Below are 144,179 nucleotides of genomic sequence, written 5' to 3'. Positions count from 1 at the left end.
TGAGGTTCTTATTATCGTACCCTGGCATTCAAACGTGCATCTGATTTCGTGTAGAATATGAGACGCATGTGATTCGTGTATAATATGAGACGCATGTGATTCGTGTATACAGTAATATGTTCGTGCATAATAATATTCGTGTATAATATATTCGTGCGTAATAATATGATTCGTGTATAATACGATATAAAATAGGACGCACTTTTGAATAGTAGGTTACCAGGGTACGAAAATTAAAACCTCAGAGTCGTGCGCCGGGACTGCTAATGTTGCATCTGTGTACATTTTCAATCTTAGGGCTGTCTTGCCATAAATAAACCGTGAATTATCATTAGTAGTAGTAGTAGTAGTAATTTATTATTATTCGTACCACTTGTACACGGAACGGACCGAATTGTGTGTGTAACATCCGTAATTTTTCAGAGAATACAAACCGAAAACTGGGCAGATGCAACGTTAGGTTTGGTTAGGTTAGGCTGGGTTTGGTTGGATTAGATCATTTTAGGTTTGGTTTGGTTACATTAGGTATATTCATATTAGGTTAGACTGGGTTAGTATACGTCAGTTTAGATATGTTTAGGTTGTGTACGATACAGTATTCTTTCAGTTAAACATAATACATGAGGCCTACTTAACCCCCCCCATCCCGACGTTTTCTGGGCAGTGGTACACCCCAGTCCTGACATTTTTGGACTTTTTTTTTTTTTTTTTTGGCTCAAACATCCGCTTTTGGTCAGAAACATCGAAAATTCATAGAGAAATCGCTCACCTGAGGTTTAAAATACTCGATCCAGGTAGGAGTACCTCCTTACCTTACAGGGTTTTCTATCAGGCTGGCTGCAAAGAAAACGAGTTCTATGGGAGGATAACTATTCCACACCACTCGTAAACATTCATTCATTCATTCATTGCCAGACGCCATGTATCCCAGACAGGGTGGCCAAGGGCTTAGAATTAGTTGTTTTACAGGGAGGGGCACTAATCCTCCACCAACCCCACTTGACGTAGGGATGCCAACAGCATCTGGTGTTCCCAGGCGGTCACCCATCCAAGTCTAATTTGGTACGAATTTACATGTAGTACGAGAGTATATTGGTTTTCAAATGGTAATATAGGCATTATAAGCATTGTTTCACTCACTAACTCATCACCATTCCTGACCTTTTATTGCCACATTACCTGATCATCATTTCTGACTGTTTCTTCCTCTAATGTTTGTCCTCCACATTGTCATCGATTGGGGAATGACTCTGGCCCTGAATTTCGTACCGTGGCATGACATAGCTTTACTGGCCAGGTCACTGATAACAGGTGAATTGCTGAGAAAAGGGCATGCAGGTGGGGGAGGAGGTCATGCTGGGTAAGGCATTGTCCCTGCCTGGCATCTTGTAGAGGAAGGTGTCCCGTGTATACGTGCCAAAAATCACTCGCGAAAATTGAAAATTGTGCAAATTAAATTGAAAATTGTGCAAATTAGGGACCTTGCAATGTTGCCACGTTAATTTACGTCTCCGGGATATGAGTGCACATCATGTGAGGACGTGAATTCACGTCTCCAGGACAGGGCGGGTTAAACTGAGAATAATCATTGCTTTCAAGAAATTTGGATAATAAACCATCAGCATTAATGTACAGTCAGGGAAAGTTCCGCATTACCCACTGTTCGGAGCATTGGTGGTCGACGTATAGTCACGAAGCAGCAGCCAGACCCACTTGTCTGGTAACTGTGAGTGGAAGGGAGGGTGGCCGGGGGTGGGAGGGTTTGGAGAGTTGCTTATGTCACAGTAGCAATCCATGTTTACTGTCAAAGGTATGCTTCTATGCCTTCGATTTCTAATTTCGACAGGAATGATAGTTACAGAGACCGATCTTATAGTTTGGACTTCCCATGTCATTCTGTCTAAAGGAAAACGAAAAACCTGTTAATCGTTCATATACGTTATTATTATTATTATTATTATTATTATTATTATTATTATTACACACTATCTTAGACTCTAAGTTTGAGATGAATAATTACCAAAATAACACTGGAAATGTTTGCAAGCGGATGTTTACAGAGGGATGACAAAGGATAAATACTGTAAATAAATTTATAAGAATTTACATATAGATAGATAGATAGATAATATAGGTTTGGCTTTCGAGTCAACACATAAGATAAATATATGTTATATCGTTACGAATATCTCCTGAGGAAACGTCTTATGTTGAAGTCGAGAGGGAATGAAAGCATTCAAACCTCTGTCGGAACCCAGCAAACTTCCATAACTTTCCTGACAACACTAAGTCTATCGACATCTACGTAATCTTTTCCATAAAATTCTGGCATTATTTTGTCATCTACCCTTACTAAAGCACCGGTAACTCAAACACACCGTTCAAGTCATACATTGCTGACCTCACGTGACTCCCAATTTATCATTAAACCCTCCTCTGCCCCCAATCCCCCGCCTGCCCCTCCTTCACACTCACAATTACCAGACACATGAGGTCTGGCTGCCGCTTCACGCTCACCTGTCTCACACCAGTGCTTCGAGAGGTGGGTAATGCGGAACTTTCCCCGACTGTACATTACGTGTAGCAACGCAATAGCATTTAAACAAGTTGCTCTTCTGTCACTTTCATTTCCTTCCATGTTCATCAGTTGTTTCTCTTTACGTACCATTCCATATCTAAAGACCTACGATTGAAAAAAAAAAAAATCTCATCTTCAGTTCCTTGATCGTTTGTCATATTTGCTTCCTTAATGTTCTCTTTCAACAGTTCTCTGTCCTCTTTAGAAAGATCTCTAAAATGCTGGGTTTGGGCTCTGAAAACAACACGACACCCCCAGAAAGAGCCCATGGAGAGGTAGACAGCGCGGTCCAGCTCCGTGCGAGAGGGACGTAAGTCCGCCTGGGCCGCGCGCCCCTATGACCCGCAACTCACCCGCCGCCACCATAGCCTGACCCTCAACAACCACGGGGTGGAGCTGTTACTCCAGCTCCAGTCAGCACCCCTGAGACGGCCGGTAGCTGCTCAACCCTCCTGCAGGAGATGGCCTGCAGCCGCTCTGGAGATAACCAGGAGACGGCCTGTAGTCACTCCGACCTTCATCAGGAGATGGCCAGAAGCCACTCTGAAAGTGTCCCTAACAAGACAGCCTGTAGCTGCTCGACCCTTCTACAGGAGACGGCCTGTAGCTGCTCCGGAGGTAAGCAGGAGACAGCCAGTAGCCGTTCCCCGCCTTCGTCAGGAGATGGCCTGTAGCCGGTCTGAAGGTGCCCCTCGAGAGTCGGCCTGTAGCTGCTCCCTCCCCCAGGCCACGGCCAGCAGCCAGGCCCTACGGCAGAAGACGGCCAGTAGCCGCTCCTCCGTCGGGTGCTGACTCATGACCACCAACCTACGACCCAGAGGGAGTCCCCAGCCTGGAGGAGTACTGGAGAGGCCCTGTGACTACCACCGGGCTCTTCTCCCTGCAGCCGGATCCTGAGAGGACTCGCCTGACGGGCCCCGACGTAGGCCAACGCCACAGCCCCCTCCTGATGGCGTCCCCGAACACCGGGGACCGCAGCCCCTGGGACCTCCAGACCGCCCCCAGGACCCCCGGGCGGGACCTCCCTACACCCAGACGCCGGAGATCTTCGTCGTCCGTCAGAAGCCTGAGCGAGAAGTTCAGGCAGCTATTCGGCCCCAGCCCCGTGGGCCAGACTCCCGCCTCAAGCCCCGAAAGCGCGGAACCCTTCGCCACCAGCAGACCCGGACGAAAGAGGACGCCCCTACACGTGATCCCATGGCCCCTGAACACAGAGGCCCCCGGCGAAACCCAGCCCCGTCAGTAGTGAGGCTGTCACCTCCGCCGCCCTTGTGCCTGACCGCCACGACGCCCAGACCCGAAAGGAGTGACAGTGAAAGCACAGTGTCCGTGACATAGTGAAGTAAAGGCAGATCAGTGAATTAACAGTATCAAAGAAGTCAGTGAGAAAAGCAGGGTGGTGGAATAAGTAAGGTAACAATGAAACAGTGAACACGGCAAGGCAGTGAAATACGGGTCTATCACAGTGAATACGCTACCAAATAATAACGCCGGACCACACTAAGATCATACGCAGACCCCAGTGTTAAAGTAATAATTACCCACAGTGAGATAGTACCACCAGTTCCACCAACATATAAAACTTGGACTTCCTGCAATAATAGTGCATAGCCCCTCTGCCCTAAATGCTATTCACCTTACCCGACCTTGACCTGAATAGTATCCTGCGCGATACTAACAACCCATATCTAGGCCTAAGAATTATAATTGTCCAGTATATCTGTGACATCTACCCGTTCCGCTGTAGAATTTAGTAATACACATGTAAGGTTGTTGCCTTGAGTTTTTGTGTCCTGCCTCTCTCCTATTTGTCTAAGCTCTGGTCTAGAAAGAGAACCCAGCTACACACTAGGCGTTAGAGGGACGGGAAGCCGACCCAAAACACCTAGCATTACAGTCTCCTATCAGCTTAACAGAACCAAAACCTATATTCATTTTTCTTATTTCTGACTTTTTTTAAGCATTTTGCCATTTGACTGTTTTGAATCTCACCTTAACTACCCTACGCTTCCCTTTTTCAAACTTACCAATCCTTCTGTATTCCATTATTTTGATATCCAGATCATCTTCTTTAATTAAAGGTCCCATAATTTTCTTTACACTGCTTAATTCTTCTCGCTCCCTCTCAATCGTTGACATTACCTCTTTATATATATATATATATATATATATATATATATATATATATATATATATATATATATATATACCGGGTATCCAGTAATCACTGACTTGCTTTTGTCTACTGTGTCACGTATGTTTCTCGTTTTTTCGGATGACATTCTTCACTTCTGTATAAAGCTTTCTTCACCAACGCTATCTCACTTTAAATTCGCCTTTCGAAGGTTGTTCTTATTAATTATTTCCTCTTTACATTTCTCCACCTTTTCACTTGCTTCAGTTATACCTTGCTGCTTTCTTGCATTATTTCACCAGTCTTTTCTTGGAACTCGTCGCTTGCTATTATCATCTCATCTGCTTCTTGCTTCTGTCATATCTCTACATTTAACCTCATCGATGAATTTGTCCTATGTTTCCTGCTTAGCTTCCAGTACACTTAGCAGAACCTTAATTTCCATAAACTTTTGTTCTCTCTTCACATCCTTCCAGGGTATTATTATTCTCCAATACCTCTGAGTTCAGATTCCATACTGAATTCCGTAGCTGCACAGTATTCAGATCTAACTTCAAAGCAGCCGAAGACTGCTTCAGTACCACTGTTTCATCCCTAGCTTCCTTCCATTGCTTCTCTAGTTTCGATATCATTGCCCTCATTGCTTCATGTGAACTTGACTCAGCAGACTCCGAAGTTTCAACCCAAGCTTGGCTTCGGGTCTGCCTCTTTCCCTCTCCGGACATGTTGATTTGCTTCAGTGAATAACATAAACATTCTTCAAAAGCAATGGTGTGGGACAAAGTGTATAAATAATCACATACCTATATAACGTAGATATACTGGGCCTCAATATGGACTTTGATGAATGGTCGTGGAGAGAAAGGACGTGTGCTGATCTCTCCTCCAGATTATAGGGCTGCCCCACCGGCAATAGTTTTTTTTGCGCTTTTTCCAAATAAAGTTAGGTTAGCTAGCATTCATATTCCTCCCTACCCTTACTAGAGATATAGTAGGTGTTTATATCTGTTTCCTGAGATTGCCTTTGCTTACTCACCTCTGGAGTGTACCCCCCACTGACCGCTCTGGGGTGTGAGTTATACACGGGCGCGTCCTCCCGAGAGTGGTTTGAGAGGGTAATCTCAGGCTAGGTGTGTCTTTCCCAGGTACCTTGTCCCTTGCTTGTTTTTCTCCTTCTTCCCACTTCCCCCGTGAGGGGGAAGTGGTTGCTATGACGGACGCCCCTGCTGCCTCCCCCCCCCCCTTCAGGGGGGGAGGTGGTCCTGACCGACCCCTGACCGATCAACGGACTGACAGCCCCCAGACAGAACGGCCCCAGACTCGATTGCCTCTAGACATAAATGTTAAAAATGCTGAATTTGTAATTATCCATGCTCTAGGTTCCACTCCCTTGAGCAGTCTCAATCCCTTCATGATTAAGAAGGTTATTGATGGCTGTGCTGGGGAGGTGGAACAAGTGAAAAAACTTGTGAATGGAGACCTCCTTGTTAAGACCTGTAATTCCTCCCAAGTTAAGGACTTGTTAAAGCTGCGCAAATTCCACTGCTGTGATGTCGAGGCCAAGATCCCAACATCCATGAATTCCTGCAAGGGGGTTATCACTTGCAGGGATCTCATGGTGATGAGTGAGGAAGACATCATAGAGGAACTTGCTCAGCAAGATGTCATCGATGCCCGGTTTATAACTAGATTTTCCGAAGGCATAAAGACGAAGACGGCCACCATTGTTTTGACTTTCGGCAAAGTTTCACTCCCGGCACATGGCAAAGTTGGCTATGAAATTGTTAATGTCAGACCTTATATCCCCAACCCACTCCGTTGCATGAAGTGTCAATTATATGGGCACATTGCTAAGAATTGTCGGGCTTCACAGTCAGTGTGTGGCAAATGTGCAACACAGGGTCACGATGCTGAGCAATGCACATCAGAGACTATCTGTTGCTTCCACTGTAAGAGTGCTCACTCCACTTCCTCTAGGAATTGTCCCAAGTGGAAGGAGGAGAAAGAGGTCTGCACGGTGAAGGCAACTGAGGGTGTCTCCTACTATGAAGCAAGGAAAAAGGCGAAGCAGTTGCATGCAACTCCTACGCCGAATAGGTCCTATGCTTCGGCGGTGATGTCCCGTCCCGTGATGTGCTCTGCTGGGACACAGACTGACCCTGACCCGGTTCCTCTTGTCACACATTCTACCTCTCCATCTCAGCCTCCTGTCCAATCCACTTCTCAACCTGATACCCCTGTTACAACTTCCTACTCTCAGGCTGCTGCTGCTTCTCAGTCAGTCAAGCCTAAAACGAAGCCTGACAACTCTTGTAAGAGTAATATGACCACCCTTACCAAGTCACGTCCTCATGTTCTTCCTGCTCCTGGCCCAGCGAGGGAGAGGAAGGGTAGCTCTTCCTCGGTGGAATCTGGGAACCTCGTAATTGATGAAAATATGGAGGTTTCCGTAAGCAAGCACCGGGATAGGTCCACCGGTAGTCGCTCGCCTTCTGGCGGGCGGCAAAAAAAGCCTAAACACACTGGCCCCCAACGTAAATCTTAAACCGTCGCTTTCACTGTATTACAGTGGAATTGTAGAGGTATTGGGAATAAGTTACAAGATATAGCAATCTTGCTGTCAATACACAGGCCAGACGTTGTTTGTTTACAGGAGACGCGCCTGGAGGATCATCCTGATCCTCCACAGTTCAGACACTACCACTCGTATAGAAGATATGAAGATCACGGAGTTGCCATTTACACACACAAATCACACCCACAAACGGAAGTGATTCTAAATTCTACTCTGGAAGCGGTCGCGTGCAGAGTAAAATTTAATAACACGTATCTGTCTATTTGCTCTCTGTACTGTCCTCCACATGGCCCCATTGATAGTGATGCTTTAAATTCACTAGTGGAACATCTCCATGGGAATAAGTTAGTGTTGGGCGATTTTAACGCCCATCACTATCAATGGGGTAGCTTGAGGATTGATGGTCGTGGGGAGCAAGTAGCCGACCTAATACTACAGTCCAACCTCTGTCTTCTGAACGATGGTAGAGCGACTCGTGTAGATGATCGTACTGGTAACTTTTCGGCCATTGACTTATCTTTGGCCTCCCCTGGTATACATCAAGATTTCTCATGGGACCCTTACGACGACTCCTTGGGAAGTGATCATTTACCCATCTGTCTTTCTTATACACGCGACATCATTTAACTATAAGAAAGCTGATTGGGGATCCTTCTCAAGGATCGCCAATTTAGATATATCTGGGGAGACCATAGTTGTTAAGGTCGAAAATATAACTACTTCCATATTACACGCAGCTGAGGCTGCTATTCCCAAGACTTCTACAGTTCATGCGAAGCATAGAGCACATTGGTGGACGCCGGATTGCCGACAAGCATTAAGAAAACGCAATAGGAGATACAGGATTTTTGATAGTCAGCCCACTGAGAAAAATTTTATTGCATACAAACAGGCACGGGCTGAGGCAAGGAGAATAATAAGAAGGGCAAAACGTGACTCCTGGCGGTCCTTTGTGTCCACGGTGACTCGTACAACACCATTACATAAAGTCTGGTCCACTATAAGATTATTAAATAATAAACGCCCATACTTCCCTGTCACAACCTTGCAGGTGAATAACACCACCTATGACGAGCCCGTGGACGTTGCTAACATCCTCGCCAGGAGTTTTTCTCATGTAAGTAGCTCAGCCAATTATGACCCGCGTTTCCAACATCATAAACGCAAGGCTGAGCTACAGATATTAGACTTTGCCACAGAAGACGTAGACTCCCCGTACAACCAAGAGTTTACGCTAGATGAACTGCTCCTTGCCCTTAAATCCTGTAAAGACACCAGCCCTGGACCAGACACCATCACGTACGGTATGATCCAGCATCTTAATCAGGACAACCTTATTAAGATGTTAGCATTGTACAATGAGATTTGGGCGTCTCGAACGTTCCCAAACTCATGGCACTTTGCGCACGTCATACCGATACCCAAAGAGGCTGGTCGTCTTATGAATCCCACTTCATTTCGTCCTATTGTGTTGACTTCTTGTCTATGTAAGGTCATGGAACGTATGGTTAACAATAGGCTTCTTTTTGTTTTAGAGTCGAAAAATTTGTTAAATGATCAACAATGTGGCTTCCGTAAATACAGAAGTTCACTAGATCATTTAATGAATTTGGAGCATTGTATTGCAGAGGCATTTGCCAATAAAGAATTCATGATAGGGGTGCAATATGGCACTCTTCCCGTAATGCACAATTTTCGGCTGGGCGGATTCAAGCAGCCCTTGACTCCGTCCACCAATGGGCCTTGCAGTGGGGATTTAAGTTTTCCGTACTTAAGTGTGCCGCTATAGTTTTCACTAATCGTAACGTACCTAATTTGTGCTTAACTTTGGATAATCAGGCGGTACCTTTTCAAAATTCTGTAAAATTTTTAGGAATACATTTTGATCGTAGAATGAATTTTAAACTTCATGTTAATACTTTCCTTGCTCGTTGTGATAAACCGTTAAATGTCCTCAAGTACCTAGCGGGTACTACCTGGGGTGCCGACAGAAAATCTTTATTAATGGTGTATAAGTCCCTTATTCGATCAAAGCTAGACTATGGCGCACAGGTGTATGGCTCGGCATCTGATGCCACGCTGAAAGGATTGGATGTGTTACAGAATAAATGTTTGCGAATGTGTCTTGGAGCTGTCCGGTGTACCCGTGTGGCTCGTATGGAAGTGGAGGCGAATGTGCCTCCCCTCCGTATTCGCCGTGACCACCTGGCCTTGTCCTACGGCATAAGGACGTTAAGAAAAAGTAATATCGGCAATGTGGCCTGTACCCCCCTGCGTCAATACCACCACCTTCTACGGGGGGTGCGTCGGCCACTTGCCGCTCGCCTCCACTTACTGACTCAGGAGCTTGATGTGGACCCCAGTGACTGTGACAAGTTGGTGCTTAAAAATATAGCGCCTTGGGAGCCACCCGGCTTTACAGTCGATGTTACATGGCTCCCAGCACCAAAGGCCAAGGCGCCGGAGGCGGAGGTCCACCACTTTTTTCGTATCATCATTGTTCGTCACTTGGGGTCCCATCAATTGTACACCGACGGCTCCAAGTCGAGTGAATGTGTGGGTGCAAGTGTGTGGTCGACTGAATGTGCCCTCAGGTATCGGTTGCCGACTCATACATCTGTGTTTACTTCAGAACTTTTTGCTATTGACAAAGCCATAGACTATGCTCTCAATTCTAGACATGACTCATTTGTCATATTTTCAGATTCAAAATCAGCCCTTCAGGCAATTGCATCTTGCACTACGGACTCTCACGAGATCCAGGGCCGCATCGTTAATAAGTTGCATTCATGCAACAAGTCATTCACGCTGATCTGGGTGCCTGGCCATTGTCGTATCTACGGCAATGAGCAGGCTGACTTACTTGCAAAGTCGGCTGTAGAGCTCGGGGAGACTTGGGACGTTCCTCGTGATCTACGGTCGAGTCTATCTCTCGGAAAGAAATCAATAAATCTTCTGTGGCAAGGTCAGTGGACCAGACTAAATATTCCAACTTGTAAGCCGTACTTGGGCGACTGGGACACTGCCAACCGTCCCAGTCGCCTAGAAGAAAAAGTGTTGGCACGGTTACGGCTTAATGCCACCATTGTAACCCACATAAAACCATATAAGGAAAGACGCTTCCCACCGCACTGTGACATCTGTAATGCGGTGTTATCTATTAGTCATATCATCCTGCGCTGTCGGCGATTTATTCGTGAACGCGCTTCACTTATAAATTACTGCGGCGCAGTAGACGTCCCCTTCACCCTTTCCACCATCCTGGGGGATGGGGACATTGTTATGACTGATAAATTGATGGCTTTCTTGAGAGAGACCGGACTGATCAGATCAGTGATGTGACTTTTTTACTGCGTGGTTATGGTTTTTATGAACAGTAAATGTGTATATATTGTAATATTAATTAGGGTTGACAGTTGACATATTTTAAATAGTTCCTCCTCCCACCGATCTATTTCTAATATAGATGTCCCCTACATTAAGTTGTTCATCGCCCTGACAGTCACCAGATGATGAGTGCAAGTGTGCAATATAGGAAGGTATTGGGCACTTGCAGTCGATGGTGGTCTGCTGGGCGAGGTTCTTCACTTTTTGTACAAATTATGTAAATACATTATATTATCTTAAGTTATTCTAATTAGGGACGACAGCTGACGTATATGGAAATGTTCCTGACTCGTCTGGTTCCCTTTCATATATTGATGTCCCCTATATTAGGTTGTGCCTCGACTGACAGTCACCAGGTGATGAGTGCAGGTATGTAATGTAGAAAGGCATTACATATCTGCAGTCGATGATGTTCTGTTAGTCGAGGTATTTTTACCATTAGTGTAGGTCTAGCTATTTGTCTCTGTAGGATTTAGTATAGGTTAGCGATTTGTCTGTTAGGTGATTAGTTTTAGGGTCTTTAGATTAGTTTTCCTTTATAATATAAGGTATAAAAAATAAAAAACCAAGAAAAAATAAAAAAAATAAAAATACAAAAAAAACTAAAAATAAATAAGATTAAAATTATTATAGATATATATATGTACGTTTGCATGAAAGTGTGTCTGTATGTATGCATGGAAGTGTGTGTGTGTGTGTGTGTGTGTGTGTGTATGTATGTATATATATATGTTTGTATATATATGTATATATGTTTAAATGTATATACATATATATATGTATACACGGCCTTAATGACCAGGGGCTTCGGCCCCAATGTTGATAGGCCGAAAAAAAAAAAAAAAAAAAAGCCTCAATAAATCAGTCTGGGAAGCACCAGAGCTGCAAGCTGACGTCCGTTCCCTTTCCTGGCTGACGTGTCATTTGCCTCTCAGAGCCATGACGTGGTTTTGGCATGAGAATTATCATAAATCCTTTTCACTTTTCACATGGCCTTGAGACTGATGCCAAGAGCGAGTTTTGGAGGCTGAAGATGAGGCAGAGGCCTTGAAAATTGTTATGCTAGGTGTTTTTAGGGCGGCTTCCCGTCCTAAGAACGCCTGGCCTAGCATTGTTTTTTTTTTTCAAGACCGGGGCGATACTACAAATATAGGAGGAACAGGGCATAAAAACTCAAGGCAACACCTTACACGTATATTTACCACGCTTACACAAGGGCAACAGGATGTCTCACAATACAGTATTTCTGATTCATCAATTCTTGGGCTGCCTGCAAAAAGGTGCGCTTATCTCGCAGGATATGTGACAGTCACAGTTCACAATTCAGGGTGGTACGGTTCACAATTCAGGGTGTTACAGTTCACAATATCGGGTGGTACAGTTCACAATATGGTTCTAGGTGCCTCGGGGTTATTATTTATATTCAGTTTCTAGGATCACTGGCTCCGGGTCACATGAGAGTTCTTATGTCCAACCTTGTTACGATCACGGGGGGGGGGGGCGCTGACTTGATCTTGTTGCTGGGATCACAGGGGGGGGGAGAGTCTAGGTTGGCAAAGTGCAAGGGAGAGAAAGGGAGGGAGGCGCAGAGTAATAATATCACTACTTCGGGTACGGGAGCCTCACTCCTATCACACTGCACTTCAAATCACTGTCTGGTCACGGTCACTTAATGAATCCATTTTTGGCACTCTACTATATGTCCACATACTGATCCACACCTGAGTCACTTATAGTCCAGGTAGGTTGATGTCATCCTCCATGGGAGTGATGAAGGGCGCCGGGGTCTGGGGACAGAGGTCTGACTGGCGGGGTAGGGGCCAATTCCTCCAGACATCTTCTGAGCCGCTGGGTGGAGGATCCACGTCGCCTCGGCTAGTAGTGGGGTGAGTCTCGCCCCGGGGAGCTGGGAGCGACATTGGAGATGCGGGGACTGCGGTCCACTCTGGGGTACTTTGCCATCGGGAGGAGACGGCGGCGGCGTTCCAGGGAGGGGTCCGTCAGGGACAGGTCCTCCTCAGGGGCCGGCTGTGGGGAGAATAGCCCTGGGGACAATGCAGGGCCCTGCCACCAGGCTGTCAGTGGTGGACTCCCTGGCTGGGGATTGTTACTACGGCAGGTGGACGGGGGAGGACAACGTGTGGGCGTAGAGCAGCTGGAGGCCGTCGCCGGTGTCTTGTCCCCAGGATTGCTACTGACCCTGCGGGTAGCGCTGGTGGAGCGGCTTGAGGCCATCTCAAAAGGTGAGTGGCTTGAGGCCATCTCTTTTGAGGAGCAGCTTGAGCCCATCTCTTTTGAGGAGCGGCTTGAGACCGTCTCTGATGTGGAGCGGCTGGAGGCCATCTCTGATGTGGAGCGGCTGGAGGCCGTCTCTAAACTGGAGTGGCTTAAGGTCGTCTCCAAGGGGCTGTGAGGAGCGTAAGGTTCAGCTCAACCCTGATCCTGACGCAGGCCGGGCTGGCAAGAAGGTAGTGCACCTGGGCTGAGGTGCATGGGTCAGGTCGGTTCCGGGGAGTAGGGGTGTGCAGCTACCCAAGACTTGTGCCCATATGGTACAGACATCCCGTACGCTGCATCTAACCCTTTGTTGTCGCCTCCTGGGGGTGTCGTGTCATTGTCCGCTGTTATCATTTCAAAAATGTCACACGTTGAGCTCAGCCCCATCCCTGCTATATGTATACTGTATAAACAGTACAGTATTTTATTTTACACATCAGACTAACAGATGCAGTGTTTGATGAGTATCGTGTAAATCTCACCACACTATGAAGACTTTTTGTTCAATAATATTAATTAAGGTTTTATTTTATATTTAAAGAACATGTGAGTGCATGAATGCTATGTACTATTGTTTCGTTGCGTTTATAAAGGCTCCAGCATGCCTGCATGCATCGACCTTGGTCACCTCATGGCAGCTCTCCATGCTGCTCATCTCTGGCAGCCTCCCTATTTAGTCCCATATCTCCGAGGTCACACTCATGTCTATGACCTCGTCCCAGGTCTTTTTCAGTCTGCCTTTCGCAACCGTAGCCTCAGTGTTAACATTTCCCACTTTCTGCACCCAATTGGCATCTCCCATCCTCTCCACATGCCCAAACCATCTCAATCTACCTCTCCTTATCACAACACCATTACACTCCAGTCCCATCCTTCCTCTTAACTCTTCCATCCTAAGCCAAGCCCCTCCCCCAGGCTTCGCATTCAAGGACACACTGCACATCTACCTAATCATTGTTATTTCTGTACATTTCAGCCTGTGAATATCCCTGTGAGCCCAGGTCTCACTATCATATAGGATTACACTCCTAACACATGTCGCATACAAAGATCCCTCAGCATGGAGGGAGAGTCCTCTTTGTGTCAGGAAAGGCAACAGCTCCCTGAACTTCTTCCAACCACTCCTCATTCTAGCCACAGCCCAACCTCCAGCACATAGCATGTCTCCCAAGTTTTTTTTTTTTTTTTTTTTTTTTTTTTAATGCTAGGAAGAGGGAACCAAAGGCCATGAGCCTGCAAAAACTGTTCCTTCCAAGAGAAGAACAAAATACAAGACAGAGCGAAATTCAAGATCCAATCATTTCGAGATGCCTGGACACACTGCGTTTGAAAAACTGGAGATCATAGGAAGCAGGAAACACAGACAGAGGGAGACAGTTCCAGAGATGACCTGTTGCATAAATGATGGACTGGGAGTAACGGCTAACTCTTGCATTAGAGAGATGGACAGAAAAGAGATGAGAGTTTGCTGCTTGACGGGTGCTACGTGCCCGTCGTAGAGGTGGAGAAATGCATGCAGACAGTTCAGAGGAGCAGCAACCATTGAAGTAGCGATAGAAAAGAAATAAAGATGCAGCAGTGCGGCGAAGAGACAGAGGTTAAAGGGAGCCAGTAAGAGGAGGAGAGTTAATGAGATGAAAAGCCTTTGACTCCATTCTATTGAGAAGAGCTGTATATGGAGAACCTCCCCACACATGCGAGTTGTACTCCGCACAGGGGCGGATAAAACCCGTGTATAGAGTCAACAATTGTGCAGGGGTAAAAAAGGAACGGAGTTGGCTTAACACACCTAATCTCTTGGAAGCAGATTTTACAAGAGATGTAATATGATCTTTCCAAGATAAGTCCCGAGTGAATGAAACCCCAGGCATGTTCAAGGATGATCCAGGATTAAGCTGAGTATTATCAAACATTAGTGGGTACACCTGTGGAAGATTTTGTTGGGTTGATAGGTGTAAGAACTGAGTCTTTGATGCATTAAAAACAACCAGATTATTTTTACCCCAGTCGGAGATACAAGCCAAGTCAGACATTAGGTGTGCCATAGCCTCATCCCTTGTTTGTTGAAGCAACTGCTGAGATGGACGTTGCGGGAACCGAATGGAAAGGTGAAGGGTGGAGTCATCAGCATACGAGTGGACAGGGTTAAATGTACAGCTTAGGTCATTGATGAATAAAAGGAAGAGAGTTCGTGATAGGACAGAGCCCTGAGGAACACCACAGTTGATAGATCTAGGAGAAGAACGATGGTCGTCTACAACAGCGGCTATAGAACGACCAGAAAGGAAGCTATAGATGAAGGCACAGATAGAAGGATAGATTCCATAAGAGGGCAGTTTGGAAATTAAAGATTTATGCCAGACTCAATCAAAAGCCTTTGAGATGTCAAGTGCAATGGCAAAGCTTTCGCCAAAGTCCCGAAAGGAGGATGACTAGGAGTCAGAAAGGTAGGTGAGAAGATCGCCAGTGGAGCGTCCCTGACGGAACCCATACTGACGATCAGAAAGAAGGTTGTGATGGGAAAAATGCTTTAAAATTTTTCTATTAAGAATTGACTCGAAAACTTTGGGATACAGGATGTCAAAGCAATTGGACGATAATTAAAGGGTTGGGAATGGTCATCCTTCTTTGGGACTGGTTGAATGAGAGCAAACTTCCAGCAAGAAGGAAAGGTACAAGTTGATAGACAAAGACGAAAGAGTTTGCCTAGGCAGGGTGTAAGCACAGAAGCATAGTTCTTGAGAACAACAGGAGGGACTCCATTAGGCCCATATGCCTTGTTAGTATTGAGGCCTATGATGGCAGAAAATACATCAGCTGAAGAAATTCTAATGTCAGCCAGGAGGAAGTCAGAGGGGGGAAGTGAAGGAGGAACAGCACCGGAATCGTCTAAGGTGGAATTGGAGGAGAAAGTCTGAGCAAAGAGATCTGCTTTATCAGTAGAAGAAATAGCTACAGAACCATCAGAGTAGAAAAGAGGAGGGAAGGATGATGAGGTAAAGTTGTTAGAAAGGTTTTTGGCAAGGTGCCAGAAGGAGCGGGAAGAATTCAAGTTGGAGAGTTGAGAGCATTTAGTATGGATGATATTATTTTTAGCAGAGCGAAGAACATACATTAGCACTCTTCCACACACTTGAGAGCCTCAGCAGCAAGATCAGTCTTTTCACACCTGACAATATCCACATTATCTCCCAGACACACTGCACACAAGGAATCAACATTGTCCTGCAGTCTGTCTCTAATATCACTACATCTCTTATGCACCCACTTATCAAAAACACTGCACAAGATGGAATTACAGTAAACTCTCAATTATTCATTGTACTTCAGCCAAGACCTACACTGAATAACGTGAAACACCAGGTATTGCATAGTAGTATCGCCCATCAGCTCAACATTCAACATTGAGCCAGATATTGTTTTACTATCCGTGTCAACCCTCTACCCAAAAAATTTTCCCATGAGTAAAAGATGAAAACTAAGCAGGAAATGCAATAAAATAATACTGTATTATTGTACAATACAGTAATACAGAGCTGGTTGGCTACAAATTACGAGCTGATTGATATTCCTTAATGCTGGATATTGCATGGAACTGCCAGTTACATCTTGTTTTGAGGCCAGATGTTGTTTTAATAGAGCTGAGCCAGCAGCACCAGATACTGCATTGACGGATTTCCTGTACTTCCCACACCGTTGTGGCAAACCTCACATGGCCACTCTCCTTTGACAGTACCGCCACTAACCTTAGATACCATCACCTTTGTTTTATCTGCATACTCTCAAACCCTTGTGGCCCATATCATCTCTCCACTTCCTAAATCTTTTCTTCACCTCCTTTTCATTCTCAGCAATCTGCACCAAATCATCGGCATACAACATCTCCCACAGGAGTCCGTTCCTGAAGTCACATGAGATGGCTTCAAGCACCAAGGGGTGCAATACTGATGCACAGCGACATTCTCAAAAAACTCACCACTCAAATCTCAATTTACTCCCACCTGGGTATGAGCACCCACATACATAGCCATAACCATTCTGACCAGCTACTACTCGATCCCATGCTTTCTTATTGCCCACTTCACCACCTTCCTAGGGACTTTGTCAAAGGCTTTCTCCAAATCAACAAAAACAAAGTACAGATCTCTGTTCTTTCCTATATACCTTATTTTTCCTGCTGTAGAACTTTTGGTGTATAAGTTACTGGTAATTTGTGCCTAACTCAGTGAACCTGTTCTGCTGAAAAGGCTACCCTGAAGTATTTCTGAATAATGCTAGTGTATGGGATGCTTGGATGGGATGATAACAATGAATATTCTGACAACTAAATGGAGGTGAATGTGGATGGAAGATGAAGTGTCCTGAGCTTTGTGTGGTTGAACTCAGTGGGGCTGTGTGTTAGGTTTTTCAATTTTTGGTGAACAAGACATGAACTGGTTCTCATCAAATTTTATTATACTAGACAGGATGTCCCATAAATCATGAACTATAAAGTGTTGCACATCATCAACACATGTACGGGCAGTCATGTTATATGTCAAAGACATAATGCAAATTATCACATCTTTTTCCATGCAACTATAATCCATCCTTTTTAACTACACAGAGGTTTCCATCCTTATGCAGCCAATTTCCCTTAACTCACAGGGAGAATAATACAATACCACAGCTCTTTATTTTTCAATTGCACTTTTTTGTGAGGAGCTATATTCTAGTGATAATCTCCTGTTGCAGCTCAACAGTCAAGATGGAAAGATGGCAATTTTATACCCAGTTAAAGCAAACCAGGTAGTGTAATTTAATTTTTCTGAGTGGTGATTGAACTTTAGAAGGCACCCTATCTCTAATTTGCTGTTGATTTAACAGCTAGAAAGAATCTGAAAAATGGCAGATTCTAATAAAAAGTAACATTAAAAGCATCACTTCTCATCCTACATGCTGTGTGATTGCTGAATGCAAGATGCTTCATGAATTTGTCTTACAGTTCCAGATATACCGGACACCCTATACAGTGTTAATATTACAATAGCACTCCCACTAACCAGTGGCGATTTTAGGGGGTTGCCATGGCCACCCCTGAGATCTCATTGCCGACCCCTGTGGCCACCCCATCTGTGCATAGGTTGAAGCAATTGCGATGCACCGAACATCTGTATTTACATATTTTGATCACCTGCCATTCATTAAGGTTCACTATGCCATGGCCACCCCACACCAGCTGTGTGTCCAATCTTGGCCACCCCATTCAAAATGTCCTGGATATGCCACTGCTATTAACCTCCTGTAATATGAGTCACCCCATGGAAATGGGAAAACATGTAAATATTGCATTTTGAGATCATTAGATTAGATTACAAGTTTATATATTTTCCCTGAGGCTAGAAAACCTAAACAAAAATGTTCTCCATTATTATAAAAAATTCCAGTATAATCATCCTTAATTAGCTATTGACATACATCAAGCTCCTAAAAAACTGAGGTATTTAAAAGCACAAATATATTGTACTGTACATCCTTTTTTGACTTCTGCTTCCCATTATTCGATTAAAAATTTTTTTTTTTTAAATGAAAAAGGGTTTTCTTTTATTATACAGTATCAAAATGTTATACTGCAACTCAAAATGAATTAATACATGCTGAGGACTTACATGTAAATATTTACCAGCTGCCTTACATTTGTTCTACATTATTAAAGTGTGAGATCCATGGCGGTGTTGTTCTCTCTTTCTCATGACAGGAGAAACCTGGGTTTGAAGAACTTGAAAAAATGTGCTACACATGCTGCTGGTAGGCCTCCCACTTTTGTACTATCTCTCCTTGTTTTCTGATCCTCTTTCACCCCATCCTTCATTGGAGGAAAAAAATGGCTCAGGATAATAGTGATGATGATGATGATGATGAAAAGTACCCACTGTACCCCCTACTTTAAATCTGGCAAACACTACCATGAGGTAAAAGTCTCATCCGTTGGAACTGACAAAAAAATCAGAATATCCCCCAACTGATGAGTTCATTCTTATTCCATGGGGTGCCTTATTTTGGCCACTACATGGGTCTTATGTGAATGTTGCTACTACTATATGAGTACAAGGTGAAGGTACAGCCCTAAGCCATACTTTATGCTTGCCCTCTTACCCCTACCTCTGGCTGGATGATGGTTTAATAGCTGGTGTCACAATGATTGGTAATATAAAGCTTTCCTTGACTGCATGAGAAATATCTAGCTATGATGGTGTCTTTCCTGCTGTGTGGAAAAGCTTTGAACTACAGTACCTGACTGTGACGTCCTTTCAGCCAGGGATGGGGGCAGAGGGTGGGCAGAAACTATGGCTCATGAATTAATACTGCTGCAACATGAGATTCAAGTACTAAAATGCATGCATCTAGAATACTGTGAAAAGCTATAGCTGGCTTTTAGCTATATGGTATGTGGATGTCAATTACAGAATTCATCCCTTCATTCCAAGTACTGTAGGTAATTTTTTGCATGGTAAGACAAGATGATTTTGTGCAATTATGGGGAGACTTTTTAGAGTGGAGGGGTTTATTATATCCTTCACTAACTCCTTCTCTACCATATGTTTCCCATAAACTGAAAACAAATAGCCACAAGTGACAAGAGTAAAGTAAAGAGTATGACACTGTACTGAAAAGGTTAAGGATTAATCTCAATAAAATTGTAAATAAAAACATTCTTTGACTGTTGACCTGAGTAATGACAGAGTGATTGAGGTGGATGTAGAGATTCTGGGTTGAAGCTGGATATATGAGAGTGTACAGTGTGTCATATCTGAACCTGGTGTGACATCAGTATGGAGCAAAGATCTTGCTACATTTCCTAACATTCATTTATCAGAGTGTTTAGCCATTTCAACAAATAACTGGCAATCTCTTCATTCTTGTTGCTAATACCATTAAACATGTAAGTCAATGATGTCTGGTGTACCAACTGCCAGATCACTGCTACACGGTTATGTTGACCCAGGTTCAAATGTGACATACTGAATAGACAGGGATGTAAGTTAACTCCACTGCAGCTAGTTCACACTTATGACATGTTTGTTACTTTTCTGCCTAATGTATCATATCAAAGAGAATCTTCTGTGAGTAGCAAAATGTACTAAGCTTTTTCCACCTTAGGAATATTAGCCATCAGAAGAAAGTGAGAAGAGTATGACTTTTGTTACCAACTGTACATGGCCTGTTGTATAGGTTAGTAAACTGTGAACAGAAATTTTTACAGTTTGCTTTTGTATCTATAATCTGTTGCTTTCATAAACTAGACAGATAAAAATTACGATGTTCAGCAAAATACACTGATGACTATCATCACAGCACTAGAGAACCAAATACTGTATGTTAGGTGGGGATTAGCAGTACCCCACACACGACAGTATATATTTCTTATTTGCTGGTATAGATAGAGAGCCCCAGAGGACTTTGTGTCTACCTAGGGCCTGAGAAAAATAGGCAGGTTTGTATGGCAGTGTGGAATGTGAGGGTGTGAATGAGGAATATTAAAGGATGGAAATGATAAATTGTTCTAGAGCGCTGCGTATATCATGATGGCATCGTTTTGTTTAATTTCATTTCATTTTTAGAGGCTCCAACATGCTTGCATGCGTCAACCTTGGTCACCTAATGGCTGCTTTTCATGCTGCTCGATCCCTGGCCGCTTCCCTATTCAGTCCCTTATCCTTGAGGTCACACTCAGTGACCTCGTCCCAGGTCTTTTTCAGTCTACCTCTTGCAACGATCCCCCTAAAGTTAACACTTCTCACTTTCTGCACCTAATTATCATCCCTAATCCTCTCCACATCCTCAAGCCACCTCAATCTACCTCTACTCATCACAACACCAATACACTCCAGTCCCATCCTACCTCTCAACTCTTCCATCGTGAGCCTTGTCCCCCCAAGCCTCACACTGAGGGATGCATAGCACATCCACCTAATCAATGTCATTTCTGTACCTTTGAGCCAGTGAATATCCTCTTCCTTTGCTGCCCAGATCTCACTACCATATAGCATTATTGTACACTCCTAACACATGTCGTATACAAAGATCCCTTAGCACGGAGGAAGAGCCCTCTCAGTGTCGAGAGAGACAACAGCTACCTGATCTTCTTCCAACCACTCCTCATTCTAGCCACAGAGCTGGCTCCAGCCCCACCTTGAACACATAACAAGTCTCCCAAATAACAAAACTCTTCCACACACCCAAAAGACTCACCAGCAAGATCAGTCCTTTCATGCCTGACAATTTCCACATGCTCTCCCTGACACATCGCACACATGAAATCAGCATTATCTTGCAGTCTACCACTAACACCTCTTATGCACCCACTTATCACAGACACTGCACTAGATGGAAGTACTTCTCATACCCTTGTAGTAAATTGAACATGGCCACTCTCCCTCTTCTTTGACAGTACCGTCAGCAGCCCTAGATACAGTACCATCACTTTTGTTTTATCTGCATTTACTCTTAAGCCCTTGGCCCCATATCATCTCTCTATGTACTAAGTCTTTCCTCCACCTCCCATTCATTCTCTGCAATCAACACCACATCATCAGCTACAATATTTCCCATGGGAGTCCATTTCTGAAGTCACATGAGAAGGCTTCAAGTACCATGATAAACAACAAGGGGCTCAAGACAACTCCTAATGTATACCAACAGTCATGGAAAACTCATCACTCAAATCTTCATTCACCTTTAACTGGGTGCAAACACCCACATACATAGCCACAACCACCCTAACCAGCCACTCCTCAATCCCAAGCTTTCTCATTGTCCACATCACCACCTCTCTAGGGACTCTGTCAAAGACCTTCTTGAAATTAACAAAAACAAAGTACAGATCCCTTTTCTTTCCTATATATTTTTCCTGAAGCTGTCGAACAATGAATATGCCATCAGTAATCTCTTTGCCTGGAATAAACCCAAACTGTATCTTATCAATATTCACTGTGTCTAATCATACCTTCCAGAACTCTCCCCATTACCTTCATTATCTGGTCCAAAAGCTTTGTGCCTCTGTAATTTCCTCTTTTCAGGACATCACCCTTCCCCTTGTACACATCTTCCGCCATATGTCTGGGACAACACACTCACATATCAAGTCAGTGACTACCCCTACTCCCATATCTCCTAAGGCTTTCAACATTTCAGCAATCAACCCAGACACTCCTCCTGCCTTCCCCACCTGCATCCTGCCTATTGCCCTGCTCACAGTAGCGGCATAATCAATGACCAAGGGCCAAACACGGGAGCTACTGGCTCCAAACCTTCCCTGCCGCAGTCAAACTTCTCAGTTCAACAACCAGTTGTAATACTCTCTCCATGTGTCTTTAATGTTCCAATTGTTCACCACTACATTTCCTTCATCATTCTTCACACACTGCTCACCTATGATATCCCTGTTTTCCCTCTTCATCTGATTTGCCACCTTAAATATCATATTCTTCCTTTCCACACTACTGTACAGTATTTAGGTTATCAAGTAAAAGTCTTTGAGACTCAGACTTGTAAATCCCTTTTCTAGCCCTATGTTTGGCAGCCAAGTATTCCTCTTTGTTACCACGCTTTTTCCATTCCTAGAAAAGCCTTCTTTTCTCCTTAACTGCAGCTTCTACACCCTCATCCCAACACCAAGTTACTTATTGTCTTGGTGGGCCCCTTGTTCATCCACACACAGAATTAGTAACACGCAGGAGGTTGTTCTTGAGAGCTCTGTACTGTTCATCAACACATTTGTCAACGGTTCCCTGTTCAGACACGACTCTACTCATTTCACTATAGAAGGCATCCCTCACTGCTTGGTTTTTCAACTCCATACTTTCCTCCTAGGTGCAAAGGTCCTCTTCTTCATCACCCACTCCTTAAGCACCATGTCACATACCATTCACTTGTGTTGCTGCACACGTTCCTCACTCCCTATAACTTTAACATCCCTCACTAACCTCCTACCAGCCCTCCTGACCAGGAAATAGTCTATCTGGTTGCCATTTCCCCCAGACTCACATATAATCAAACTACTCTCTCTTTCCCTATAATGTGTGTTGCACACAATCATGCTCATTGCCTCCCCAAACTCAAGTACCCTTTCCCCTTCCTCATATCTTGTACCATATGCACATCTCCGATGCACTCTTCATATCCTTGAGCTGCTTCACCTACATGACCAATTAAGTCCCCTCCCAAAACTACAACCTCATCATCCCCCATACCACTTACTACACATATTAAGCCACCCCAGAACCTATCCTTCTCTACCTCATCCATGCTTGCCTGTGGAGCATATGCTGATAAAAATGAAAACATTATCTCACTGAACAATATTCACTACTGTTATCCTTTCACTTACTCTCAGTACATTCATGACATATTCCACCCATTCCTCCTTACTCAACACACCCACACAACCATATCACTACCCTGCTAAAATAACTTGTAACAATAATCCCTCCCAGCAATTATTCTGGCTGATCCTCCCCTATATCTGCTTGCACACATTGAGCATCCACCCACGTCCTACTCAACGCCTCAATTACTTCCCCCACTCTACCCCTCATTCTTCCCACATTCCATGATGCCACTCTGATTCCCTTGGGTGATTTAGTTTCCTCAGGCTTGCTTTGATTCCCCTTCTTTTTTGTCATAATCGGTAAAAATAAACAGGGAGAGACAGACCACACGCCCCACCCACCTGCATAGTCCTGTGTCCAGACGTGGGATCTGGGACCCATAGCCCACCAGCCGTGACCAGTGGCTGTAGCAATGGCCTAGGGACACCCTGTCAGGACAGCATGCCTTGGCATTGCAACTGTCCTGCCAGGAACTGGCACACCTGTTTTTACTCAGTGATGTGATAGTTGCAGGAATGACTTTGGCTGTAATGTTAAGTGCATAAGTGAGGATGCTTATGTGTTAGAATCAGTGTTTTACAGTCCTGAATGGTTAATCATTTTCAATGTGACCCATTTAATTGGGCTAACTTTTAAACAGCTTCACAATCAGGTTTCTTCTTGCTCTCTGGACCTTACCTCATCCCATCCTTTGGTGGGAAAAGAGGCAATGATGATGATGATTATGATCATGACAGTGATGAGGATGATCATTTTTATTGTTTCCCATCTTCTATGAACATTTCCTTTTTACCTGTTACAGTAGCTATCTGTATACTGTACTGAGGTCTTACACAGTCAGAAGTACCAGCTGAGACCCCCCCACCCCTCATCCCACCCCCTACCCTACACACACACACACACACACACACACACACACACACTTCTACTGTACACAGCCAAAATCTATTTCTCAGAGAAGGCTGGACTCATTAGCCTTGGATGGCAGCAGTCTATGAAGAAGTCATTGTTAACTGCCATCAACAGGTGAAAAAAAGGTGTGTATTCCACATGCATGCATGGCCAAGGCCTTCAAAAACAAATACATTATAAATATGTATACAGTATCAAGGGTTGTACTCTAATGGTCCACTGCAAACAAGTTTAACCTATACTAACTAAAGAAGTCAGTCTTACTTATAACAGCACTATACACCAGACAGAAAAGTATCTCTACAAATGGGTTCCATATGAGTCTCATGGAATTCTAACTCAGCACTCCGACTCCTGCTGCTGTCTCACTTAGATCTTCCCTGGAGATTGTTGTGTTTTCGTCTTCTCCAAAAGTAGCATTTTGTGCTTCATACTGTCGTCTCATCTCTTTGATGGAAGAATAGTATTGTGCTTGATAGGCAATCTTCTTCTCTCTGTTGGCAGCGTAGTATCTTGCTTGATATAGTCTTGCTGCTTTAATAACTTCCTCCCTGTGTCTTTCCTTGTATGCTTTTTTTAGTTCTCTGTATTTAATCTTCTTTTTCTCTGCCAAATCAAACTTAAGTTTTTCCATGTCATATTTACTTTGGCATTTAATACTTCTTGCAAGATGTCCAAGTAATGATTTAAAGCCATGCCTGTTGCATCCTAGACAAGTATCCTCATCATATTCCTCCACAGATTCATGACTTTCATCTTGCCTTGAATTATCATCTATGTCAGATACAGTGGCTGGTTCCTGCCATTCCTCCTCTTTGGCATCTTCATCAGGCCACATCTCCAGAAAGTGGGGTACAGGACGGAGTTGGAGTGACACCATCGCTGCGTGGCAAGAAAGACAAGAGTGAGTGAGTGAAGTAGGCAGGTGACATGTCTGACATGGGATGTTGCTTTCATGCTGGGATTACAAGCTTGACCTCTGTATTCTTTCTATTTGTTTATACAGTTGGGAAATTAAGGATCTTCCCAGTTTTGTAAAAAAAAAAAATTATCTACAACTTGGGGAAACACAACCAAAGTAACAGCTAGACTAGTGGATCTTGGATGGCTTAGCTTTTCTATGATGTGTTCACCAAACCTTAGGAAGGTACTCATTCCCTTACTGTAACAATATTTCATAATATATACCAAGAAATCACTCATAGTTTTCTTGTAGTGAAAAATATCTCATGATTTTTGCTGTTGTGGATGTTGTTCAGTATCAAATATGTACTGTACAAGACTGACGGTATGTTGGACAGAAGAGGGGGTGTTGGTTAGGGAAGGGGAGGAGGTTGTAGGACAAGGTATGAGAGGGGAGGTTAGGGATGATAAGGGGGAGGGGATGCAGAACATGATGGTTGGATGGGTTGTGCATGAGTCAGTGTTGACTATGGGACTCACAGAGGGCTGCTCATGAGCTGCATGTGGCACCTATGCAGATTGTAAGGACTAGGAGTAAGAGTATACGGTAATTATTAGTGATCGTAACTTTAAAAATGTCCAAAGCAAGACTACTAACTACAAGCAATGGGAGATGAATTCAGTTTTGGATGGATCAGGGAAAGAGGGAATGTATGAAGATGTCCATGCTTGCCTTGCATGTGTGGTATTTTTAGTTGTGGTTACCTAAAGACCTTTAAAACTTTGATAAGGCTGTTGTAGGGTGCTGGTAGATCGAGAAAGGGTGTGAGGGTAGGTGTGTGGGCTATAGTGCGGGCAAAGTAGAGCTTGTAGTAGTGGCAAGGTAGAGCTTGTAGTAGTGGTGAGGTAAAGCTTCTAGTAGTGGTAGGGGGAGGAAATTGTTTGTCAACACTCATGGCCTCCCTGTTAACATCAGAATAAATTTTACCTTTTGTATTTGTACAGGCAGTCCCCTGTATATGAACATACAGTAATTGGCTGCTGAAGCTTGTATGTAAGTCGAATCTGTCTGTAGATCAGTGTTACTCTTGCCGATATTGAATATCTCTTACCATGATGAACCCCTGCTCCCAAATCTTTTATCAAACTTGTAATGTACCCATACAGTACCAGTATACTGTATATCAGTACTGTATATGCAAAAACTATTCATTCTCTTGTTATTGTTCCCACTGAATGTCAGCACACACCTACTCAGTACATTAGTTATCATTATCATATGTACAGTATAGTAATGTACTCCCTACATCCTATCGTTACCCATATTACTGTATTTTGCTTACTAAATGTCATTGTCCATCCACTTAATGGCCATTATTCCCATATAAATACAATGCTGTACTGTGAAAATATAAACAAACAAATTCAGTGCTATACTTTTCTTGTGATTTTGAGACATTGTGGGAAATAATCATCAGAATGATGAAAAAAAAAAAACACAAACTCTTGCTGATAACAATGACACCCTGGCCCTGATAAGAGGTCTTGTCTGTGCATTCTAATGCCATCTGTGTGGCAACTGAAGCTGAACTTGAGACATTGTGTAAGTTGATAAATTACTTTTTTGTACTTTTGGAATTACGTGGAATGACAGACAGACAAATGAGGGAAAGAATGAGCATTGCGATGTGGATGTGGATGTGATAGAAGGCGTTACGAGAATTACACAAAGGTGGTTTGGCCATGTGGAGAGGATGGAGAGACTAACTAGGAGAGTCTATGTGAGTGAGGTGGAGGGGGGCAGAGGGATAGTGAGACCAAGGGTGAGATGGAGGGATGGAGCAGAGAGGTATATGAGAGAGGAGGGTGTAAGTTGGGGGGAGGGCAGTGAAATAGCAGGAGACAAGGCAACATGAAAGTGATTTGTTTGTGGCCATTACTTACAGAATTAGGGCATCTGGCTACAGATAGATAGATTGACTGATAGGAATAGTTTGTTTGTATCTACAAAAATTCATGAGGCACAACTTAATAAGCTGGGGACTAAACATTATTTATGTTTTTGTTCATGATTACTTAAATGCATAGAGGTGACTAAAATATATGCATAATAACTACTCTTATATTTATTGACAGTACCTTCATGAACGAAAATATCTCTACATGTTTTGTGCAGTACCTATACCATATACAGTATATATACACATGTACTGTGCTCTACCTGTACTTTATGAAGTATATATATTCCAGTCAACACATAATATAGTATAAAACAAAACATCCTAGTTCAAAAGTGCAGTACTTCATATTTGGCTAGGCTACAGAAGAGAGAATGAGAATGCAACATAGTGGTGGTGAACAAAAAACAAATTACAGCAATAAAGTCTGTTGGGGAGAAAAAAAAAAAAAAAAGTTTTACGTATAGTGTAAACATGTTTATATCATCTTAGAATTAATTCCAATAATAAAAGAGAAAACATGTACATTCTTACCACTGCTAATCAAGGTGACTGCCTTCTTGGCATGAAGGGTATCATACTGGTAGTTAAGCACTTAACCCCTTCAAACAAGACAATTCTTTTTCTATCTCTAGATATACTTCTGATCAGGAGAGTTGTTTTACGATGGAGGCATCCTACATACCCTTCATTAACTCCTTTAGTATGAGGAGTCTTTCCTATGTTGAATAAAATCATTAGGTGGTGGGAAGAGATAAATGCTGTATATTAATATGACATTGTAGTGAGAGGATTAATGTGTCCAGTGATGGAACTGGAGTACAAGAGAACAGTGTTTCTCTCTCAAACACATTACACAGAATAATTGTTCATTTTATACCATGTCTTTGTCAGTACTTATTTTCTAAGTTTCCAAAACCTCTGTTTGTTCATCTGCTCACCACACTCCACTTTGTGTTATTTCACATTCTAGTGTCTCTTGCTCAATGTATCCTTGCCAATACAGCGGCCCAAGTGCCAGGACCCCCATATCCACAGCCTTGTTCACCTGCAACTTGCTTTGAGACAAAAATATTTTTTAATGCAGCACAAGTCCATTATCAAAAAGATCAAGGGGAATGGCCTGTTCTTCCACCTGTTGTGGCTCTATTTTGCTAATGTGGCTGCTGTTGTGACCCAAGAATGTTGTGTAGTCGTTATTCTAATATTTATAGTAATCCCTCACAATAATAATTTCTGCTATGTCGACCTTGTGAGCCTACTAGATGACCTTCACATACCCAGAACAAAACACTTATTTACCATGGTGATGCAGCTGCCACAACAAATGAAAGGTAAATAAAAAGTAATTATTGTTGTATTTTCTGTTTTGTTATTTATTACTGACTGAAAATATTTAATAATCTATATAACATCAAGGTACAAAGTATAAACCCACACAAAATTTAAATAAAACTGCTACCAGGTATATTTCTGTTGGGTATCCACTTATCAAGATTAAGTATAAATCAAACCTGGGGTCGTTTGTCTCCCTAAAGAACACCAGCTGTATTGAATTACTGTATTGGCCATATCGTCTGCCTTTTCCCCCAATTACTTTGATATATCAAGGGTATACAGTATATTCAGAGAAAAAGTTGTAGCAATAGAACTACAGTAAACCTTCGATCATACAGACAGACTGAGGGGGAACAGCAGTCCATTTGAACCAGTTGTCTGTTGGTTCTGAGTGTAGCCAGACAGCCTAAATAATAAAAAATAAACAATACTATGAACAGCGCATACACTGTTATGAAATCATTTATAAAACATTAGAAGGTACAACCATGTGCAAAATACAGAATGCAGTACAGTACCTGTTACCAATCATTTAACTACATTGGTTCAAACAGCTAGGTAAATCAACTGCCTAGTTAAGGGAAGGACCAACAAACATGTCCATTAGATCCAAAATCCATTAGAATGGGGGAATGATGTATTACTGTACAAAAAAAAAAAAAAAAAAGTTTGAGTCTGCAGTGTAAACAAAGGCCAGCTGAATAGCAATGGCTACCATTACAGTTACTTCACATCATGCTATAAATGTATTTCATTTAGAAATAACTGACTATGCTAGGATATCAGGGTCTTTTCACTTGAAGGCAGTTCCACTTGTCACAACCTTGAGCCATTTCCCTTCTCAATCCCCTATCCCAAAGGTCTCTACATAGGCCTTCATCGCACATCTTCCTCAGTCTGCCTTTGATGTTCTTCCAAAACATATTAACCGATTAGTTTGCATCACTACTCACATACAGTAAACCCTCGCTTCAACAAACCCGTTTATGCCAGACTTTGGCTATAACATACCCCTTGACCCAACCAATCAACTTAACCAAGGTCCGGTATAGGAAGCACATCTGACGACCTACTGGTCAGCTTTGTTAAATATCGACCCCAGGCCTGGTATTTTCTCCTTTCGTTATTATGTATTGAAATTATGACCAACATTACCATAGTTGTATATTGCTTATTGATCTATTATATATCAAGGAACTCAGACCAAACCCATGCAGTATAAATTTATTGATGTCTTACCTTGTCCTACATGGGGTACCTACAGGACCATTTTTCATATTAGTCCTCACTATAATGAACTAACTGCGGAGGAAGGGGGAAGTCTAATCTGATAAAGCCCATAGTCCATTATATCCAATGGTCCCCCCCTGAGGTGGGATTTGAAGCATCATCCTCATCATCATCATCATCATCCAGACCTCCTTTCCCACCCAAGGGCAGGGTGAGGAGTAGCAATGTCCAGACAGCCCAAATTTGCCCAATCCAATGGGCCACGCTTCCATTCACTCATCATTCAAGTCCCAGGAATCCTGGCTCTATGGGATATGCCAAAAACATTCACCACGTTCTGTAGCTTCACATAAATGTATCCGATTGAGTAAATCTGGATGCTGCCACATTAAAATGGGGTGCCAAAATCCATGATAATGCACTTCTCCTCACAACATTCATCCAGCCAGCTCGATCTCTTGTCAGTTCCCTAGCCTCGCCGACTTCCAAACCTCACTTCCTCACACACTCATTCACCATATCTCTCCACCTTCTCCTTGGCCTATCTCACCTCCTTCCTCCTTCAAATTCGCTCAGATATACCTTTTTCACCACTATTGTTATCCATTCTCTCCACATGACCATACCATCTCAGTACGCCCTCTTCGATTCTGGTGTCCACCAACTTCCTCACTCCACACCTTTCACGAATCACATTATTTCGTATCCTATCCACCCTCTGTTCTCCACATACATTCCTCAGCAGTCCCATCTCCAGTGCTCTCACTCTTGACTTTTCATTTTCATGCCACACCATGGTTTCACATCCATATGTTAAAGTTGGCACTAACGCTCCCTCATGTATGCCTCGTGCAGCTGCAACACTCAAGCCTCTGTTTCTTATCAAGGTCTTCATTGCACCAGCTACTTTTCTTCCTTGTGTCCCTCTACTTTCAACTTCTTTTGCACATTTTCCTCTCTTTTCTATCACTGTACCCAGGTATTTGAACTCTCTCACCAATTCCAGTCTCTCTCTATCCACTGTAACATCACACTGGGAGTCACCTTCTCTCTCAATAACCATCACTGTACTCTTTTCTACATTTGCTCTCAAGGCACAATGGTCACAGACATCAGCAAAACTCTGCACTAGACTACCAAGTTCTTGTCCAGTACTTGCAAGCAGTACTGCATCATCAGCATACAACAAGTTTGAGTTACAGTACATCCCACTAGTATGCACCTATGTGGGCGGCAGAGGACGTCGCATACTAGGAATTCACGTACTTTGAATACATAAACTTATGGGAAAAATTACATAAGGGCAGCACCCCCCTTCATGGGCAACCCTTGAGATGTCTTTCAGACCTAAGTATTGTACTATACAGGGAAACTATCTAAGACATATTATCTAAGATAAAGTAAACCAACATGCTTATGGTTTTACTAGGTAAATCAACAAGGATATGGCTTAACTAAACCAACAAGAATATGGCTGCTCACCTTTGCTCGTTATTGCTTCTTGGGGGGGCAATGTCGCGTACTCGGGGTAACTCGGATTTGGGCCACTCTTCGCTGTTCATCTCGCTTACAAGGAGTTCAATTCGCGTACTAATAAAAAATACACTAAAAAAAAAAAAAAAAAAAAAAGGTCCTCCCATACATGAGGGATCGCATACTCGGAACTCGCATACTGTGGGGATGTACTGTATTCCATCTATCACCATTCATTACCAACTCCATCCCTCTCTCCATTACTCATGTTTTTACTTCTCTCATCACCCCATCCATATATATATTGAACAACCATGGGGACATCACACAACCTTGTCACACGCCCACACCAATTGTGAACCATTCACTTAGCTGCACGTTTGAAAATAAATAAGTACAATAGCATATTCTAGTACTAAAATTGAAAACTATACCCATTTTACACTAACTTGGCTCATGTTTTTACCCTTTTGCAGCTTATTTCACATCCTTGTCATAGCACTTCTTCATGACTAGCACTGTACATTATTACTCTAGTCTGTTCTTACAGCTCAGCAGTCAGGATGGGAAGAGGGCAATTGCAAGGCTGGCTGGAATTAAAAAGGTTGGAAACACATGTACTGTACTGTGCACCACTGAACGGACATTGTTCATTAGAACCGTAGGAAGTTCGGTGGCCTTCGTCGTGTCTGTTAAATCTGATATCCAGTCTATCGAGGTCCATTGAAACGAGGGTCTACTGTATATTGACCCTAGGTCCGGTATAGCAGGTCCCTATCAGATGTCATATACAAAGAACTATCAGATGTATTGTCCACTTTTTCCTTCAATCAATCCGTTATAACAAGGTCTCATTGTAATCCTTAATATTAAATATCTCACAGTACAGTACACAATTCTTAGTTCCGTCATTCAGTGATCCCCTACTCATCCATCTCAACATCCCCATTTCTGTAAATTCCAATCTGTTTGTATCTTCTCTCAATGAACAAGTCTTACTGCCATATAGCATAATGCAGACAGAAAAACAAGTTTCATGACTCACCTTATTCAGCCAATCACAAAATATCTAAACTTCACCACACATGTGCATTCTACATCAACTGTGTGGTAGGACTAAGCAGAACTGATGTAATACCTAATGAGAGGGAAATGTAGTAAGACAGACTCAACCCATGTCAGGTCAGCCATATTTACAGTACTGTACAGGTATCCATTGTTCGATATACACAGAAGCAAACTTACATAAACTTCCACAGTTTTAAAAATCTACACACAATTAAATTTATTTGCATACAGTACTGTACTTGCTGAGACAAAAACTGACTAAATGATGTGTATAAATATTAACATAAACATCCAATAACTCATTATGGGCAGGAATAGCCCACACAAAAAGAAACATTGCATCACCCCATGCCATAATTACACCTAATACGATTTTTGCATTACAATTCTCCTGAGCTTTCCATGAACACTGAATGTGCATCTGGCGTCAGTTTTAAGTCCCATACTGTTTATTCTGGTGCTTGATGCTCTTTCATTTAACTTCAGAAATGGACTCCCATGAACCTGGTGTTGATCACAGAGAATAAGAGGGTAGCCAAAGAATGATTTAGGAAGTGGAGATACCAAATGGGATACACAGTTTTAGAGCAAACATGGGTAAAACAAAATGTGATTTTATCTATGGAAGGGGCAGTTCTGGTATGGCAGGAGTATGATCATGTGTTGTCTGCCATAAGGGTGTGGGAAATAACTCCATTTCATGCAGTATCAAAAGACACTGTGGTATTTGATGTAGGCTGCAAAATACTGTTAATTTTGAGTGAGCAGTATATAGAGAAGTGCATACAAAAGGACAGAGATGACAAAGGATTTGTCTTGCTGGAGAGTCTCTTGTGGACAAGTTTTGTTGTTTGAGGGACATGATATGTGCTGTAGGTGAGGCTGCAGTTAGCTCGGCAACAATGGTAAGGAGTGGTTGGAAGAAGTTTAGGGAGTTGTTGCCTCTCCTGACATTGAGAGGCCTCTCCCTCTGTGCTAAGGGGATCTTGTATGCAGCATGTGTAGGGAATGTAATGTTTTATGGTAGTGAGACTTAGACAGTAAAGAAGGAGGATATTCAGAGGCTCAGATATACAGAGATGAGAATGGTCATATGGATGTTTGGTGCATCCTTCACAAGGATGGGACTTGAATGTATTTATGATGTGATGAGATGGGGTAGATTGAGGTGGTCTGATGGTCTAGGCATATGGAGAGGATGGAGGCAGACATCTAAGTGTGGAGTGTGATAGGTGTGAATACTGAGAGTAGAGTTGCTTGAGACAGACTGAAAAAGACTTGGGATAAAGTCAGACAGTGTGATGACAGTGTGACCTTATGAACACGGGACTGAATAGAGAAGCTGCTAGATCTCAAGCAGTATGGGAATTCACCATTAGATGACCAAGGCAAACACACGCTAGGATGTTGAAAAATATGATAAATAAAATGAATTCTGAAAAATACTTTTTCTTTTCTAATGTGACAAAAACTGGGTGATATGTGTGAACAGTAACATAAACATCTAAACAGCTGATCACTCAACAGGAATAATCTACACAAAAAGATTGAAGAGTTGAGAGGAAGGATGGGACTGGAGTGTACTGGTGTTGTGATGAGGTGGGGCAGACTGAGATGGTCTGGGCATGTTGAGAGGATGAACAATGACAACTGGGTGCGGAAGATGAGATGTGTGAACGTCTATGATGGAGGTGCAAGAGGGAGACCAAAAAAGACCCAGGATGAATTCACAGTATGTGACCTCAGGCATAAAGAACTGAATAGGGAGGCTGCCAGAGATCGAGCAGCACGGACAGCCGCCATTAGGTGACCAGGACCAATGATTGCAAGCAAGTTGGAGCCTTTATAAACGATACAATACAAAATGAAACATTACATCGCTTCAAGTCAAAGGATGTCATAATTATCCTCAACATGGCCTATACATTGCAATTCTGAATGATAAAAAATATTTTTCAGGATCTAAAGTGAAAAAGTGCCACTATGTGACACATGGGTAGTGGGCGATGTGACACTAGAAAAGGTGCTCAGGTTTAATACATGTATTACACATAACTTAGGGTCAATATATCACACTAAAATGCTCACAGATATGGTTTGGTTTGCCATCCTAGGTGCTTTGGCAGATGCATAACAGAATTCAGAGTCTGTTGCCCAGCCTGCCTCACTCACCTTTGGTGGATGTGAAGACAGCAATGTGTCTTATCCTTTCAGTGCAAGGAGTCTCTCACAAGCTGAACAGAACTGGCAGGTGATAATATGAACAAAGTAAAATAAGACCTTTACAAATTCACCAGACTGAAGATAAGCCTGGTCCCAGTTTATTTCCTAATTGTTGTTTGTTCAGTTTGCTATAATCACCTTTTTGACACATTAATTCTATCCATTTCATTATAAGGATGGGGTAATTAAAGCCATAATGGTTGCAGGCTACAGTTACTATCTTGGGTATTATTATTCAGACCAGACACCTCTTCCCCACCTACCTCTAATTCTGATCAGATTCATTTGCACTGCCATATACCAACAACCCCTCACTTTGATAATGTTGAGGGTGATAAAAAAAGGTGTAATTATGTACAGTAACAACATATACTGCAAAAGCAACGAAATTGCTACAGGAACATGTAATGAAGGAAGAAAGCACACTGAATAAATGCACAACTTGATAATATGTCTGCTTCATGGTGTTAATCTGAGCTCTGTACATATACACCTGGGGAATGGTCTGGTGTATTGAAAATCATTGGTTAAGTTTTGTGTTTATTGGACAGCCTTCCCCAGTCAGCCTGCTATATCAAGGCTTTACAGTACAAACATCAACTAATCCTTAACATTTACCAACTGGAGGGCATAAACTGTTTGGTCTGACCATCAGTTCACAGGCTGATGCTGAAGTTCTCAAATGACATTCAGAGGATACAAACAGCTTTATGCATACAATCATTGCTGTGCCTGGCCATACACCCTAGAAAATACTGTAATAAAATTTTATAAGTCACCTGAAACTCCTAACATCTTATGAATTCTGATCATATGGATTACTATATAGTCAAACTTGAAGGGCCAAAGTAGGCACTGTATCAGAGGATACAGACATCATTTTGTTTTGCTAAACAGCACATACCAAACATTTCATCTGTTCAGTTCTCTAACTGATTATTATCATTCTGAGTGTCAATAAAGGGAAATTAATGAATGCTATTAAAGCTCTGCAGAAAGTACTTGGCAACATTCACCTTACCATGATTTTGTATACTGCTGGGCATTCTGAACACACCCAAATAAAAATGAGACTTCAGTACCAAAATACAATAGGCCTAATACAGACTTTCAGTTTCCAATCTAAGTTGCGACAAGACATATCAGATCTAGTCTGACGTAACTGTGGCATTCTAAACACACCCAAATAAAAACGAGAATTTACTACCAAAGTACAATAGGCCGTATAAGACTTTCAGTTTCCATGCTAAGCTGCAACAAGACATATCAGATCTGGTCTGATGCATAACTGTCTGCATATCTGTTTACCATAGTATTTGTATTCTGGGGGAATCTGTTCAAGATGAATACCAGCAGCATTCACGATAAATACATTTGACCTATTGAATTGCAAAGATAGTGAAATGGTAGAGTGTACAGAATATCAGCTGGCACCAAAGGAAGTAACCCCAATTGACTCTTTTCAAGGTTTAATTATGCTAGTGAACTGTTCCTCAAGCAAATGCACATGAGCACCTCCTATATCAGTGTTCCTTAAAGTGTGGTCCGCGGACTCCCAGGGGTCCGTGGAACATTCCAAGGGGTCCATAGGCTAATTTGAGTATCAGATAAAACAAATAATAGTATCTGGAAACAGTTTAATGACTTTGTGCAATGCAGTGATATTTGTGATTTGGCAACTCTGTACTGGCTGCTGCCTGGCCGCGGGCTTGCCGCATGCCATAGTGACCCTACAAACACCTTTAAATTCAAGAGGTAGGGTAGGAGGAAAATCTACAGTACTCATAATTAAGGGTCCGCCACATGATTAGTGTTAATAAAAGGGGCTCGCTGCACGAGAAAGTTTAAGTACCACTGTCCTATATAATGGTTCAATCATTACACATTCCTTTGGTATTATGGCACAGGAATTCATAAAACCCATTATATACAATGACTAGGCATCCTAATATTAATGAAAATATGGAGCATCTACCTTATTTTGTTTGTGTGTGTGTGTGTGTGTGTATATATATATATATATATATATATATATATATATATATATATATATATATACAGTAAACTCTCACTATAACAGACTAATTGGGTGCCCAAGTCATTCCAAAAAAGCAAAATTCCAATAAAAGTGACATCTGGCCTTCCCCCTGCTAACCCGGACTTTTTCCAATATATCAGACATTAGTCTGGATCACACAACTGTTTTTAAACTGTTTTCACTACCATTGCGGTACTGTACTGTACAGTATAATACATTCACCACTATAACTAAATGGTATAGTATATATAATAATACTGTACTGCACACTGATAAACATGTCTTTTATTTACCTTATTGTGGTGAACACAGTTGAAGTGGTCAGGCAGTCTGGACTGCTTCTGGCTTTATTGGACTTTTTCTGATTTACTGTATTAGAATTTAGTCCGACGGCTCCTCAATTCTGATAAAAGCGAATTCCGGTCAAAAGAAGTCCTTTATATCAAGGTTTTACTGCGTGTATGTAAGTGATTATATATATATATATATATATATATATATATATATATATATACAGTATATATATATATATATATATATATATATATATATATATATATATATATACAGTATATATATATATATATATACCGTATATATATATATACACAGTACATACTGTATACAGTAACTCCTCGTTTTTCGCTGCTTGGATATTCTGTCAAAACTGCGCAAAATGTGAAACGTCGAAGTGTGATGTTAAGAATCAATGGGAAAAATAGAGGAGCATTCCGGTGAGCCATGTACCTACCCTATCAAGTGAAGGTGCGTTGAGGGTAGATGGGCTAGTTACTAGGTGACATGGGCCTCTCTGGGGAAGCCCCAACACCTAGGCTGAAGCCCTCGAAGTCGAACTCAGGCTTCAGCACCTCCACTTCCTCTCTGTCCACTTCTCCCCCTTCATCCACCCCTCCTGGCACGTCCAAGTCTTGCAGAATAGCAGCCACATTCTGTCTCTCCTGAAAATATCATGTGATCTGGATTTGTCTCTGTTCCTGTATGTTTCTGCTGTAGACAGCCATCACTTGAGACTTCAGATCAGTCAAGGTCAATGGGATGTTGGTAGCCTCAGGCATCGAAGGTGGTGCCCGTGTCGGTTATGGTGGACAGGGTCTGGGACAATTTCTGCATGCTCATCTTGCCCTCTGGAGTGTGCTCTGACCTTTCGTTCTCCTCTTCACTGGAGTTCATCTCTTCCTGTGTTAGGTCTACCACACCTAAGTCTAGGTCGTAGTGTGTCAAGTGTTGTATTACAGCCGTTTCGTCCACCTCTGATGCGCCTTGGCTTGTGTTTCTGATAGCTTCCACAGCGGCCGCCAGAGTGTCGTCTTCCCTCCACCACTCACCTTCCACAGTCAGGTGAGGGAAAAGTTTCTTCCACTCGTGTGCTATAGTGGCTGGAGTAACTTTGTCGCCGTAGGCTGCCGGCTGGGAGCAGCAAAATGTAGGGAAATTAGCGGTGTGAGACAACTTGGAAACTTTTTTCTTGCGCGAAAAACAAGGCGTCGAAGTAAAATGCATCCAAATACGAGGAGTTACTGTATATGAAGGGTCATGCGACGCAAGGCGCTCTCATGCCAAATCATAATTTGCCACAAAACAGGTTCAAAGTTCAGCAATATTCTCACAACTTAACCTTTTAAATTTTGATGGTAGAACATTCTTTTTTTTTTTTTTTTTCTATGAAAGGTTTTTGAATGTAGATTGTGATTCTTATCTTCTGACCATATCTATGAAATTAATATTAACAAATAATAGTCTTGTAATTTTTTAAGTTTTTTATTTTGCTGAACTTTCAACCCGTTTTCTGGCAAAATTTGATTGCTTGAGCAAAAAGCAACACTGATTAGAATGAAGATAAGTACCATTACACAATATGAAAGTGCTATGGCCCACTCCCCTACATCAATCCAACTCTTACCTTTCCACTCCCTCTCTTATCATATCTGTCTGCTTGTCTGTCTGTCTGTCAGGCTCCCTATGTCTATTTCTTCCTCTATGTCTGTATGTATGTACTGCTCTTGTTATCAGTGAAGGTGAATAATGCAACAGCAGAAAAGTAGTAAAAAAATACTATTATTAGGTACAGCAATGATGGAAAAAAAAAAAAAATCTTAGTACACTCACCAAACACCAGCGATTAGTACTGAAGGTCTCGGTAGAGGTAATTCAAATGCCACTGTCCACTGTCAGATCTAGGAGGGAGGCTTGACACTAGTGCCTGATGATACCAGTGTGACAAACAGCTGGCACATGGTCCAGAGTGTTATTGTCAGGGTGATTCTCTGACTCTGGCTCCTCACCAGCACATTGATGCCTCCCTTGTGCCTGCCTCAGCTCCTCCCATTGAGCCACATTTGGGCCTCTGACTCAAGAAAGCTGAGGAGACTTCTGAGCTTGTTGCACTTCTGTGGTGTCAGAAAGCGCTCAGTGGGGTACTTATGCATCAGTGCCACACTGGACAAGTCAAACCTCTCCCGTGCATACTTCACCCTTCCCTTTATCACTCGCACCTTGGTGATGTTGGCTGGAGTGTCATCAAGGTTGTAGTCATTCTTGATGTAATAGCCCTCCTGAATGGTGATGTCAGCCACCAGTTGGCAGGCCTGGGAGTAGCCAACTGCCTGACATTTTGTGATCTGGTTCATCAAGGCTTTGAGGTCTAAAAAGTCGTCCTGTTTCATGCCCACAACATAGAACTGCCTCTTGATGGACAAAGCTATAACATCAATATACACCCTGGTGCTAGAGATGTATGTAGCAGAGCGGACCTTCTCAGCCAGGGAAAACATACAGTCACAGGGCAGGAATCAATACCCAGACTTCATAAAGACAAACTCAACTCTGAACAGATACCTGGTATGCACTTGCAGCAGGGACATAAGAACCATAGTGATGTTTTTGTCCTGGCCCCCACAGTTGTCACAGAACACACAGAGAGTGATGAAGTCCTGCTGTTGATGGCTGATCTTTATCTGAAGCCACTTGAGTACACACCTGGCCACATCGTCTGAGCCACGTCCCCCTGTCACCTTGTCCCTCACAAACACAGTGGCCTCTTCCCTGTTGATGTCGTAAATGCAGAAGTTGTAGACGCAAAACTTCCTATTGGAGTAAGCCATACCAGCTTGCAGCTGTGGGCAAGGAAGCGTTTGCTGCAGGTCTATGGCCACTATCTTGACAATGACTAAGTCACTGGAGAGTGCTGTCTGCTCAGCCTGATGCAAGAGGTCTCGAGGCACTTAAGCATCAACCTTGTGTGCAGCCAGCTGGTCTTGAATGTTGGCAACATCAAGGCCAGCATCCTTCCAGTTCTTGATCTCCTGATTAAACTTCTCACATGTTGAACAAACATCTGTCTTTGGTGGCTGGAAGATGAAGTTGTAATCTCGTGTGAACACTGTTCTAAAAAAGCACTCAGACACCTTGCACTAATCATTCCTGTTCTGGTAATCCATGGCAAGTAGTTGACGTACAGCTCAGTGATGCCACTGCAAGCCTCCAGGTATCGTCAGTGAGGGGTTGTGGCACGGGTGCAGTGACTCAGTGACAGGTAAACCTTGGATGTGCTCATGCAAAAGCTCCAAGAAACGCCCAGCGATGACACATGGAGAGGGATTGTCCACGTTTGTCAGGCACTGGGGTCCCACTGGGTGACTCACAGTGCTTTTGCAGGAGAATGGCCATTTTCTTCTTGCCCAGCCCATGAATGGATGTAAAAGCAGAGTGGAACACTTTGATCTCCCTGTGCTCCACTTTTACATAATACACAATGTAGACTGGTCTGAGGCTCATCTCCTCATGTGTGCATTTCCTCTTGATGCCTCATCAGTATCAAGATTAGAAGGTAGGCATTCTGGGCACTGTAATTGCCGATTGCCCAGAAACTGGTAAAAATTTTGTCTATTGCTTCTCTTGCTATCTTCTCAAAGCAGCCATCACGGCATGGGGGACCAACTTTGCATGCTTCCACAACATTTTTTAGGTCATAACTAACATATTTCTGCCCTGTATTACACTTCTGCTTTGCCACATTCTTCCCCTGGGCACTGTAATTGCCGATTGCCCAGAAACTGGTAAAAATTTTGTCTATTGCTTCTCTTGCTATCTTCTCAAAGCAGCCATCACGGCATGGGGGACCAACTTTGCATGCTTCCACAACATTTTTTAGGTCATAACTAACATATTTCTGCCCTGTATTACACTTCTGCTTTGCCACATTCTTCCCCTGGGCACTGTAATTGCTGATTGCCCAGAAACTGGTAAAAATTTTGTCTATTGCTTCTCTTGCTATCTTCTCAAAGCAGCCATCACGGCATGGGGGACCAACTTTGCATGCTTCCACAACATTTTTTAGGTCATAACTAACATATTTCTGCCCTGTATTACACTTCTGCTTTGCCACATTCTTCCCCCACTCTTCTGGCTGCCTTACATGAACACGGCCCATTTTTCCTCTGTGGGTGGCAGGAACAAGTTTTTGACGACGACCTGTTGCACCATCATCACCACCACCACCACCACCACAGCCAGCAATAGCAGCAGCTTCACCTTCATCCACATCACCACGTCCACCACCTACAACACACACTGCTATCACCATCACCTCGAACACTCACAATTATTAGAACCACTTCCAGTACCATCATCACTACAGCTGTAATCAGGGTCATCAATACCATCATCACTAACGCTGTTATTTTCCTCAGAAGTATCACAGCGTCACTTACCATTATTGCTATACAACAACTTCACAAATCTCACCCAGGAACACTTTCATCACTATCACCAGCATGACGAGACATTGTTACTCCAGTAATCACAAACAAAACTCCGTTCAAGTTGCAAAAGATGGATGTAAAACAGCGACGATTCCTTTTTGCGTGACATGAGCAAAGCACAATGGTAGGGACTGATGAATGTCGCTGCAAAAACTCCCGCCAAACACATCGCCATGTGCAGCCAGCCAATCAGTGAGGCTCGCAGCCCAGCTATGTTCTCACTGGCTGCAACCAACACATGCACACACAGCCAAGATGTGGTCCTCCGCTCCCATACCAACACCATAGCTGGATGCACATGGCAACCTTATGTTTCACGGCCAGTCTTGGGCAAATGGCGAGTAGCTAGCATAAGTACGATATACAATACTTTTATTGATGGACTTTCAACCATACTTCCAGTGGCAGAAGATATTCTCATTCAAGGGCACATAATAGAGTATGGGTTAAAATAGTGTTGGCCACCAAAAACGCATTTTCCAGTCGGTGGTGTGTGAACTCCTTCCATCGCGTGGCCCTTTATATATACTGTATATACATATATATATACTTATATGTATGTGTATATATATATATATATATATATATATATATATATATAAGAGGTCACACATCCTAAGGGCCCAAAGTGCCACTCCTGGAGAATTTTTTTTTTTTTTTTTTTATGTACAATATAACACTGTTTTAAGCTGTCCTCTATCACCTAGTTTTAGTTGTAAGGACCTAATGTCACTGGAAGTATGGATGAAAGCCATGTATCACTTTCATACTGAGTACTATACAACTTTAAACATAAAGAACAAGAACTCGACTTAGATAAATGACGACTGGAGAGAAAGAATTAAACTGGCTGGTTATGAGAGCTTGTATGGAACTAAAGAACTATCCCAGTCCTGCACCAGGAAGTTATGGGGCTGAAGCAACAGCACAAATTCTGCACAAATGCAGCTGCTATCAAAAGAATCAACAATAGTAACATATAAACGAAAATACTCTGCATAAAAAAATATAAAATACAGTACTATGGGAGATCACCAAGTCACATTTTCTTGTTTGCCTTTCGTTAAATCCTCCTCTGATCATAAAAGTATAACTATATAAAGCTGGATAGGTGGGGATCTCTACATCCACTCAGTGAGGTGCCAGGGTTTTAAGAACACATGACTTTACGCTGAATGGCAAGCCAAACGGATTCCTATATTACATGAAACAACTTACTATACTTGGGTTGTTCACTACAGTATTAACTCCAGGTCTGGCAGCACCATAATCATGCAGCTATATAATTCTGTCTCCTCAACCTTATAGTATGACTGTAAGGGATGGGGCTGGTGGTGTCAAATACTCTTCAGCCAAGTTAGGGCTGGGACTTGCCTGTGTCAAAGTGTAATGGGTATTGCACTTTCCCAAGTTGCCATTTCCGCCATCAAGTAAGCATGTACAGAGCCCTTGAAAACATGTTTGCATACTTTTCATACATCTGGCACCTTTGACAATAGTTCCTCATTCAAAGTCCCTGTCAACTTCCTTTCCTTACATTCTATGCTTCAAACACTGCACAATGCCTATAATTAAAATAGTACGACATTTTTAAATTTAAAAAAAAAAAAAATTCAAGTTGTGGAAGTCAAGATGAAATTAACTACAAAGTGAGAGGAAAGACTTCAGGAAAACAATAACAATTATGAGATCTGTTCATTGATCCTCCAATGATTCATTTTGCAAACTGCATCTACTTCACTATGAAGCAAGACTGATGGAAAAGGCAAAGTTCAAGTTTGTCAGTGAATATGATAAAACAGAGTTCACAAACTATTCCTTGGCACCGAATTTTCAACAGTTAAGTTTCAGCACTTTTTTTTTTTTTTTTTTTTTTAGTCTTCTTAGGGGAAAGAAAAAAAAAAAGTGGTATCTATTTGCGTCCAGTGAAGGTACAATCTTGACACTTACTGAATGTTAAGTCAAGGAGAGGGGGTGGTGCAACTCCAATGCACTTTTAAATCAATCAAGAAACATCTCATGTTTTGCAATAGCATTTGAGAAGGCTGCAGCTGGCAGATGGTACCTAAGCTGGGATATTACAGGCTCAAAACACCCTCATGCTAACCAATACCACATGCCTTTTTTAATTCTTATTGTGCCCACTACATATCCATGTACACACACCTATTACTGTCTTGCTTCCTTATAGTCTACGCAAGTTGTCAATGAGCTACATATCAAAAGAAAGTACTACAGGTATCTCTATGCTGGACAGCTCCACAATGATGCATTCACTTCCTCAAGTCTTGGAATGAATTTGTTCCACATCTTTCAGCTGCCCTGGAACAGAACCTTCTCCCAAATTTTGCAAAATCTTTGGCTCTACTGTCTACACTTTCTCAAGAAGGCCAGACAAAGCAAGAAGCAATAACCTCAGTCATGGGTCACTTCCTCAAAAACAACAGCACCAGATGGTGTGGCCAAACTTCCAGGCTATTACAACTGAACTCACAGCAGTAACAGAGACAGTGGTCCTACCTTTCCTGGTGTGATGTTTCAATGAGAAGAGGCTAACAGTGGTGGGTACCTTGAGATGTGGGACTGATATGCACCAGAGTGCATCTTTTGGGGAAAGATTATGGCATACTTCCATGTACAAAAACAGAACCAGTGTGGCCCCTGCATTTCATTCCCACGAAATCTATCCTTTACACTTCAGTTTACAATCCACCAACTGCCTTGAGATATATACTCAAAATGGCCCCTCTTCCAGATAGTTATCATCCCTATTATAAAGAAAGGGAACTGATACAGCCAAGAATTTCTTTCATTCAACAGGAGCAACGCAATGATCATTTTCCGGTTCAGAGAGAGAGAGAGAGAGAGAGAAAGAGATACTATATACATATATATATATATATATATATATATATATTGCTCAGCTCTGACCGAAGGGTCGGAGGATCGAATCCACCCAAGGGTCATTGGTAGACATCAGGAAGGGCATCCGGTCATAAAATGCTACACACTCCAATCCAAAAGTCCTCTACCCAGGGGCAACGCCTTAGCCCTTCGGGGATACCTGGTGTAAAACCAAATTATTATTTATTTATTATTTATATACTGTATATATATATATATATATATACAGTATATATTCTTTACTAATTACCAGCGGGGGGGTAAAAAAAAAAAATCCTTAAAACTCTCGGCCTAGTCATACAGCAAACTTTGACCTCACAACAGCTTCCATCTTACAGGCCCTCTTCCTACGACACAAGAAGAGGGACACAGGTTCCTCACAGTCCACAATGTCTGACAACAAAGCTAGTCAGAGCAACAGACCCCAAAGCCATGGCAGACTCTCTAAGGCTCTACATTACGGTCATGATAGAGAGTAATGTCACAAAGCCCAGTGATTTTTGTTCTAAAAACAGCAAATGGCAACTCTCAGTCTAGCTTTAATTACCATATTTTTTCATTACATTTTGCTACATAAAAACAAACGTTTGCTCCTGGATGCTAAAGCATATGTACTGTATACTTCAATGATGAGAGAGAAAATGTTTGTTACAATTTTCGGAAATAAAAAAAAATTTAAGACACACCTTACTTTCCCTCGGGGGCATTTTGACATAATGACTAGAGTAATTACTGGGGGCCAATTTACACAAATGTTAATTAATTGTTACCCTGAAAAGAATATAAACAGCTCATTTAACAAAGAGTTAAGGTTTGCAATCAAACTCATTCTGACATCTCACAGCTGATTATACAAAAATGCTATTGTTTTCCATCTACATCACCTCAATGTTTGTAAGGGAAATGCGGGAAGCAAGAGATTATATCATAGTCGCAAAATGGAATATCACCAGGCAATGCAAAAAATACCAACAGCTCAGAAGGAAGCCATCATAAAATTACATGGGTAACATTCGACCACGAGTGACTGGACAAACACTGAACATCAACAAATGCAATGTTAATCAACTGATAAAGTGGCACAAAGGAAACAAAAAACCTACCATGGTCATGAGGACATCAGTGTACCACCCAATAACAAGATACTTTAATAATTGACACTGCTCATCAAGAACCAATAACTACTAAAGTTGCCATTAAATGCAAAATGGAACTTGAAATTAGAGCTCAGACAGTAAGCCATAAACTTCATGATGCTGGCATACACCACTGAACCCCTGATACCAACCAAACAGCACAAAAAAGAGAAGCTGGGATTTGCTTTACAGTATTACCCCATGGACAACTCATTCTGGACCTCAGTCATCTTTGTTATGAGACAACATTTTCATCTGATGACCATGGGCAATTGCACTGCTGGCATGCAGACAATACAGTACCAGGGAACAACTATTATCAATGAAATTTTAAAACTTATGTAATAAGTAATATTTCAAGTGACACCATTAGGCTGCCAGGTTTTACCATGGTTTTTCAATCTGTACATGGATGGGGTAATAAAAGAGGTACAAGGTAGGGTAGTGGATGTTGGAGTGGCCCTGGTGAGAGAGGATAGTGTTTGGAAACTCCCTGTACTGTTGTTTGCAGATGATACTGTGTTGATGAGTGAAGACGAAGGGGAGCTGCAAGGCTTGGTGGATGAGTTTGAGAGAGTGTGTAAGAAACAGAATCTGAAGGTGAATGTAGGGAAGAGTAAAGTGATGGTCTTTGAGAGAGATGAAGTCAGTGAATGTACAGCGAGGTTGGATGGTGAGGTATTGGAAAATGTGAGTACGTTTAAGTACTTGGGTAGTGTGATGAGTAAGGATAGAGGTTTGGAGGGTGAAGTGCTTGAAAGGGTACAGCAGGGAAGAAAGGTTGCTGGTTCTTTGAAAGCAGTGATAAGAAACAGGGAAGTGAGCATGGAAGTGAAAAAGTTACTACATGACAGTACTGTATTGTGATACCAACTCTAACGTAGGGAAGTGAAGCTTGGACGTTGTTGGAAGGACACAAGTCAAGAGTGAGAGCAGTGGAAATGAGTTATTTAAGAGGAGCCTGTGGAGTCACATGGAGAGACAGGCTGACAAATGAGGATATACAGGAACTGTGGTGTTGATGTGGATGTGATAAGAAGCGTTATGAGGAACACACTGAGGTGGTTTGGCCATGTGGAGAGGATGGAGGGTGAAAGACTGACGAAGACAGTGTATGTGAGTGAGGTGGAGGGGGGGAAGAGGGAGGGGGAGGCTGAGGATGAGATGGAGGGATGGGGTGGAGAGGTATATGAGAGAGGGGGGTGTGAGTTGGGAGCAGGGCAGTGAAATGGCGGGGGACAGGGCGACTTGGAGGCGATTTGTTTGTGGCCATCCCAAACGGGATTGAGGCGTCTGGCAATAGATAGATAGACAGATAGTTTTACCATAAGACTGGGTCACAGGATGATAGTAATGAAGTCATATTAATTAATTAATTAATTTTGTATTACCGTACATAAATACGATGTCACGGACTAACGGGTATGTGAACATGTCAAGTTTCATAGTTTCTCGATCAGGCTAAGGTATTTTGTATACGCTTAAGATAATACTCATGTCTGTGATGAGTGAGTCAATTGCACATTTTTCTCAAAATTTTACCATCAATTTCCTTTCTTCATATGATAATTTGACTACTGACCACATTTCCCTTTATTTCTAGGTTTGAAAGTGAGGAAATCCTGCCTCCAAGATGCAGTAGGAGAATAACAGCTGGACTTTGGGGATGGATTACTGCAAGCGGACCACAAGAGCTTATTGTAGCTGATGAAAATGGCTGACTGGTGTCCAATGCTGTTATATTAATATTCTGGAGGATATAATATTACCCTAAATTCAAGCACTGCTGATACCTAAGCCTCAACCAATCTACAATGAAATGGACAACTCTGCTCTCCACAGTGCCAACACAGTCAAGGAATGGATTCAGCAACATCCTAACATCATCTGTATCCAGTGGCCAGCAACATCACCAGATCTGATGCCCACAGAAAACAAAGTGGGATGCAAACCATGTTAGAAGTAAAGATAACTTGATCGCTTATACTAAGAACATCTGGGAAAGCCTCAGGCCTAAACATGGGGTGACCAACATTTGCGAAAGTCTTGCCACATCAATACAGAAAAGGTTGGACAAAGTAATAGAAAATAATGATTCATACACAAAATACTAAGGTCAAATTATCTGTTTGAAAAACTGTGAAGAGTAAACTCTAAGTCAATGGAAGAATGTCTGTAGATGGCTATAATTTTCATTTATTTAATTACCATTTTACTGCTAGACTGTTCCTAGAATTGAATGAAATTAAAGGTAAAGCATAAGAATTGTGTTGCACTACTCCTGGTATGGAAGTAACAAATCTCAGGTTCATGAGGCAGGGCAATTCATATGTAATTTAAAAAGATTAATATTAAAAAACCCTAGTATTTTTTGTTTGTTCCAGTGAGCATACAAAACATTATTTTCATATTAAAGCTAGGATCTTTTACAGTTAATCCTGATGAATATGTTTTGACTATATAATAGTTTGAAGTTATATGGAACAATGAAATTTCTACTGCATGCACCATTTCCTTTTAAAAGGATTTTTTTTTTCTTCCTTTAGAATTAGTCTTGCTACCCAGCTTGAACTTCTTTCTTAACCCCTAGGTGCTGGTCCACGTCATATGACGTTTTAATTTTTCGCAGGCATATTTGAACTTAGTAGCGTGCCATATCGACTCAGAGTATTGTCCCGGCAAGGCTGGTGCACAAGGTCATGCTGGCTGGCCGGGGGAGGGGGCGGGAGTGTGGGTGGGGGAGCGGTGGGAGGGCAGCCCAGCAGTGAGGAGGGCTGTGGTGGAGGATGGTGGGAGGCCGTAGCGAGAGTGTGGCCTTGGAACCAGCTGATATTGGTTCAGGGTAGGAGTAGGGGTGGGGTGGGGTGGAGTGGTGGGGAGGGCTACTAGGGGGCCCTGAGGAGTGTGGAGGCGAGTGTATGGGTACTTAAGTACACTTGTACTGATCAAAGCCAACCTTTAGGGAGTATCATACTGTCAAGAATGACTAAAAACAGTGAAATAATGCGTAAATAGTGTAAAAATAATAGTGAATACCTAAACAGACATGAGTTTCTTAGAAAATAAGTATCATGGAAAACATAAAATATTCCAGTCTTTATCAGTTACTTTCTTGTGTTTTTTTGCTATTTTAGTTGTAATACTGTGTTCATATGGCATTGTGAATTAGTGAGAGAAACAAAGACACACTCAACATTTATTTTGGAGCGAGGTAATCATCCGTCCTCCCTTCACTACCACAGCCAACACACCACCGTGACCTTGAACATGCTCAGCCCAGCCGCCACACACCAGCTCCCTCACACCACACCACCACCTCCAAATTGCCAACAGAGAGTAATTATGCATTTTCATGTGTTTTTTGTCATTTGTGATTGATTTGTAATGAAAATCAACTATTTTGGGGAAATTTAATTTTCCTGAAAATAACCCAGTTCTGAGAAGTGGATAGGTCTACCCATGCCCAGTGCCTAGGGGTTAATGCATTATTAGGAAAGAAAAATGAGAAAAAGGAAAATGTGGTAGGGAGTGTGATACTATTTTATCCCCTGCTAACATAATAAAAAAAAATAGGTATTATGACAAGGGACTTGCTGATGTTAACTGGCTTTGGTTTGAAAAAACTCTGCCACCCAGGGTTATCAGGCATTCAACTCATATTTGACATTCACACAACTGATTCTGCACTTTCAATTTTTAATCACTAGAAAAGTAAATTACGTAAAGGCTTCCACACATGGATGGCCTGAGCACACGTGCTCAGACAGTCTAACAACCTAAAAACATTTGGAGCAGCCTACACAAAAATTTAATTAACTTCAATGTTTATCAAGTAAAAAAATGGAAAATTTTGTACAATTAGCTGTTCCATTCTTCTGAATGGCAAGCACAATCTGATGAAAGAAAAAGGTATAAGTGGTTTTCCATGGCCAACCCAGGAGGAAACCATTTGCTGAGAGTGCTTGTGCAACAAAAAAAGAGAATCATAATTTACACTGTGACTCTGGGCTCATTACAGTGAATCAGCCTAAAAACTCACCAGGATCTTCTTGTTTTTCTTTTTTATCAAATGTTGGGAAGAGGCTAGCAACAAGCTGTCTAATGGAAGCTGCACTGACTTTTCTGATTTTTCAACCTTTTCAAATCACTTAAAGCAGTTCTCAACTTGTGGATCTCTGTTAACAGTTCTGCAAGACAACAAAGTACTGATAACAGGTAAAGGCATCCACATGTGGACGACCTGAGCACGCATGCACTCACAGTCTAATGATCTAAAAACACTTGCTTCAATTCGAATAAACTTTTCCACCTTATTTTTAGTGTCTCCTGTCAAATTTATTGACTTAAGGGAGACTTACCAAACTGAAGGAGTTAAATGTTGCCTTAATAAACTCAGTTTACATGAGAAGTTTCTAAGTTGTACAGAAGTGTCTGAGTTAGCGAAAACGTAATGTATAGGACGTCGCCTTACTCAGGGACTAATGCTGCGCTAATGCCAGTTCCCAGGAACCGAATTTGGTTTTTCACCGTATATAGCTTTTTTCTTTGTTGCATAATATTAGTTTACCTTGGTGTATTCTCAAAGAGTAAATCTCGAAATTCTAAGCTTTCATTTATATGAAGGTGGCCTTTTAGCATAGTCTGTGGAGACACTGGAAACTGCGTCATGTAGTATACTGGAATAATTTGTTTGTCATGTTTCATGCTGTGCCTGCCTTTCAATTTGATAATAGATCTAATCAGCTTAACTTCATCAGCAGACATTTCCTCAACATACAATATAAACAAATTGAGTGAGCGGCCTTCTTTAATGTACCTACATGAGTTTTCAAAGTTGCAGTTGGTCTCTTTTTGTCAACAGTCTGATGACTTTTTAGTTCATCAATTATTTCTTGGCATGAAAGATTAGTCACATCAAGAGATTGATCAATATCTGAAAAAGAACAAAAAATAATTCCACTTCACATACATAACTAGAGCAAAAGATTGACAAAGAAGCAGAGAAAAAAAGGCTCTTTTCCTTTCCCTGCCCAGATCAGGAATTCACAGGAAAATGGAGAAAATTGCTTCCTCAGGGAAAGCAACACCTTCTCTTGGACAGGTGGAACATTTTCAGTATATTTTTCCATTATTGGCTCTCAATGTATAATCTGATTCATTCAAAGTCTATAAGTAGCTGAATTCTGAAGATCTGTAGAAGTCAGACACCCATGAGCAGGTTCACCTTGATTTTTTTATAGCTCCATATGACTTAATCCACCTGGACCTCCATTATTTAGTTAAAGGATATTTTTGAAAACAATACTGCACTTTGAAACTATGGGACAACACCAAGAATGGTTTTTGCTGTAAGGCTTACACATTAACTAAGGTTTCTTTGATATGTAAAAACAGGTAGTTTGCACGCAAACTTCAACGGGGTCAATATAAATATACCTTTAGGGGTATTATGTTAATTTTTAAGTTAATCAAAATGCAATTTACCATGGCTACATAATATGAAATCAAAGACTGAATTTTTCCCAGGCAATTCCCAGGAGCCTGGAAAAAGATTTCAGATTCCTACTTTCCCAAGAAATGTTTTTTCCGGGAAATTTACTCCCCTGACTCATGAAATTGGAAATTTTTTTCCACCACTCATGCCCAAAAAATATTTGCTCAAGTTTCCCTTAAACGTGATTCAAAACCATTCAACAAATAGCTATGATATACGAAGAGGATGTCTTTCTATCTATACACGGCCAGACGCCATAATCTCGTAAAGTTGTGGTGGTAGGTGATGGTGACCATCATCCACTCACTTAATGTAGTGCTGCCCACTCTTTCCTTCACTTTTATGATTCACTTTCTGTGTCTGCTCTCCTCTCTTCCTTTCTCTAACATCTTTCATGTTGCTTTTTATTATTCTTCTTTCCTTTTCAGGTGGCTTTACACTGAGTGAGAAGCCTAATGGTGTCCTGTAAGCCAAGAAATCATTTACAATACTAGGAGGTAGCCATATAACCAAGCCATATGTGTTCCCTAAGTGTCAACAAATGAGTTGGTGGAGGGTTAGTGTCCCTCCTCGTAAAACAACTAACTCAAAGACAAATAGCCACCCTTTACAAGATGATGATGATGTCAATTCACATAATTTCATTCAGTCAATTTGACCTATAGTCATTCTATTTTATGAAGGCAGTTTGGGTGGGGCGCTCTGGGACCTCAGTCTGTTAGCTCTGTTGTCACATCGTCGCCACACACGTGCTCTCTCTCTCTCTCTCTCTCTCTCATATTTATATTAATTACTACTAATTTTATTTTCTTTATTTTCTCTCTTGTTTTCGACTTTTTTTCAACACCACCCCTGAGGTAAAAGTCGATAGGTGCGTTTTTTTTTTTTATAGCTTCCATGGCGGGAGACTGACCGAGTATGACCCGCTCACGCAGGGCTGTCCCTCGTGTCACCACCTGACAACGTCGCAAAAGCAACGCTGACAAGTCTTATGAGATTTATACTAACTATAGCTTTTTTATTGAATTACATCTATACAGAGTGTTTAAAATTCATTTATAAGTACAGTAGTTACTAGCTTAAAATAGGAGAGTGAGAGAGAGAGAGAGGTGAACACAAATAATTACACGTGTGTCGGCGGCGATGTGACACCAGAGCTAACAGTGTGAGGTCCCAAATCGCCCCACCCAAACTGCCTTCATAAAATAGTACGACTGTAGCTCTCCCAGACAGAAATGATATATATACAGTATTGCAATTGCGCATTCTCAGAATTACTGTACATATAGAATCACCAGTGGAGTTGAATTAATTTAATGAGTAAAGACTTTCCATTTTCAATTAAAATTAATTTATTTCAGAATGAAGAGAGGGCAGAATTCCATTGGTTAGCTTGGGAAGCTCTTCATTAACTGAAAGTGGAATTGAACTAATTTGAAGAAAAAAGCTTTTCCATATTCAATTAAAATAAAACTGATTTTAGAACGAAAAGAGGGCGGTGTTCAATAAATTCTTAATAAAACTATGATGAATAATTCTGAATGAAGATGTTGCCCATTAGCAAAATTTTTTCCATACCTGAGAGTGGAGTTCATGTTATCAATTAGCAGAATATCATGGAATCAAATTAAGGAAGAAACTTTTCCACAATCAATTGAAGTCAAATTGATTTAAGAACAAAATAGGGGTGGAGTTCAAGTTATTCTTAATTCAAAAAACTATGCTGAATAATTTTGAATGAATAAGATGCCCATTTGCAGAATTTTTTCTATAAAAGAGGGTGGGGTTCATGTGCCAATTAGCAAAACACTCTAGGGAGGGACTGAATTATTTATAACCAGAGAACTTTACTATTTTTGAATAACAATGATGCCTTTTTTTTCTTTTTTTTTTTCCATAAAAGAGGGCAGAGTAAGTCAAGTCCATTTGGTCTAGTGTTTCTTTTTTTTAACATAATTTGCTGACAGAAGATTATGCCAAAATTGTGGAATTACTGAGAAAATGCTGATTCACTGAATTTTCAGGGTAGTTTTTCAACAACAACAAAAAATCATTTCATATCATAACTTATCATTACTGCTATGTGTTCAAGCTGTATCAAAGACACAACTCATGGTGGGATGTCAGTGCAGTGATAATGGATTCTATCAAAAATTTTCAATTCAGAGCTCATTTCACCAAGAGAAATCACAAGTGAATAACAATCACAATTCTGTGCAAGTATATTTACACTCATCATCCATCCATTCAGCGTAGGGCAACTCTACATTGAGTGACAAGCCAAATGAGCTGGGTGGTAACTTTACAACCAATACATGCTCCCAATGTGTAAACAAGTGGGCTGGCGGAGGGGTAGTGCCCCTCCACGGACAACAACTACAGTAACTATAATAACAAACAAAATGACTCAGACCAGGATAAACCAACAGGTGATGAAAGGACAGTACCAAGGACATGGCAGGAATTTCAACATGGAATGTAAGGGGTGAGAATGATCAGGTGAAAGAGAGATTGTCCAGGTGCTTGAGCATGCAAAAGTGGACATATGTGGATTGACTGAGGCTAAATGGTGAAGTGAGAGTACGAGAGAGTGGGAGTATGGATGGGGTACATGTGCAGGAGTAGGTGAGAATGAGAGGGCAAATATGGGTGTATGTACTGTTGCGTGGAAGAGATGGAAGGAGAATATAAGAGAGTATGGATCAGTTGGGTCATGGATTGTGTGGGTAAGATTGAGCGTAGGAATACAAATGCGGGCAATTGTGTGTGCACTGTAAATGCAACAATGGAAACCGTGTGAGAAGAGTGAAAGAAGAGTTCTGGGCAAATATGGTAAAGTGCATGAAAATGTTTGAGAGGAATCCGAGAGTGTTTTTGATTGGAGTTATGAGTGGAAAAGTAGGAAAGTGAAGGTAGATGAAGGAGTTGGTGAGTGGGATGTTCCTGCAGAAGTGGATGCAGATTGCAGTACTTTAGTGGCCATATGTGCAAGGAGGGGGTTGGTGATAGCCAATACCCACTTCAAGCACAAAATGATCCACGGATATATGTGGCAAGTGAAAAGAAGGGTGGATGGTGAACTGAACAAAACAGAAGGCAATGATTGATTATGTGTGTGTGGATAGAGAATGAAAAGGTATGTAATGGATGCAAGAGCATACAGAGGTTAGGGGAATGGACTTTCTGACCACCACTTAGTGGTGGTGAAAGTCACGGTACAAATGTGATGGGTGAATAGAAGGAGAGAAGGACAGGAGTACATAGTTCATACAAGGAGGGTTGCAAGAGGATGGAAGAAAGGCAGAATAAAAGACAGAAGTGGAGGTGCAATAAAAGCATTCACAAACTCCCAAAAGTTGCCAATCTTCACCTGATTAATTAATTTAAAAAATAAAAATGCAGTCAAATAAACTACTGTTTTGTTAATGTTTCCTTTATCACTTCGTTCATAAGTATAATATTATGAATATATTTACTCAGTGTAGCATCACTGTGATAAAGTTGAAGGGAATCACTAAATTGACAAAACTAACCATTTAAACGGGAAAAATATTCTTCGTAGCTTAAAACCGATTACTTGCATTCCCAGTTTTGTCTTTTATTATAGTTTTAATCAAATAAAACTTTCAGACATGTATGTCTATGCATAATGCTAACATGAAGTTGTTTGGCTGCAAAATATTTATGGAAATCAGATGAAGATTGTATGCACACGCCCACGCCAAGTTTTGTTGTTGCCTTCCTGGAAACATGAGTACTTGGGAATTCAGTCAGTAAATTCATCTTCACATGATTTCAGCTTCATAAATTGTACCTTTTTTGTAATGAATAGTCAGCATACTCTCTTCTGCATTTGTCAGATAAAACATTAATCTCCTTGATAACTGATAAATGTTTCAAATTAAATATGCCATGAGACTTCTAATAATATGTGACAAATGCTAATGAACCACCTGTCATTTTATGCAAGCTAGTAACTGTTCTGCAGCATTTTTAGTAAATCATTTCTACAAACTTGGTATAATGATCAATGATTATGGTACTGAAGAATTTATGTACTCTTCATCACTAAATATCATGGCAAGGATTTTAGAAAATATAAGGCTGTGCGAGCCGGGGGTAGTTCACGGAGTTCCTAATTAAATTACCCAGCGATCACTGGACACTCCTGAGTTTGTGAACGTGTCCACTGGGTAAATATGATTTGGAGCAGATGGGGGTGATGGAAGGTGTGTAAAATATACTCAAAGAAGAAATCTGTGCAGCATGTGAGGTGGTGTGTGGAGTGAAGAGAAGGTGAAGGGGTGCAAGGAACAGCATGGTGGAATGAAAAGATGAAACAAACTGTGGTGCACAAGAAGAAAGCAGACAGTGAGTTGATTGGATGCAGAGACACAGAGGAAGTTGACAGAAGGAAGAGAGAGTTCTATGTAGAAAGAAAGAGAGAGGTGAAAGCATTAGTGAGAGTGGGTAAGAAGAGAGTGGATGAGGAATATGGAATGAATTTGAGTGTAAAGTGGAGGTAATGCAAGAAAATGTTCTGCAAGGAGGTAAAGAGAGTCGGGTAGGGTAATAAAGAAGTTAGTGGGGGAATGAACAATAAAACTGGTAGACTGATAGTGGAGAAGGGAGAAAAACTGAGCAGATGGAGAGAATACTTAAAAGAACTGTTAAACACAGAGAATGAAAATAAAGCAAGTAATAGTGGCTGGGGAATAGCAGAGAGAAGGAGGGAGGTGAGATGGTAGGAAGAGATCAGTAAGATGGAAGCAGTGGAAGCAATGAAGAAAGTCAAAATGGGGAAGGGCCCAGGAACTGATGGAGTATGTGGTGAAATGTTGAAGCAAGGGGGAAAGATAGTAGTAGAATGGATATGGAAGGTGTGCATATTGGCCTGAGAGGAGGCAGAGTCCCAGAGGATTGGAAGTCATGTATAATTATTCCCCGGTACAAAGGAAAAGGAGAAAAAGAAATGTGTGGTTATCATAGGGATATTTGTCTCCTTAGTGTAACAGGAAAAGTATATGGTAGGATACGTACTGACAGAGTTAGGGAAATAACAGAGGAATTAGTTGGAGAAGAAAAGGGAGGTTTTAGGAAGGGAAAAGGTTGTGTAGATCAGATATTCATCCTTAGGTCTTTAGTGGAAAAGTTTCTGTAGAAGGGAAGAGAAAGAAGTTGTATGCAGCCTTCATGGATTTGAAGAAAGCAAATGACAGAGTGGATAGACATGGAATGTGGAAAATATTAAGGATGTATGAGGAGCCCAGTGCGAGAAGAGGCGAATAGACCATCTGGGCCGAAACCGAGATTTATGCAGCAACAGGTACCTCAGAATATCAACTTTTGAATGTAAAAGGATATTCGCCAAAAACTGTCACTGGATTTTGGTCCTTGCGTAGAGAGTAACATGATCAATTTTTGGGTGGCTCTGACACTGTCAATTTCGGAGGTGATTCTGGTGCGAGACAGGACGAATATCCACACCACAGCTACTTCAGTGGACTTTTATGGACTACTCGACTGGATTACACCTACAGTGTGGAAACCTACAGTTTCTCTCTACAGTTTCACTTTCTTCATTTTGGTGAGTAGCTACCGGTACTGGTAACTGACATAAGCCTAATGTCAGAAAATGGCATCTAGGTTTGCAAACTTCTATGAAAGACCATAACTTTCACAACCGTCATAATTTTCTTATATTCTACATGTTTCTCAGTTTAATTAGGCACAAAAAACAACACTGTAGCTTGTAAACTGACTTACGAATATTTTTTTAATTTCCAAAAAATTTAGTTACCCATGAAAATCCATGGTATTTATTAAAATATCTGTGTAAAAATTTAACACAGAAGACAATAGCTTGATATACATAATTGGTGCAAATATCAATTCTGTAGGTAAAAACAAAAACAAGTTATGGTTTATAGAAGTTCTCAAACTCTGAAGCCATTTTCTGACATATTTTGTTTTTGGTCTATTCGCCCCTTCTCGCACTGGGCTCCTCATATGGAGTAAATGGGAAGCCGTTGAATCCACAAAGAGTATGTATAAGGGTGATAAGGCTGTGGTGTATGAGGATAGTAAACTGAGTTTCTATCTGAATGAAGGACTGAAACGTGGATGTGACACGTCTCCATGGTTGTTCACTCTGTACATGGATGGAATTATAAGAGAGATACAATGTAGGGCAGTGGATGTTGGAGTAGCCCTACTGAGAGAGGGGCAGCATTAGGAAACTTCCAATTCTGTTGTCTGCACATGATACTGTATTGTTAAGTGAAGATGACAGGGAACTGCAAGGCTTGGTGAAAGAGTTTGGGAGAGTGTGTAAGAAACAGAATCTAAAGGTGAATGTATGGAAGAGTAAAGCTATGGTTTTCAAGAGAAATGGTATCACTAAATGTACAGTGATGTTGGATGTTGAGGAAATGGAAAATGTGAGTGCATTTAAGTACTTTGGTAGTGTGATGAGTAAGAGTGGAGGTCTGAAGGATGAAGTGCTTGAAAGAGTACAATAGGGAAGAAAGGTTGCTGGTTCTTTTAAAGCAGTGATAAGAAGTTGGGAGGTGAGCACAGAAGTAAAAAAGTTGCTGCATGATTGTATTGTGGTACCAGCTCTAACGTATAGAAACGAAGCTTGGACCCTGTTGGAAGGACAGAAGTCATGAGTGATAGTGGTGGAAATAAGTTATCTGAGAGGAGCATGCGGAGTTACATGAGGAGACAGGCTGACAAATGAGGAAGTGAAGGTGCATTGTGGTGTGGATGTGGATGTGATAGAAAGTGTTAGGAGAAATACAACGAGGTGGTTTGACCACGTGGAGAGGACAGAGAGCGAGAAACTAATGCGGAGAATGTATGTGAATGAGATGGAGGAGGGTGAGAGGGAGGGGGAGGCTGAGGATGAGATGGAGGGATGAGGTGGAAAGATATATGACAAGAGGGGGGAGGGGGTGAGCTGGAGGGAGGGCAGCGAAAAGGCAGGGGACAGGGCAGCAAGGAAGTGATTCATTTGTGGCCGCCCATTATAGGATTAAGGCATCTGACAACAGATAGGCAGATATTAACTCCCTGAACTTCCCAAAAATTCTCTAAAAAGGCAACCTCTTTTTTGTAGACAGCAAACAAAATGCCCTTCCAGTAACTCTACAATCTTCTTGTTGGCATGGTTATGGTAGTTTGCTGGCACAAACGGCACTGCCAAAGCACAGACCCACAAAATGCAAGCAGCACTGGAGGGGTGCTGGAGCGCTGATCAGAGCCAATGCCTGAGTGTGTTGATGGATCGCTGTGCCCCAACATGCTGCTGGGGCACTGTGATCCTGTCAAGCCATGTAGAGCTGGAGGACTTTTCTGCTGATGAAAAATATTAAATTTTCTTTACTGTTTCCAGTGTAACGTGAGAGCATGCATGAATGCTCAATAAACTGTCGACTTCTTTTTACACATACCAAATTTTGTAAGTTTGATCAAAATGTGCCAAATGTGTCAGTATCTGGCAGCAATGGCTATGACTCGGAAAATCTGGAAAACTGTCAAAAAGTTCTGAGCTAAAAAATTATTTCTCATTCTATGCAACGATGCTTTCTTTGCATCAGTAGTTACAGTAGATGACATGACCTTATGATGTCTTTTAAACAGTATGACAGTACTTTGCTACAAAATGAACACTGGCCATGCATTTGGCAGATAATATCTGAGAAAGTCTGTCCAAAGTACTGTATTCTGAAAACTGTGATATTACTCTTTTTGACGACCGTAAATCCATCACTACCAAAAGAATCACCTTGGAAGTGAGATGTCCTTAGTGTGGGAAAAATTGACCATTTTCACTTCAAGACGGTTCACTGAAATACTTTCCAGACATTACTAAAAATAAATAAATAAATAAATATATACATCCATCCATCATCCAATCCTATGTTTCCCCATGAGGAGCGTAGGAGCCAGGGGCTACGGAAGTTGGTCCTGACATTTAAGATGAGAGTGACCAGCCTCACTCATCCCTGAGGGGCATTACGTGAGCAATAAACTCCAACCACCTCTAGGATATAAACCTTCACCAGCTCAATCCGACTGGAGCGCCTTAATTACCCACTAAACCACCAGGCGCCATAATTTGGTTATATGGTTACCACCCAGTGTAGCAAATGGTTTCCTGGTGTACAGGAAACCATTTGGCTTGTCACTCATTGTAGTCACCCACAGGCAGAATGAAGAGGAAAGAATGAAGGAAAGAAAGACAGAAGTGGAAGTGTAAAGTCATCTGTAGTCAGAAAGACGAGGAAAGAATTAAGGAAAGAAAGACAGAAGAGGATGGAAGGAAAGAAGGATGGAGGAGAGGAAAGGGTAGACACCCGAGAGCGGCACTACATCAAGTGAGTGGATGGTGAGCGCCCCCACCTACCACTAATAAATATACATAAATAAAAAATATACAAGTACCTAATCAATACTTCTACATGAAGATGACACAAACTGGAAGACTGCCCACATTCAGTCATAGTAAGAAATTGAAGTTACCTTGGTTTTGGTCAAGTGGCACCCAGAATGATACGAAATAGCCACCATCAACTACCATGTGAAACAAATGGTTACATAGTTTCATCTGGCAATTCAGCAAATATAAAAACAGGTTTTGCATCATAAGGACACAGAAAATATGAAAGCTTTGGGTAGTCTGGAAGGACTGCCACAAGCTACCAAAAATAACTTATGAAAGGCATATTGCAACCATGGGCCATTAAATCATTACTGAGCTCCCTGGAGGTTTAATAAACAAACATTGCAACAACTCATTCTAGCACCTGTCTCATCAAACTAGTTATTTTGTTAAACTCTAAGACTCCTATATTAACCCCTTCCTTACCGGAAATGCATTTTGATGTACCCCCGTAGGTCACTTGCAAACACCTGAGATACACTGGAACCGTGATCGTGGTACAGTTGAACACCCGCTAATGAATGGCAACATTTGGGCATCAGGGTAGCCCGGTTAGGCAGTTTCTGAGGACCTCGTGATGGCATCAGCTCTATTATTTTGACAACAAAGATTGACAATGTTCTGACAAATTCTGATATCATAGGATACGTCAAGACCGAGTTGCGCTTGGACCAGCAATTTGCTAACTCATCTATGATGCTACCTCTTTTAGACTAATTATCATTTTATTTATTATTTCTACTACTGATTATGTACTATATCTTCCAGAGACATATGACAACAATTACACCCCTTGGCCTGCCTGAGGATGAGAAGGTCAGTTACCACACACTTCACCAGGAGAGGTGCCTAGGATATTTTTCTCTCATGGTGTCTCCTGCGGATTCCGATGGTGATGAGGAGTTTATTATCACGATGCTAGTGATTTATATGTATCAGACAATGATGCAACAGCATCTTATGTGTCATTAGGCGACAGTGATGCTGACTAGGATCCTGAAAACAATAGCGAGGTTGATGTGAGTGAGGAGGAGGAGGAAATTAACGACGACACACTCTCAGCAACAAGTGGTTCACGGTCACCATCCCCATCACATTTCCAAACACTTCACGCTTCTGTCTGATCCATTTGGAGATGTTAGGCCTAAAGTTCTGTCTAGTGTGGAACAGGATTTTGTGGATGTGCATTCTTCCTTCTTTCTCTTCATCTTCATTCTCTCTTCTTTCACTTTTCTTTTCTTTTTTCACTTTTATAGTTTACTTTTCACATCCTTTATTCTGTTTGTTATTGCGGCTTTGTTTTTTGTTATATTGTTATCATACTTCTTCTTCCTTCTCCATTTTTTTTTTTTTTTCATTCCTATCTCTCGCTTATGCCTTGGCTTCACTTGATTGCATCTGCCCCAGAAAGCACCGCAACACATCGCTGCTTTACTTACATCATTAGACCACTACTTATCACCCAAAATCAACACAACTTACAAGGTAAATAAATACGCCAACCATCTGTGCATGACATTTTTTTCAAGCCAATGTCTACAGTAGTTAACTGGGTAACAGTCCTTTTGCATAAGATATGTAAACTTCTATAATGAGTTATTTTATAATTACAGTATTTTTTTTTTAAACAGTAACATCACGTTGGGTTTATGTGATCATGAGTACACAAACAAATCACAAAGAATGAATAGCTTGGACATGGCAATAAAACATACACTAACCCTTGCACCGCGGGAGGGGGAGCTGTCAGGTCGGTATGGGGGGGGGGTGAACGTAGTGTTTAAGGAGAGTAAAGAACGGTTTGGTTAAATATACACCAACTAGCAGGTTTCCCAGTGGAACACTATGTTTTACTCAGGGTTCTTACTAACATGGCACACTCTTGCAGAAAGTGAACATGTAAGGTACTTTGTACACGGCAAGGTATATATACTGTATATGGCTTTATTGAATACTATAAAAAAAAAAAAAAAAAAAAAAAAGTAAGAAAAGGTAAAGACAGAAGATTTATGGATGTTTTTCCTTATGTATGGCATGGATGGAAAGTTCCTGAATGCTGTTAGTGTTCTTATGATGATAATGCAACATGTGTCAAGAGCAACTGGATGTCTAAAGGTGAGTGGAATGGTTCAGTATCAGTGTTGGAGTGAGAAGAGGGTGTGTGATATCCCAGTCGCTGTTCACCATTTACTGTATATGGACACGGTTATAAGGAAGATTACTTCTTGAGCTGCACAGATGTATGGGGAAGGTAATGAGTGGTCAAAGGTGGAATATTTTAGATCTGAAGTAGTCAGATGATCCTGTGTTGCTTGCAAATAGAGAATGGGAGCTCTGCAGAAATGGGACTACTGACACAAAGTGTGTAGCATATGCTGAGTGTACAGTATAAAAAATAATGTGACTCACGAAAGACGTGGAGTACCAGAACTCTGTTGACATGGGGGTTGATGAGCACATCTAGATCGTATGGTCACATGGAAAAAATTGATGTAAACAAGGTGGTGAAAAAGGCATATGTGAGTCTAACAGCGGGAGGAGATAGGCCTAGGAGAATATAAAGTGAGTTTGTAGGACATGAAGTATGGAAGCTGATGACAGAAAACTGAGTTGGTTGAGTTCACATGTACAGAGACATACATGACAAGGATTTTTTTTTTCTTTTTCTTTTTAACTTGGTAGTTGACAATGTGGCAGGTACTTGTACTTGGGGGGGGGGGGGGAGTACAGATGACTAGGCCTGTGAGGTAAAACCAGGATTCTGGGGGCCTGAATAAAGGGTGACAGAGGATCTTGCCCATTTCACTGGGCATACTATTAATAGTTCTCCCTTGACCAGGCTTTCTCTCTCTTTCCATTCTAGGTCTTACCTCACTAATTCTTAGATGAGAATAAGAGGTTATAATGATTTATAAGTTCTGATTCTGACAACCAGGAATAGAAATGAAGATTTGATGATAGGGCCACCACTACCTATCTGATAAGATTTCCTCTAGTGTTGACACAGTTACCAACAAGAGTGAAAAAACAATCTCTGCATGGTCAAACACCAAATTTTCCTCTGAGAGGAGACTGTGAAAGCACTGAAGCAGGCATCCCCCTAAACTGACCAGGCTGACCTATTTTTCATACAAAAGGTATCCTTTGAAGAATCAGGGAATACTAAAACTTCAGAATGCTGAGATAATGCACAGCAGGAGGCAACACATAAGGCTGTCTTAAGTATGTGCTGATCCTGATTTCAGCACCAACTGCCAAAGGCAGCCTTCTCCATACTTTACAAAACTTTGAGGGGCAGCTTCTTCTGAATCTGAAGCACAGCAGAATTTCAGCATCAACTCCTTGACCTAGTAAATGTCAAGCTGTTCCCTCCAACGGCAATATGCTTGGTGTGTTCACAGCAACTCCTCAGCTATACCTCAATCTACTATGGAAGAAAAATGGGTTTTTGACAAGGCAAAAAGCCTGTTTCATCTGTGGCTACTATTCGCTTATGGTTCGTGAATACCAAGTATTGTATGGAACTGAAAACAGGTCCCCATTACAAATATTCTTGAATATTTAAAGCATGTAGTATGAAAAACAAAAGATACTTAAAGGAGATAATAAGGAAAGAAAAAAATCAGTATAATGAGTTACACAACTTTCAATGTCTTCCCTAAGATGTACCATTCTCATATGCTTGTTTGATGGAACGTTTGTGTCTGAACCAATCACTAAGAGTTGATGCGGCAACTCCATACTTGGACATGACCTGATCTCTCGATTGTCCTGCTTCCAGAGCCCTCACAGCCCAGTACTTAACCGCCAAAGGTTTAACATCATAACCTTTTCTGCGAGGTTTACCTGTTCTTTTCTTTTTGGCTAAGTCCTCCGTGTCAGGGTCTGATGATGATTTTTTCCTCTTCTGTGAGGAGGGTGAGGAAGCTGATGAGGATGATCTGGCACCCGATGCATCATCCACAAATGAACTTGGACTGCAAATAAATAACATACCATATTACAAAGACATATTTATCAAAACAATGGTTATTTCATTCACCCCTGACTGTAGTGATACAAATTACTCTGACAATGCTCAGTGTACACCCCTCACTTGGTAATGTGCATTACTGCTTCCAAAGTCTTTAATAATGTAAACATTCTTGACTAGGCAAATCAGAAGTCAACCAATTTCCTGATTATGTTCCACAAACAATGCAGGTAATCCAAAATACGAAGTCTGCCCAAAAAGAAACCAAACTTTTTAAACAGCATACCAACTAGCCAGCAGCAATGAGTGCTGTATAGCAGTGACGTTGAGCTTTAATCTAACACTAGCCACATCACACCACATCACAGTCATTGAGGTCCAGGCTTGAGTGAATATGTTTAGTGCACTTGGCAAATTTTCTTCTATATCTTCTATCGGCTGAAATCGGAGACTTTTCATGGTGGATTTCAACTTTGGGAACAAAAGAAAGTCTGCAGGGGCCAATTCCAGAGAGTAGGGTGGTTGGGAGACAGTAGTCATCTAGTGCTTCACCAAAATGTCAAGGCTAAGGAGTGATGCATAAGAAGGTGCACTGTAATGGTGCAGCATCCAGGTTTTGTTTGTCCACACCTCAGACCTCTTCCTTCACACTGCGTCCTTCAAAAGCTTCAGGACATGAAGAAAAAGATCAACATCACCTCCGCAACACAGTGACTCTGACGTGCTTTCTTTTTGGTCACAGTGATGATGTTCCAACCAACTGTGATTACTGCCTTTTTGTTTCAACATCGTAGCCACTCACCAACATTACATCACTTGTTATGACATTTTTCAACAAGTAAAAGTATTTCCCAATTTGAAACAGAATTTCATGAGAACACACTGCTCCTCAAGATCTTTCACTGCTCAACTTGGAAGAAATCACAAAGTGCACTAAACACACGTTCACTCAAACACATGTACAGTAAACCCTCTATAATTTGGATTTATTGGTGGGAACCCTAAGTCGAATTATCCAAAAATCCAAATTATTAGAGCTCATGCTTGCCCCTATCCCCAAAGCACACCCACGCTCACTAAAACATGGTTTTTTTACAAAAACATTGAACAGTACATTATATTATTACTTTATGCTCAAAGAGTGCACAATACAATAAATAAAACAGTATCAAACCTTGATAATGAAGTCTTGCAACACAGTAGTACAGTACACTTAACTGTACCAAAGCTATGTACAGTTCTTAAAAATTACACTTATTACTACATTTATCACTACAAAAGCTGTTCACATCCATTTATCGCTAAAGTAACTGTTCACACCCAATAATCACTAAAGTAACTGTTCATGTCCACTTATCACTAACTGTACACATCCACTTGCACTACAGTACTTGTCCACGTGCACTATTTGTCCTCGAAAATTTCCTCTGGCACCTCAGGTGTAGCCCTGGGAAATGCCACAATTAGGTCCTCGGTGCTGGCACAAGAGATGCTGAAGCATGGAGTGCTGGCACAGGAGATGCTGGGGATTGTGGTTGTGAATCCGTATCAGAGATGTGGAGACTGGCTGAGGAAGTGGATAACACTGAGGCAGAGATGGATGCACCTGACTCCTCAGACACTGTTCGCTGCCTCTTGCTGGCTGGGGATGACAAAGGCTTGAAAAGGGTTGAAATCTTTGGCTGCACTTGCTTTTCCTGCTGTAGCTGCATAATCTGCCTCCTAATAATGCATAATGTCTTATAGTGTTAGGCAATGGGCTCCCCTACACAGTCTATCAGCCAGAGGCAGATGGCAATCACATCCAGACCTGCTGCTAGAGAGGGGCCCTGGGAACTTCTTCTTCTTCTTCCTCGACAGGTGTCTCACCACACTGCACTTCGTCGGCTATTTCCTCCTCGGTCAGGTGGTGGTAGCCAGGCACACCAAAGTCCTCCTCCACCCACTCTACCAGCTCCTCCTGTTGGATTTCTCCCTGTCTAGTTTGTGCCAACAACTCCACAATTTGGGGGGCCTCGAAGCCCTCAAACTCATCACGACCAAGCGCTGGATGCTTGGGAGTCTTGAGCAACTTGCACCATGCATTGCGGAGTGTTGTACGAGGCACCTTTTGCCATGCCTCAGCCCAGTTGAAAATGGCATCCTTTATTGAGTACTCCCTAAAGTTTTGCATCATCTTCTTTCCCGTGGTGTTGACATAACCTGCCTCATCCATCCCATCCTCTGTCACCACAAGGCACTGCTGGAGGTATAAGTTCCTACTGTGCCTCTTGGCACTCTCAATGACACCCTGGTCCATGGGTTGGATTATGGATGTTGTATTGGGGACAAGAAACAGGGTCTTGATGTGTCCATCTTTGCTACACAACTTGGATGACGAGGGGTGACCTGGAGCATTATCCAGCAGGAGAACTGCCCTGACATCCTCTGGCTTGATCCCATACTTTGCCTGGTGCTGCCTTGCTGCAGGATCAAAAGAACTGAGGAACCACTCTTCCATGATTTCCTGGTTGAACCAGGCTGAAGGAGCCCCATGATACTCCACTGGTAGTTTCGTCACAAAGTCCTTGAGGGCCCTTGGTTTACAACTCTTCCCCACTACCACTGGCTTGAGTCTGTGTGAGTCGTCAGCATTAGCACAAGCCAGAATCGAGAGGCGCTCCTTCAGTGTTTTGTGCCCTGAAGTGCTGCTGATTTCCTTCGAGGCCTAGGTATTTTTGGGTAGGGCACGCCAGAATAGCCCAGTCTCACCTGTGTTATAAATCTGGAACTCGTGCAGCCTTTCTTCTTCAATCAGTTGACGCAGCTTCTTAACAAAGGGGTCCACAGCAATAGTATCAACACTCAGAAGTTCCCCTATGATGGCACGGTTCACTATGCTGTGATGCTGCCTGAATCGCCACAGCCATCCACCACTGCACTTGAAATCGGAAATTCCAAGGTGAGCTAAAAGCCGTTCTGCAGCACGCTGAATGTCAATGCCTCGTACAGAAACACCCTCAGCTCGTTCCTGCATATACCACTTGTAAACCACATCATCCAAGTTCTCGTGCTGGACTTTCCTTGACCGATAAATATATTTATCCTTTCTTCCACCTTCGATTTTCTTCACTGCCTCCCTCACACGGTCCTTGCCCTTCAGAATGTCATGAAAAGTCGATCTTTTCAGGTCTTACTGTGCCGTGAGTTGTGCTCGCATGACTCCTCTTTCATGAGCCTCGATCACAGCTAATTTCTCAGCCAGACTCAGGCTCTTATATTTCCCCTTACCAGGGGAAGTAGAAGGCACACTTGTATCCTTGGAAGCCATCATGATGCTATAAACTAAGGCTGAGGGGCAACAAAGTTCATGAATTCAGTAATAATTGAAGGATGGAGACCACTAAGAGCAAATCTGTTATGGAGTGAGACTCGGGCTGAACTGAGCAGCGTGGCGACTGTTTGGCGGGAATTCCCCGACTGGAACACGTGTTCCGATCTGTCTCGCTTAATTTGATTTTTATCCGAATTAAAAGTATTTGTCTGGTGGTCAAAAATGGCCGAATTAACCAATTTCCGAATCATTCGGGTTCGAATTAGAAAGAGTTTACTCCTCAATGACAAAAGTGATGTGACATGATGCAGCTAGTTTTAGACCAAAGCTCAAAGTTGCAACTACACAGTTCTCCTGTCATGATCACGCCATGCCAGCTAGTTGGTGAGCTATTTAAAAAGTTCAGGTTCTTTTTGGACAGACCTAGTATTGTCAGTTCTGCATTTTAAATAATTTACAGAATGTTATTATGTTACACGACACTTTGCAGTATCAGTACCATCATCTCCAGTAGGGCTGGGGTAGTCAGTGTCTACATAAACAGTGCCTTAAGAAAAATCTTAACAGTATAAAAGATTTTATCACCTTGATATCTTAAGCTACCAGAGTCTTGCCCTGCCTTCAAAAGATGAACTCATTATTACACCACAATGACTATAGTCTGCATTTATTTACAGGACCAGGATGAACTAAAGGGGAAAGTGACGGAGAAAATATGTAACTTATATAGAAATTCACACAAAGAGCTCACAGGGTCTTATACCTATGGGGCTCACCAATTTCCATCTAGCCTTAATTACAATTTCCTATAAGCATTATCTGTACATGATGTACAAATGGCACATTATGAGCAATTTAGCAACTTACTATAAAAAAATGAGAAAAAAAAAAAAATGTAGATACACATTTGACCATTCTCTTATCAAACCTTTCAATCCCCAAATACAGTACACATATTTAAAATTATCTTACTTCTCATATACACAGTATATACATCTACAAACCAGATATTTCAAGCCACACGCATATTAACTCAATTTAAAAAACATGGTAAAGTAGTGAACAAACAGAAGATTCAATAGACAAAGGGCAAACAGAAACAGCAGATGTGCAGTATATTACAGTAGCAGCTTTAAAAAAGATGACAAGACACTGAAAGTAGAAATAATGAAGGTCATATCGCATTTCTATTTGCAAATCTCTCTCTGATGGCAAAATGTCCTCTTCAGCTGGAATTGGTCTATTTAAAACAGATTCAAAATGCTCTTTCCACCTGCCTTTTAAATCCAAATCATTAGTCATCAAGATACAACTTCTATCTCTTACAGGTATTTCCTTTCTTCTCATTTCAGTTGCAATTAACTCCTTTATAGCCAGATATGCTGCTCTTGCATTCCATCTGTCATTTTTACTTAATTTCTGTGTCTGTTGCCTTTTCATCATATAGCCTCCTCTTATCACGTCTAATGAGTCTTTTTTCTTCAGAATGTAAACTCCAGTATTTTGCTCTAAGAACCTCAACTACCAAGCCATCAACATGTTGAGCTTCACTTCTTAATTTCGTCTCTTTTCTTTTCTGAATTGCATCCCATGTTTTATCTGATATCCACTTTTTCCTTTTCACCTTTCCCTTTTTCTTAATAGCAACCTTAGCACTCTCATCCAAAACCTCTTTCACCTCTCTCCACATTTGATTATTATCATTGTCTTCAGATTCCAGCATAGTCTGCAGGACTAGAAACCTGTTCCTACATTCCCACCGTAAACTTTTCCTTCATATTCTAATAATTTTTCAGCTCATCAGTATCATATTAATTACCTTCTGTACAATTACCATTAACATTTAAGTTTTATTTTAATCTCTGACACAAACTGATGATCACTACCTATATCTATCCCCTTCCTTACACAAACATCTTGCAAATAACTCCTATGTCTTCTGCTAATTGCAATGTGGTCAATCTGGTTACAATACTTACCACATGGAAAAATCCAAGTAATTTTATGTATTGCTCTATGCTCAAATTTGGTTCCACCAATCACAAGGTCATTTGCCGAACAGAAAGCTTCTGAATTGCAGCCCATTTTCGTTCCTTATATCAACATACTCCTTACCTGTACAATCTTTAAAGCCATCCCTACAACTATGAACAATCGCACTGAAATCAGCAATGCAAACGAACACATCATGTCTTGCAACTCTGTTCATTGCACCCTGCAACTTCTCATAAAGCTCATCCTTCATTTCATCAGCAGCAGCATTTGTCGGAGCATACCCAACTACCATATTGATACTACCACGGTCAGATATTAACAAGCATAAAGCAAGTGTTCATTAACTGGCTCAAACACACACAGTGCCTTGCAACTATCTCTACTCACCAGTAATCCTACCCCATGGTAATGATTTCCATCACTCCTACCTGACACCAACAAAGTAATACCAGCTTCCAAATTCATTTTATCAATTCCAAGCAATCTTGTTTCTATAAGAGCACAAATATCTACACTCTATTCCTCGAACATTGACATGAGTTCTTCCATTTTACCAGCCTGATTGAGAGTTCGAACATGATAAATTCTTATTCTTAGGGTTCTTTTTGGATGCATAAACTTATTTCAACACCATGGAATTCTTTGCACCCCCTGCCCACTTAAGGGCTGCACAGAACTGAGGGCCATTGCTTCAGTAACAGAGTTCAAGATTTCTTAGACAGAAAAATATTTCACCCTGGAGCCGATGCCAGCAGCTCGCAGGAACCAGACAGTGGGAAGAGTAAAATAAATAAACAAAAAAACTTCAACACAGCACGTTAGGGCAGAGAAGGTACAAGGAAAAGATTGACAGCAAAAAGAATGTAGATAAAAGTACCTTTTTTATCACCTCTTACAAGCAGGGAATACTGTGGCAGTATTCTATCCTCCCTTCCCCAGGAGGAACACAATATGCTACCAAGTATATAATATACATATACTGTATACTATATTCTGTATATACAGTATATATGAAACATGTATCAGACAGAGCCAGGATTCCAGGGGTTTGAATGAGGAGTGAATGGAAGCGTAGCCCATTAACCCCTAACTACCGACTGACAAGTATCACTGTCACGATTCAGGGCGTGGAGACCCGCTGGCTGATGGCACATACCGCAAGCACGTTCCCACCACCCTTTTAACTCGCAGCCATTTTCTGTGGCAACCATAGGGTAGGTAGGTACCCAAGGTACCCCACCCTTTTAACTCGCAGCCATTTTCTATGGCAACCATAGGGTAACAAGGTACCCCACTGATGCACGGCTCGGTCTGTTCATGGCACTGGTAGAGTGTAGAGCGGTCTTTCTTATCCTCCTCGTCCGATTCCATCCCTCCATGCACAGGGCCGATTGCATCATTGGCCCCTGCAAATGATCTGCCCTTACTGCCAGGGAAAGGGCTCAGTAACTAAGCAGGTGTGTGGGAAATTGTAAATAGTAAACAAGTATGCACGTGTGTTTTTTTTATACATAAGTGAAATGTAAGATACTGTATTATAAGTTATATCTAGTAAGTGTTATGATGAAAGTGTTTTATAATAAGTTTTACAAGTGCACTGCAGTAAGTGCTACCGTTTATGGTTATTTGTGAGACAATGATTGGAAATACCTTGAGTAACCCTATCTAGTACAATGAAAGAAAACCAAAAGAGCATGGGAGGGAAAGAAAATGACCTAATTGGCTGTAAGTTTTTTCCCTCGTTACTCAGAAAATAATGTTGATCATGTGAGCATTGGCGTATTTGTAATGTGAAGTACAAAAAAATGTAAGTTGTTTTTAACATTAGCAACATTTTCACGTTGCCCCTGGTTAGTACAAATTAGTTAATTTCTGTACCTCATGCTCAACCATAATGCATGATACAGCCAGAGCATTTACTTCTCAAAGTGCAATTACCCGTAATTGTGATGTCAAGTGCAAATATAAGTGCCATAGTAGAGGTAAATTATTATAACTGATGCAAGAAATGAGTACAGAAAAGAAAGAGCTATTCCTTTCCCATACATCTGTGAGGCATAGTGGCGCTATGAAACAGGCAGAAAACCCTATGGGGAGCCGCTTGGAAGGGGTGATGACTCATCTTTACGACGGTGAGTAGTGTCAAAAAAATTATTCAAATATTCCCAGAGGCCGGGCAGTGTTACAATCACCACTCCGGTCAGTGCTGCCAATACTAACCAGTGAGTCCAAGGTCAATGGCAGTGGTGCACTACCGGATTAGCCTGCCAAAGCACAGAAAATCAGTCATCTTTAACATAACCTTACTCATCGACGGTACCACCTGGAGACGTCGCGATCTTTCACTTGAAAGAGGAAGAGTTGGTGAGTCTTATGTACACTTAATTTTTTCCTCTAGCTATAATATTTTGGCAGATATTAGGGTGTGAAGTAAGGGTAGTTTTCCCAAAATCTAGGAAATTCCTAGCAAGGAGGAGTGGGCAATGGCGGAAAACCCCCAGCAGATAAGGGTTAAACTGGGCAAACTTGGGCTGTCTAAAAGTTGCTAATCACCCTGCCCTAGGGTGGGAAAGGAGATGATGATGATGATGATGATATACTATAAACTTTAAGCATTCCTAACAAAACATTCTTTGTAAATATTCTACAACATTTTAAACGCTACAGTACAGTACACCTATGGTAACATTCCAGGACATGTTACTGCAGTTCCACGGCTGATGCCACAGAATGCACTATTTTCCCCCTCACTGTTTGAATGCCTGCACATGCTTCACATGATGTGGCAAGACTTATTTTGTCTCCTGTCAAACTCAGAAAGCAAGGTGACGCTTCTCACATTGTCAGTATCATACTTTTTGTCCAAAAAATAAATTCATTAATTTAACAGAGAGAGGGAGGGGGGGGGGTCATCCTTCTGCCTCTTGTCTGTCACCACAAAAGGCTGGCAGTCAACCAATTTATCTCATTCTCTTTATACCATGTACATATACAGTATGTATTAAAAAATCTTTTAGCTTTTCCACCTGACACACTGAACTGGCCCATTGCATCATTAAAAGGTATGTACCATGCTTTTCATTTAAAGCACCGAACACAAACAGTACAACTCATAATAATGTGCTCTATCACATGAACCTGCTGGTTCAGAAACTTCTGTTTACCTTACATACATTCTTAGAAGCTGTATATGAAATTATAAGACCCACCTTCATCATCTCAAACTCTGAACTCTGCATTCTTATCCAGTGAGCTTTTACATAAGTAGTAACATCTCACAGATAATAATAGCTAATCTTTTACTATCCTTTGGACAGCCCTGAAGGCCCAGGAGAGTAAAATGGTCTAAGCCTAAGATACTGCAGTACCAGTCATAGTTGTAAGAGACCACCTAACATTCCTGGCAGTGTTTAGATAACAGAAAAACCTCCAGCCACCTCTTGGATACAAACCACAGTGTCTTAATGTACGCTCTCTTGCAACCCTGAACTTCTAACAACCATGCCACCGAGACAGTATTACACAAAGTAACTAATTCCTCCCTATCACCAGAATTCTTAATACGATAATTCTTAACCCCTTTCAAGAGTGCTTACACCTGACCTTACGTGTCACACCTCCCTTGTCATCCATAGTTTCCCTTCATTTCTGCTTCATACAATGCTATAACTTATCTTCCTTAGCTGAATGCATTCGCCAGTGTACCCTTTTCTACTTGATAATGAAAGATGGCTTAACAAGGGACGCCTCAAGGAGGGTATACCAAGGTCTACCGGGCCTAAGACAAAACTTTATCAGCCTACACTATGAGATATGAGATTGCACAAAACATCAGAGTGGAGAAATGATTAAATTATTACTCTCAATAAGTAAATAACTACCACATGCATATAATGATATATTAACTTATTCTTTTACTCGAAGAAGATGATTTCTTGTAATCTCCAGAGATTATTTCCTTTAAGCTAAAAGAATACTGTGACAGTTTAGATCTCTATATGATACTGACTGTAACCAACCTACCTGCTTGGGGGTTTCCAACTCTGAATCTGTGCTAAGACCTTGTCAATTTCCTTCTCATTGAGCTTCTTTTCATTCTCAACTACTGCTACGCGCCGTTCATACTCCTCCCGTAGCTTCTGTATGCGATCTTCAAATTGCAGGTTCTTGTTGTTCAGCTCCAGCAAATACTGAGTAAGTTCCTTCAGGCTCTTCCTGGGTCTATTAGCTGAACCATCATCAGTTTCCTCTGTATTATCACCAAGAACAACCTGATTACTATTATCTGCACCCTGTGCATTCTCTGCTGCCTCAGCACTAAAGGGCATCACTATGACATTCTCTTCTGGCTCCTGCTTGATTCTGGTCCTGCTGCTAGTCTCAGTCACAGCCAAGGGATCAGGCTGAGATAATGGGTCCTCCATAGTAGGGTCTGACTGTGAGTAGACAGTTGTGGGTACCACAGTCATAGGAATAACTGGAGTAACATCATCATCTTGTCGCTCCTGTTTGATCCCCCGCAGCATCGATGTGATACTGTTCTTCTTTCTTCCACCAGTCTTCCCAGTATTTCGCTTGCGTTTCTTGTTCGCTGTATTAGTAGCATCCCCAGCAGGGGGATTTGCTGGGGGTGCTGCAGGGCTCCATTCACTGTCAGACACCACCACATCATTTTCTTCTCCTCCTAGCCAGTCCTCCTCCTCGCTTTGGCCCTCGTTGCTTCTCCTGACAACATAACATGAATCAGCAAATACAAAAATATTGCACTACACCACAACAGCTCAATATCATGCACCTACATTCTACAGTGCAAAACATACTGAAATGCACTGCATATTTACTATTGCCAGTGTTTCTGTGCACCAAAATCAAACAACATACAAAATGTATTTCTCTGTTTTGAACAGTGCCAAATTATTTTATCAGTGCTAATACCATACTCTCTACTGACTATTTGCTAAATTATCTTCATATCTCTGTCTCTATGGGGGCTTAACACCCAGATCCACAACAGAATGGCTGAACAATTTATACAGCTTGCTTCACTCACAATGAAGGTACTCTCTACACACTGTTTAGTATACTCTTATCTAACATGGCGAGTTACAGCTCTGAATACACCATTTCACTTATTATAAAAAATATGCTTGGAGACTTAAAATGTATCCTATGTGTATCTTCTCTAATAGGCATAGTAATGTTTGTAGGAAATCAGGTTTGGTTTATACGGAGCTTGAAATGACTACCGTAATAACGGGAAAGTCATGTCAACCATAATTATTTTCTCTATGAACTATTGTCAACCAAAGTTGAATAATATGCTAAGATACCATAAGCATTTTGTGTGTGGAAGAATTATACTCACACACTGAAACTGTATTTATTGTAAGGAAGTAGGTTCACTTTATGTTTCTGCATGGAATTCTGTCAAGTCTGTTGTCAAAAATATTTAAAATGCTTGAACATGAACTCAAAATTCTTTCCTTCCTTCTGGCACCTTGCCAAAAACTTTTCTTCTTCCTGCTTCCCTTCTCTTTTCCAATCTTATGGTTCTGTATTTGTAGCTGTTTTTTTTCTAATGACAAGGAAGAATTTGCCACACAAACTTTTGCCTCCAATTCCACTTTGGACAATTCTGATACTATTCCTCCATCTCCTCCCCCCTCTGACTTTCTCATGCCTATCATTAGAATTTCTTCAAAAGATGTACTTTCTCCCCTCACTGACTTCAACATTAATCAGAATGTATGGTCCAGACGGGATCTTTGTTCACAACAACTGTTTCCACGCTCACACCCTGCCTAAGAAAACTATTCCATTCCTGTCTGTTAACTTGTGCCTTTCCTTCCTGCTGCATGAACGGTGACTGCTTCCAACCCTGTAGTTATTGCCCCATTGTTTTAATATTTTGATTTCTGAAATACCTGAACCTGTCCTGAACAGGAAGATTCCGAAGCACCATTCTTCTCTAATTTTCTTCAGGCTTTCAGTAATCTGCCCTTCAGGGCTTTGGCAAAACCTTAGCCATTACACTTAATATCTAAAAAGGCTTTCAGTCAAGTCTGGCATACAACTTTAATTTCCAAACTGCCCGTTTAACAGATTCTATCCTTCTACTGTACCTAGGACTATTTCTAGCTCCCTTTCTGGTGCTGTTGAACAAAGTCACTGTTTTTCTAAAAATATCAAGTGATGTTCTTTGGGTTATGTCCTGTCACCAACTCTCCTTTTTCTATTCATCAATGACCTTCTGAGCCACACATTTAGTCCTATCCACTCCTATGCTGTACACTCCATGCAAGGGGATGCAACTGCAAATTCATGCTGGGACAGGAACCCTGCATCCTGTGAGAAGCACCTTGGTAACCCTGGCAGGCACAATCTCCCATGTGGGGACAACTGCTCCCTATGCCATTTTTTACAAAAGGGAAATGACTGGCAGTCACTTCTCTCCCCACAACTGCCAGATACAATAAGAACAATCCTAGGCCCCAAACATGATATATCTTCCCAGTTTGCTTCCTATTCATCACAGACACAAAACAAAGACATGGCTTTGTTCACAGCAACTCTTGCAGCGAATGAGTCGACACCGCATGTAGTACACTTAAAAGCACCAGATAACCAAATACCTATGTGACAGGTGACACATCCATAAACACTCCTCTGGTCACACCAAACAATTACCCTCACCCCCTCCAAAAACCTTCTTACTGTACTTGCACTACTTTCATTATCTATATTCAACAATTCCAAAAAATGTTCCCTCCATCTGCTCATCTCTCCCTTCTCACTAACATTCTGCCATTTTTATCTTTCACCGCTCTACTAGTGTACTTCCCTTATCACCCTGCCTTACATTCTTGACCTCCTTCCAAAAGTTTCTTACATACCCTTCATTTTACACTCAGATTTCTCCCAAACTCCACATCCATTCCCATCACACTATCCCATTAGTCTCTTCTGCTCTCTCCTCTTCTCTACACACAGCTCTTTTGTTTTTCTCTCTCTCCACATTCCCCATTTCTCTACTTCTCATCCAGTCACTATATGTTTTCTTTCTCTTTCATACCTTGTCTTTAATCTTCATTTCACCATGTTGTCCCTTCACCTCCTCATGATTTCCCTTTACCTGACACAATATTTCACAAGCTGTACAGATTTCTTCTTTGAATATCTTACATACATGCCTTCCACCTCCTCCATCTACTCCAAATCACATCTACTTGGATGTTCCTCTACTTCTCTCTTACTAGTATTGTCACTGCTCTGCTCTTCTCTGCATACAACTCTTTTCCACCCCTCCAAATACTCCGTTCTTCTACTTCCCATCCAGTCACTCTACTTTCTATTGCTCTTTCACAGCTCACTTCCCCTCTTCATTCTACCATGCTGTTCTTTCACTCCCATAGATCTTTTCTTCACCCCCAGACAGTACCTCACACGCTACACAGATTTCTTCTGTTAATATCTTGCATGCATTTCACCACCTCCATCTCCTCCAAATCATATCTGCCCAGTCACTAGTCCACTTCTCATGTATTCTACCTTTTTTCTTTCATTCCCCAGCTTTTCTGTTCTCTTTGCAAGAACTGCTTCCTCCTGTCTTTCACTACCTCTGTTCACCCAATGCTTTTGCAGCTCTATATTAGACAGAACAATGTAGTGGTCAGATAGTTTGCTCTCCCACTCGTCTCCAACACTGATCTCATTCGACCATCCACACACACACAAATCAGTCTTATATTCATCCAGCCTACCACCCATTCTCTTCATCACACACCATTTATAGCAGTGCATCATTTTGTGCTTAAAGTATTGGCTGTTCCCATCCCCTTCCCTGTACAAATGTCCATCAGGACAGTACCATTTCCATCCACTTCACAGGGTAACACCTCACTGACCAATCACCTCATCTACTCCAATATATCCCGCTTTACCACTCATATCTCCAGTCAAAACACATTTCTTCCTAAAATCTCCATGCATGCTTCTACATTCCCCAGAACTCATCTTTCAACACAATATTTATTCACATCAATTCATCAAACCAATGTCAATTCTAATTATTCTTTCTTATCTTCAGCTCCAGTTAAATTTAAATTTACCTATTTCTCCAATCAATTGTAATTCAGTTCACAACTGACCCCATGCCTAGTGTTCAGTTATATAAATCTCCTTCAGCTCTCTCCCTATCCAGTGAAGTGGGTGGACTGTGTGAGATGGGCAGCTTCAGCCTGCAGTCCACCATATTCATAATCAGATGAGCCTGGGGTCAAAACATCATTTGTAACAGGCATGAATGTGAATCAGCAGAGCTGATAATGGATGGCCTTAAACGACTTTGTGTAGACCATTACATATGTCAGCCGAGGAACTAAACGTGTAAAGGAGGGTTGCTTCTCCTACATTCTGGCATTGTCCTGCTGGGGCAAGTTATAGTAAGCATAAACACAGTAACTCAATGCACACAGTTATGCAGGAAGTTAACTTGACCATTCACAGGCTGTCTGACACTTCTTACCAACTTTCCACAGCATGTGGAGAGTTCATCTTGTGTGTTGCTTATTGGGGGGGAGGGGAAGTATGATAAAATATTTTTTTTAGCGTTTAATCTCAATACTGCAGAAAAGATGGTACAAATCCTCTGGAGAATATAACAAGATGTAAACAAGACTACAGTGGGAGTCAGTAGTGCAGTGACAAGGGAAAAAAAACAAAAAAACTGTAAAACCATGAAAACTGTTATACAGAAGGGTTTAATTGAGAAGATACCACAAAGTGAACTTGCAGGTAAAAAAATATAACATACTGGTGCATACTTCAATCAAATTAAAGACCTAGTGGTTGACGTGACTGGTGAAGAAACTAGTGGAAGTGCTGATACAGTGACAGTCTTCATATAAAAGAGAACTGTACAAAGCATACAAAAAACATCACCCGACTGAAACTGCATCAACAACGATCCATACTGACACTTGCAGTAGGATGTCCTCTCTCTTGATCTTGTTTCATCTGTCTTCAGCTTCTGACCTGGCAGATCTTGAACTACTACTCAGTGATTTGCATTTTTACAGTGTACATGATGATGCCCTTCAGCTCCTTACATCATAACTACTGGACAAACCTCAGACAGTAGTAACAAACTACACCTGTGCAGATGCAGTTCCCCTTCTGTTTAGAGTCCCACAGGGATCAGGTCTAAGCCCAGTTCTATTTAAGAGATATACAAGTAGTCTGATATCCCTGTCTGACACACATGATGTAGCATATCCCTTTTATGCTGGAAAAATGCAAGTAAAGTTGACAAATATTAATGATACAAAGAATAAATTAAAATCTCTAAACCTCTGACTTCAAAAATCTGAATGGCAATGATCAGACAAGATGAATGATAGCAAAAGCAACATCATTATAATTCGAGGAAACAAAAAGGGTAATTACACTGAGAATACAGGGACTCTTAATACTGATGAGTCACAATTTCATTCAGTGAGGTTTCTTCAAAATTTGGGTGTATATTTAACCAAATATTAATTCCAAAGGAAGAACATCATCACCAGGTTATAAGAAACTGTAACTTGCACATCAGAAACACACTTAATGATGGTTTACACAATGATCTGTCTCATGTCAACTATAGTAATGCATAATTGATTAGGTTTCCAAATAATCTACAAGCAAACCTCGGCTTAACAATGCAAATGAATAAGTAAACACCCACTGCTAGGCGTTATATTGTAAACTGGGGCTGATATGACATGTAAAATACTGTACTGTATAGTGATGCATTTCTGGGCCTTAGTTTCCCCCCCCCCCCAACCAAGTCCTAAACCCAACCAAATGAGCCCAAAAAAAGTTTAAAGCCAATCTAAATGGCCTAACAGCTGTAAAAGAAGCTAACCTAAGTCTAAAACCAGTTCCCATCTCGCTTGTACCCAGTCAAGGTCACTGGAGAGTGTGATTTCCAACATGTATTCAAACTCAGTAGAGACAAAGCAGCAGCATTGTACTGTATACAGTGCAATCCCACCATCAGACGGTCCCAGTACAAATAAATAAACATCTGTTATGCACAATAATAATGCACGAATGCCACAGACTTGTCCACGGTCCGAACTGTTGAGAGAGAATTGTTGATATTTTGATGGGGAATTCTCTTGATGGGGAATGCGATCGATGATGCAATTGGGATAGTCTATTCAACAGCCCCTCTTTATGTCGTTTTAGTTACTGTTCTCGTTGCTGAGCTTCTTTATTTTCTTGTCTTATTATAAAACATTTATTTAGGAATTCCATTGTACTTTCAAAGCATTTTCCCTTGAACAGCCAGAATATAAACACACAATTTACTGATGTCACAGTTTTCATCAATGCAGGAAATACTGTATTTACTCTTTAAGACTTTTATAATTACAGTATTAATATTTGTTTAAAATTACTGTATTATTATGTATTCCATGATAGGTTAGATGTTCAATGGTCAAACACACAATATTCTTGGTTGAGTCATTTAGTTGTCCACACTGTTTTGTACCTCATCTGATGGGCGAGAATCCGTACCCCAAATGACAGTGTTCACTCCACCTAAGACTAAACCACATTAATCTAAGTCTAAAAACAGTTTATAAATCAACCTAAACACAAGACTTAAGTATACAATATCATCAAAATCGGTAAAAATAAAATCAATACCCATCGCAAAACTGAGGGTAGGCCTACAATAGGTAGGGTAGGGTGGTATTTCTACCCCCATTACTATTCTGGGGTATTGCATCTATGGGTATTGTAAATCGAGGTTTGCCTGTATTACAGAATGTTCAGTCTGTGTTAACAAAGCAACAAGGCTTAAGTTTGGTCTACCTCTAAGAACACACACGACCTCATTTCTAAATCAGCTACACTGGCTGCTGGTAAAAGTCAGAAGTCACAACTTTCAGGGCTCTTATGTTTGGCAAACTAAAGTATCTTCCTGAACTGCTAAAACCTGTCAGCATGCTATGGTATGATGATATAAAATAATGATGAATCTTTGTGCCTCAAGGGACCAAGAGCTGTTCGTCATGCATCTTTCTCTGACTGTTTTCCTGTGTGACTCCTTAGTTATATAAATGACTGCCATTAGCTATGAGAGACCTTCTGTTAAATCTTTTAAGGGGAAACTCAAAGCCTTTCTCTTTTAGAGAAACTGCAATCTTGAGAGAGGTATTTGATGGATGACTACATAGTTTAGTTGCTCACACTTCTGCAGGTGAGGTTTATTTTTACTGTATATCAGCAATGTCACAATCCTTGTTACTGTGAAGATGCATGCATGTTTTAAGTATTAATGAATTCCTTAGGAAGAACTGACTTTAAAAAATGTACATACCATATATTATTATTATTATTATTATTAATATGTGGTAGGTGGGGGCGCTCACCATCCACTCACTCGATGTAGTGCTGCTATCGGGTGTCTGCCCTTTCCTCTCTTCCATCCTTCTTTCCTTCCATCCTCTTCTGTTCTTTCCTTCATTCTTTCCATGTCCTTCTGCCTACGGGTGACTTTACACTCCCTCTTCTGTCTTTCTTTCCTTCATTCTTTCCTTTTCCTTCTGCCTGTGGGTGACTCTACACTAAGTGACAAGCCAAATGGTTTCCTGTACACCAGGAAACCATTTACTATGCTGGGTGGTAACCATATAGCCAAATTTTGGCACCTGGTGGTTTAGTGGGTAATTATTGCACTCCAGTCGGATTGAGCCGGTGAAGGTTTATATCCACGGAATGATTGGGGTTGATTGATCATGTAATGCCACTCAGGGATGAGTGAGGCTGGTCACTCTTATCTTAAATGTCGAGACCAACTGCCTAGCCCCAGGCTCCTACGCTCCTCATGGGGCAATGTAGGATTGGATGATGGATGGATGGATTATTATTATTATTATTATTATTATTATTATTATTATTATTATCTGCCATTAAATTATGATTAAGCTTTGGAATAACACTTGAACCACTTACACATAAATGAAGGGTAGGGTAAGTGCCTTGCCAATATCAAAGTACCCTGAATTACTTTCATCCATCCATCATCCAATCCTATGTTTTCCCATGAGGAGCGTAGGAGCCCAGGGCTAGGCAAGGTGGTCCTGACATTTAAGAGGAGAGTGACCAGCCTTATTCATTCCTGAGTGGAATTACAAGAGCAATAAGCACCAACCACCCCTTAGATATAAACCTGTACTGGCTCAATCCGAAAGGAACGACTTAATTACTCATTTTGTACTGTAATTATGTAAATTTACTGAATAATGCTATCTCTGTTGTGACCCCTGACTTGAATCTGGTCAACTGCAAGCCAAGGTTGCCCTCATCCCTGCAGTCCACCACCCTTCTCTGAGGGAACAGGGAGTTAGTTTAGGGATGTTTGTATTACATAACTAACCACCATTTGAAGGTGTTCCTCACCAACATCAAGGAGAGTTTTGAGTAGATGGTTTGCCTCATTGGATAATTCACCAAAATCGCTACTTCAGTAAAACCTGGGCCCTAATGACATTTTATTGAAACAATTTCAATGAACATGCAAACTGTGCCAGATATTGGGTTCAATGTCTCTAAGGCAGGCCACTCTTATGCTATAATTTGCAATGGATTACCATCTTAACTTGCATTTTAAGTGACACAATTTGCCAAACCAAAATAACACTAATTTTAGCATTTTTTCCAATACCAAACCAAATACAATACCAATTCTTACTCTCGATATTGACATACTGGATGTGAAGGGAAGAATTATTACTGTGCCTTTTATTAACTATTTCATTCATTGTCCAGCCTGATTCTGTGTGAAAGTTTTATTATCTTAACACTGTTTTGCACCCTAATAAAGAATGGTCTTACTGAAAACCATTGAAGGTTAAGAACAATGAGGTAAAAAAAAAAAAAAAGAAAGCAAACCTTCAAGCCCACAAGCAGTGAGCTGAGAGTGAGGCATACTGGGTCTACTGCACAGGCAATGTGTGAGTGTGGGGGCCATGTGGTTTCATGTACATAACAGGCAAACTCCAATTTACGATACCCCTAGATGCGACACTCCGGAGTAGCGATGGGGGTAAAAATACCACTCTACCCCGCCTGTTGTAGGCTTACCCCCAGTTTTGTAATGAGTTTTTATTTTTTTATCGATTTTGATGATATTTTACAGTTAAATTTTGTGTTTAGGTCGATTTATAAATTGTTCTTAGACTTAGATTAATATGTTTGTCATTGGTGGAGTGAACACTTCACTTGGGATATGGATTCTCGACCCTCAGACAAGGTACAAAACAGTGTGGACAACTAGGCGACTTAACAAAGAATATTTCGTGTTTGACCCTTGAACTGTCATCTAACCTATCGTGGAATACATAATAATTTTAATTATTAATAATTATGAAAACTTAAAAAGTAAATATTTAATGCACTGATGAAAACTGTGACATCGATAAAGCATGTGTTTACATTCGGGCTGTTCCAATGAAAAACACTTTGAAAATACAAAGGAACTTCTAAATAAATGTTGGAAAATAAGATAGAAGAAAATAAAGGAGCTCATCAACCAGAACAGTAGCTGAAGCGACATTAAGAGGGGCTGTTGAAAAGGCTATCCTGATTGCATCATCGATGGCATTCTCTGTCAAGAGAATTCCCGGTCAAAACATCAACTATTCTCCGTCACAACAATCCACACCTTGGACCGATTCAACGTCATTCATTATTATTATACATAATAGATGTTTATTTAATTGTCCCGGGACCGTCTGATGGTGGCATTGTACACAATGCTGCTGCTTCTTCTCTACCTAGTTTGAATATGAGTCAGAGATCGCATTCTCCAGTGACCTTGACTTGGTACAAGTGAGACTGACAATGGTTTTAGGCTGGTTAGCTTCATTTACAGCTGTTAGGCCATTTGGATTGGCTTTAAACTTTTTTTGGACTCACCTGGGTGGGTTTAGGGCTTGGCTGGGGGCAAAACCCATGGCTCAAAAACAAATCCCTACACTTTACGTTAAATCTACCCCAAAATACGATACCCCACCTAGCGATGGCGTTTTACTTAACCAACTGCACTGCTAAACCAGGGTATGCCTGTAGTGTATATACATAAGCTGCTGACATGAGTGCGAACACGGCCATTAGTTCTTACATTACAGTATTTAGTCATAATATTTTAGTCACCCTTCTCAACTTCATCTAAAAGTAGCCCCTAATATTTCTAAAGCTTTTGACAGAGTGTGGCACTGTTCTCTGCTGCACAAACTCCCCTGCTGAGGACCAACGTCTTTGGTTTCTCTGATTTCCTCGTATCTAAGCGACAGAAAGACGAGTAAAGTTAATGCCGTATATACCAATTTCCACTCAACTGATGCCAGCATGCCACAAGGATCAGTTCTGGGTCCAACCCTATTCCTAATTCATACTGATGATCTCTTATCTGTCACCCATAATCCCATCCTGTCATTTGCAGATGATTCAACACTTCACAGTTCATTCACACTTAAACACCCATTCGCAAAGCTTAATATCTCTAACTCACAACTCCGTACAACCATCTCCATAAATCAAGATTTACCTAAGATCACTGAATAGGGACAAAATAACTTAGTCTCATTTAACGCTAGTAAAACCATATATATGCAATACAATTTACTAATAGACAGACACTGCCAGATTCCTATATTACCTTCCACTAATATTCCTATCTCAAAGAGTATTGAAATTCTCGGCGTTTCACTTCACAGTGCCCTCAGCTTGACCTCTCAGATCACATCACTTGCTGAAACTGCCTCAAAAAAAACTTTGATTACTGTACAGAGTTTGTAGCTCCTTCACTGAAGAGCAGTTAGCTATAGTTTATAAAAGTCATGTGCACTCTCAGCTGGAATATTGCTCAACCTTGTGGAATGGATGTAGAGATTGCACTAAAACAACTACAAATTTCAGAACAAAGTTGTTAGGATTATTAATAAACCTGCTATTACAAATAAACTACCTCTCCTACATGTACAAAGGAATGTTGCCACCCTTGCATTATTTTACAATACTTTTATGGCAAATGCTGAGACAAAGTTGCATCCATTGTGCCACCTCTCCATGCCCTCATGACTGGAGTGTCACACTGCCATATTGCCCTCATGACTGGAGTGTCACACTGCCATATTGCCCTCATGACTGGAGTGTCACACTGCCATATTGCCCTCATGACTGGAGTGTCACACTGCCATATTGCAAAACTTCCGCCTATCAGAAACCTTTTATTCCCCGAACTGCATCTCTCTGGAACTCGCTTCCCCAGAGTTGTATCCTCACAAACTTCAACCTGCAGCTGTTCAAGTCCAACCGTTACAGATTTTTTTTATGAATGGAGGACACCAGTAGTCTGGTGTATGGATTATTCTTTCTTTTTTATTTCATTTGTTTTTCCTTCCTCGGATATAAAAAAAAAAAAAAAAAAAAATACTGCATGTATTAAGACGGTAGTAAATAGTAGCAATACTGTACAGGGACAGCAACTCAAGCTGAGGAGACAAACAACACCTGGCAACTTTGTTTAAGCTCTGCTTAATTTCATTGAAAAGTCTAACTTACAGATCTTGCCACTGCTACTTAATTAATGCATTTTACAAGGTTTGCAAATCTGCAGTCATGTCAAACGAAAGACAGAATCCAAGAGAGAACGTGAACATCTTCTGATGGTGTGTATGGATGGGGGATCATATGTAAGCTAGTGCTTGTGTGAGTAAATGATGCCCAGCTCTCAATTTAACTCCACATCAAATATTTTGCATGGCAGGCAACCTGGATCAAACGGCATTGCTCATTTAAACCAGAGAAACATCAACGCCTAACTATTCAAGATTAATAAAGACAGACTTGACTGAATACCATCTTAAAATCTACTGTAGAAAAGCATGACTTTTTAGTGCGTATAATGTGAACCATTGCAGTATACTACACATCCTACGTATGTGGCTGACATACAATGCACTTAGCAGTTCATGCTTTATTTTAACCCCTATGAGCTGGGTAATGGGATATGCTGACACAATTTGGATGGACGGAGGCCAACAAGTGTCAGCATTTGTCACAAGTGCATGCCCGTCATAGTTTGAACTGGATCATGTTTGATCTCGCCACCAAAGAGTAGGGAGAGACTGCCATCAGCACACACATGCATGCTTCAGTCAGTCCTGTGACTTTGGCAGGTGCAGAATGATGTTTTCTGAGAGCTCCTGATCCAATTCCATTTCCACATCACACTGACCCCTTGTCTCATCCAACCCTGCCGAAGCCTCTGCCCAAAGATACTAGGAAAGGGCTCAGTGGTAGTGCTGTACGGCATGCCTTGAATGTCACCGTGTCTAGTTTATCTAGCAGTGGAGAAGTTATCTCAATGAGAGCAAAGCCAAAGTCAAGGCCACGCATACAAATATGAAGAAATCGCGCTTCAAGCACCACAAGTTACTAATCTTCTCGTCCTTCCTCATCGACTTAATCACCAGCAGACCTAGGGGATGGTTTCATTTGCAAGAAGAGTTGGTGAGTAATATGGTCTTTAATCTGTTTTCCTAACTGCTATACTTTCCCTGATATGAAGGTTGAAAACATACTATTTTGGGGAAACTGTCCATAGTGAGAGGACGACAGTGCTATATATCACACGGCGTCTAGGGGTTAAGGGACAATCCTTGACTACTAATGAGTTACATTCAATCTCGGAGATTAAAGGAAGTATATTTTTACCACTACAGTACTTCCTTAACATCCACGGGGGTTAGGTAACAGAGACACCTGTGTTAAAAATCCGCGGATATCTGCTGCCCCCCTTAAAAACACCCCTGGACCCCCCATTTCCCTACATAAAGATAAACACTATGTGCATGTTTACAACCACTTTATTTAATACCAAAACACTAAAAAAGTTAAAAATAATGAATACTACTGGATGGCCGCTTCTGACTACTCATCCCAGCTACCTCCTCCAGCCTCCACATCATCGACACTGCCGACAACAAAGCAAATGTTCCATGAGTAAAAGCACCCCCCATTTCCTATGTACTGTACATGTACTCTCCACAATGCAGATCTGCCGAATCTTGGCTTCTGTAGATACCTTAACCCTTTGGCTGCAGCAGCTGTGATGACAACGTACTGACTGTGCTCATTGCAAAGAAATAGGAAAAAATATTGTGTTTCAACTTGTGTTTTAACCCACATATCGTTAATACTGAGCGCTAAAATTTTTGTCAGACGAACATCAATCTTTCTACTATCGTTTGCAACAAATTGCATTTCCGTAGGCACTCCAAGCATGGACAACGATTTGAGAAAATACAAGGTGTTTTGACTTTCTGACGCAAGAAATAGCCCAGGGAAGCGGAAATTTCCACCAAACAGCAAGATTTTTTCTATACAAAATAGGGTTAAAACCACATTACCTCATCACAGTAATTACAACAATAACAAAAATAAAACACTTCTAGCCAGTCTCCCATGATTTTGTTACGATATTCCAGTGTTTTTCGTTAGACTTTAGCGAAACAGTAACGATGTGAGGAAAATCATTATAAGTTTTATTAAACTTCATGAATGACTTTTATAACCACTTACTTTTATAAAGCTTATTGATATAATGTCATGAATCATTTCATAGCACATGCACAGTTAGCAATCACAAAAATATTCGCTAATGCGCTTAGCATCACGACTTCTCTGATTATCACAAATATATCACTAAATCACTTGTATTTTATCACAGTAATTCACAGTATATATATATATATAAAACAGCACTTTCAGCCACTCTCATACAATTTCAGTGTGAGTCGGGTGCATACCACTTCGTATTATTTAAGAGACAGGGGAGAGGCAGCAAACCAGTTTAGACCAGCTCATCGAGGACATGTGTACACATGTGCGTGTAAGTATGTATACTATTATTTAATACTAGGATAATTGAGGCATCTGGCACTAGAAATAGAAATAATTATCAGTGTTTAAAAGTTTAACCCCTAAAGTTGGAGTCATTCATCCACTAAATGAATTTTTCTCCATAAGTTATGTGTATCAATTCCTGCGATATCAAATAGTGCACGCTCGCACATCCACCATACAGGTGCGTTAACTGGGACCAAGGTGTCTTTACAAACAATACAGTAATAAGGGCAAGCTATAAAATCTGTTAAAATTTCCACTTTAACTGTCCTAGGCGATGGGAGGAGGGTCATCAGGCGTTTCAGATTTCCAATTAGCCAATGACGGAGGATCTTACATACAAAGCTCTGGTATGACCAACCAATCACGGAGCTTTTCCCTTGTATCAGTTGGTCAACACAACAAAGCCCTTCACCGCCAAGACTGCAAAGGAGAACGTGGAAGAATAGAAATACTGTACTCCCAGCCCGTCCTAACTTTCCCCAGACGGATTAATGGCATTAATAAATGAAGTAGCCAAAAGGAAGAGTGTTATATTTGATTCACTGGATAATGCCATCACTATAACAGCCGTGAACTGTGCCTTGGATAATGACACATTTGCAATTAACAGTGTCAGCAGAGTTCAACAATATATATAAAAGGCTTTAGTGACTCCGGCCCCAGTACTGTACCCACCTGCGGATATTTAAAACCCTGTATGTTATATCCACCTGCGGATCTTTAAAACCGTGTATGTCAAAAACGCAGATGTTAAGGGATGACTATAGATAATCTCTACCGGCTGGTCCACCTGTAGCTGCTAATGACCAATATGTTACCGACTAATGTTGTTTCACTTAACGGCTAATGGCCAGCTGACCAAGATTTTATGTGCTCTACTTTTCTGTATAAACGCTGAGTTTCATTATTTGGGTACTGACCAGAAGCTTACCAATGTTATGCATTTCATATATCGTTCACTGCCAAGATTTAGCTTCAATTTTTATAAGTTAAAATGTTGTGTTTACTATTTGTCTAATATCAGTGTTATATACTTTTATGAAAAAAAAAAATATATATGTATGAGCTTTATGCTACGTTTTTTATCTGGCCAATGGTGAAGATATTACATCCAAGTATTAATGTATCATAATAACCTTGTAGGTTATTTGGGATAGTCACACTCAAGTAATCCTTCCTTCGATCACCAAATCCTAAGCTGCCCAAAGAGAAGCATAGGAGCCTGGGGCTAGGCAGTTGGTCTCGACATTTAAGATGAGGGTGACCAGCCTCACTCATCCCTGAGTGGCAATGCATGAGTAATAAATCCCAACCATTGCTTGGATATAAACTTTCACCAGCTCAATCCGACTGGAGTGCAACAATTACCCACTAAACCAACAGGCGCCAAAATTTAGTTATGTGGTTACCACCCAGCATAGTAAATGGTTTCCTGGTGTACAGGATATCATTTGGCTTGTCAATCTGTGTAGAGTCACTTACAGGCAGAAGGCACTCAAGTAATCACTTTTAGTAATTCACTCTCACTTCTACATTCTCGATCCCAAACTCCCATTCTATCTTTTACCCATCCATTTACTTTTCACACTCACCCACTCACAACCTAACATTTTCTTGCTTGCACAACCAAAGTCATTCATTCATAACCCATGCAAACATTTATACTCCATTTCTCATTCTCTCTTATTTTCCCCTCTTACATACTCCCCCTCAATACTGTACTGAATTTCACTCACCCTCTCTTATACCAGTACTCATTCTAAGTCCTTAACTTGTGCTCCCTCAAACTCATTCATCAGCATGGAATTTCTATCACTCAATTTTTTTTTTACTTTGGGCCTTAAATTCAATAAATTAACTCACCCACTTTATAACACTCACTTATTCTCTCACCCAGTGTCACTTACACACTCAAACACAAGTTCTCCTTCACTTTTTACACTGCTGTAATTCATTCACTCACCCTCAGTCATTTAATTTCACACCAATTACTATACCAGTATTCTCTCACTTGCTCATGTTTATTCTTATTCACAAAAACACACACACATATATATGAAGTTTGGCACAATCAGGCATACAGTTATGTAATTTCAGAAAAGAAAAAAATTTATATTCACAGCCCAGGATTCCTTTGAATAATTTCCAGCACTGCTCAATATTTCTGCTTAATAGTACAAAATTTAAAACAAGTGTAAACTTGTTTCAAGTTTTAGAGTATAAACTGTTTGGATGTTCACAATACACAGGTCAGCAACTGTCAATCAGTAGCAACATTGCTGTTGTGACATTACAATTCTCAGCTAACTTGTTTGCTATGGCCAGCACTGAAACTATTCGAACTTGCAAGCTTACACAACTACAGCATATTTCAGTTTTTCAGTACCTGGCCTATGTGCTGTCATTCTTCACTACATTCTATAACTAACTTTGACCCAGGTCTCAGCCCAGGTCAAAGGTAGGCTCCGCATAAGTAATATGCAAGTAATTTCCTTGGGCAAATCTTTTGGTATAATTAAGTTTCAATATATCAAAGTAACAATTATGGTTAATACAAAACACACACATATTTGGATTTCTTTTAATCAACCCTTACACACAAAATCCTTAAATCTATTAATCACAGTAATTACTCACCGTTCTATCAACAAATCATTATCACTAAGGATATGGTTTCCTGGTATTCTCTGTTCCTCAGGCAAATCAGCTGGTATATATTGCGTGATGTTGCCAAAACTAGCTCCTTGCTGTGGATCTTCAGAACCCTCCTTATCAATAAGGTTTCTTCTGCCTCTTGCTGCTCTTCTTTTTTGTTGATAACTGTAATCAAGTGCAGACTTCCGTCTTTTTCCCATTTCGTAATGGTTTGCCTAAAAACAGTACAGCTGTAATTAAAACCCAATCAAAAAATATTACAGCTACCATCCACCAGTGTATGGTTCCAGTCACTTTGTCCTCCAATATTGCATAATACATTAGTACTGGTTAAAGCTAGTATAATGATAAAAGTAACAAAGGAAGGTAGTCTCTCCTTAAAATTTATTAATCTCTAATTACTATAATTCTAGTATAAATATATCAAATTTATCAAGAGCTAAGCAATGCATGGGTTAGGCTAGTATTTAACACAATAGGAAAGTAAGCTACATAATGCCACAGCTGTACCAATTGTATTTGCCCAGTTAATATAATCTGTGTGGTGAAAATTGTCTCCAAAATGCACATTTATTAATACTGCTTAAAATGAGCAAAGCTACTTTTGTAGCCATAAGGTTCAATAAAAACTAAATAACCCTTCAGTCATTTGAAGCAAATATTGTACATGTATTTGTTATCCAGAATACATATTTAATACACAGGTACAGTCAACTCGCTTAAATCACGGGTTTGTTAGTCACGGTCCTCTAATTCATGGTGCTCTTCTAGCCAAACTGTGATCATTTCGTACATCACGGTAACCAATTTAACAAATCTGATAGCCGCGGTTGCTGTTCCAAGTGACTCATTTCCAAGGAGTTTTCCAGGTGGAAGCATCAATGACGCTAGTCCCAGCTGGAAGCCAATCATGTTCAAGCATGACAAGTCAATCATAGCACTTCCCACCCACACCTAGCATCATGCAGGCACACTAGTCCATCCTGTTGTCCCCACTACTACCACACTCGCCACGTGATGAGAAGCCACAGTGTGCCTCAAACCTCGGAACCCCTCCTCCTCCTTTCCCTCCCCTCATCCACTTAAGTGGTGTCATCTATCAGAGTTAGGTAAGAACCTTCCAATATTTTCATGCCCATTGAATACATGCACTACCTACTGTTCTGAAAGGGTGTTAGTGTTCAATGGTGACTAATCGAATGTATGTATGGTGGTAGGGGGCAACTTTGCCGCGAGGTTAGACAACTAAAATAACCACAAATTACCCAAGTTAATTGCATACCAATACTGTACAGATACTAAAAACAAACAATTTAAAACATTTTAATCTGACAATTTTTCCTTAGCTGTTTGAATCTGCCACAGTATAAATCCCCAAAACATAAACATAACCATCCCCATGCATGCGCGCTTAGTTTTGACGGGTAAGGTGGTGGTTATGGCATTATGGCAAGTGCTAATTTTCTATGGAATACCATAGACAAAAAATCACAAATTTTAAGGTGTGTTAAGAGCTGTACACAAAATACTCCCACCCTTAACTACAAATATATATTACCATAATCGTTCAAGGCAGTCTTCAAAAAGCTCACCCTCAACACCAAAGAGAAGAATCCTACATTAGCAATCACCTAAACGTGCAGAATATATATACTGTAATATTATTCATGGAGCCTTTGTTCACTGTCTTGTATATGTTACAGGGAATTTGTGCAACCAGTGATTATATGAAATGTATAGGGAATTCGTGAAATGGGTTTAAATTAGGATGGGTTAATTAAGGCTGCAGTTAGGTTAGGCTGGGATTATCTTGGTTAAGTTTAGGTTAGATTAGGCTAATTTACTGTATATAAACACTTCACATAACTTGGCATTCATATAAATTACCCTAACCACTCTAACCTAAACTTAACCTAATTATCCCAGCCTAACCTAAACACAGCCTAAATTAACCTAACCTTAATTGATTCATCCTAATTTAAACTTATTTCACAAATTCCCTTGGGATTTCATGAAATCACTGGTTACACAAATTCCCTGTAACATATACATGCTTAGATCACAAGTGAACTGGACTGTGGTTGCCAATTTCCAACCACCCAAAAACAACAACCTCTCTCTAATCCAACTCTTGACACCAGAAACCATGTGTCCCACAACCTATCCTCTACCTCAAGTAACCCAGCTGGGGGGACATATGTTGACACAACTACTGTACTAAGGTAACACTGTCCACCAACCACTTAAAGGTCATGAGTGCCCCCCCCCCCTTGAATCATTAGTCTTCCCTTGTATACCACACACTTTAGCAATGTTTTCGTGAGGCTTTCAGATCGGTCAAGACCGGTCAGAACTAGTCCCATGGCTGTTCTGGCAAGAGTTTCAGAAAACTCAGACCAGTGAAGACTGGTCTCAAGTATTCCTGCCCCAGAGCCAGGACTGGGTTTACCCAGCAAGGACAGCGAGGGGCGTTGCGTGCCCAGGGTAAGCAGATGATATGGTAAAAATGGCCGACAAAAGTGAAAGTTAAATATTATTCATTCATCCATCCATCACCCAATCCTACGTTGCCCCATGAGGAGCATAGGAGCCCAGGGCTAGGCAGTTGGTCCTGATATTTAAGATGAGAGTGACCAACCTCACTCATCCCTGAGTGGCATTACGTGAGCAATAAACCCCAACCACCCCTTGGATATAAACCTTCACCGGCTCAATCCGATTGGAGCACAATAATTACCCACTAAACCACCAGGTGACAAAATTTGGTTCTAAAAATGGAATTTCACACAAATAACAGTCAACAGTGACATAGGACAGTGATATAAATGTAGATGAAACTTGAAATGAATACTTGTTTAAGCCTGAATGGAAAAAAGATTATTATTGTTGAAGCAAGCTAATAAACCCGGAGGAAAATTCAAATTTCGTGTCTCAGTGGATTATTATAAGGTTTGGACGGCACTGACAACTATTTCCCAGTAATAGTTCCTTAAGGACGAGTACTGAATCCTTTGCCTCTGGTTATTACTTCTCTTCTAACTGTAAAGATAAGCTCAACATTCACTTCACTTTATGGTGTAATTAGAACTTATTTCCATGATTCTAATATTGACACACTGGGAATCTTTCATCTTTTCTTTTGTACGACATACAAACCCCTATTGTGTACGTCGGTAACGATGATATTCATAGCTAAATTAATTAATTACCATAACTCGGCTGATTCCGTCATGAATCCTCCAGCCATATGGAGCACATTAAGGATGGAACTTGTCTAAAAATCCATTCTCACAAGCATAAAAACAGTAATACTCATTTCTGTGCTTCATAAACACAACCCATCAGTATTATAACTGAAAAAAAAATAATCTTAAAGGCACCGGAGTAGTATATTGTACATTTGATGTTGGTTTGACTGGCTTTTGCTTACAACCAAACCAGCCACTGACTCAAGGTCACAGACTTCCTCATATTAGTTTTAACAACAGAAATGATTTACCGATTCACTTTTTCTTTCTCCCTGGTTGTTTTCCATATTTTTCTAATAATTTTTATGAAGGTAAATTTTGTTTCTCTTGTTCTATTTACCAATGTTCATTCCAAGTCACTCATGTTTGTGTCTCAAGCGCAATGACAGACTTTCTAAAACCAACTAGAATCTACCCAAATATATTATTACTAACCAAAACTTACACAAACATAATCTAGCCTTAACCTAACTTAACAAAAAACCTAACCTATCCACACACACCTAACAACCAAACCTAACCTAACCCACTCTAAACTGACCTTACTTAACCATGACCTACAGTATACCAATCTAACCTAACCTAACCTAACCTAACCTAACCAACCATAACTTCACCAAACAAACCAAAATGGATATTCAATTGAATTTCAGTAGAGTCCATTATTACAATCAAGAAACTACACACATCAAGAAATCAAAACGTGGATAAAAACAATAGGGAATCATGTTCACCAAAAACAAATCATTTACCACAGTGGTTCTTAAACTTTCTCATGCAGTGGACCACTTTTATTAAAACTAATCATGTGACGGACCCTTAATTATGAGTAGATATCCCTCCTACCCTGCCCCTTGAGTTTAAAGGTGTTTGTAGGCTATAATATACTAGAATTATTACTGAATTAATGGCTTAACCTGAACATAGCTGTTCAAATTTTACTTCACATAACTGTCATAACATTATTCATTTTATAACTTATTACATGTAGTGGATGTTGGAGTGGCCCTGGTGAGAGAGGGTAGTGTTTGGAAACTCCCTGTACTGTAGTCTGCAGATGATACTGTGTTGTTGAGTGAAGACGAAGGAGAGCTGCAAGGCTTGGTGGATGAGTTTGGGAGTGTAAGAAACGGAATCTAAAGGTGAATGTAGGGAAGAGTAAAGTGATGGTCTTTGAGAGAGGTGAAGTCAGTGAATGTACTGTTCAGCGAGGCTGCATGGTGAGGAATTGGTAAATGTGAGTACATTTAAGTACTTGGGTAGTGTGATGAGTATGGATGGAGGTTTGGAGGGTGAAGTGCTTGAAAGGGTACAGCAGGAAAGAAAGGTTGCTGGTTCCTTGAAAGCAGTGATAAGAAGCAGGGAAGTGAGCGTAGAAGTGAAAAAGTTACTACATGACAGTATTGTGATCCCAACTCTAACGTATGGAAGTGGAGCTTGGACGTTGTTGGAAGGACACAAGTCAAGAGTGAGAGCAGTGGAAATGAGTTATTTAAGAGGAGCCTGTGGAGTCACATGGAGAGACAGGCTGACAAATGAGGATATAAAGGAGCATTGTGGTGTGGATGTGGATGTGTTAGGAAGCATTAGGAGGAATACACTGAGGTGGTTTGGTCATGTGGAGAGGATGGTGAAAGACTGACAAAGAGAGTGTATGTGAGTGAGGTGGAGGGGGGAAGAGAGAGGGGGAGGCCGAGGATGAGATGGAGGAATGGGGTGGAGAGGTATATGAGAGAGGGGGGTGTGAGTTGGGAGCAGGGCAGTGAAATGGCGGGGAACAGGGCAACGTGGAGGCGTTTTGCTTGTGGCCACCCCAAACGGGATTGAGGAGTCTGGCGATAGATAGATACATAGACATGTTTTATCTTATATTCAATTTAGTCTGCGGACCCCTTGGAACATTCCACGGACCACACTTTAAGAACCACTGATTACCACCATAAAAATGATATGAAAAATATGGAAAAACAAACTGTAAAAATTAGAAGTCTACAAACTGGCAAGATCTTTCTGTTACATAAATTAAACCATACATTTACCTTCAATGATTTCACAGTTAAAGACGAAGCGAGTGAGTGGTTGAGAGTTATAAAGTACATATACCCACAGATATATAGTGTGTGTGTGTGTGTGTGTATATATATATTTATATATATAGATAGATAGATAAATAGATAAATGACATGTCGCACTCTGCTGCATTGGGCCGATGTATGCCAACAGTGCCGCAATATTTGCAAGGTCGTCAGACTGAAAATACACAATTGCAATCTATGGGCACAGGGTGCAGATGCTGAAGTCTTCTGCCCATTAATTCAATACCGAGTGGATTCCTTACATGATGGCTTGTGCAACAAAAACGTCATTTAAATAGTCATTCTGATAAAATTCAACTTACTTTCTGAAGGTGCAGTAGAAAATTGAATATGGATGGCACAACGCCTTCACGCAGTCGCACAATTTGGCCAGTTCGGTCAAAGTTTTCAGGAGTAAAATGAGCACTGCACAACACACTATGTTTTGTTGCATGAAAACCCTTCCTCCTGACAGCAGCTTCCCAGGCTAGTCTTAGTTCTGGAGTGGCAGGAAATCTGCAACAATGTAGAGCTAAGTCACAGATGACAAAATAGGTTTCATACCACTGTCACAGTTTGTGTCCATTCACTTAATCTGAAGGTCATTCAGGAAGTGTTATAAATTACAATTTACAAGAACATGATGAAGCATGGAAACACCCAGTGATAAATGTTAAATTCAAGAAAGCCCTCGCCACTCAACTAGTGAGGCAATATCAGATGAATTATATATCAGATTTTAAGGGAAAACAGAGATGGATGAAGTATCAGAACCAGGGAACATAATTACCATTTTTTTTTTGGGGGGGGGGGAAGGGGGGGAAATAGCAGAAAGCTTCACACAAATTTAAAAGGCTTGATAGTTAATGGCTAGAATCTTGAGAAATGAAATAAACAGAACTACAAGTCCCCAAATGACCTTGGAAGTGCTGAACCGCTCAGATTGTTAGGTTCATAGACGGTTAGGTGGTGTTAGGGTAGTCATTTCACTAGCAAATACAGTACTGCGACCCAACATTGCTTTCCTGGTGTAAGTACATTTCTAACATTCACCATACTCTAATTCTGCTTGCATAATGTGTACGCAGTGCCACTCCAAAACTGCAAGTGAGGTGGCGAGGGATTTCTTGACCTTTATGCATGCCTATGTTTACGTGACTCAGTGCACGGGAATCTGACTACTGTATGCTATCATAGTGAAACAGAATTTAATGCATTGTGGTACTGTCAAACGTTATAAGATTAGCTGTCATCCATACTGACTAGTTTGTTTACAACTAAACTCAATGTTGAGGTACAGAATGTCTGAGCATTGCAGGCTGTGACGTTTGTATTATTTTCATACTATAAACTGAATACAATACACTTACTTATGAAAAGTTATTCCCTGCTGTCTGGCGTCATGAGTTCCTCTGTTTGTGCAGCCATAGGCTGCACAATGATATGGCATTGCAGAGATGTTTGGCGGTACAACTGTAAAGCACACCATAGCAGACGACGTGCATTCGACCTTTCAAACATGGCGGCCAAGCTGACCCATGTTTTGCTTCCCCGTGCGCATCACATGTTCATATATCTATGCATGTACCCAATAACAGATCATATTCCCTTATTGTGCCGTTTCATTCACATCCTGTTTACCGAACCATGCCTAGGTGTGTTTTTGGTACTTAACACTACGCATGTATTCAACTGTCGTAAAACAAACTGGGGTTGGATCCTGGGTGCCCGGAACTTACGATAAATCCAAAAGGTTTTCCTTACCTCGGAGTTTTCGTATCCAGTGTCACGTGCAATACCAATATGTGTAATAACAAAGGGATGACTAAATTTCTATTAACAATATGCACTTTTGAATAATTGCTATCCACGAAATCTTGTGTCAAGGTTGAGTACTTCAAAAACCGACTCATATGATTGACGTACTGTATTCGCAGCTGGAGGTAGGGGTATTAATTTTTACGTAAAACTCTTACATACCATACCTTGTTATCAGCTGTTCCTCTTTATATATATTTCCTGGCCATTTTGGGTGTGGTAAATGAACGTTTCACGTTAAATTTTTCCCTATTACCCAGGGGGTAAAAGCCACTTTTTCTTGTCAACCAGACATGGGTTGTTATAACAGGGCATGGTATATCCTTTTAACCTTGGTTCACAACCTTTGAAACCAACTACTGTAAGCTGGGAATCCAAGATGGCGTCCAAGATGGCTACCGATCCTATCTATTTTACTATAATTTGTCAAATAAATCGTATATAAACATACTTATTCATGTGTTAAGGCAGTTTATAATTTTCATCTTCAGATAAAAAAAAAAAAAGATCACAACATTTTAGATGCATTACAATTTATGAAAATGAGCATTTAAAAAAAAAAAAAAACTATTACACTTGAAATTACTGCAAATTATGACCAAATTACGAGCATTATTGATATGACGGCCAGTAGTTGGTTACCAAGGTTGTGCACCTGGATATTTTCCCAGGTGGTCCAATGATTGAAATAATATGCCACGATCTTTTATAACAATCCATGACTGCTGAACCCTACTTGACCCCTGGGTATACTGTATTGTTCTTAGCCATGTTCCTTCTGCTGACACCAACACACAATCCAGTTTAGTGCCTCTTCATACCCATACATTTTAATAGCCTAAGAATTTATCCTAATCTAACCTTGCAATTTAACCTAACCAAGATTCAAGTTTTAGCAACAAATGTCGGTGCGGCAAAAGGAATATGATAAAAACAAGGGGTGAAAAATCAACAGAAAGCAATTGTTTACCATCATGAAAATGGTCAGAAAAACAGAAAACAAACTGGAGTAATAGCAATTGAACTGGTAAGGTTCTTCTACTTAAGTAAAACACACATTTTCCCATACCTTTTTTTCTTCGATAATATTCCACTGCAAATCATTGCCTGCTTGAAACCACTACCTTTCCCATCATTACTTTTTTTTTTTTTTTTTTTTTTTTTTTTAAATCGAGGCAAAGATGCACTTGACAGGTTGGTGATGTGTGTCTGAATGCAACATGTCCAAATATCATCTTAGTATTTGGGTTAGTAAAGTTTCTGTTCACAATACCGGTAAGTATTTGAAATACAATGATGTTATTCAGACATGTTACATTCAGCAAATTATCACTGACTTGTCAAGTGCATCTTCGCCTTGATAAAAAAAAAAAAAAATAAGTGTGCATAGATTTAGAATTTTACATGCAGATGTACAGCTATTGCCTTTGTAGTGTTTGTAGTGGCAGCTCCTTGACTAGTCTCTGGTTACATTCCAGTTACAGCTGTAGTTTAATTTTCATTACAACAGTGATGTGATATACCCAGATTTCCTACTGAAATTAAGTCTTGACAGGACCCTTTGTTATTTTTATTGATTAGCATAGTTTTTTTTTTCTCTTTTTTTAATGTTCGTAAATAGGGGGTTTCATTATTAATTATGCAAGACAGTGAAGTGTTTTCCAAATTTCCTACTGGAATGAAGTGCTGACAAGATCCATTGTCATTTTTCACTGATTAGTGTTTTTTTTTTTTTTAATGTTCGTACATAGGAGGTTCCATTATTGTATGTAATGCTGCACGTACTGTATCTTATATTTTAAGGAACAAGTGATTTACGGTAATTTAATCGCCAGGAACTATTTTACTAACCTGTATCATATTTTAATGGATGTCTCCTGTGTGATGTATACAGTATAAAGATCTCCTTTATGATCACACCTACTTTTGCCATCACACAGTCATGCGACAAGTGCGCCATTATTTACAAATACTCAAAGGCACGATACTGTTTTTGGTGCAAGTTTTACTTAATGCACATTATAGTTTGCACATTATTAGGGGGGGTTATAATCACTGGGGGGCCTGGGAAGCAAAGCCCCCCCAGTTAAGTTTCGATGCTTAGTTTGGCTTCCACTGCTCTTCATGGTTTTAAACGGAAAATATGAACTTCAGTAATGCGGCAATTCTAGCTGTTTTCTTAAAACCAACGTTCTCCTGGAAAATAAATTTAGTACTAGATACATCTCAGCGCTTAACACCCGATTATCAATCAAGAAATATTGGAGAAAAAACAAAATATACCTACTTAAAGATATTACAGAAAGCCACCTAAATGACCCCGATAGTGTGTTTACTGCCAGTCTCGCTGACTGGACATGATGTCAGCACACTAAAACAAACTCATATATATACAATTTAAATTATGTAGGACACCAACACGACACAGTAATACCCCACCATACGATCCCCCTTTATGCGATACCCCGCCTTTGTGATGTAAAAAAAAAAAAATAACACTTTCCCCGCTTATCGATGGCAAGTCCCCACTTATCAGTTTTTTTTTTTTTTTTTAACCGCGTGCGAGGTGGGCCACACCTGTGCCCAGCAAGATTGCCGACATTGTTTACATGCACGGGCTCCTGCGCTCCAGAGCATCCTTCTCCCAGCGTCAGCTACCGAGTGAAGACCTCCCTTATTCTTGCCTGTGCTACATGTGTTACATCACCTTCACCTTGCGTTGCAATGTATCACTGTTGATCATAACTGGGTCCCTGCAGAACTGGTGATCAGTGGAGTGCAATTTAATGTGATTCTGAGTGATTTATTGTGTCATTTTTTGGCTAAACAAATGTATGAGCCTGTGAATATCCTCCTCCTTTACTGACCCAGTCTCACTACCATACAGCATTACACTCCTAACACTTGCTGCATACACAGATCCCTCAGCACGTAAGGAGAGGCTCTCCACGTCAGGAGGGGCAACAGCTCCGTGAACTTCTCGCAACCACTCCTCACCCTAGCCACACTCCGGACCCACCTCCAGCACATAACATGCCTCCCAAATAACAAAACTCTTCCACACACTCAAGAGACTCGCTAGCAAGTTCAATTCTTTCATGCCTGACAATCTCCACCTGCTCTCCCTGACACCACACACACATGAAATCAGCATTATTTCACAGTCTACCTCTAATACCACAACATCTCTTATGCACCCACTTATTAGGGGGAGGCGGTGGCTCAATCGGTAGAGAGATGGCTTGCAGTCCTTACGGACCCAGGTTCGAATCCCGGCTGGGGCAGGGAACAGTTTAAGGATTTGAATTTCATTAAATCAGGCTTTACTGATCTACCAGAAGACCCGCCGACATGTCGTAAAAATACCCCCGCTAATACCAATACACCAGTCCTGTATGAGACAGCCCTAGCATGTATTCAATATGGACGGTGGGTGTTAGCGCCGAAGTGGTGACATGTAGAGGTGTATGGTATGTAGGAGGACTGCTGGGCCTTGATAGCAGGCTGTGAAGCCTATGCCCAGAGTCGGACACATAAAAAAAAAAAAAAAAAAAAAAACAATATGGAATTGCTTCCCATGTCCTTGTGGCAAATTCACAGTCTACCTCTAATACCACTACATCTCTTATCCACCCATTTATCACAATATGGAATTACTTCCCATGTCCTTGTGGCAAATTGCACATGGCCACTCTACCTCTTCTTTGACAGTACTGCCACCAACCCAAGATATCGTCACTCTTGTTTTATCTGCATTTAGTTTTAGCCCTTGTATCCCATACCATCCCTCCACTTCCTAAATCTTTCCTAAACAATATAACATAAAAAACAATAAAAGTCCGCAAATACCCTACCTATATGTACAGCACCCATCCTAATTGTGGCAATCTTCTTTGGTCTTTCAGCATTGCAGACATCAAAACATATTGCTGACACCAAAACACACATTAGAATATCCAATATAATGCTAAATACTATGAAAACAATGCATAAACAACAAAAATCCACAAAAGAATCAATGAAGACGACAGTTGCAAAAAGAATTTTAACCCTCTACGGAATTGGTTTTCAGTAAGGTCCTGGGACACCAACAAAGCCGAGAACCCATCTATGGCTGTTTCTGCATGCAACAAGAAAAACAATATTCTATAAGCTAATAAAAACACATAAAACTGATGAGTAAAAGTACAGAAATGCAGTGAGAATAAACTTGCACGTGTAAAAATAGCTTCAAATTATTTCCCAACATCCTAGTGCAAAATTTTGCCTGCACCATCCAAGAGCTAAGCATATGTCCAGATGCAGAATTTCACAGGCTTTCTCATGGTGTTTTCAGAATTTCAATACAACCAATAGTATTCAATTAAATCACCAAAAACTAAAACTAAAAAAAAAAATTGCTCATGGAAGTGGTGGGAGGCCAGGCAGGCTGATCGCTAAGAAGGGGTAGGGGAGGGCGGGAGGACGAGGAAGGAGACATGCCTGGCAGCACCGAGTGTGAAGGGGGATGGAGGAGGGACAGGGCAGGAAAGAAGCGAGGGCGGCCGGGGGACTCTGACAGTTCAGTGTGTTCGGTGGAGAGGCAGACAGGAGTTCATGCTCTACTGGTGGGTTGGGGTCTGTATTACTTGCTTGCGGTCAGTATGCTCCCAGTGATCCAGACGGCCGAGGGACTTTGACCGTTTAGTGGGGAGGGGGACAGCCATTTTTGCCCAACTGGTGGGTTGTAGTCTATTACCTGTGCATGGGCAGAGAGGCTGGCCAGCCGCCCAAACGATTTTTTGAATTTGCAGGCCACCCAACTGGCCATGTCAGAAATTTTGTGTTCAGATATAGAAATAACAGAGTCAAGGCCTAACATCCGGATACGGAGCATCTAGGTATTCGAGTGATTACTGTACTGTATTTTTAAGTACACATTATGTACTGAATTAGTTCACTTTACAAATTTCTTGTTTTGCACAGGCATTTCAGCAACATATGACATGTTCTCATGGTGAATATATGGATGTAAAAAACTTCCCTGCCCTTCACACTAATTCCCCTCATGCAAGGTGCTAATCTCAGGTCATATCGAATCTTGGCCGTGACAGTTCTGCCTCTAAGCACATAGCACCACTCATTTCCTTGTAGCATCCTTCTCCTCTATTTCCATACCCAATATACTACCTAGAGAAAATAAAAAAAATCCATACTGGATTAAACATTATAAGTATATACAAGAAGGAAAATATTCATTTCATTCATTCATTGCCAGACGCCATGTATCCCAAACGGGGTGGCCAAGGTTTAGAGTTAATTGTTTTACAGGGAGGGGCACTAATCCTCCACCAACCCCACTTGACACGTAAGGAGAACGTTATGCCAACAGCATCTGGTGTTCCCAGGCGGTCACCCATCCAAGTACTAACCAGACCCAACGTTGCTTAACTTCACTGATCGGACGGGAAGCGGTGTACTCAACGTGGTCTGGCCGTTGGCAAAATATTCATAATTATATTAAATTCTTATCTATAAATACATATTATGTAGTGAATTACAATACTTAATTTCTTTCTTGTTTCACACAAGCATTTCAGCAATATTTGAGGCATTTTTGTCGTGAACAGATGGATGTACAACCTTCCCTTCCCTTCACACTAATCCCCTCGTGCAAGGTGCTATTCGTGGGTCATATAGAATTATAGCTCCTGTGGTTCAGCCTATACACACAATGGAGCATCCTTATCCAGTTAGGGACTAATAATAGCATCTCTCACCTCTCTTTTGACATATTACACAACCCCAATGACAAAAATAACTTAATACTGTACTTGATTAAACATAGTAAACATCTAAAAATGAGAACAAATTTCATCATTGCCAGATTCATTGCCAGACGCCATGTATCCCAAACGGGGTGGCCAAGGGCTTAGAGTTAATCGTTTTACAGGGAGGGGCACTAATCCCCCACCAACCCCACTTGACACGTAGGGATGCCAACAGCATCTGGTGTTCCCAGGCGGTCACCCATCCAAGTACTAACCAGACCCAACGTTGCTTAATAATTTTTAAAAAATAAAACCTCCCATATTATATACTGATTTTGTTTGTAATACATACATCTAATCACTTCCAACCATTACAGCAACAATGAATTTTGTGGGGGATGAAAAATGGATATTTCTTAGTACAATGTTTTGGTGCTCCACTGCTTAGTTTTCACTGGCATGTACACGGTCACTTTGCAAAATTTTCTGCACTTCATTGCGAAGCGCAGGATGGGTTTGGGAAGCTAAAAATTACACTGCCAGGTGTACCAGACTATTCTCTTCAAGTTAACATAGAAAAAAATTCAATTTTCTGAAAAATACTCCCGGTGCCAGCCACCGAGTCCCGAAAGTTTCCAGATGCACAGCCACAGAGGGGTTAATACTGTATACATACGTATAAAATAGACATTCTGACCCACAAATATATGCTTCAAATAACTGAAGCATATGGATACAAAAGTAGCCTGGCTCATTTTAAGCAATATTTATAAATATGCATTTTGGAGGCTTCATTTTCACCACACAAATTATATTAACCTGGTAAATACACTTCATACTGCATTTCTATGGTATTTTGTTGTTTACCTTTATATTGTGTTATATTAAACTCTAGTCTAACTCATGCTTTGCTCAGCTCATAATAAAGTTAAGATTTTTTTTATAAATAAAATTATAATAATTTGAGATTAACATTTAATAAGAGACTACCCTCCTTTGTTACTTCTTACCATTGTACTAGCTTTAACTAGTACTGTACTAATACATTATGTAGTTTGGAGGTAAACATACTGAAAACATGCAATGGTGAATGGTAAATGTAATATTTTTTAATTGGGCTTTAATTACAGCTGCACTATTATTTGGCAAACAATTATGAAATGGGAAAAAGACCGAAATCTGCACCTGATTATAATTATCGACAAGAGAGAAGAGGAAGAGACAGATGAAAATGTTGTGATTATGAGAGTTCTGAAGATCCACAGCAAGGAACAAGTTTTGGTGATGTCACGGAACATATACCAACTGATTTGCCTGAGGAGCAAACAATACCATAAAACCATGTCCTTGGTGATAATTTCTTTATAGAACAGTACGATTTATAGATTTTATTTTGTAAGTTTAGACTGACAAAAAGATATCCAAATGTTAATGTGCGTAAGTTTTGCATTAACCATAATTGCCTTACTTTCACACATTAAAGTTTAAATAAAGGACTTGCCCAAGAAACTACAGTAAATCATCGAGTAATGCAGACAACAGGGACTGGACAGGGATCATGGTACTCAATCACTTGTTACTCAAACAATATGTTTGCATGTATAAGGTACAGTGTATTCTGGTGACTTTCCAGACTCTCACATTTACCCCTTCTTACCACTCTACCCCACTTAAATTACCCTCTACTTATACCCACCATCAGGTAAAACACTGGAAGAGATATAACTATTGTAATTAAGAACTTGAATGGTATTAAAATAGAATTAACAAAAACAAAAGTTATGCTGGGTACCCATGTGTTGTTGATGCATAGCTCCACAGTACTCTCCAATCGCCCCCCAACCCCCAATGTTGTTGCAGTCATTTTTGAGATGCTGCTGCTCGTGCACTTCCTTCTTCAACATCTAAGTCATGAAACAATGGAGGTTACCTCGTTATCTTGTGCAGTGGCATCATCAGGGTGTGAGTCGTCGGAGGTGAATGTATCTTGCGGCCGTGGAGGGGCCTGCTGTCTGGCTTGGAAATAGCTTGTGATGCATCACTTCTGGGTGACTGGGGCTGATCACACAGCATGATTAACCCCTTAACCGCGGGGCGTCACTTTCATGATGCTTGGGAGCAAGGGATCATACCGCGGGGCGTCACTTTTGTGATTCTGTGTTATTTTGAATTCACCCAGGCTTTCAAGTGGTGGCTTGTATCATCTATCAGTACTGCCTATGTCCAACACTAGTCAGCACTCCTAATCTCATCTGTACTCCCATCCATTGTTGACAATTTAGCAATTTCTCCCGGTTCTTGACTCCCCTCCCTACCTCCCCTCCATTACCCTTTCCTCTCGCCTGCCCGGCCGTGCTACGCTAAGTAAATCTTCCCTGGAATTTTTCACTGATTTCATCCATTGAAATAAGCCCTATGCCCTATTCTTATACCAAATAATATATACAAAAAAAAAATAAAGTAAATGATAGTGCCATACACCTGGAATTGGCTAATTATCACCTGACAACACCTCACGTGCACTCGTTCGCTAATTTTCGCCATTTATTTCCCCTTGAAATATGCCGTATAATCTATTTTCGTAATAAATATACATATAAGGAGGGAAGGGAGAAGCCTAAGTGATATTTACATTCACCTGGAACTACCTAATTTATTAAGTATTGTCTTGGTTTCCTGCCAATCATTTCATTGGCAGGACATTAGCATGTCTCACAAGGCTAAAGTTGGTAGTATTGCACTCACCCAAGCCAGGCGGCAGGAGGCCACCACTATCAGTTCACTGTCGTCTTTCAAAGTGAAGGTACGTCTGCTTGCTCCTGCTAACTTCCCCCGTTTTTCAGCCCCGTGCAAAGGGCCCTGTGACCTTTACCCCCTACTAAACCTCGTGTGGAAAGAGGTAAAGGGCTGACAATTGATAAAAGAGTGACTATGATCTTTCTATTGAGCAAAACAGTGCAAGTGGAACTGTAAGTAATGTGTAAACAGCAAGTGAAAGCAATGAATGTACATATACGTGAACAGTGGAAAATAGTTTTATAAGTTACTTCAAGTGACAGTGCATAACACAGTGTAAATAAAATAGAGAACGTAAATAGAAATGTAAATGAGTAGTATTATAAGAATACGAGTATATACCCTAGGAGTAATGAAAGTGAAAGTTTCACTCAAGCATGTATGAATACTATGAGTTATGAGAGTGAAGGTGAAAGTGACATTCATTCTCAATCCTAGTATACAGGATGAGAAAGTGAATGCTACATATTTTACTGAAAGAAATTGAATGCCTACAGTGACAATAAGCTACTATTACTGAAGGAAACTTATGGATAAAGACTGTAGATATATATAAGTGTTATATAGTAATAGAAATATAAACTGCAAGTGTTTTTATGAAAAATAAATGACAGAACACCAGCGGCGAACTCGTGCAAGTGGGAAGGTCACACGCCCTCGTAATTTTCATTGCTTCCACAGTGGGTTTTTTTTGGAGTATGGATTCCAAACTATTTGAGAATCATAGAATAGTGTTTCTAGTGATAATATCAGACCGTGGTAATCATATTATGGACTGTCAGGAAGTGTAAAGTGGAGACTTTGTTACCCAACTTCAGAGGTCTCCACAAGTCCTATGGTACTCAACGAAGGCTCAACAAACACCCCAGGAGAAAGCTGAAGGCATGTGCCATAAGCATATACGATTTTAATATTCTAGGACTAATAACTGATTTTTGGCAAATATTTTTAGAGAGTCTATCGAAGCGCGAATATGCCCGCGGGAGCCGCAAGAAAAAGCAAAACAAGCCCGCGGTGTAAGGGTTAAGGGTCAATGTCATCGCCTGACACTCAAACAAACACTAAAAATCTTGCTGCACAGCACGGGTAAAACTCGGCAAGAAGTGAAAAATGACCGAGTACAGTAATCCCTCGATTACCTGACATAATACAGCCAAAGGCATGTCCAGAAAGTGGATCCAAAAATGGATTTCTCCTCTCGCCCCTCATCGTACATAACCTAACTTTGAAAGCCACCGTAAAAGGCCACTACAGTACATCGTACAACATTTCTTCCTGTTGTTTAACACAACTTTATCTGGTCAAAAAGACCTATAAACCACAGCCAAGCAATTACCATGGTCAAGCATGGAAAATAATGCTCCTTTAAGATGCAGGAAGTCAACCACCAACACATCAATCTTACCCAGGATCTCCTGTTTTTTCTCCAGTCAGCACTACCCTGTTCCTCTTCTCTGGTGAAGGGGCAATCATCACACACCCTAGGAAGAGGCATGCAAGGAATAACATGGCCTCAAGCAGGTAGGGAACAACCACAAAAGCCACCGAGTGCGCCGTCACAACAACTGTCCCAGTAACTGCACAGGAACTGGGAATGACAAGAGGGTCTCGAGCAGATGCTGGGTGAACTAACTGGCCAGACAATGCCTTGCCACCAGGCTATTTCTGCCCAGCCAGACGAAAATGTTATATCTATCTATCTATTGCCAGACGCCTCAATCCCGTTTGGGGTGCCACAAACAAATCGCCTCCACGTCGCCCTGTCCCCCGCCATTTCACTGCCTTGCTCCCAACTCACACCCCCCTCTCTTATACCTCTCCACCCCATTCCTCCATCTCATCCTCGGCCTCCCCCTCCCTCTTCCCCCCTCCACCTCACTCACATACACTCTCTTCGTCAGTCTCTCACCCTCCATCCTCTCCACATGGCCAAACCACCTCAGTGTGTTCCTCATAACGCTTCCTATCACATCCACATCCACACCACAACGCTCCTTTATATCCTCATTTGTCAGCCTGTCTCTCCATGTGACTCCACAGGCTCCTCTTAAATAACTCATTTCCACTGCTCTCACTCTCGACTTGTGTCCTTCCAACAACGTCCAAGCTCCACTTCCATACATTAGAGTTGGTATCACAATACTGTCATGTAGTAACTTTTTCACTTCCATGCTCACTTCCTTGTTTCTTATCACTGCTTTCAAAGAACCAGCAACCTTTATTCCCTGCTGTACCCTTTAAAGCACTTCACCCACCAAATGTTCGCATGGCCAAATTTCCACCCAGATGCAGGCATTTTGTCCGGGTAAAATGGAAAAACATATGAACAATAGTTTCGAACAGCCAAATCACAGCGTTCAGATTGTCTGGATATTGGACATCCCGATAATAGAGGGATTACTGTATATGGATGTGCCCGGAAGTAAGCCTCCCAATCATGGCGGGTCTGGTGGGCGACGTCACCATGCGCAACTTTCAATTTGCATCACCAAGCCAGCTGACATTTCCCGCGTAAGCTCGAGCTTTTCCTCACGTTGAAAATGACTTGTCGCATTATGCCGACTGTCTAAGTACAAAAACGCATAACTCAACCGTGTGTTACTCGACTACCTGACTACTTGCACATTAATGAGCCAAGATTAAAGCTAGTGTACTTATCATTCTTGCCTATGATTACCATAACTGAGACCTTCCCATCTCCCTGGTCTGTTCCCAGTGCACAACACATATCAATCTGCCTCCTCAAAAGAGTACTATACCTATGATTTTGCTTTACCTGACTCTCACTGTGCTAACAAATCAGACTGGCAAATCTAAAATTTAGAAGCTTCCATTTTGCTAGTTCTGGTCCACTTGGGAGCTCATACAGCTGGGTAACATCCAACACATTTAGATCAGGGCAATCAGATGTTACAATAAAATACACACAAAAAAATAGCATTCTGATCACAGCCACAACAGTGTGTCCCCTTTTTCCTCAACATTATCACCACTATAATCATACCAATACTTTCCCACAATAATCAAACTACCATGACAACATACTCTCACTGCCTCACCAGCACAACATATTTATTGCTGCTTAAAGAGATGTTTGGGTCAGTGTTTTGAGTGATTAAATATGGATTTGGTTAAGAAGTGGGAACAGGTGTTCTGAGACTTGACAAAATGACTACCATGCTTCAGGAGTGTGTATATTTACTCATTCTGCATTAAGATTCTCATATAAGTGGGGAAGCTTTGTTTCTTCCCTGATCAATTTTCCTGGGTTCAAAGAAACTAATTGGTGCATCACTCAGTGTAGAGCCAACTGAAGGTGGCATGACACTATGTGAGTGGATGGTGGGCACCTCCACTTTATTAATCCAGATATTCTTACCAAATTATCTCTTTCTTTACCTGGATTGCTTTTCTGCCATCTTTCTGTCTGTTTCTTCCACCCCACTCCTGAGGCACGTGGCTGGATGGATGCGGACCGAACGCAGCTCTTGCCTAGATAGTTTGAAGGTGTGATTATTTTGCTCCCCAACAAGATGTCAGATCATAAGGAAAAGTTTCAAAAACTACAAAATTGTTAAAGAATGAAAAAATTACACAATCTGTACAAAAACCATATGCCAGAACTTAAACTGATGCAAACTTTGCTTATACAGGTCACTGCCTTGGATGATTTCCTGTCTTTTCCTCTCACACACAATTTACACTTGGAAAAATGGGATGGCCCTGCAGGGTTGGCTGAATGCTGGCAGTTGATGAGTCTGCTCAACCACACAGACTGGAGTTGATAAAATGTAACAACAACTTTAGGAAAAATCACACGAGATGTGGCTTCTAAAATTCTTATTCTATCTATAGCAGGACACCCTAATCCCGTAAGGAGGGAACCACAAACAAATTGCCTCCATGTCGCCTTGTCCCCCTCCATTTCAATGCCCTCCCCCTAACTTACACCCCCCTCTCTCATATACCCCTCCACTCAATCCCTCCATCTCATCCTCAGTCTCTCCCTTCTTCTCCCCCCCCCTCCACCTCACTCACATACACTCTTCTCATTAGTCTCTCACTCTCCATCCTCTCCACATGGCCAAACCACCTCAACGTATTTTTCCTGATGCTTTCTATCACATCCACATGCACACCACATTGCTCCTTCACCTCCTCATTTGTCAGTCTCTCTCTCTCTCTCTCTCTCTCTCTCTATGTAACTCTACATGCTCCTCTCGAATAACTCATTTCTACTGCCTTCACTCTTGGCTTCTGTCCTTCCAACAAGGTTCATGCTTCAGTTCCATACGTTAGAGTGCGTATCACAATACAGGTATTATCACCATGTCTTACTCTCTTAACCTCCTTCCAGAACATTTACATTCCCTCCACTTTACACTCAAATTCTTTCCAAACTCCTCATCCACTCTCTTTCTCTCTCTTACAACTCTTTTCACCTCTCACCTCTTCTCTACATATAACACTCCACTTTATCTCTCAACTGCCTCCATGCCTCTGCTTCTCATCTACTCACTATATGGTTTTTCTCTTGTGCCACAGCTTGTCTCACCTCTTCATTCCACCATGCCGTTCCTTGCACCCCTCTTTTGTTTTCTCTTTACCCCACACAACACCACACATGCTGCACAGATTTCTTCCGTAAATACCTTGCACACACCTATGTCTCCCCCATCTGCTCCAAATCATATTTACCCAATTGCTCTTCCACTCTTCTCTTATATATTACCTTTTTTTCAAACTCCTGCAACTTTTCTACCCTCTTTGTATGGACTACTTCCTCCTGCCCTTCTCTCATTATCATCCATCGCATTTGTACCTCGACTCTCGCCACCACCATGTGGTGGTCAAAGAGTCCACATGCCCAACTTCTGTATGCTCTCGTAGCCAGAACATACCTTCTAACTGTCACATCCACATACAAGTAATCAAGCACTGCCTTCCCTTCATTCAGTTCACCACCCACCCTTCTCATCACTCACCATGTATACCTGTGGACCATTTTGTGCCTAAAGATGGTATTGGCTGTTATCAATCTCCTCCCTGCACATGTCCACTAGAGCACTACCATTTCCATCCACTTCTGCTGGCACACCCCACTCAACTACACCCATCTTGACATTTCCTCCTTTCCCATTCATAACTCCAATCAAAAATACTCTTACTCCTCCCAAACGTTTCCATGCATGCTTCCACATTTGCTCAGAACCTATCTTTCACACTGCTTGCATGGTCTTGTCAGCACATATACACACACAATCGCCCATGCTTTCAATCACCCACACAATCCTTCAACCAAATGATTCATACTCTTATAGCCTCCTTCCATCTCCTGCACACAACAATATGTACACCCTCCTTTGCTACTTATTCTCACCTACTCCTGCACATATACCTAAGCCATACTCCTACTCTCACACTCTCACCTCTCCATTTGGTCTCTGCTAATCCATGTATGTCCACTTTTGCATCCTGAAGCACCTGGACAAGCTCTCCTTCACCTAATCATTAGCGTTCCTCATATTCCATGTACCAACATTCAATGTGTCCTTTGTTCAGTCCTAGGTCGTCACATGTTGGTCAGTCCTAATCCAAGGCATTTTGCTCATCTTTTTAGTTAGCTCTTTTCCGGGGAAGGGCACTAACCCTCCACCAACCCACTTGCTGACATGTAGGAAACACATATGGGCTGGTTATATGGTTTCCACCCAGCATAATAAATGATTTCCTGGCTTACAGGAAATCATTTGGCTTGTCAATGGAGTCACCCTGAAGTAGCAATACATATTATTTCTGAAAATATAAGTTGTTTCATGAATTTCTCACCAATTTACTGTTTTACAAGTCTACAACAACACAGCTTGAATGTACAAGTATGTACAGTTTTCAAAAACTGTAGTGCCTAAAGGTAGTGAGTGGGCACTATTTCCAAGTCTTTCTTAAAGATAATTATGTTAAATTTTAAAAAATATCATCCCCACCACTGACCTACTTTTGTACTTACAATTGTTTCTGGCATGTTGGAGTAGCCTGTAGCACCAGCTAGTCAAGGTGGTACTCTCAAGGAGGATAGAAATGCTGGTGATAAGGAGTGCTGGAGCTCCTGTTTCACTGGCCATCAGGATATCCTGATCATCCCCCTTTGCTGACCTTTTTCAGTGTGACACTAACAGGGAAAGTAGGCCAGCATGCTCTCCCAGACACTCATTTCTAACTAGAAAGCACTCAAAGAGTGCATACCTCTGCCAATGACGGATCCGGATCTACCTCAAAACTTTATAAATTATTTTTTGGCCCATAGGCCACCCATCCACAAAATTTCACTGAAATTCACTGAGAGCTTATAATGTGTGGAATACATAGGATCCAGATCCAGATCCACCCCAAAATTTAATCAATTCTTTCTTGCACATGGCCCACCCTTCCACAAAATTTCACTGATATTCACTGAGAACTTTTGGAGATATTGTCTGGACAAACAGACAGAAAAACTGGTGAATAGGCTACACAACCTCCTCCAACTTCATTGGTGGAGGTAATTACTTAATGCACTACCTACATGTGCTTTACATACCACACAACGTACCCCACTAAGTCACAGGGGTTGGCACCAGCAAAGGCAAGTGGCCAGAAAACTTAGCCCCTACTACCTAGTGGCAGATCTGAGAGGAAGTGAGGCACCAGCTCCACCACTGCAGTTTTAGGGCCAGGATGGGATAAGACTCTGATCTGTGCCAGACGGTACAGGGCACTGCAATTCCCATGTTGTCGCTTCTGCCCAACTGAAAAGAGCGCGAACCCGGGAGTAGCATCCCAGTAGGCTGCCCTATCAGTGGGTGTATAATCTGCCACTGCAGTTTTGGGACTGGGATGGAATAAGGCTCAGGGCTGTGCTAGAGGGAACAGGGCATTGCAGTTCCCACACTGCCATTTCTGTCCAACAGAAAGGGGCTCAAACTTGGGAGTAATGCCCCAAGAGGCTATCCTATCAGCAGGTGTATAATAATGAGGCAGTTAAAGTCCCAAGGCATGCTTGGAGGGTGTCCCAGTATATGTCCTGGCAGGGTCCCATGCCACCACCAGAGCCACTGGCCAAGGCTGGTGGGCTATGGGTTCCTGATCCTATGCCTGAACTTGGGACTGTGAGGGTGGGCAGGGCCTGTGGTCTGGCTCCTCCTCTATTTACTCGACTTATGATACAAATAGCAAAGGGCTTAAAAGCATGCCTGTGGTAATCAAATCACCTAAAGGGTTCAGATTGGCATACAAAATATGGGTAACTTGAAGGGTAGAGCAGGGAATGTGGTAGACTCTGAGTATCTGGCAAGTGGACGTCTTGCCTACAGGAAATCAGGTTCAGGGTAGGGTCAGTTAGGATGCTTGCTGGGAAGGATTTCAGGTATAAGCTATTCTGGCACAGAAGTGAAGATGGACATGGTGATGTGGGTATGCTACTTGAGGAGAAATCAGTAGAATGTGACAAATGCAATGAGAGTACATGAAGCGATTTTTCATTCGTTTCGTTTTTAAAAGCTCCAACATGTTTGCATGCATCGGCCTTGGTCACCTAATGGCAGCTCTCCACGCTTCTCAATCTCTGCCAGCTTCTGTATTCAGTCCCTTATCCCAGAGGTCACACTCAATGACTTCGTTCCAGGTCTTTTACAGTATACCTCTAGCAACTCTACCCTTAACATTAACACTCCTCACTTTCTTCACCCAATTATCACCCTCATCCTCTCCACATGCCCAAACCATCTCAATCTACCTCTCCTTATCACAACACCAATACACTCCAGTCTCATCCTACCCCTCAACTCCTTCCCTGTAAAGCTAGTCTCCCCAGGCCTCACACTCAGGGAGGCACTGCACATCCACCTAATCATTGACATTTCTGTACATTTGAGCCAGCGAATATCCTCTTCCTTTACTCCCCAGGTCTTACCACCATACAGCATTACATTCCTAACACATGCCTTAGCACGGAGGGAGAGCCCTCTCAATGTCAGGAGAGGCAACAGCTCCCTGAACTTCTTCCAACCACTCCTCCCTCTAGCCACGGAGCTAGCTCCAGCTCCATCTCCAGCACGTAACGTGTCTCCTAAATAACAAAACTCTTCCATACACTCAAGAGACTCACCAACAAGATCAATCCTCTCATGTCTGACAATCTCCACATGCTCTCCCCAACACACCACACACATGAAATCTGCATTATCTCGCAGTCTACCTCTAATACCACACTATCTCTTATGCACCCACTTATCACAAACACTGCACAAGATGGAATTACTTCCCACACCCTTGTGGCAAATCGCACAAGGCCATTTTCCCTCATTGGCAGTACTGCCACCAGCCCTAGATACCATCATCATGAAGAGTGGTCAAAACCCTAGGTTCTGATCACCTCCCAATCATCATCACTACCAGAATCACCCCAGCTGGCCACAAACACACATACACTAATTATAAGAGAGCCAACTGGGAGGCCTTTATAACTGGAACAGAACAACATTTCGAAACACTAAACAGTACACCCATCACAAACATCAACACCTCTGTGCACATTTTCAATACAATCATACAAAACGCAGACAAAAGACACATCCCTAGAGGCAACAGAAAGAGAGACAACCCCAACTTTACACCAGAAATTCAAGGCCTCATCAGACAACGGGACACACTGCGACACTCCCCAACACCCCATACACAAGACACCATACAACAAATACAAGAACTCAACACTCAAATAAACATTAAAATATCAGAACAGCAAACACCAAACTGGAAAAATTACCTCCAAACACTTGACCACAAAACAAACATCAGCAAACTTTACAAAACACTAACCAGCATCACACTTTCCAACAGCAACACCACACAATCACATGCTGTCATCACAACAACAGACACCATACCCTCAAACAAACAACAAGCAAACACTCTCATCAATCACTTTTCACAAGTCAGCCATCTAACCGCCCATCCGGAAGACTGACGTATCATCAGATGTAAGAGACAGTTCCCCACAGACCCAGACTAAGCACCTTTCACTTACAACCAGACGAAGCACATCATTAACAACCTCAAGCACTCATCTGCCTGTGGACCAGACAACATAAGCAACATTCACCTTAAACACCTAGGACCACAAGGAATACAAGCACTCACCAACATATCAAACTACAGCTACTCACAAAACATAATACCCAACATCTGGAGGCATGGCAATATCATCACTATCCCTAAACCCAACAAAGACCCCACGTTACCCTCCTCACATCGCCCCATCACACTCCTCTGCACCCCCTCTAAAGTCACCGAACGACTGATATAGTCACACCTCACATTCCCCTAGCCCAGTCACAACATGGCTTTAGGCCACTACACTCCACAAACACCCTTCTTACAGACCTTACACAGAGAGTTTTCGATGGCATAAATACAGCTAGGCCACCACACAGAACACTCCTAGTCACACTAGACATTAGCAAAGCTTTTGATGCCATCCCCCGCCACAACCTCACAAACAAAATACTCAACACAAACATACAAAATAACACAAAAAGATGGCTGGCAAACTACTTAGCAGGCAAATGTGCACATGTAACATTTGCCGGTCAGTCTTCTAACATCAGAAACTTCACAAACGGCATCCCCCAAGGATTTGTTTTGTCCCCTACACTCTTTAATCTATACATGCACGACATACCCACACCCCACACACCACAGATACACATAGCTTCCTATGCAGATGATATAACACTTACATGTACACACCAAAACACAAACACAGCTACACACATCATTCAACCTTACCTCAACACACTACACGAATGGTTCACCACAAACAGGCTCAAAATAGCCCCAGCCAAATCTACAGTGACTCTTCTCACAAACTGGACAGCAGAACACAGTCACATCCCACACCTCACCATAAACAACACTCCCCTACCACACACACACACACACACACACAAAATCCTTGGTGTAACATACAATACATCAATGTCATTTAAACAACACATCACAAACGTTAAAAATAAAATAACACCAAGACTCAATGCTTTGAGGTCACTTGCCCATACAACACTCGGACACAACAAAGAAACCACCACCACAGTATACAAACAATACATACGTTCAGCGATGAATTATGCAAGCCCTGCCTGGGCTTCTAACCTCACCAAAACACACTACAACACTCTACAGACCATACAGAACAAGGCCCTAAAAATAATCAGAGGCTGCACAGCTACTACACCCACAGACCACCTACATCAAGAAACCAAAGTCCTCAAAGTCAAGGATCACCTACATATGAGAGGTACCCAGTTTCTTGCTGCAGCCTCCACAAACCCACAACATCCACTACAGTACATGGCAGCACATCCACCCACACCAAGGAACATCAAAACAACACCTATCACACGATACCATACACAAATACTGTCATCTCTCCCCCCTCGCCCACCTCAGACCAGCTTCCAGAAGCATATCCACACTCAGATCACTCACTGCTCCATTCAGTCACTTAAAGACAACACACAGCTGCATGCACGGTCTCCTGACATCCACCCTTCTGAATCCTATCTTCCTCGTGAGGACAGGGTCCACCTGGCCAGGCTGAGATGTGGGCACCATCCAGCCCTCTTAAGCTACCAGAGGAGGCTGGATGACTCCGTCGCTGATGCCTGTCCAGGATGCAACACAGCACCCCATACTATTAAGAACATTATGGAAGACTGCATTGCACACAATCACCTATGCCAACAACACAACATACACTCTTTGAGAGCTCTGTGGGAAAGACCGGTCTCTGCCATGGCCTTCCTAAGGGACTCGGGGCTGTTCGGCCAGACTGCCTAGGGAACAACTAGTACTACTACTACTACCATCATTTTTGTTTTATCTGCATTTACTCTTAAGCCCTTGTGCCCCATATCTCTCAACTTCCTAAGTCTTTCCTCTGCCTCCCTTCCATTCTCTGCAACCAACACCATATCATCAGCATACATCTCCCATGGGAGTCCATTTCTCACATCATGTGAGAGGGCTTCAAGTACCTTGATAAACAAAAATGAGCTCAAGACTGACCCATGATGCACATCAACATTCATGGAAAACTCATCACTCAAAGCTACATTCACCCTTATCTGGGTGTGAGCACCCACATACATAGCCATAACCACCCTAACCAGCCACTCCTTGATCCCCAGCTTTCTTATTGCCCACTTCACCACCCCTCTAGGGACACTGTCAAAGGCCTTCTCCAGATCAACAAAAACAAAGTACAGATACTTTTTCTTTCCCATATATTTTTCCTGAAACTGTCAAACAATGAAAATGGCATCAGTAGTCCCTTTGCCTGGCATAAAACCAAACTGGATCTAATCAACATTCACTCATTCTCTAACCACACCTTCTAGAACTCTCTCTATTACCTCCATTATCTGCTCCAAAAGCTTCACATCTCTATAATTTTCTCCTTCCAAGGAATCACCCTTCCCCTTGTACACGTTTACAATTACACTCTTCAGCCAATCATCTAGGACAACACACTCATATATAATCATATTCTTAAGTCAGTGACTAACCCCAATCCTATACCTCCTAAGGCTTTCAACATTCAATCAGTCAACCTAGACACTCGTGCTGCCTTCCCCACCTGCATCCTGCTTATTGCCCTACTCACAATGGTGGCATCAATCAAAGGCCAAGGGCCAAACGCTGGATCCGCTGGCTCCAAACTTTCCCTGTCCCAGTCAAACCCCTCATTCAACAACTGGTTGTAATGCTCTATCCAGGCATCTTTAATATCCCCAGTGTTCACCATTACCTTTCCTTCATCATTCTTCACACACTGCTCACCTAGGATATCCTTGTTTTCCCTCTTCATCTGATTTGCCACCTTAAATCTCATATTCTTCCTTTCCACACTGTTTAGGTTATCAAGTAAAAGTCTCTGGGACTCGGACTTTGTCCTGTGAACCTCATTTCTAGCCCTATGCTTGGCAGCCAAGTATTCCTCTGTTACCACATTCTTTCCATTCCCAGAAAAGCCTTCTTTTCTCGTTAACTGCAACTTCTACACCTCATCCCAACACCAAGTTACTTTATGTCTTGGTGAGCCCCTTGTCCATCCACACACTGAATCAGTAACTCTCAGGAGGTTTTTCTTGAGAGCTCTGTACTGTTCATCAACACTTCTGTCAACAGCTCCCTGTTCAGCCACCACTCTACTCATCTCGCTATAGAGGGCATCCCTTACTGCTTGGTTTTTCAACTTCCATATTTTCCTCCTAGGTGCATAGGTCCTCTTTTTCATCACCTGCTCCTTAAGCACCATGTTACATATCAACAATTTATGTTGCTGCACACACTCCTCGCTTCCTATAACTTTAACATCCCTCACTAACCTCCTATCAGCCCTCCTGACCAGGAAATAGTGTATCTGACTGCAGTTTCCCCCCCAACTCATATGTAAACAACCTACTCTCCCATTTCCTAAAATGTGTGTTACACACAGTCATGTTCATTGCTTCCTCAGACTCAAGTATCCTGTCCCTTTCCTCATTTCTTGTACCATATGCACATCCTCCATTATTCCATATCCTTGAGCTGCCTCATCTACATGACCACTCAAGTCCCCTCCCAAAACTACAATCTAATCATCCCTGTCACTTACTACATGTATATAGTCATCCCAGAATCTATCCTTCTCTGCCACATCCAAGCCTTCCTGTGGAGCATACCCAAAATATAAATTAAAACATTATCTCAACAAAAAATTTTCACTACTGTTGTCCTTTCACTTACTCTCATTACCTTCATGACATATTCCACCCATTTCTCCCATTTTATAGTACTGAAAATACTATTTGGTAAACTCATGATTTCAGCTATAGGCCTACCAGCATATGCTCCAGAGGTTGACTTCGATGATGAAGAAAATGATAGACTTTGGAATGACTTGATACATGTGGCTGGTGGCATGGGGGAATGATGAAACTGTAGTTTTGGGTGGAGATTTAAATGGTCAGGGGTGAAATAGCTCAAGAGTATGAAAGGGTACATGGGAAATGCACATATGGTATGAGAAATGAGGAAGGTGAAAGGATACTTGAATTTGGGGAAGCTATGACCATGATTGTGTGTAACATGCACTTTAGGGAAAAGGGACAGTAGGATGATTATATATGAGTCTAGGGGTAATAATGGCCAGACTGACTATTTCCTGGTCTCATGGACTGATAGAGGGTAGGTGAAGGATGTTAAAGTTATAGGGAGAGAGTGTATATTGCAACATAAATTAAAGATATGTGACATGGTGCTGAAGGAGCAGGTGGTGAGGCAGAGGATCTATGCACCCAGGAGGAAAATATTGAAGTTGAAAACCAAGCAGTAGGGGATGCCTTCTATACAAAGATGAGTAGAATTGTGGCTGAAGAGAGAGCTCTGGACAGATGTATTAAGGAGCAGAACAGAGCTCTCACGAACAATCTCTCGAGAGTTACTGATCAGTGTGTGAATGGACAAGGGACCTTCACAGATATAAGGTAACATGATGATGAGATGAAGGTGCAGAACCTGCAGGTAATGAAAAAAGAAGACTGTGGGGGGAATGGAAAAAGGGGGGTAACATGGTAAGAAAGAGGAATACTTGGCTGCCAAGCATAGGGCCAGAATAGAAATACCAGGTATACAGTAAACCCTCGATAAGTTGACCCTGCAAAAGACGGAATTTCCAGCAAGTCAAACTCTGACCAAGGTATTCCAAGTGTTATATTTTAGTTTCTTATATTCCAACTGCTACATTTTAGTTTATTATATTCCAAGTATTACCTTTTAGTTTAACTGATTGTATAGGGAAGTAAAAAAGTGCAGAACTTGTAATTCAGTGACTATTGCACCCCTCCACCTATGCAACCTCCTAGCCTAGCCTAGGACATGCACCGAATTGTTTTTATTGTTTATTTTTATTGCTTTATAAATGCTTCTTTAGTTTATATTTAATGAGTAATCACAATCTGCAATTATTGGGGAGGTAATATATATATATTTTTTTGCAATTATTTCCAGTTAGTCGAAAAATTTGGTAAGTTAACTACCCTAGAGCCCCATATAGTTCGACTTATGAAGGGTTTACCGAACAAAGCAAATCTGAGTCTCAGGGCCTTTTACTGGATGACCTAAGTAGCACTGAATGGAAGAAAATGTATTTAGGGTAACATCATCATCATCATCATCTAACCCTGTGTTGCCCCACGAGAAGTGTAGGTGCCCCGGGCAGGCAAGTTGGTCCCAACATTTAGGACGAGGGTGACCAGCCTCACTCATCCCCGAGTGGCAGCTATTACATGAGCAATAAACCCTAACCATCCCTTGGACATAAACCTGCATAGGTTCAATCTGGTTGGAGTGCCTTAATTACCCACTAAACCACCAGGCCATAACTTGGTCATATGGTTACCACCCAGCACAGGAAATGGTTTCCTAGTATTCAGGAAATCATTTGGTTGGTCACTAAGTGTACAGTCACCCATAGAAAGACGGAAGATGAATGAACAAAGAAAAGAATGACAGAAGAGGAAGGGAGGAAAGAAGGAAGGAAGGAAAGAAGGAAGGAAGAAAAAAAAGGCAGTCACCCAAGAGCAGCACAACATGGAGTGAGTGGATGGTGAGCACCCCAAATCAGATAAAAAGGGAAAACAGGGCTATCATACGTGAGCAGTGTGTGAAGAATGATGAAGGAAAGATGGTGGCAGACAGTGAGGATATTAAAGACACCTGGAAAGAGAATTATAACCTGCTGCTGCATGAGTTTGACTGGAACAGAGAAGGTTTAGAGTCAGTGGATCCATTGTCTGGCCCTTGGCCTTTAATCGATGCTGCTACCATCAACAGGGCAATAGGCAGGATTCAGATGGGAAGGTGGTATATGTATGTCTGGGTTAACTGCTGAAATGCTGATGGCCTCAGGAGATATAGGAATTGGTTTAGTTCCCAATTTGATAAAGCCGCTTACCGATGAGTGTGTTGATCCAGATGACTGGCTGAATAGTGCAACTGTAAATGTGTACAAGGGGATGAGTGATGCCCTGGAAAGAGGAAATTACAGAGGCATAAAACTTTCACCAGTTAATGAAGAAAGTCCTAGAAGGTATGATAAGGGAATGGGTGAATACTGATGAGATGCAGTTTGGGTTTATCCCAGAAAAATGGACCATTGATGCCATATTTGTTGTCCATCAGCTTCAGGAAAAATATATTGGAAAGTAAACAGAGCTCTACTTTGCTTTTGTTGACTTGGAGAAGGCCTCTGGCAAAGTCCCAAGGGAGGTGGTGAAGTGGGAAATGAGATAGCTTGGGATCAAAAAGTGACTGGTTAAAGTGGCTGAGATGATAAGGAATGAGTGAATATTGACGAGATGCAGTTTAGGTTTATGCCAGGCAAAGGGACCACAGATGCCATATTCACTGTCTGACAGCTTCAAGAAAAATACAGGAAAGAAAAGAGAGTTGTACTCTGTTTCCGTGGATTTGGAGGAGGCCTTTGACATGGTCCCTAAGGAGATGGTGAAGTGAGCAATGAGAAAGCCTGGGATTGAGGAGTGGCTGGTTAGAGTGGTTATGGCCATGTACGTCGGAGCTTGAACGCAGGTGATAGCGAACGGAGATTTGAGTGAAAAGTTTCCGTGAATGCTGGCATTCATCAGGGGACAGTCTTGTGCCCCTTATTGTTCATCATGGTGCTTGATGCACTTCTATATGACTTCAGAAATGGACTCCCATGGGACATGTTCTGTGATAATGACTTGCTGCTCATTGCAAAGAACAAAAGAGAAGCTAGGAAAGATTTTGGAGCAGCAGAGACAGCATGGGGCACAATGGTTGGAGGTACATGGTGACGACATCTAGGACTGGTGGAGGTGCTGTCAAAGCAGAGGGAGTGTAGCCATGTTCAGTTTGTCTCAAGGGTGTAGAAAGTAACTCCATTTCGAGCAATGCATGTGATAAGTGGGTGCACAAGAGACATACTGGTATTAGAGGTAGGCTGCGAAAAAATGCTGATTTCGTGTGTGTGGTGTGTCGGGGAAAGCATGAAGAGATTGTCAGGTGTGAAAGTACCGATTTTGAAAAGAGAGTTTCCCGAGTGTGTGAAGTTTTGTTACTTGGGGGATATGCTGGAGGCGAGGCTGAAGCTAGCTCTGTGGCTAGAGTTAGGAGTGGCTGGAGGAAGCTCAGGGAGCTGTTGCCCTTCCTAATACTAAAAGGGTTCTCCCTCCATGTTAATCGATCTTTGTATGCGGCATGTGCTAGGAGTGTAATGCTGTATGGTAGTGAGACCTGGGCAGTAAAGAAAGAGGACATTTGCAGGCTCAAACATACTGAAATGACAATGATTAAATGGATGAGTAGTGCATCGTTGAATGCAAGGCCAAGGAGGCTGGGATTATGACTGAAAAGTTGACGGTTTTGATGGGACTTGAATGTGTTGATGGTGTGATGAAGAAGGATAGATTGAGATGGCTTGATCACATTAAGAGGATGGAGGATGACAATTGGGTGCAGAAGGTGAGAAGTGTGAATGTCGAGGGTAGGGTTGCAAGAGCAGACCAAAAGAAAGACCTGGGAAGAAGTCACAAAGTATGACCTCAGGGATAAGGGACTGAATAGGGAGACTGCCAGAGATCAAGCAGCATGGAGTGTCACACACAGGTGATGAAGGCTGAGACATGCAAGCATGCTGGAGCCTTTATAAACAATACGATACAACACTCAAAATGTAGTTAACTAGAAATATGTTCATTGGACATGAATGCCCGGCTTGGGTTACAGCTATCTTGCAACAGGAGAAGTTCAGTTTATGGTATATTTATACAAATTATTTTTGTCCAGAATGTTTCTGCTTGACTCAAAAGTTTTATTTGCTGGCCAAAATTCTCATCTAGCCAGGCAGCACCTCATAAAATATCATGTCATATACAGTAGAGAACAAGTAAACTTAATGCATGTACAAGCTTTGGCGCTGGTGGCATACAGAATTAAGTAAAAAACAATGTAAGTCAAATCTTGCATCCGAAGCCAGGATTTGAACCTCATCTCAAAATGCATCTATGGTACAAGTCTGATCCACATAACACTCAATTTCACAAATAACCAAAACTTTAACTTAAACCTTAAAGTGGTTGAAGGATTAGTGCCTAGACACCTCTATGTATGAAGTTATATAAAGGCATCCTTTAGTGTGTTCTTTAAAAATAAGTTTAATGCAAAATCAAGAAATGTGGGGTTAAGGTCAAACAGAAGGTCAAGGTCATCAAATTTTGGCAAAGTTAAATTGCTCTTGCCAAGAAGCATCTGTGTATGCAATAATATGAAGGCATCCTTTACACTGTTCAAGAAAATAAGCTAAATGCAAAATCAAATGTGAGGTCAAGGTCATCAAAGTCTGGCATGGTTGAAATGCTCTCACCAATACGTATCTGCATATGAAGTTTATTGAAGTTATCTTTAACAGTTCTTCGGAATGGGCTAAATGCAAAACGGGACGGCTGGACAGAAGGACAGACATGACCAACATTATACTGTATGTCCCAGCCATATAGGCCTACTGGCAGGGTATAAAAAGGCATGAATAAACTGGTATAATTTTTTCCCAAAAAACTTGGGTGGGCAAGGGGTTTTGAGAGGGCATGAACGCCAAGTTCTGGTGTGGCCTATTGCCTAACCAGTTTTCCTCACAAGCTGACCTTGGCTCACACGAATTCTGTTTATGAACAGTTATTCTAGTCCTTGAAATTGCCTAAGAGATCCTTGTGTACTGAAAACAAATCTCAAGAAATTCAAAGTGTATGAGAAAACACAAGTTCAAATATTTTACACATTTACCCTAGTTTTAATGTAAATTTAAAACAGGAAGTTTGAAAATAAGGATTCAATACTAAATATGTACTGCAGGGGTCACCACATGACAACAGGGTAAACCGAATGAGATTCTAAATAAAGTTGATATAATTATTAGCAAAATTTCTCTTCAATCAAAATCTTTCCACAGGATTATGCACGACCAATCTACTGCATTATCACCAATGCTGTACCGGTACATATACTGGCATGTAAAAAAAATGGCAAAAATCAAACCTAGAATGCAGGGGTCCTAACTTTAGCATTTAGATGGTTAAAGTACTGAACATATCTTTTTCATGCAAGCAACATGTGGAAAACTCACTCTTTGTTGTTACGGGCAGTCAACTTCTCGCAGAGAGCTGGGTCAAGGCGGCGAAGAAGAACATTTGGGGAGAGAGCATGGGGGCGGCGCTGGGGCTGGAACTTGGCCAGGTACAGCTCACGCACTTCTTTGGCCATTGTCTCCATCGTCACCATTGTTCAGAACTCCTCACACACAAGCACACACCCCGCTAACAATTCTCTCGTCCAACAACTGAGTCTTCACCTGCAAACTGAAGTACCATATGAGTAGGGTACACAACATTTTCATTACAGGCAAATGGCCAATGTTGTTGTTTCCGCTTTTAAAAATGAAGTTGAGCGATGGAATAGAAAGTTACAAGTAGAGGAAAAAAGTGAGGTGAAAAAATCAATGAGAGAGTAAGACGTGAGTGGATGAGGAGCTTTGAAGGAATTTGAGTTTAAAGTGGAGAGAATGTATGAAAATGTTCTGGAAGAGGGTAAGGAGAGAGAGACAGGGTGATAAAGAAGGTGGTAGAGGAGTGAATGATAAACACAGCAGACTGCTTGTGGAGACGGGAGAAAAAGTGAGCAGATGGAGAGAATAATTTAAGAAACAGTTTAACATAGAAAATGAAAGTAACGTGAGTAAAAGCCAGATACCTCAATCCTGTAAGGGGTGGCCACAAACAAATCACCTCCATATCACCCTGTCCCTTGCCATTTTGATGCCCTTCTCCCATCTTACACTCATTTCTCTCATATACCCCTCCACTGCATCCCTCCATCTCTCCTCCCTCCCACCTCAGTCTCTCCTCCCTCCCACCCACTCCACCTCACTCACATACGAGGTCTGTTCAGAAAGAATCAGACCTTAGACTCTAAAAAAAAGTAAATACAGTAGCTAACCCATTGAGCTAGGGCACTAATCCCCCTCAAAGTAGGCCCCTTCTGATTTGACACACATAGACCAGCATTCTTTCCACTGCCTGAAACATTTTTCAAAATCAATTTTTGGTATCTCTTGCAGGTGCTTCATTGCATTCAACATGATCTCTTCTCTCAGAGGAACGTTGCTCAAAACATGTTAGTGTGTGCAAATTGCAATTAAGACATTCTGAAAACTGCCATCACTGAAGACGAGACTTGGGTGTACAAGTACGACCCAGAAACCAAAGCACAGTCATCCCAGTGGAAGCATACAAGGTCACTTCAGCCAAAAAAAGCATGACAGGTCCACAGCAAGGTGAAATGCACTTGCAAGCTAACAGTTTTTTTCAACTACTGTACCATGGTGTTGTGCAACATAAAAATGTACCACAAGGTCAGACTGTCAACAAACATTATGGTACTACCTCGACGTTATCTGTCATCTTCATGACGCAGTTTGGCGAAAGAGACCAGACCTTTGAATGCAGCAAGTTGGAAACTGCACCATGACAAGGGCCCTGCCCATTCTTCTCAACTGATTCAGAAATTTTTGGCCATGCACATTCCACAAGTCCAGCAGGTGCCCTTCTCTCCAGACATGGCTCTGTGCGACTTTTGGTTATTCCCCAAGCTCAAAACTCCACTGAAAGGTTCCCGATTTGAGAAGAGAGACCATGACAAATGCAACAAAGCACCAAAAACAGACTTTGAAAAATGTTTTAGGCAGTGGAAAGAATGCTAAGCTGCATGTGTCATGTCAGAAGGGTCCTACTTTGAAAGGGATTAGTGTCCTAGCTCAACAGGTCAGCTATTTACTTTTTTACAGCCTAAGGTCGGATACTTTCTGAACAGACCTCGTTTACACTACTCGTCAGTCTCTCGCTCTCAATCCTCTCCACATGGCCAAACCACCACAATGTATCTCTCCCAACACTTTCTATCACATTCACACCACAACACTCCTTCACTTCATTTGTCAGTCTGTCTTTCTACAGTCTCCTCTCAAATAACTCATTTCCACGGCTGTCACTCGACTTGCATCCTTCCAACAAGGTCCAAACTTGGCCTACGTACTTTAACATGGCTATTACAATACTATCACGCAGTAGCTTTTTCACTTCCCTATCTCTTATCACTGCTTTCAATGAACCAGCAACCTTTCAACCTTGTTGTACTCTTTCATGTACTTCATCCTCTAAACTTCATCCTTACTAATCACACTACTCAAGTACTTACAGTTTCCATCCCCTCACAATCCAGCCTCACTGTGTATTCTGTAACATCATTTCTCTCAAAGACCCCAACTTTACCCTTCCCTACATTCATCTTTAGATTCTGTTTCTTACATACTCTCCCAACTCACTCACCAACAATACCTGTACAGTATCATCCGCAAGCAACAGAACAGTACCGCAAGTTTCCTAACACCGCCCTCTCTCATTAGGGTTACTCCAACATCCACTGCCCTACCTTGTATCTCTTTTATAACTCCATCTATACACAAACTGAACAACCACTGAGACATGACACATCCCTGTTTCAATCCAGCAATCAGAAAAATTTACTCAGTTCACCATTCACATGCACTGCAGCTCTTGTGCTCTCATACATACTCTTTGCAGCATTCAACAGCTTCCCATTTACTCCATACAATTTTAATACTTTCCATTAAATGCACTAAAATGTGCATTAGGTAAAATGTGTGCCAAAACATGATTCAATAAAAGCACTTGTTAATCATGGCACATTCAGTAATCATCTCACGATCCTCCAGTTGCATAAGGTAGGTGCAATCATAATGCAAATCTTTCTATACATCACACTGGAGACATCCATTAAAATACCATACGATACACATCAGCAAAATAACAGAACGATTAATTTACAACAATTCATAATCAGTAAAATCTACGATATACCTGGTATGAGGTACAATAATGGAACCCTCTACTTACAAGAAAAAAAAAAAGGGGGGGCCTACTATATATGCTAATCTATAAAAAATAAAGGATCCTGTCAACACTTACCATTCCAATAAGTAATTTGGAAACATCGTATCACTGCTGTCATACATTTATAACAAATCCTCATGTATTTCACATGTAAAACTTATAAAACAGATTGTACCTATGATAATCTGTGAAGCGTAAAAAGTAACCTGTGAAAATAATTTCAATAGGAAAATTGGAAAGGCCGCAACGATGTGGCACAGAATACTTTTAAACCTATATTTTTTTAACTGACAACCCGTGTGGTACAGAGTTAATCCCCTTTTATATATTGGTTTCTCAAATGACAAAACTATTTGTCTTTTCTGCAACACTTACAGTAACATACAAAACCTAACAATACCAAACGTCCGATTTCTGGAGGTTTACTTAATGTTACAGGAATACAAGTTTGGGAACCGATGTAAAATGTTCGGCGAGGGATATGCTCTCAAATGCCGATATAATACCAAGTCAGAGTAAAACATGGCATCCCTTACCTCAGCACAAGACAAGCGACCCCAACCTCCGGCAACACGAATTGTTTACAGTCAGGCAGCTGGCTAGCGTCTGCGTACTTGACTTGCCGGGAACCGAATTCAAACTTCTTATATTCGATTCCACACTCCTCATATGATCCTATACCTTTCTTTTGTCTACTGTGTGATGCTTTTTTGTTACCTCCGTTTGTTAATCATTTGTTTATATTTCTCAAACCCATCAGCAGCGTCTCATTAAAGTCTAAATGGTTAATGTACGCATTACTTTAAGCAGCAGAAGGACCTTACCAGTTCAATTGCTATTTTTCTTTTTTATCCTTTATCAATTTTCATGGGGTTTTCTATTGACTTTTTTTCCCTCTTTTATCACATTCCTTAGGCATCACTGACGTCTGTAATGGCGAGCTTGCTATAACTTAATTGAATTTGGTTAAGTTAGGCTTAGTTAAATTGCTATGTTAAATTAGCATAAATTGTTAGGTTGTAAGGGTAGGATGAGGTACTAGAAGGCGACCGGGACGTATGTTGAAAGTGTCCGCCATTAGAGCCGAAGTGTGACGTCTCGTAACCATGACAACCGCCGGGCTAGTTCTACATAAGCATCTAACACTGTAGATTTTACCATATCGTCTCTTATTTCTTCTGGAAGGAAGGAAATCACTAAGTGCGAAAACCACTATAAATGTATTCATATCAATCTTCACTTACTCTAGTGGTATAATATTAAGTACTTTGTACATTTTTAATATTTGAAATCAAATAAAATCAATTAGGTCAAATTAAGGCTAGCGTCAAAAAAGTCTACAAATCTGGGAATATGTCAGGTTTGGCTGCAAACTTTTTCTTAATAAATACTGAAATACCCGCGCGGCGAGGTGAGCCGGACACCACAACCCCAGGAGGAGAGTAGGCCTACGGGGGAAGGGGGGGCGATACCCACCCCACTATGACAGGGAGGCTGGCTTACCTGTCATACCTTCCAGGCGAGAGCGTCCTGTGTCCCTCGCGCCCCGACGTCCCTCTTCGCAGCCAGACCACCCGACTGCGTGCAGGAAAATACACTACACTCCGGCGGAGGGAACCTAAGTCTACTAATTGTTATGCTGGGTGTTTTTAAGTCGACTTCTCGTCCTAAGAACACCAGCTACTGAGCGGGGTTCTCTTTCCGGACAGGAAGGAAAGCACCCACAGAGGAACAGGACATAAAAACCAAGCAGTATACCTTAACACATCTATTACCTTAACTCTGACACCGTGACAATATACACAAAGAGATATTGGATACTAACGTGAAAGACAGGGAACACAGAATTAGCCTTTAATACAATGGATAAGATTACACACACATTAAGTCACTCTTCACTTGTACAGGAATATTTAGTATTGATATTACAGTACCCGAATAATACACTTTGGCAGAGATGGCGTTTAATTCACTGAGTGTTTCACTAGAGGAGGACGTGACCAGGAGTGAGGGAAACGAATAGTCAGGAGTAGACTGTAGCACCAGTCGAGCAGGGCAGTACTCCCGAGGTGGATGGAAAGCTGATGACAGGGAGTGCTGGAGCTCCCGTTTCATCAGCCCTCAGGACTAGTTCCTGACCATCCCCCTTTGCTGAACTTTTTCAGTGTCTCAGTTACAGAGAGAGTAGGCCAGCATGCTCTCCAGTACAAATTTCTCTATCTTCACCAAACTACATGCACAGTACACACTACACTTCCTATTCAAAATTCACCAAAAATGGCGTCTATTACTCGAGCCTCGGAGTCCCCAGGGGGGGGGACCATAAATGCCCCCGCCATCTGCCCCTCTCCCGGTGACGACGCGAGGTGCCTGGAACCACTGTCTGACTCTCTTCTTCTTCATTTCTGCAACATTCGCGGCCTTTCATCTAACTTTCGCTCTGTTGAGCACCACCTCTCCTCCTCTAAACCTCACCTTCTTTTTCTGACGGAGACTCAGCTGTCTGAGGCAACCGACAGCAAACCCTTTTCTGTATCCTCCTACTTTCTCTATACTCATTTCAAAGCCAAAGGTGCCTGTTGTGTATACATACGCAACGACTTATCTTGCTCTCGTGTTCCTGAACTTGATTCTTCTGAATTCTCCACACTCTGGCTTCGGCTTTCCTGTCATTCTCTGACTAAATATATCTGTGCTGTTTACTTATCCCCTAATTCTACTGACTGTCAAAAATTCTTCGACTATCTTACTTCTACGATGGAACACATTCTGTCCATTTCTCCTTTCTCTGAAATCTCCATTCTTGGAGATTTCAATGTTCACCACCACCTTTGGCTCTCCTCTCCTTTCACTGATCCACCTGGTGAACAAGCCTACATCTTTTCTATCCTTAATGACCTAGAGCAGCTTGTACAGCACCCTACCCGTATCCCTGACCGCCTTGGAGAGAGCTCCAACATACTTGACCTCTTCCTCACAACTAATCCTTCTGCTTACTCTGTTAATCTTTTCTCTCCGTTGGGCTCCTCCGATCACAACCTTATTACCTTAACCTGTCCTATCACTCCGGTACGGTCTGTGGACCCTCCAGGGAAACGTCGTCTGTGGCATTTTGGAGCCGCGAACTGGGAGGCCCTCAGGCAGTACTTCTTTGATTTTCCCTGGAATGATTATTGCTTCCATGGCCGTGAGCCATCTGAGTGTGCCTTGCGCATTACGGAGGTTATTCTCTCGGGCATGGAAGCATACATTCCTTTCTCATATCCTTTGACTAACGCAAGAAAGCCTTGGTTTAATCACGCTTGTTCTAATGCTGTCCGCAACAAGGAGAAGGCCTACAAAAGGTACCGGATCCAACCCACCCCTGAATCACATCATCTTTACATTTCTGCCCGGAATCGTGCTAAGTCTGTTCTTCGCTCTACTAAAAATAATTTCATCCATGCTAAATGCTCTCAACTCTCCAACTCGAATTCTTCCCGCTCCTTCTGGCACCTTGCCAAAAATCTTTCTAACAACTTTACCTCATCATCCTTCCCTCCTCTTTTCTACTCTGATGGTTCTGTAGCTATTTCTTCTACTGATAAAGCAGATCTCTTTGCACAGACTTTCTCCTCCAATTCCACCTTAGACGATTCCGGTGCTGTTCCTCCATCACTTCCCCCCTCTGACTTCCTCATGGCTGACATTAAAATTTCTTCAGTTGATGTATTTTCTGCCATCACTGGCCTCAGTACTAACAAGGCATATGGGCCTGATGGGGTCCCTCCTGTTGTTCTCAAGAACTGTGCTTCTGTGCTTACACCCTGCCTAGGCAAACTCTTTCACCTTTGTCTGTCAACTTGTACCTTTCCTTCTTGCTGGAAGTTTGCTCTCATTCAGCCAGTCCCAAAGAAGGGAGACCACTCCCAACCCTCCAACTATCGTCCAATTGCTTTAACGTCTTGTATTTCAAAAGTTTTCGAGTCAATTCTTAATAGAAAAATTTTAAGGCATCTTTCCTATCACAACTTTCTTTCCGATCGTCAGTATGGGTTCCGTCAGGGACGCTCCACTGGCGATCTTCTCACCTACCTTTCAGACTCCTGGTCATCCTCCTTTCGGGACTTTGGCGAAAGCTTTGCCATTGCACTTGACATCTCAAAGGCTTTCGATCGAGTCTGGCATAAATCTTTAATTTCCAAACTGCCCTCCTACGGTTTCTATCCTTCTATCTGTGCCTTCATCGCTAGCTTCCTTTCTGGTCGTTCTATAGCCGCTGTTGTAGACGGCCATCGTTTTTCTCCTAGATCTATCAACAGTGGTGTTCCTCAGGGCTCTGTCCTATCACCAACTCTCTTCCTTTTATTCATCAATGATCTTCTAAGCTGTACATCTAACCCTATCCACTCATACGCTGATGACTCCACCCTTCACCTTTCCATTCGGTTCCCGCAACGCCCATCTCAACAGTTACTTCAAGAAACAAGGGATGAGGCCATGGCACAACTAATGTCTGACTTGGCTCGTATCGCTGACTGGGGTAAAAATAATATGGTTGTCTTTAATGCACCTAAGACTCAGTTCTTACACCTATCAACCCGACAAAATCTTCCACAGGTATACCCATTAATGTTTAATAATATTCAGCTTAATCCTGCATCATCCTTTAACATGCTTGGGGTTTCATTTACTCGGGACTTATCTTGGAAAGACCATATTACATCTCTTGTAAAATCTGCTTCCAAGAGATTGGGTGTGCTAAGCCGACTCCGCTCTTTCTTTACCCCTGCACAATTGTTGACTCTATACAGAGGTTTTATCCACCCCTGTGTGGAGTACAACTCTCATGTGTGGGAAGGCTCCCCACATACAGCTCTTCTCAATAGGGTGGAGTCAAAGGCTTTTCGTCTCATTAACTCTCCTCCTCTTACTGACTCCCTTCAACCTCTGTCTCTTCGCCGCACTGTTGCATCTTTATCTCTTTTCTATCGTTACTTTAATGGTCACTGCTCCTCTGAACTGTCTGCTTGCATTCCTCCACCTCTACGACGGGCGCGTAGCACCCGTCTGGCAGCAAACTCTCATCCCTTTTCTGTCCAACTCTCTAATGCAAGAGTTAACCGTTACTCCCAGTCTTTCATTTATGCAACAGGTCAGCTCTGGAACTGTCTCCCTCTATCTGTATTTCCTGCTGCCTATGATCTCCAGTCTTTCAAACGCAGTGTGTCCAGGCATCTCAAAATGATCGGATCTTGAATTTGGCTCTCTATTGTATTTTGTTTTTCTCTTGGAGGGAACTGTTACTGCGGGCCATGGCCTTTGGTTCCTTCTTCCTCGCATAAAAAAAAAAACATAAGTGGGTAGAATGCGGGTCGCGTCACTCGCGGGAGTTACTTAGGCCCAGTAGCACTGGATTACAGGTTTCTAATGAACCCCGCGCACACCTGCTCTAACCCACGTTTTCTTTACGCCCTCCTGTATATGGTCTTTTCTGTTCTGCCAGGTATCGGGTCACTGTGCACTGAATAGGTCTATAGTTATTCATGTATCATTCGGGCCTTACTCTATTCTCTCTCACTATACACTACTGTGGTGATTGTTCACTGTATCAATGTCACTACGTACCCGTATTTCCTTTGAGTATCACTTGCTGCGCGTCCTGGGAGTGAGAGAGGGGCCCTACGGGGAGCCATCCTGTAGGGAGCAGCGCACTGTCCGTAGGGGCGTCACTGCCCGGGTGGTAGTCGTCATTGGGGCGCAGGGAGGCCCTCCACTCAGGGGGCCTTGACCTGAGAGGCGGCCCTCACACTGGGGCCGCGCCGATGGGGTGCAGGGAGGCCCTCCGGTCTGCGGGCCTCGACCTGTGGGGTGGCCCTCGTGACTGGGACCAAACAGCTGCACAAGGCGGGCCTGGCACCTCTGGCTCCTAGGAGAGTGAGAGCCTGGGTGGTCTCGGCCTGGGGACTGCTGGGGCCAGACCTGGGAGTACGGACTGCGGCTGCCTGCAGGAAGAAGCGCCGTCAGGGGTGAACTGCGGCGTCGCCTCGGTCAGGTGTCCATCAGTGACAAGGACCTCCCAGGGGTAAGTGGTAGGGTTTGGACTGGGCCATGCCACCACTCCACCAGCACCTCTGGGGAATTGCTCCGGTAGGGAGACAAAGGGCGTCCCACGCAGCCGAGAGGAAAGGGGTCGGCCGCGCAAGGGACCTCCTGCTCCGGGAGGGCCTTCGGAGTCACAGTGGCCATGCCCTCTCCGTCACGTACGATGGCTGTGAACGCGGTTTCGTGACTCCTAGGGCTCGCAGCTGAAGGGCGTACGGTGGCTGCTCCTTCCCCATCACGTACGATGGCCGTGAACGTGGTGCTGCTCCCGAAGGAGGAAGAGGCAGAAGAGGGTTGCACAGGGGCAGCGCCCCCTCCGGCGCGTGCTGAGACCATAGCCGAGGGTCTACTTACCCTGTCACGCACTAACACCGTAGCCGTGGGCCTGCCCACCTGCTGGGAAGCAACCGAGAAGGGCGTACGGTGGCCGCTCCTTCCCTATCACATACAGTGGCTGTGAACGCGGTGTTACTCCCACAGGAGGAAAAGGCAGGAGAGGGGTGCACAGGGGCAGCGCCCTCTCCGGTACGTGCCGAGGCCATAGCCGAGGGTCTACTTACCCTCTCACGCACCAAGGCCGTAGCCATGGGCCTGCCCACCTGCTGGGAAGCAACTGAAAGACGTACGGTGGCCGCTCCTTCCCCGTCAAGTACAGTGGCCGTGAACGCAGTGTTGCCCCCACAGGAGGAAAAGGCAGGAGAGGGGTGCACAGGGGCAGCGCCCTCTCCAGTACATGCCGAGGCCGTAGCCGAGGGTCTGCTTACCCTTGCACGCACTAAGGCCGTAGCCGTGGGCCTGCCTGCCCTTCGGGAAGTAACTGAGGCGTTACTCCCGTAGGAGGTAATAGTGGATGAGGGGCGTACGGTGGCCACTCCCTCCCCGTCACGTACTGTGGCCGTGAACACGGTTCCACTATTCCTCTCTCTGTCAGTCGGGGCGCATTCAATAACTAACGCCCCGAGGCCATCCCCAGAGGTGGCTGTGACTGAGGGGTGTACAGTGGTCGCTCCCTCCCCCTTCACGTATGGTGGCCGTGATGGCTGTGTCACAGGGGGAAACAACTGAAGGGCGTACAGTGACCTCTCCTTCCCCGGTACGTACGTGGCCATACCACGGTGTTGCCTGGGACTGACTCTGGATCAGCCCCACCCCGAACCTGCCGAGGGTTGCCCCACCTGCAGGGTCATTGCCTTTTGTCGCTCACCTGGTGTTGTGACAATTGCAGGGAAGAGGGGCTCTGGGGATATGTGTCCTGGTGACCCTCTTGTCCTAGGTCACTAACCCCACCATGGTGTCCTCCTGGGGTGGTGGTGTGATGGTGGCTCGGTGGTGGGGTGGGGGGTGGCGGGGTGAGTGGTCCGGTGGCGGCGGGTATTTTACCAATACCAAGTCGGATCACTTCCTTCTAAAACAGCTCCAAGCTCGCACAGGGGGCAGAGCATCGGAGTGATGTCAACTGGCTCTGGCATAGTGGCATGAAACCCCAGTGTTCAGTTGATTCCTGACCATGACAGTGAGTGTATGTTTGCTCCACTTATCAGACCACGACGCATTTTCAGTCTGAAGAAGTGAGGGAAGGGACCGAAATGTGTGAGGAAAGGTGTAGGGGTGTGGGGGAACAACCTACTGCTATATTATAGGATTAAATGGGTCTGCACTTCTTCCCCTTCTTCATATTCCCTTATCATAAATGTTTATTTTGAGTCTGCCCATTTATACATTTTCTGGTACTTAATCCAGTTGACAACACACAAGCCACGCCTCCCTGCGCACTGACGGAAAGTGAACTGACTTGGTATTAGTAGACTTAGGAGGGAACAGTCGCCAGAATCGGGGTGGGACTTATATTAAGAAGCTCCCAAGCAGGCAATTGGACGCCGAGTCCCCTGGATCAGCCTCCTTTTTGAAAGAGGACTCAGGATGAGCCTCAAGGGCTGCTATCCCCACCAAGGAGCAGTGGACGAGTCATCGCCGTCCACCAGTGCTGTCTCCAGGGCAGGAGCCCCAGTCCCAAAGGCCGGAGAGCAGTCGCAGTTGGTGCTGTGGCAGTAGCTGGGCGTATTGATCGGGCACCTTCTCCCTGCCTCCAGTACCAGGGCCGGAGAACAGCCTCTGTCGGAGCTGTGGCAATAGCCGGGCGTATCCATTGGGCGCCTTCTCCCCACCGCAAGAACAACTGCTGGAGTGCAGCCTCTGTCAGAGCTGTGGCAATAGCCGGGCGTATCCATTGGGCGCCTACTCCCTGCCGCCAGGTCTGTAGTATCTGTAGGGTCAACCCCCGGTCATTCCCCCTCGGACCATATCCAGGCTTCTGTAGAGGAAGACTCCTCCCGCCCTGGCCACCACTCTGGGGGCGAAGTGAGGTGCCCTTCGACATGAGAGGGTGACTCCTGCTCTTTTTCAGGGACCCCACCAGAGACCAGAGCAGGTGTGACATCCCTGAGGGCCGGTGTTCTGTCCTTGCAGCCCACGGCATTGCCAAACTCTCCCCGGGCAAGAGGCCACAGCTCACCCCTGGCAGCCACCTCCTGATGGCGAGACCGCAGCCCCTGGACCCGGCAGGCCTCTCCCAGTGCCTGTCATAGCAGCTGAGGTTCGCCCCACGACGGCAGACGCTTCCCCAGGATGCAGCAGCGGATCACCCAGGGCGCCGCCCTCCCCACGCCCGACCCCAGCCCCAGGCCTCCCCCAATCCTCTGATAGAACCTTGATGACAACTAAGGGCCGGCGCCACGCAGCGCGCCTCCTGGCCCTCTTTGGCCCTAGCCCAGATAGCCCGACCTCCTGCCGGGCTGTAGCAGCTAGGGAGCCACCCTCTACACTACCCGCCCACTCCTCAAGGACTAGTGGCGACCTCACGGACCACCCAGCCCTGTACTACTCGCTGGGCAGCCCACCTCCCACGCCTGGCCGACATCTGAAGCTCCCGGTGTAGTCCCTGCCATCCCGTGGGCTCTGTCCTCCCCTCCGCCAGAGTCGTGAGTAATAGACTTTCTGTTTATGTACTTCCCTAGTGTGGCCAGGCCCCTCCCCCAGTGTCACTCCCTTCCCCTCGTGTCAGTGCAGCTGTTTCCCCAATATTGACCAACCTCCACCCCCAGTGTGATCCCTTCCCCCTTGTGTACCATAGCGAACTCTATTACTCGTAATACTCCCAGGCGGAGTGCATGACACCCCCCTTATATGGGCTGATTCCCCTACAGTGGCGAACCCTCCACAGTGTCACCCTCACAGAACAACAGACTTCAGTGTAATCCTCACCTGTGTGTCCTCTCTTCCCTTCTCGGACCCCAATCCCCGTCCCCACGTGAACATACCCTCCCTAGACTCATTGCCCCCCCCCCCTTTTTCCCCCTCCTTGTTGGTGAGAAATTGTGAATGAATAAATGATGACGCAGCCCTGAGGGGATATTCTCCCGCATTTGGTCTGATTAGCTAGTCAGGTCAGGTGCGAGTAAGAGGATGGGTCTATTATGATGTGGCAGGGGTAAGCCCTGCTGTCGGGCCCTGCTGCGGATGTATCTGATAGCACTGCACAGTTGACCCTTGTCCGGTGTAGTACGGTGAGGATGTCCCTTCTCCCCTTTGGGGCTAAGATGCGAATGAATGTGTTTGAATGGATGAGTAAATGGGGTGTGTGTCGTCCTGTCTCGGCTACCTCCCTTTTCTTGGGGGAAGCAGCCTAGGTATATAGATAAATAGATTGTTGGTGATCCGAGTAAGACACTATATACCTGTCCTGTGTGGAGTGTGTATGTCCTAAGACTAGCTAGGGCCTCGTCCATGTCACGGGGATATATTATATTAGCTAGGGCCCCGTACATGTCCCGCGCATACCTAAGCTAAGGGATCAGGATATATACCTTCATACATGTCACGCACCCCTCCATCTACCCCCGTCCCCGCGGGGCCTACCCTTCCTAGACTCTTTACCCCCGTCCCCGCGGGGCCTACCCTTCCTAGACTCTTTACCCCCCCCCCCTCCTTGGTGACCGGCGTAGGACGTTATATATCCTCGACCCATATAACTAGTATATAGACTAAGGCTAGCTAGGGCATCACGCGGAGATATTATATTAGCTAGGATCTCGTACATGTCACGCGGATACCTAGAGTTCAGGAACTGGATATATACTGTATATATTGTCATACGTCGCACATTGCATATGCTGAACTGTGTTGTCTGTGTATATTGCACTCCACCGGCCTGACATAGCTGTGGAACATTACCTGTGACACTGAATATAATCTCATATCAGAAAGGTGTAACTCCGAGGAAAGGTCATACTTGCTGAGCTAGACAAAGAGCTATTGTTGTAAACGCTATTTTCAGCCATTTTAACTCCTGTTTTGATCATAGAACGGTGTGTGTATTTGTTTCTTGATAATATATAAGTGTGCCTTTGACCCGTGGTGTTTGCGTTTTCCTTCCTTGCTGATACTGACCCGGTCGGGAATAAAAGAACCCAGAACCGCACCGTGTCTGGAACCGAGAAGTCGGGACTCGGAATACGCTGCATAACAAATACAATATTGTTATGGTAAAACTGAACTTATCATTTTTTTTTTTTTTTTATTGTGCAGGGATTTCATTTGAGCCTTTTTTTTTTTTTCCTAATTCAACATAATACCTGAAAGGGTCTTTAAAACTGTTCTTCCATTCCACAGTAAAGAACAATTGAGTGTCAATGAAACAAAAATGGCAAAATTATTTCCAGGGATGATTGAACGAGTAAAATATTGAAATACATTAAATACCAACCAACACATCTCGAGTGCTATGCAGAACTTGTCGTAAAACTGTATGCAAGAGTTTTATGCCTGCAGTACGGTACTATGAGAGCAGTGACTGAAGTAATTGTTCGCATTTCAGACTCCCCAGTTTTGTAGACTTTCATTGATGCTACCCTTGACCCAATACTACACCATTACAGTAAGAGAAGGTTGATATATAAATGTACTTCTAGTGGTGTTCACACAACATTGATTTCCTTCCTCCCAGAAGAAATAAAGAGACGATATCGTAAAAGCCGCAATCTCGGATGTTAGTATGCAACAGCGTTTCTCAAACTTTTTTCATGCCATTCCCCACTTGTGCTAATCTTAACATCCTCGTGGTCCCCTTCCAGTTTCCTCTCAAGTCCCTCACAAATAATGATGAAAAAAAGCTGTTACGGTGCTCTCCATTTATTTTAATGCTTACAATTATCAGTCAGAATGTATGTTTTGTTACATATAAATGGGATGAATGACATTTTGCTTTCAGTCAGACTGATTCGAGGTTGAGCCATGGATAGCGCATATTTCATATCAGAGTCCACAACCAATCAGTTTCAGCTTGTACATTTTATAAGTAGAAGGGTGAAGAAACCACAGAGTCACATAAATGTGTTGTGGAAAATGGCAAGATGACTCCAAGTGCGATTTCACTAACTTCTGGATATGACATACATGGAGCACCGGAGCAGAGATATTTTTCTTTATAAGGGTCTCTGGCAACAGTATCATTCTTGAGGTCAAGGAATTCGTCCACATCATCGGGAATGGCAGCAATGTCAAGAGTTTCAAAGAAAGGATTCCTCACCAATTTCCCTTCTTCCTCGAATTATGGAACGTATCTTTTGAGCTCACTTTCCAAGGATTTCTAATGTTGAATTATTTCACTTTTGAGTGATTGGTCAAGCAAGTGATCCTCTTCAATCACTTCAAGAACGGTTGAAAGATTCAAACATGGCAACATTTTTTGCACTCACTTTCCTTTGCCTGTTCTAGAGTTTAACTAGAAGTGCTTGCATATAGTCCATAAGGTGAAATATATTTCTTTCCTTGCCTTGTAGCTTGAGATTCAGCCTGTTTAGCTGTTCGAAATGTCGGCCAGGTATGCAAGACGCGACTCTCACATTGCGTGGTTGAAGTGACAATAGATCATCCTTCCCTTTCATTTCTAGGAAAAGTTAAAGTTCTCTCCGAAGCTCGAATAGGCTACTCTGTTCACATTGCCCTTGGACAGCCATCGCACTTCGGAATAAAAAGGGAGGGGTTCATGCTTTGAATCCATGTCTTAACAGAGTTTCTGGAAATGGCGATAGTTCAAATTTCCTGTTTTCACAAGGTTGACACATTTTCACTGCCTCCAGGATCTTAAGGGCATCAGGGAGGGTTTTTGACGCAGTTACAAAAGATGGATCATACAGTGAACCACTTTCGCATCCAGAGCTACTTCCTTGGTAGGCTATGCCTCTGCAGCCTCGATTTTGATCCCAGCATCGCCGGAGCCCCATCAGTACAGACTCCACAAGAAGTTTCCCAGGCCATTCCGTTAGCTGTAAAGAAAGAAGTCGCTTTTTCCTACTAATCTAAAGCATTTGTGGCGGTTTAATTAAAGCTGTGTACAGAACAGATATTCATCTTTGATGTCATTCATGACTACATACCTAACCGAAAGCCCTCAGAGCGCATACCTCCGCCAATATCATTGCCATTATAAAGGATCCGGATCCGTGGAGATAATGCATGGAGTACATAGGACCCGGATCTGTCCCGAAATTGAGTAAATTATTCCTTGACCCACTCTTCCACAAAATTTTATTGAAAGTAATCGAGAACTTTTGGAAGTATTGTGCGGGATACATAGGATTCGGATCCGCCCCAATATTTAATTCTTTCTTGGCCGATGGCCCACCCTTCCACAGAATTTCTTTGAAATTAACCGAGAACTTTTTTTTTTTATTATGCAGGATACTCAGGACCCAGGTCCTGATCCGCCTCAAAATTTAATCAGTTCTTTCTTGGACCATGGCCCACCCTTCCACATAACTTTATTGAAATTCATCGAAAACTTTTGAAGATATAGTGTGGACAAACCAACACACAAACAGGTCAACACAACCTCCACCAACTTCGTTGGCGGAGGTAACGAACACGTATAGCTGTGCACAAAAAAAAACATCCACTGACTCATCCAACTGTACTGCGAACATGCCAGTTGGAGACAATTTAATCTCCTGTATCACTTGTTCGACGTTATCAGCCGAGATTTCACCAATCCATCGTTTCACTGTGTCGTTTACAAGGAAATCTGCTGAATCTTATGTGAGCTTGATTCTCCAAGAACCTGCTTGATCATATTTTACAGCTCTGGACTTAAAGTTTCACCAATCGTGTGGGCCTTTTTCTTCCTTGCCTTTTTAAGGGAAACCTCTTATGATGCCTCTACTACATGTTCTGTTGGAAAGCACCACTTCCATCCACAGTCTCATGTTTTGCCAAACTCTGTTCATGGCGCTTGAAGAAACTGGGGTCTTTCTCTGCATACTAAAGGTGGATTGTCGTCAGATGATGCTTCAGCTTACTAAGCCTAATGAAATAATTCCCCAGCATTTTAAAACAGCACACACTGAGGTTTCTCGAAGCCATCAGAGAGGATTGACGTAAATCCGAAATTAGTGTATTCATCACTGTACCTTCGCTTCCTAGCAGCACTGGCAGCCATCGCAAACCTGTATAAAAAAAAAAAAAAAAAAAGCCTAACAGATAGAAACGGACGAACGATAAAGTATAAACTTGTGTGGCCACATACACCAAAGTGAATTAATTCACTACGTTGACAAATTCAATGTAAAAAAAAAAAATCACTAGCTTCAAACGAGTTTCACCAAATTAGCATGATTGAAATACATCCAAGCGACAAATTTTATGCAGTATGATGTCACTGGTTTTCAGTATTTGCCTTTTTTGCAAACAATTGCATTCATGTGTTCGTTATTTTTTGCTTATAATAAGTTAAGAATAAGTATCATTAAAGAAACTTTCGAGTTAATAATGTACTGTACTGTAGATGTTACCACTAGAGCAAGTGAAGCATAATTCGTCTGGTATCATCGTAATTATTGAATTCTCCGAATTCTTCGCGTGTGGTAGCTGGGTTCCGTCGTCACCCCTAATTACACAAAGATTATGTAAAATCATGGTTTCGCTAAGAAAACATATGTGGAATATCGTGCGAAATTGCTAAACGCAGCATTACGTTCCGAACACTCATATTTAATCATGACCGTATCATTTAATCACACTGTCACAAATTTTGATAGTATAAACAGCAAATGATGCAAAAATTAGGCAAAAAGGTGCCAAACGCAACAAAAACATGACATACCACTATGAATGTATAATCACTCAAAAACATCGATAATTATGAAAAAAAAAAAAATGTCCTAAATTTGTAGACTATGCTGCAACAAAATTTCAGTCATAAATTTTAAATCAGAACTGCTAAATCTTTATCAAAATCTAGTGTTGAGAAGGCTACTGAATTTAAATTCAACGTAACTTTTTTTCAGCATTCGTTTTATTTCAGATCGTTTGGTGAAAAGATAATTACTTGTATTTCGTCATATAAGTCAGTGTTTTATTATTTTGGTGCAAAAACAAATGAATGAATGGGAAAATGAACAAATGAGATTACAAAGAGATTACGTGAGAGCAATGTCAAAGGTAGAGGTGTGATAAGGAGACCTGAGGGAGACCGCCAGTGGCCTGGGAAGGCAGAGCAAAGGAACACAGATTGTATAATTGTATGTAAATATCCACAACTGAGGTGCCCGTGGGGATTCTTATAGTAGCCTACAGAGCCAGCCAAGGAGAATCAAGGTGATTTTCCAATTCATATTTATTCCAGGTGACTAGTTTCGGGAAACATATCCCATCTTCAGACCTAAAAACAATTTACATGTTAAAATATAACCATAAGAAAAAAAAAAATTACAAAAAACAGCATGGAGCAATGACTGACTTCTGTGAATAAAACCAAAATGTGAAACTGTTTTTATAAATATAACGAACTCGAGAAAAAAAAATGAGAGTGTTACCTCTGTAAGCTGGCAGTAACGACTGAAAATAATGAACAGTCTTTCATAAGGAAAAGTATCATGAAGCTTCTGAGACATCAATAATACAGTGTGAAGCAAAAGAACCAAGTAAAGAATCAATGAACCAAGTATCAAAAAGCTGATTCATAGCAACAAAACATTATAATCTTAAGGTATAAAACTTTGCTGATGATTCACAGTTGTTTAATGAAGGCTTAAGTTTGTGAATGTACAAGGACTCCAAAATTCGCAGTACCAATCTATTATTACTGCTATTTAAAATACTGAAATTATCCATATTACAAGTATGGCCTATATCGAAACAGTGGTTCCTAATCTTTGACAAAATTGGGTTAGACAGTGGCAAAGATGTTCTATGGGACAAGCCTCTGTGCTCAGGCACACGAATTTTGAGGTTCCGAATTGAACTCCCAATATATCTACCTGTACAACTAGAACAGGCATATAAATATACTATGTTTGAGCACTGTGCCTTTGGGATATTATCTTTACATCGAAGAAAATGAACCTACAGTAAAAGGGTTTACAAATACGGATCTAAATGAGATTTGAGGATAGACACACTTGAGTATTATCAAACGCTGGTTTCTAACATTATAACTGACATGACCATAAAAGGGAAACCTAATATAATGTATGGCCTTAGCTGCAGCTGCTGCCTTCCTAGAACCACATAATATGTGATTTTAAAAATCTTTCACCATCCTAGGAAATAACATAGTAGGATAGTAGGGTAATTATTATTGGTGAATTTATTCAGGAAATTAATTTCATTATGGAAAGATGTCCAGTTTAAACAAGTGCATAATATCTATGATGTAAAGTCCGTACTGAATTTAGTTTATAAATGTTAGGTGCAAATGATAAAAAATTCAGACCCAAACCAGTGAATGATTCCTTCCTGTAAACAGAAGTATTGTACCTAAGTAATTACCACAATTGGTTAGCTGAATATCTAAGAAAGAGGGCAAGTTATTATTCCCAATTTCAACAGTGAACTTAATATTAGAATGCTTGGAATTCAGTAGTCTAGAAACTTAACAACATGATCAGATTCTTTGAACAATAAGAAGCAGTCGTCAACATACCTACGATAAAAACAAAAAACGAAAAATGGTTTAAAACTTAGAGGACAATCTGATATCCATTTTCCTTCATAAAAACATAGAAATATATTAGCTAATGTGGGGCCCAGTGGGGATCCCATAGCCACTCCATCAACCTGTTTATAAAGTTTGCCACTGAATATGAACATGGATTCATTAACTGCCAAGTCTATAAGGGGATCTGAATTTCTGCTCTGTTAAATTATTGACTAGTTCCTGCCCTTTATATAGTTCAGCAATGCGAATATCTATAGTTTCTTTAAGTGGGATAATTTTAAATAGCCTTTAAAATCAAAGCTTGCCATGACCATAGGATGTCGAAATTGAAGCTGCTTTAACTCGTGTACGAAACTGATGGAGTTCTTAGCAGCAAAGTTGTTTGTGGTGAGGCTATTTAGTATGGGAACAAGAAATTTAGCCAAATTATAATAAATGTTCCATTTGCAGACAGGATGGGACGCATTGGGACATCCGGTTTGTGTGTTTTCGGTAATCCATACAAGATTCCTGGGACAGATCCAGAGCCAAAAAGAAAATTATAAGTTTCTGATGAAATCAAGTTCTTTATTCTCCTATAAGATCTCTATTAAGTTTATCTTCCAACTTTAGTACCTAGGGAAATGGATCTATGTTGAGTTCAAGGAACTTGCTCCTGTCAGATAGCAAATCTGAAATTTTACGCACATAATCAGACTTATTCAACACCACTACCCCTCTCCCTTTCACTGGCTTAGTTATAACAATATTTGTATCAGTCTTCAGTTGATGAAGTATTTTGACTTTGTCTTTACCAAATACTGACCATGAGAAATTACCAAAATCTTTGAAGGTATTATGAGCCATTGAACTGATACTTTCAACCATTCGAGTCCAAATTGACGATTCTTTATTAGGATTACAAATTCTTAGTCTGGATATGGTGTAAATTAACTTTTCAAAACTCAGAAAGTGGGATACAAAGTTTGACTTGGAAACTGGTAAGAAAAAGTCGAGACCGAATTTCAATGCATCTTCCTTTATCAGTTTCGTACACGAGTTAAGGCAGCTTCAATTTCGACATCCTATGGTCATGGCAAGCTTTCATATTAAAAGTCTATTTAAAATTATCCCACTTAAAGAAACTATAGATATTTGCATTGCTGAACTATATAAAGGGCAGGAACTAGTCAATAATTTAACAAAGCAGAAATTCAGATCCTTTTTAGACGTGGTAGTTAATGAATCCATGTTCATATTCAGTGGCAAACTTTATAAACAAGTTGATGGAGTGGCTATGGGATCCCCACTGGGCCCCACATTAGCTAATATATTTCTATGTTTTTATGAAGAAAAATGGATATCAGATTGTCCTCTAAGTTTAAAAAAAAAAAATTATTTTTATTTTTTTTTTTTTTATCGTAGGTATGTTGACGACTGCTTCTTATTGTTCAAAGAATCTGATCATGTTGTAAAGTTTCTAGACTACTGAATTCCAAGCATTCTAATATTAAGTTTACTGTTGAAATTGAGAATAATAACTTGCCCTCTTTCTTAGATATTCAGCTAACCAATTGTGGTAATTGCTTAGGTACTTCTGTTTACAGGAAGGAATCATTCACTGGTTTGGGTCTGAATTTTTTATCATTTGTACCTAACATTTATAAACTGAATTCAGTACGGACTTTACTTCATAGATGCTATGCACTTCGTTTAAACTGGACATCTATTCATGATGAAACTGATTTCCTGAGTAAATTCTTCACCAATAATAATTACCCTACAATGCTGTTTCCTAGGATGGTGAAAGATTTTTAAAACCAGATATTATGTGGTTCTAGGAAGGCAGCAGCTGCAGCTAAGGCCATACATTATATTAGATTTCCCTTTTATGGTCATGTCAGTTATAATGTTAGAAACCAGCGTTTGATAATACTCAAGTGTGTCTATCCTCAAATCTCATTTAGATTTGTATTTGTAAACCCTTTTACTGTAGGTTCATTTTCTTCGTTGTAAAGATAATATCCCAAAGCTACAGTGCTCAAACATAGTATATTTATATGTCTTTTCTAGCTGTACAGCTAGATATATTGGGAGTTCAATTTGGAACCTCAAAATTCGTATGTGTGAGCACAGAGGCTTGTCCCATAGAACATCATTGCCACTGTCTAACCCAACTTTGTCAGAGATTAGGAACCACTGTTTCGATATGGGCCATACTTGTAATATG

General features: G+C 41.8%; 1 protein-coding gene and 1 non-coding gene across 3 annotated transcripts; both read right to left on the bottom strand.

Moving 5' to 3' along the window:
• Positions 1 to 61,954: 61,954 nt before the first annotated feature.
• LOC145406571 (uncharacterized) lies at positions 61,955 to 126,461 on the bottom strand. 2 transcript variants are annotated; one of them, XM_080277647.1, is made up of 5 exons: positions 126,432 to 126,461; positions 123,054 to 123,285; positions 108,215 to 108,307; positions 72,530 to 73,231; positions 61,955 to 63,202 (listed from the first exon to the last, which is right to left on the bottom strand). In XM_080277647.1, exons 2-5 carry the CDS (start codon positions 123,206 to 123,208, stop codon positions 62,884 to 62,886), a joined length of 1,269 nt encoding a protein of 422 aa, XP_080133773.1. In that variant the 5' UTR covers positions 123,209 to 123,285; positions 126,432 to 126,461; the 3' UTR covers positions 61,955 to 62,883. The 2 variants fall into 2 exon arrangements, with proteins under 2 accessions (XP_080133773.1, XP_080133774.1); XM_080277648.1 differs by lacking the exon at positions 108,215 to 108,307.
• LOC145406969 (5S ribosomal RNA) lies at positions 101,632 to 101,750 on the bottom strand. Its single transcript, XR_013898635.1, has one exon. It is a non-coding gene; the product is annotated as a 5S ribosomal RNA (ribosomal RNA).
• Positions 126,462 to 144,179: the final 17,718 nt, after the last annotated feature.

Source organism: Coenobita brevimanus, chromosome 71, assembly GCF_032717465.1.
Source record: "Coenobita brevimanus isolate Jiangsu-jjx chromosome 71, ASM3271746v2, whole genome shotgun sequence".
Lineage (NCBI taxonomy): Eukaryota > Metazoa > Arthropoda > Malacostraca > Decapoda > Coenobitidae > Coenobita > Coenobita brevimanus.
The sequence above is the reverse complement of the archived record's forward strand: the minus strand, read 5'-3'. Positions and strand labels throughout refer to the sequence as shown.

What these genes read in the sequence shown, in the direction of transcription:
- LOC145406571 (XM_080277647.1), bottom strand. Translation starts at nt 123,208, where the DNA reads ATGGTGACGATGGAGACAATGGCCAAAGAAGTGCGTGAGCTGTACCTG. An exon ending in ACTGCCCGTAACAACAAAGA is followed by an intron (nt 108,308 to 123,053) that starts GTGAGTTTTCCA and finishes CAAACTATCTAG; the next exon opens with GCAAGAGCTGCGTTCGGTCC. An exon ending in ATGGCAGAAAAGCAATCCAG is followed by an intron (nt 73,232 to 108,214) that starts GTAAAGAAAGAG and finishes TTATGTTGTCAG; the next exon opens with GAGAAGCAACGAGGGCCAAA.